This window comes from Paramormyrops kingsleyae, chromosome 4 (genome assembly GCF_048594095.1).
Source record: "Paramormyrops kingsleyae isolate MSU_618 chromosome 4, PKINGS_0.4, whole genome shotgun sequence".
NCBI lineage: Eukaryota > Metazoa > Chordata > Actinopteri > Osteoglossiformes > Mormyridae > Paramormyrops > Paramormyrops kingsleyae.
The window spans coordinates 23,787,417-23,930,767 of record NC_132800.1 but is presented as its reverse complement, the minus strand read 5'-3'; the positions used below and the strand labels follow the sequence as shown (position 1 = coordinate 23,930,767).

Sequence of the window (143,351 nt, the reverse complement as noted above, 5' to 3'; positions counted from 1 at the left end):
TATGCTTTAGTTCTGTCGTGGCTGATTCTGGAACTGCTTCTGAGTTTAACCAGTATATTCCATTCACACGTATCATTTTCAGATCAATAAATGAGAAGTAAACCTTTCAGCTACTGATTTAACAAAATACGGGAATGAGGACACATACCTCAGCTGCTTTGTTTTAATCAAATTGAATTAGTTGAGCGATAAATACTGGGAGACTTTTTTTTAAGACTAATTATATCTGTCAGTTTAGGATTTATATTTGCAGTTTCAAATGGTCTTTCAAACTCCATTATGACTCAAGAATTCAGCTGTATTCAGCATAAGTAGGTATTATTGGCTCTAAATGTGATAATTAGTTTAAGTATTTTATTAAGAATGTAGTGGTGGAAAAACTAGATTGACAAGTGAAAGCTTTTTCCGTTATTCTCTCTAAGTATTTTTTGGTCAGCACTGTGCGTGCATGCACGTGTTAGCTGGCTAACACACGCTTCCAGACGTGTTTCATTTTGCGAAGTCTGCGGACAACTTGCAATCTGGCTTGGCAGTGATCTTAATTGCTTACAGAGTTCAAACGGCCAATCTGTATAGCTGCATCTAAGATGCAAAATGCAATACTTAGATACCTCCAGACCTGCTTCCGGTGGTTGTTTCCACTTGGTTTGCCTTGGAATACCACTTATCAGAGGTAGCAATCCTCCTGCTTTGTAAAAGACTCCAATGAAAAGTCCACAGTGAACAAGTATTCAGAGGGTACACCTGATCCAGCCTCTCATGGTTTTGGGTTGTGGCACAAATCACCAACCAGATCATAGTACCTACAAAGATCTCTAAGATCTCTTTCTCAGTTTGTATTGCTCACATGTTGTTGCTATTGCTCGTCAAGGGTCAGGCCTAAACACAAAGGAGAGGAAACAATGTATGGCCTTACAATACAAGCTTTTGATGATACATCAATGGATTGTCGAGATGCGTGGTAAACCAGAGGTTACAGACAAGAATTTAACAAATACAGGTTACTAAAAAGATGGTATAATGGTTAATCACGTGGACTGATGTGTGTATGTGCAGACAGAAAAATTAAAACAAGGTACTTAGATTGTTGTTTTCTATACATTACTTTAAGGGCACTTTTCTACTGCACCAGTGACCATACTTTTGGTACTTCAAGAAAGTACCAAAAATACAGTACTTCAAGGTGTTGGTTTCCCACTGGTGTAAAAACTGGTACATTCGCTGCATGCATTCTCAGGGTCATCATTTTCATCCTTGCTGTTTAATTCACTACCTGACTGGATTATGAGAAATTTATGTTGTGCTCATTTTTTGCTTTATAAATACTGCTATTTTTATTACATCAACATTATACCATGCTGTCCTAGTGTATTGTACAAAATAATTGTCTTGTCATGCCATCCTGATCTTTTTGTATCTGTTCTTCCAACCAGATCACAATTTAAGCTTGGATCTTTCATTTTGTCCTTGCAGCCATTATTGTTATTCATAATTTATTTTTATTTTTTTGATTTGGCCTTGTGAACACAGAAAACATCTTATTTCAAGATGGCAGTTACATTGCGTTTCATAGGCAGGCTATTTGCATTATCAATTGGCAGAAAGAATTTCAAGTCCTACCCCAAAGTACCAAAGAAGTACTCCAATTGGTTTGACACTTTAAGTACTGGAATTTTTGGTGCTGGTCCTTGACCGGAAGTCAATGGAACCGAAAGTACGGTACTTGGTGCAGTGGAAAAGCGTCCTAACTCTGTTAATGAAAACCGGAAACGGACACTAGCAGCATTAATGAATGGAGCTCAGCTCTTGCTCATTTGTCACATCACCCTCTTAAAAAGACGACGTGAATGACGTGCATTTCCAAACACAAGATCATCAGCAACTGCACCAAGAATACTAACATCTGCACAAATGGTAGTTGAAGGTCGTAACGGTGTGAAAGCAGAACCTTAAAAAATGTCACAAGAAAGTTGTTGATAATTTGATTCTGCAGATATCAAATGCGCCACTGGATCATTTTGCTCTGAGTAAGCAAAGATCTTACTGTAGGTCTTGTGGTGGCTGCATTTAAACCTTCCGCTGTTGAAATAAAGTATATACTCATCTGACAAATAAACCTCGTAATTAGCAGAAAACCTTCTGCCTGGTATGGCTGCTTGTGACTACAATGACAGTTCCAAGCTAACTAGCTAATTTGAAGTACAGTAAGCAGTGTTTTTCCTGGTCTGGCGATAGACTAAGGCTTGACATGTCGTCCTGTTTTCTGGCTGCTTTTGAGTGTTCCTCATACAGGGGGGGTAAATAAAAGGAAAATGGCTAGCTGTTTGCCATCCTGGGAGACCTTTCAGCCCAGTATGTAGTATAGACTGTTGTTGACCATAGTATTCTGTTCAGCTGTTTCTTAATGCATAACTTGCATACCCTGTTAAACTCGGTGATCTGTTTGCAATTACTATGTCCCCAGCAGTGTGAGAGAACCACACTTGCCCTAATCTCTCACCCTTACCGAATACTTTACTACCTAATGTAGATCCCGCTTTATTTGAGAATTGTGATTATGATCTTTGCGTTCCAGGCTGTATTATTTGCATTATTAGCTTGGTTCAATGTGTGATCGTTTTAGAAAGTTGTTTGGTTTGTCTTGTGAAACGGTGGCTTGCGTGCCACGGTAAGGATTTGTTGGCTTCTAATTCTGCCCTTTGGTTAAGTTGCCCTAGTGCAACTATCTCACACTCTGGTGCTTTCCTCTGTCTTCTTGCCAAACTGAAATTTACTGTGAATTTTGTGACCTACGAAACACTTTGCTGTGGTCTTAAATAGGTGATACTGATGTTGCATTTTGTATTTGGTAGACCAGTTGGTAGAAGATACAATTACTTTAGAAGTAAATCTATGGAAAAAAAAGAATTGCAAATCCAAAATCATGTGTGTATATCTGTAACTTGACTAGTAGGCAAAGATTTCGCAAGTACACATCTGCTGTGACATTTCCAAAGAGATTCACACATTCAGTTCACACTCTACCTGTTGCACTCTAGGTTTACAGATTCTCATTTTACAAGAGTAGTTTAGACACTTTGTAGCCACTAACATGCTGTCGTTTCGTCGGCGTAGGTAGATAAATTTGCACCTCAAGTAATTGTACTTAAATGTCGCGACGATCTTGTATTTTTATGAAACACAGATCCATATTCAGGGTTGCAAAATGTGTACCTGTGCCCACCGCCTAAGTTTCATGAATACAATCCTCATTTTACAATTACGAATCTTTATGAGTTTACGATGTTCTGGCTGCGATAAGTCACTGTTTATGCATTTGCACCAGTACTTTGACAAATCACTAGTTATGTGGGGAAAGTTATGTTGCCAATGGGTTTTGACCAAAAAATATCACTGTGATTTCAGATCTACAATTCATTTTCTCCTTTAGATATAGATCTTCTTCCCCCTTCAGCCCAGCCCCCCCCCCCCACCCCCCAGTTTTCTGGAGCGCTCTATTTGGCTTATGCTCATCAGAAATTGATGACAGATTTTTCATTTTTTTTTTTGTCAAAACCCATTGGCCACTGGCAACATAACTTTCCCCACATAACTACTGATCCGTAGATGTAGCGCTGAAGGTGTATTTTTTTAATTATTTTGGCACAATTCCAGGGATTGGCTGCTTAACAATTTAAATGTTACCCAGTTAAACGTATTAATATTAGTGCGAGCATTCAGATTCTAACTTATTTTGACTTGCATGATCTTCTGTTAGTCGCTTTACTACCAACCAATAGCTTTATTTTAAATGACCAATGTCCTGCTTTCCAGAGAAGCCCTCAGTGTTGCTGTCACCTTAAAATCAATCCCTAGAAATATTTGGGGTGTAAAGTTCACTCATGCTTGTACTCTATGGAGGTTTTGCAGAGTGAAGTTTTTTAAAAAAAATTCTTTTACATGTCATTAGGGGCAATGCAGCCATCATCTGGGCATAAGATGAATGCATGTACTATGAGCGTATGTGTGCATCAAAACTTTTATTAGCTTCTCGGGAGACATGGGGCTTTCAGCAGGACACAACCCAGCACCAAGCAAATGCTTCTTTACAAGAAACACGCACAGACCCTCATATTTACTCACCCGTTCATCTGAACAGCTTGTCTTGAGGTTGTGGGCGGACCCTGAAGTGGCCGCGGGGAGGTCACACTGAAGGTACTCAAAGCTGTTTCTGGCTTACAGGTATGGGGCAACAGCAAGGCAGCGACATCCCCCCCCCCAATCCGCTTATCCACCAACAATTAACAATTATCTATCAATCAGCCACGGAGCCGCTTTCTGTTTATCGTGAAGGAGCTGTCCAGGGATTTAACCAGAAATGTGTCTCTGGGCCGATCCAGCAAGGCCACAGCGAAACAGCATGAGAATGTTGGTCTTGAAGCATTTACAGACAGATCATGGTGTCTGTGTGTGTGTCTGTGTGTGTGTCTGTGTGTGTGTCTGTGTGTGTGTGTGTGTGAGAGAGAGAGATCGAGGTCAGTCGGCTGGGATGTGTCTATGTACACGTACATAGCCGACTCAGCCAGGGCTTAAGTGTGGCTGGGATTGGGCTCCTGCTGACCTTTGCTCTGCTGTCAGAAATGAAGACAAATGGAGTGGGGGGTGTTTTAAGGTAATGGGCTGTGCTCTGCAGTCCATCGCTGATTCACTGCAGCGTTGTATCTGCTGTCTGAGGTGCATCAGGACCTGGCTAATCTCTTTGCAGTGAGTCAGTGCTTCATCTCCAGCAGTGGACTGACCAGCTCTTGTTGCTCACACTGGCATGGCTAAGGCGATGCGGGGAGACGGGGATGTTGTGCTCATTCGTCTGACTGACATTAGACCCCAACAATGTCGGACGCTGGATTCAGAAACAAAGTTGACACCCACAGATTTGTTTTGTGCGATGATTATAGGTCGCATGCATTTTGATGTTCTGCTTTTCTGTAAGTACAGTGCTAGTCTCGCTGCTTTCATTTTACTCCCAAAAGGTATAGTAAGCAAACAGTAATGTAACAGTGAAACAATAGCATCAACTCACTGAAGTGTTTCTGATAATAATGTCGTGTGGCTCAGTGCGTCAGGGCACTGGTTCAAATCCCCTGCCCATCACAGTAATGCCATTGTGGGGACCTTGAGAACAAGGGCCCTAATCCCCAGTTACTCTAGGGACTGTCTGACCCTGCTTTCTCAGTCGTACGTTTTTTTGGGTGTCTGTTAACGTTTTCTGCTAAAGAAATGTCCAGGTGAATTGCTTAGTGTATCCACTACCTGCTGAATTTCTCTTACCTCTGCTGTATTTTTTGACTGTATGTAGATGCATGTTATAAATGGCTGTTAAACTGCAAGCACTTTTCAAATTCTTAACATTTTTGGCCCACATTCAATGTGCCAAATAGGGTCTTTTTTTTTTCCCTCTTTTCTTTTCCACGGCCATCCTCCGAGTGACACTGGAACTTGCCGTTTTTGGCCCCAGTCCGCACCAGGATACCACAGCCAGTGCCTGCCTTCAAGGTCACGTCTCTGCACTATGGATACGAGTTGTCTGAAGGCGTGTTTTGCACAGTGGGTTTTAATTTCCTCGACTATAGTGGTTTTAGTTAATTTAACGGGAATACTAATTTGTCCTTGGTTCATCCTCCTTTGGCACAGTAGTGGGTACTGTTTATGCTTCCAGGAGAGATAATTGGAATTGTGTACTTATGTACTGCTTTGGCTTAAAGTACTCACCTGGAAAGCATTAAGTTTAAAATGAATGAATAGTACCCACCACTACCTTATAATGCACGGCAAAACCTGTAATGATCCAGTCGCCAAGTTCCCTGTCAGAACCGGGCCTCTGGTGTCCGTCTCCGCCGACTTGGATCTTGACAATACAGGTCAACGCACAACGTTCAGTTCCTTTCTGCACAATGTGCTGTTGGAGAGGTTACTTCCCAAAACAGCTCGGATCTGCTGCTCTTCAGCTCTCAGTTAAGATGAGGAGAAAGATTGTCTTCTATTTTTAAATCGAAGGGGATTTCCTGCCGATTGTCAGTCGTTTTCTTGCTATGTTGTCCTTCGCGACTCTGGCTGAAGCTTGTAAGATCCTTACCTTCAGTTTTATTTTGAGGAAAGGGACTGGACAAACCGAATGTATTAAATGGGAATACGCTTCTGACAACCAAAATGTAAAGGGTACCAGTGTTTACTGGAAAATCTGTATATTGTACCAACAGTGATGTCCGGTCTGCTGACTCAGTGGGTGACACTGTAACCTGGGGCTTCCAGGGCTGTGAATTTGCTTCCTGCCCCCTCTCTGCATGTATTCTTGTTTTCGCGTGTTTCACCTAGCCAGGTTTTTATTTTTATTTATTCATTTGAGAGCTTGGCATTTGAGAGCTTGGCATCCGAGTTCTCCGTGGTCTCCGTCTGTCTTTCTGTCTCTCTGACTCTATCTGTCTTCCTCCCTTCCTGAACTGGTGTCTTACCCACAGTGTCTCTTGATTCGTGCCCCTGTGCTTCTTGGGATAATCTCCAGGCTCCCCCCACAGCCTTGTACTGGGAACACTATTATTGATGGATGGATGCTCAGATGACAGTATTTTAAAAAATCGGTAGGGGGGGGGGATGCTTTGTCCAAACATGACGCACAATTATGAGCATGGCACTTTATGTTGTGGTTGCATTGTGTATTTGGCGGGCTGGCTGTAGAGCAGAGCAGGGTGAGTCTCGAGTGCAGTAAACAGGCGGGTGCTTCAGGGTGAGTCGCAAGTGCAGTAAACAGGTGCCTTGAAAGGAGCTGAAAAGCACTTAATGAAACAAAACACGGTCATATCTGTCTTTGCCAAGGCCCAGGGTAACCGTTAAAACAAACGTCGTCACCTTATAATACACATACTTGTAACATGGTAACGTCTGCCTCCTCCTCATGTCGGATCTCAATGACAGCTCCCCCCGCTGCCTCCAATGTTAATGTAGGGAGTTCTCTGTTCCCATAGGCATTTTAGGTATGCTGTGATTTGTAGCCCATTTCATTCTTGTGTGCATAACGTAACCCTGAAATCTGTGTCACATGGTGAACATAAGGGAGAGAATTTGCTTGTCTGAAACTCCATCAGTTAGGTGGAGTTTGCATCCAACTGATTATCCTGTTCAGGGCTGCGGTGGGGCTGCAGTCTCCCTGGACAACACAGGGTGCCATGCTGGATGGGGACACCAGTTCATCACAGGACACACACACACACACACACACACAGGTTTGTAATTATATCTTTGTGGGGAATCTCCATTCTTTTCTATGGGGAAAACTCTAATCCCGACATGACAACCTTAAGCCCTACCCAACCTTAACCATAACCATAAATAACCAAACCAAATACGAGACTTTAGGCATTTTTAAATTTTTTTGATTGCATTCACAGATCTTTGTGAATCTCCTTGGTCCCCACAATGTAATATAAACCTAATCCACAATGAAATATAAACCTAATCCACACACACACACACACACACACACACACACACACAGTGATAACATCCATCCATTTTCTTTACCCACATGTCCTATGCAGGGTCATGGCGGGGGGGGGGGGGTATTCTGGAAGCTATGGGTATAAGGCAGGAAACAACCCAGGATGGGGCTCCTGCCCATCACACAGTAATACGCTGTGGACAATTTAGAAACCCAGATGATACAAGGAGATGCCTGGAAACTCCCCACGTAGAAATTGGAGGAGGGATTCGAACCCCCAACCCTGGAGGTCTTCACACCCACTGAGCCACCATGCTGCCCTTTATGGCTGCATGACATAGTGTCACTGTCTTCCTTTCATCTCAGTTGTATTCATGTAAATAAAAAGCCTGAGAGACATGAAGCACCTTAATCCCTGTAATATCATATCGCAGCAGCAATATTCCTGCATCATTCCTGACGGTCGTGTCACAGCCTGCTGCCTCCGTGTTCCCATCCAGAATATATCGTCATTTTTTAAATCTTTGCCTTTCTCCAGTATGGCCCTTCCAATTAATGTACTGATTGATGCACATTTTAAACATATGCTGAGCCAGTATGACCTTTGTTAAAATACAGGCTTGGTAGATGGCTCTTCAAACGCTGTTCGGGACGATGCTTCAGAAGAATTCCTTTTTATTTGGTACAGTGGTTTAGTACAGTGGTTCTGCATTTCTAAAAGGGATACAGGGCAGTGCTGCTGAATAATTCATTCTCGGCCGTGTTGGATGGCCTTTGTGTAAATCCCCTTCCAGTGGGTAAATCCTGAGCGTAGTGCTGTGGAGTAATGTTTGGCTCCGCTGCTAAACCCTTTAATTAGTTCTTATAATGACTAAATGGTGCTTTCATGGGGGTTAGAAGGAGAAGGGGTATCTGACAAGGGAGTGGAGGAGCTCCAGCTTTGGGCTGACGGGTTACATGACCACTGCTTCCACATGCCATGTTGATCAGGCACCCAGGAGCAGAGTTCTGACCAGCAAGCCGTCGTCTTTGGGGAACGATGGCGTTTCCCACGGTGACAGCCGTTGATACTACATGTTTGCTCTCGTGCTTGAATGCATTCCAGCTCTTGCGACATTAGTAAGGTATTAGTAACGTAAGGTTATAATGTGTGGTTGAGCCTCCCAAGCCTGCTGCATCAGGGCCTCTAGCTGTTCAGTTTGCTGCACTTGGCTCTGAGGTAGCGGGTGCTGAGCCGTCATGCCATCCACTGGCATGTGGGGGCGGTTTGTTTACATGAGGTTTGATTACATGTCCTGGCAAAATCACTGCAAATCCATGCAGCAATCTTGTTTTTCACACTCCTTGTGGAGATGACTCTTATTGATTACTTTATTTATTCGACTTATTTTTAATATCGCTGTGTCCTCCGTACTGTCTGTGGGCAATTAATCGAATTTTAATTTCAGTATCGATTTTGGCTACCAACAATTATCAAAACAAAATAATAGAGAGAAAACTATTGTTGTGCTGCTTTTTGTTTCGCAGTGATGCTTCTGTTTGGTCTTGTGTTATAAGTCCAGTGCACCCCTTTCTAGCCCCTTTTATTTGTTTCTCTCCAAATATAATGGGGTTCGTGGAATTCCACTGTTAAAAGTCCACTGCTTTTTTAAAAAGTTCAGTAAATGCATATTTCCAAAGTCATTGACTTATCATGTCAAATAATCACAAAAATAATCGTGATTATGACTTTTTCCCTAATCAAGCAGCCCTACAACCTGTGTTAGAGTCACACTGCGGGTCAGAGCATGAAGGAGGTCTTCCCAGGTGCAGTGCCAGTTCAGCACAATGTAATCTAGGTCTCTGTCAATCCTGCATTTACCCTAAGCACTTATGAAGATGTGGACATGTTACCATTGAGTTCTCATTTCCATTTTGCATTTATGTTTTGCTAAGAGCTGAGCAGTCGGTCGGATGTTACTTTTCTGGTGAAACACATGGGAATGATGTGATCGGGTCAGTAAGGCTGCCTGAGGAACCAGCAGCTTTCCTTTGTCCTGCCTGTCGTTCTCCTTCCTGAAGCGCATTCCTACGTTTTCCCTGTCACTTGATCGGAAGACGATCACAGGCCTGGGGGGCGCACGTCTGCCATGCCGCTTGTTCTGGAGCATGCAGGATGCCACACAGTCTTTCAGTGTATCTGTTTATTGTCTCTGCTCATACTGGACTCTCTACTGATCATGGGCTGCTGTGGTGTGTTTGCTTGCAGCTGGGGGATGGCGGTCAATGTGTATTCTACCTCAATAACCCAGGAGACCATGAGCAGACATGACATCACTGCCTGGGTCAACGACATCCTCTGTTTAAACTACACAAAAGTGGAGCAGCTGTCCTCAGGTGAGCCGGGGCTACCGGTGTGTGTCTGTGTGTGTGTGGGTGTGTCTGTCTGCGACGGTGGTGGGGAAAACCAGCAGAACCACCACAGTGACTGAGATTTACCCAGGGCAGGGTCCTGGAGTGAAGCTCAAGTGACTGACACTGCATATCACCCAGCCAGGGAATCTCAGGGCATTATGGATTATAGCACATCATGGAGCTTGAGGACGTGAATCCCGATTTATGTATCAGCATGTATGTAGTGTACCGTGTCTGATGTGTTCTTTCATGGTAAAGGACTGTAGGTTTTGGGTGTGCAAAAGATTACAAATTTACATTGACCTTTTAAAATCTAGATTAATAAGAGTGAAAATAAGATGTTTTTTTTTTTCTGTTGTTCTACTATTTAGCCTACATGCTGCTACCCAAATGATAATTTGTCATGATGTTCATTGGATATGTACTCGGAATCGATTGGCTGCTTATTATGCCATGTCTGTTCTGATTGGTGTTTGAGGATTAGATGTGTTATTGTAAACGGTCCTGGTTTTGGTCGGATAAATCTAATCATGAAGAATTAGTCTTATGAGGAATTAGATTGTTGTCTACATAGCAAGCTTTTTTTAAAATATACGTTTATGGCAGAATTATTATTTTTTTTCTTCTGACAAATTGTCCAGATGAATTCTTTTGTGCAGACTTCACTAACCACCTTATTAAAAGTTTGCATTTGAAAACTTGAATAGCTTATTGAATGCAACATTTTGTGTCTACATATGGCCGAATATTTAGAGCACATTGAAAATGGAATGAAATCGGTATTGTGTTGGGGGACAAAAAAAAACGAAGGAAATCCACTTGGTTTATGAAAGATGTATTACTGTGCAAGCAGAGACTTTTTTTTTTTTAATTACAGTGGCGGTCAACAATAGACAAGAAATGTGGGATGTGTGTGGTTCTGTTAAGTGTGTTGAAGCCCCCTATGGTTTCCTGTGCTGATCCTGTCGTTCAGTTATACATGTATATTGCTGTGTTAGGGACCCCCGATCGGTGCCTGCAGAGCAGTGACTGAGCCCAGCTCCCCTGCAGGCACTGACTGCTCAGGGCCCCCTACTGCCAGTTCATGGATATACAGTTTCTCATTTAGTGAAGGCAGTGCGGGTGCTGTGTTAGGGACCCCCGATCGGTGCCTGCAGAGCAGTGACTGAGCCCAGCTCCCCCGCCCTTGTTCCTCAGGGGCGGCTTACTGCCAGTTCATGGATTTGCTGTTTCCTGGGTGCATCAGCCTGAAAAAGGTGAAGTTTCAGGCGAAGCTGGAGCATGAATACATCCACAATTTCAAACTGCTGCAGGCCTCCTTCAAAAGGATGAACGTGGACAAGGTGAGCGGGCTGGACAGCTTGACCACCTGGTGCTGGATCTTGCAGTGTTTCCATTTAGAGCAGTGATTCTCATCCCACTCCGCAAGGACCCCATACAGTTCACATTTTTGCTCCCGTCCAACACTGCTGGTTCTTGATCTGGTTTGCTCTTAATTGTTTGGTTCAAGTATGTTGGGAGGAAGCAATAATGTATACTGGATAGGGGTCCTTGAGGAGTGGGTTGAGAATCACTGCTCTAAATGGGAACATTCCCCTGACATTGATTTAGAGTAAAGATGTACAAACCAGTAATCTGGTGGAATGTGAGAGATGTTTTCATAGCAGACTTCATGGTCATTCCAGATTATTCCAGTGGAGAAATTGGTCAAAGGCCGGTTTCAGGACAACCTCGACTTTATCCAGTGGTTCAAGAAATTTTTCGATGCCAACTACGATGGCAAGGAGTACAACCCCGTGCAAGCCCGGCAGGGGCAGGACGCCATCCCTCCCCCAGACCCTGGAGAGCAGATCTTCAACCTGCCCAAGAAGTCGCACCACGCCGCCAGCTCGCCAACTGCAGGTGAGCTTCCTGCCGGTGCGCCGGGACCCGTATGCTGGCTGTATACTATCTCTCTGCATATCAGTTAATCGCTGACCTTTGTGCCTCTTATCTGTGGTGTCTAATGGGGTTCAGTGCCTCCAGAACCTTCAGGTATCTACTGCTTATATAAAGTAATGTGAAAAAGAAAGTACGCCCTCTTCTCAGTCCTAAGGTGTCATGTATCATCTGGACCTGGTGGCAATGTGTGGCTCAGTGGGCTAAGCCTGTGTGCCTGTAATCAGAAAACTGTCAGAAGACGGTGTGAGCAAGGCCCTTAACCCCCAGCTCCCTGGGCGCCCCAACAAGTGGCTGCCCTTCGCAGACAGCTTACTGTGCAAAGAGCAAGTTGATGGAGGCGTAAAGACAATTTCCCACGGGGATTGATAAAAGTATCTATTATTATTATTATTATTGTTGTTGTTGTTGTTATTATTATACCCTCTGGTGTAAAACACACAAGACATTCCACCGTGTTGTCATTTAGTTAACAAAAATTAAGCCAAAATGGAGAAGCTGTGTGTGGAAAAACGATGTACACCCCATGATTCAATAGACTGTAGACCCACCTTTAGCAACAATAACTTGAAGTATCATTAAGAGTCTCGCATGGTTGTGGTGTAATTCTGGCCCAGTCTCCTTTACAACATTGCTTCCGTTCATTGAGGTTTGTGGGCATTTCTTTATGCACAGTCCTCTTAAGGTCCCGCCACAGCATTTCAATCGGGCTGAGGCCCGGACTCACTGGGCCATTGCGACACCTTGATTCTTTTCTCTTTCAGCGGTTCTGTTGTAGAGTTGCTGGTGTGCTTGGGATCATTGTCTTGTTGCATGACCCAGTTTTGGCCAAGCTTTACCTGTCGGACAGATGGCCTCTACAGTACTTTGGTATACAGAGGAGTTCATGGCCGACTCATCGACTGCAAGGCGCCCAGGGCCCATAACTGTAAAACAAGCCCAAATCATCACCCCTCCACCACCATGCTTGACAGTCGGTATGAGGTGTTTGTGCTGATATGCTGTTTGGTTTTCGGCAAATATGGCACGATGTATTGTGGCCAAACATCTCCACTTTGGTCTCGTCTGTACAAAGGACATTGTTCCAAATGTCATGTGGTTTGTTCAGATGCAGCTTTGCAAACCCAAGCCGTGCTGCCATGTTCTTTTCAGAGAGAAGAGGTCTTCTCCTGGCAGCCCTTCCAAACAAGCCATACTTGTGCAGTCTTTTCCTAATTGTACTGTCATGAACTTTAACATTTAGCATGCTAACTGAAGCCTGTAGAGTCTGAGATGTAGCTCTTGCAGTTTCTCTGAGTATTGTATGGACCTTAGGGTGAATTTGCTGGAACGTCCACTCCTGGGGAAGATTGCAAACGGTCTTTAATGTCTTCCGCTTGTGGATAATCTTTCTCACTGTAGAATGATGGACATTGTTTGGAAATGGCCAGTCTGGTGTTTGCCAGACTGACGGGCAGCAACAATTGCTTCTCTAAGAAAATTGCTGATGTCTTTCCTCCTTGGTATTGTGGTAACACACACCTGACTGCTCCAGACCAGCAAACTGCCAAAACTTCTGCTTTTATAGAGATGGTCATACTTTCTGAGGAATCAATCAGTCAAAGGCATTTGATTTGCAGCTCCCGGCATTCCTATGGATGCAGAAGGGTGCACTTCACTTTTCACACACTGATTCTGCATTTTAGCTTAGCTTTGTTAAATAAATAATGACACGGTGTAATATGTCATGTGTTGTTCATCTGAAGTTGTTTACCTAATTGTAAGACCTGCTAAGGACCATATAATTTTGTATTATGTCCTGATACGTAAAACCTTAGAATTGACTGCAGACCTATAAAGCAAGGAAGAAGTCCTTCATTAATGAGAGACAGAGAAGAGCCAGGCTGCAGTCTGCAAAAAATGTATCATTTACACAGAAGCTTACCCATAAATCGAGAATCGAGTGAATTTAGACATTTTACTGTGGTTTTTTCTTACCAGAGCTGTATTTCAGAGTTCAAATCTTTTTGAAGTTCAAGAGATGCATATTTCCAAAGTCAATGAGTAATCATGTTAAATAATCGTAATCTCAATATCGACCAAACTAATTGTGCAGCCTTAGTATTGATGCGCTACACCTGTATCCCTTCTCTTTTGTCAAAGTACTGATGGAAGCAGATGGACGGCAGTGTTGTAGACTGCAGGCTCTGTTTTGTGGTCATTTACACTGCAATGCACGCGAATGATGAATGACCACTGCTTTTTCACGCTCACATACTAACCAAAGCAGTCCCCCGTATGATAACCCCAGGGGTTAGTGCAGCCTCAACACCGTAATGGGACAGACTGTCTAACAGGAACATGGAAGCTGACCTCCATACCTCTAGAAAAACCATTTTGGGTCATTGTGAAAGAGAAGAGAAGGATTTTGTTTAATTGTGTAATGTTCTTCTCAAGATGTTTTCCTGTAGTTTGTCAGGTTGATGTTAGTGCTGTTTTTTTTATAGTAATACTATGCTTTTGTGGCGACGGATTATCTTTGCGGTTATGTTTCGGGAATGAAGCCTGTTAGCTGCAGGTCTGAAAAGTGCTACAGAGTGTAGAGAACTGCTGGGAATGAGCCCAGATGCAGGGTTGGTAGTAGCTCTGCCACGACTCCCGTGGATGCCGCTTATGCCCCACCCCGCGTCTTCCAGGTGCCACGCGGGCAGCTGCAGCTCCGAAGCCCTCCACACCGACATCCCGACCGTCCTCCGCTAAGAAGATCCCGCCGCCGGCGGTAGCAGGGGCCATGGCGGCCCCGGCCAAGGGGGAGAAGGAGCTGGAGACTCAGGTGGTGCAGCTCAACGAGCAGGTGGGTGTTTGGTGAGGCTCAACGTAGAGCACAGTGAAGCGCAAAGATCGAAAGGGAGCCTTTCAGCCATAGATATTTCTGCCAGTACAATAACTGGAATAGCGTCCTGCCTGCAGTGTCGCTATCTTTCTGGTGTTTCCCAATGTGGCCCTCGGGGATGCACGGCCGGTCCATGTTTTCGCTCCCTCCAAGCTCCTGGCAGATAGTCCACATTTTTGCTCCCTCCCAGCTCCCAGCAGGGTACTAGCAAAAACGTGGACTGTCTGTGGGTCCCCAAGGACTGGATTGGTGAAATAGTGTGCTAAATGGAAGTAAATGAAGCTGAGGGAGGAGCCGTGTGTCTCGCCGCTGGTTGACGCCCGCGTCCCACTCCGCTCCTGGCAGGTCAACACGCTGAAGCACGCCCTGGAAGGCGTGGAGAAGGAGAGAGACTTTTACTTTGGCAAGCTGCGAGAGATCGAGCTGCTGTGCCAGGAGCAGGGCCAGGAAAGTGCTCAGTTTGTGGATCGGCTAATGGAGGTCCTCTACTCCACGGAAGAGCAGGTGAGCCCGCTGTGTGCTGTCCCACCCCTCGCTTCTCACGGGTTCAAAACGCTCGGTAACGCATATATAATGCATTATAGACAGCTTTGTAATGCATTATAATGCAGTCATAAAGTATAATAAACAGCTATAACTGTAACTTTTTTAGTGCACTTACAAATATGTTCATGATGCATTATAATGGCTTATACTGGCCTGTATAATGCATTATGACGATATCTATAGTGCATTATAGATGAGAGCTTCATAGAGCATTCATAATGCATAAACACGGCTGTAATGTGTTATGCCTCTTTATAAAGAGTTGTAGCCGTGTTCATTATACTTTATGAATGCATTATAATGCATTATGAAGGTATATATAATGCACTATGATGAGTGCTTTAAGTAAAGTGTTACCGAATGTTCTCTCTGTTGTTGTTTAAGGGTCTCTGTTGAGGACATTCGTAGTTGGCATCAGAGCAGGTGACCTGGGTTAAATACCTCTCCGCACTGCATTAGTAGGCTGTGCTCAGCAGGCCCCGAGAATGCAGAGTTGGCTGACGGAACCGCTGTTCACCTGTAGGGGGCTGCGTTCCTCTCTATCATAGCCGTGCAGCATCATCACTCAACTAGACGCCATCTCGGTTATGGATGCAGTCTATAGAATGGCGCCGCCCTGCAGGTCTCAGAGTGTAGATACCAGTCGCTGTGCTGTCAGCCAGTCTGGGTGTCGTGAATCGAGGGGGAGACACTTATGAGGGGCTGATTGGGTGGAAAGCAGGAGGAATGAGACTGACGTCTGCTGTCGTCTGTCTGTGCAGGAGGGAGCAGCAGATCCTGGGGAGGAAGCTGCCCACGCAGCTCAGGAGGAAGAGGAGCCCCAACAGGAGGAGTACTGACTCCCCCACACCCCCCTCCCCCACTGTCCTTTGTTTTTGTGAGGACTGTTTTAAGCTTTTATTTTACCACCCCACCCCCCCATGTTCCCTCCCCAGCCAGTTTCTTCCTCTGAGGATCGTACACATAGAGTGGCTTGTCACGTGTGACCCCCACCCCTAAGTGCAGCGTTTGTGTGCTTTTGTGCCTGTCGTTGGAGTACCCCCTGGCGTCCCCCTATCATTGGCCTCCAGGGGACAGAGGACAGCGTGGATGCGTTCTGACCTGCAGTGTGTCACTCCACCTGTGACCTGTAGGGTTCTCGCGTGTCACATAGACGTTCCCAGCTCATCCCCCTCCTCTCGTTTTCACGACATCTTGCATAACGGTTCTGTTCATCATGTATGAACGCAATAAGTGTGCCCCTCGAAGAACTCCTTCCCACCCCCCCCTCCCTCAGTGTCATCATGTCAATGTATCTTGTAGAACAATGAGAAATGAATGATTTGACTTTTTTACTTTCAGTATACTGAATGAGGAAGGCTGTGTGTACACTAGGCATGCTCATTTCCATGTAAATGGGGGATTATTTTGCAGCAGTTGAGGTAAACAATTCAACTTAGCTCGTAAGTTAGATTTCGTTTTATTTGTGACAGTTATTACGAATTCCAAGGAATTGAAGTATCAGTGAAGTCGATGTATAAGAGTTGCTTATTTAATTTTTAACAAGTCCATGGAACGCTCACTGGGTGCTGTAATATAAGTACAGTACAGCAGTATGATACTGTTCCTCCGTACATTTACTATAATTAAACTCCATTGCTCATGTACCGCTTTATTCATATATTACTTGTAAAATGGAAAGGAATGTAAACAAATGTACTGTTTATAGGTATAAATAGCAAAAGAAAAAAATATTGGGGATTTCCTTAGATGCAAAACATTTTCCTCGCAATGTGCCAGTCATTGCACCTTCCCCGCAATCTGCTGCATGTTAGTATTTTATTTTTTTGTCTTTGTGAATAACAACCGGCTTTTATCTTTTTACATATTTAATAAAAAAAACCCGTTAAGTGAATTGTGTTTTTGTACGTTTAACCTGCCATTTCAAAGCTAAGGAGATTTGGATGGATTTGCTACAATAAAAAGTACAACTTTGAATGAAAAAAAGCAGTGGATTCACATGCTGTACACACTGTCTGTCCGGTCCTGTCTGTCTCTGTCTCTCTTCACATGCTGTACACACTGTCTGTCCGGTCCTGTCTGTCTCTGTCTCTCTTCACATGCTGTACACACTGTCTGTCCGGTCCTGTCTGTCTCTGTCTCTCTTCACATGCTGTACACACTGTCTGTCTCTGTCTCTCTTCACATGCTGTACACACTGTCTGTCTCTGTCTCTCTTCACATGCTGTACACACTGTCTGTCTCTGTCTCTCTTCACATGCTGTACACACTGTCTGTCCGGTCCTGTCTCTCTCTTCACATGCTGTACACACTGTCTGTCCGGTCCTGTCTGTCTGTCTCTCTTCACATGCTGTACACACTGTCTGTCCGGTCCTGTCTGTCTGTCTCTCTTCACATGCTGTACACACTGTCTGTCCGGTCCTGTCTGTCTGTCTCTCTTCACATGCTGTACACACTGTCTGTCCGGTCCTGTCTGTCTGTCTCTCTTCACATGCTGTACACACTGTCTGTCCGGTCCTGTCTGTCTGTCTCTCTTCACATGCTGTACACACTGTCTGTCCGGTCCTGTCTGTCTGTCTCTCTTCACATGCTGTACACACTGTCTGTCCGGTCCTGTCTGTCTGTCTCTCTTCACATGCTGTACACACTGTCTGTCCGGTCCTGTCTGTCTGTCTCTCTTCACATGCTGTACACACTGTCTGTCCGGTCCTGTCTGTCTGTCTCTCTTCACATGCTGTACACACTGTCTGTCCGGTCCTGTCTGTCTGTCTCTCTTCACATGCTGTACACACTGTCTGTCCGGTCCTGTCTGTCTGTCTCTCTTCACATGCTGTACACACTGTCTGTCCGGTCCTGTCTGTCTGTCTCTCTTCACATGCTGTACACACTGTCTGTCCGGTCCTGTCTGTCTGTCTCTCTTCACATGCTGTACACACTGTCTGTCCGGTCCTGTCTGTCTGTCTCTCTTCACATGCTGTACACACTGTCTGTCCGGTCCTGTCTGTCTGTCTCTCTTCACATGCTGTACACACTGTCTGTCCGGTCCTGTCTGTCTGTCTCTCTTCACATGCTGTACACACTGTCTGTCCGGTCCTGTCTGTCTGTCTCTCTTCACATGCTGTACACACTGTCTGTCCGGTCCTGTCTGTCTGTCTCTCTTCACATGCTGTACACACTGTCTGTCCGGTCCTGTCTGTCTGTCTCTCTTCACATGCTGTACACACTGTCTGTCCGGTCCTGTCTGTCTGTCTCTCTTCACATGCTGTACACACTGTCTGTCCGGTCCTGTCTCTCTCTGTCTCTCTTCACATGCTGTACTTACGCTCTGCATGTCTGTCTCTCTCTCTCTCCACAATTTGTTTTATCAGCTCTTTTGTACTCTGTACCTTCTATGTAAATGACGCTTTCAGTTCTTGAAGTATTCCAGCATTGAGTATCTGCTTCATTTTTTATACAGATTACAATGGGGTTACGTTCCAATAAACCTTTTGTAAGGGGAAAATGCATTTTAATACAGTATAGCTAACCTTACAAGCATTATAGCCTAGCCTACCTTAAACATGCTTAGAACACTTACATTAGCCTACTGTTCTGTCATCATTAACACAAAATCTATTTTATAATAAAATGTTGAATATCTCATGTAATTTATTGAATAATGTACTGAAAGTCAAGAACAGTCACCCTTCAAAATATCGTAACACAGACCATTGTAACCCCGGGGAATGTCTGCATATATTCCCAGCTGTCTGGATACATGCACATAAATGCTGTCAGGTCTCCTCAAGAGTGAGTAGAAGCTCCCCAACAGGAACACCAACATGCAAATGTGAAAGCTAGGTTGGTGGACGGATGAATAGATAGGATCAATGGAAGGATGAATAGATAGGATAAACAAATACATAGGATTGATATATATAGGAAGCAACAGATGCATTTTCCAGCCCAAAATTTAGTTAGTTAAGGGAGAGTTAAGTGCTTCTGGCACCCGACTAATCTACCTGTCTGACTAATAAATGCAGACTAACTTTAACCTGAGGTGCATCGTAGAGGTAGAAGTTTTGCCGAGTTGAATTGTGTAGCTATCAAGATGGAAGACAGAGATGGCTACTTCGCCAAATCACTGCTGAGTGCTTTGAATTTAGCTATTAGTAATCCTGTCTACCGCTGATTGGATGGGCTGGGGCTCAGTCATTTCTCTGATGCAGCTTTTCAGGTCGATCCAAACTCTACGTTTGTCACGAAGTGGCCAGACAGGCAGCAAGCAAGAGGAAAAGCAGGAAACCACAATCTGTCAGCCTGTTTCGTGCTTTACTTCTCGTCTTGAGATGAAAAGAGGCGCATTCTTCCCAAGCGTATTGCGAGTTTATCGTCGCTTCTCAAACACTAGCCTGAAGGCATCTTAGCGCTGTGACTATAAAGCCAGATAATGTGATGTTTTGACAAATACAAGATGACATTGATACCAACCTAAATTCCTCTTCAGATAGAGCATACGGGTTAATGTCTACAGGTGCAAATGCCCTATAAATCACTAGACTTAAATAGTGTGAGCTAAATTAGCTTAGCTGCCCTAATAATTTCAATACTCAAACTGATGACCTACACATACTGTAGCATGCCAGGATACTTTTTCAAACCCATTTAAACCAGTATCAATTGTTTATCACTTTTACTGCTTTCTCAGGGAGCACAGCAACAAAGAAACCTCATTTGCAGTATTGTTACGTCACAGTATTATGCTTTATGTTAGGTGCTAAATGTTGCCTTTCCTATTTTCTTATTTTGCTCTTTTTTTTTCTGTATTCTGTTAATTATTTTGCTTTGAATTCATTTTACAATATGAAGTGTCTGTTTACACGAATGGTTTGTGTTCATTTCCTTTGAAATGTCATTTGGCTTTCTATTAATATGTTAGATGAGTAGTAACCAAGGTATCCTTTGTTATAGTCAACCTCAGCTAACGTAAGGGGATAAAGCTAGCCATTTTCTCATGGTAGTAAATTTAGGCCATATGCCAGAAATACGGGAAGGTTTAAAGTTAAAATTCCCATGCTGTCTTGAGTGAATTTAGGACATCTTAAATGTGTGCTTCTCTGAACTCCACCTTCTCTGAAATAACGCAGCATGTGGCTAATTAGCCCACCAGTGTCAGAAGGCATGAAGGCAGCGTTGAGTTTAAGGCAAATGAGAGAATCGCGCCGATTCAAAGTTCACAGGTAGAGGGAAAACGTTTGCAAGATGAGAAAATCACAAGCGCATTGCAACATACTGTAAAGGTAAATCTTGAAGTAAAAACTTCATTGTAACACCCGCCAACCATAAGTGCTGTTCTAGCACTTAGCATGGCGCTCAACTGGAGAAGCGCTCAACTGGAGAAGCGCTCAACGGTGATGCACAACATCTAAAATCTAACTTCTCATTTGTTTGATTTTAACATAAACAGGAGCTTCTCCATTTCACATTTCAGTGACCATTAAATGGTGGAATCACTTTAAATAATGGACAGAAAAGGGGAACATTATGGACAGGGTACCAGGCCTAAACCAGGTGTTAGTCACCTGACAGATGATCAGCCTGCACTGTAACTGGGGACCTGGGGCCCCTTCCATAACCCCCTTCAATTCACACTAAACTGAAACTGTCACATCCTTTTACTTAGAACAGTGTTTCCCAATCCGGTCCTCAGGATCCTACAGTCGGTCCATGTTTTCGCTCCCTCCCAGATCACTTCCTGGTACCCTGGGGGTCCCCGAGGGTTGGGAAACACTGGCGTAGACTAATATTCAACAGGCAAAGCTCAAAAAATGTCATACTGGCATACAGTGCCCACTGCATCAGTATGTTACACTGGAAACTTTGTTTATTCAATAAACAATTACAGGGGGATTAAGGCATGGACTTACAAATGCAACGTGTCCATTTTCTCATGCTGATTTTATAAGTTATTGGAATTATTAAAATGTTACAGAATCTAATCTTTAAGTATACAAGCCAAGCATCTGCTTTTCAAGTGTATCTTTCTATCTATCCAGACCAGTGTTTCTCAACCCGGGCCTCGCACACCCCCGGACAGTCTACATTTTTGCTACCGGGAACTGGATGGGAGCAAAAACATGGACTGTCTTGGGCTGGGGAACACTGATCTAGACTGTGAAGAAAAGCCAGACGAACACGAAGAGATCATGCAAACTCCACACTCAGACTGTGGGGCAGGAATCGACTCACAACGGAACTGTCCAAATAAGCAGTACAGTCACCAAACCTCAATTCTCATTAATTTATTGAGCTTCATTCTCCATTAACACAAATCTAAATTTTTATTTTGTATTCCGAGCAAAGAAACTTCTGTAATTAATTTAACATCTAAAGTCCAAACATGAAACGGCTTCCTGATGTCCAGCTCCTAGCAGGAACTGCAGTGATCATCTGCTGACCACAACCTGAAGTCTGAAGTTTTGCTCTTTTACACAGAGTTGTTTTTCCAGGAATAACCACATGCAGGGGAGTTGCACAAATCACCCTACAAATAAAATTTGACTCAAGAAAATGGCAACTCTTTAGAAATGCAATATTTATACAAATTTACCATTAGGTATTTATGGAACCAAAAAGTGAGACATACTAGGAACAAATAGTGCATACATTAAAACATGAGAAAGTTCATATGCATACTATATCCAAACTGGTCTAAAACAAAATCTAACAATAAATACTTTAATATGATTCATTTTTTAAGAACTAACATTATGCATCATTAAACCTTCGATACATTCAGAATCATTCAACATTTAGAACAATGTGCTTTGATTTATTCCATTCAGAGCATCTCATTCGTTAGTATATTATAAGAAACTGTCCCAGTTCACATCCAGTGCTTTGATGTCATCAACAGAATAAAGCAAGAATCACTGGCGATGCGATTCCAACATTTTCGAAAAGCTGGAAGCTTGCGAGCATCCAGTGTCCTTGTTCTCTGATCCAGAGGTATTAGTGTAGAGTAAAATGCACTGCATTTTGTTCCAGAGGGAGCAGTCTGCTATACTGATCTCCCTTTGGGTGTTTATGTATCATGGCACAGTGCCTCCCTAACCCCCTTAAAAAGGAAAAGTAGTACTTTTCTATCCATTTAAGAGACAAAGCTGCAAGAATCATTATATAAAAAACACAAGGATTCATCCTGACAAAGATTAAAAGCATCCGCAGTGAGGTCAGCACTGCGTTTCAGAGACGCTCAGTGACGCTGACATATTTACAGATTTTCATGAGATTAATGCCTAACAAAACAAGCTAAGAAGCATAGTCAGGTTCTGGGCTAAACCTGTAACTGCTGGGCCAGCCACAGACCTCTGGAAACCGTATGACGTGTAGAAATGCAGTGTAGAGTGTCCCTGTCAAAATGGTCCACCCTCCTGCGGGGGTCCCTGCTACCCCTTGTGTTCCGTGAGGCTGGAATACCAAGCTGCACTTGCATTTCTGCAAAGGGCAATAAACTGCACCAGGGTTGATGAAAACCCCTGTTCACTATTGTAGGTCATGTTTCCATACTTTATCCCTTCATTGCTAACAGTTTGCATTATTAAATTGTCAGTAATTTCTTCCTATGAGAAAATATGATACTGGAGAAAAACAAATCACTTCCAACGCCTATATGTTCTTATACCTTTTTTGTTTTGCAGAGTACATCTTAAAACTTCAAAGCTTGTCATATGAGAATGGAATACGTAAAAAAATCAAATTCAAGTTCAAATTCTCGTTAATATGACCCATTTTCATGTTGACTACAGGAGAATTTTGGGAAAACTGTATGCAAACACTGTCTGCTAGGATTAAATATGTTGTCTTTAAAGTAATACACCAATCTGCACAATTTCAGTCTACACTCAAACACATTCTATTACAGTCCAGTTCATACACAGCAAACAGTAGAAACCTTTAAACTATCATGATTCCACAGCATAGTATTGTGGTGAATTAAAATGAAGCAGTTTTTTTTCCCCCCACACCCTTAAAAGGAGACTTTTCTTGGAATTTCTTGGGTTGCTATGGTTGCGACCTTTGCTCCATGACCATGTGACCGTGTGCCATGGCCCTTAACCACAGGTCCACCTGTAATGCCAGATTTGCTGCCAGTATGATATTACATCACATAATTCCCAGAGGGCATTTCTGCAGCTATCCCTCCTCCTGATTGGTTACCTGAGAGGGGCTCTAATGCTTTTCTCGGGCAGTGCGTGTCTCTGCCTCTGATTGTCTCCTCTGATTGGCTCCTCGGCTGCACCGTTGGACAGGTCCAGTCTGGACAGTCAGCGGCACGGGGTCCTGCGCTACTGCTGGTGCTTCTTGTCCAGGGAGAATATGTAAATATTCAGATGGTCACTCAGCTGTTTTCCCTGGAGAAAAAAAAAACAGGGAAGAGAGAAGACAGATATGAATTTTTTTCAGAGCTTGGAACAGAAATGTTATGCGTAAAGATGCATCAGGCAGAAATTAATCCTGACATTCTATCATTCACTTCTGACTGTCAGGTCAGGCCTTGCATCATCCTCTGTCGTCACAGCCTCTGGAGCCAATCAGGTTCAAGCATGGATGCCTAGGCAACCGTTTCCTTAACGTATTCTTGGTACGAATGTGGCTGCGAAATAGAGCACATGGAAGCGGCCAGATTCAGATTGGGGAGGGGGCACAGACTGGGCTTAAGGAACACAGCCACAGGAAATGCTCAGGCAGTGCAGCCATCTGCTTCCTCCTGTCCCAAGGGCACATTAACCTGGTGAAGCATCACATCTTATGGTACAACAGAAGTTCCCCTGAAGAAATACAAGCACTGAGCCATGACACCTACTTCAAGCTACGTTAAGGAAAGGTTTTCAGATATATGATCTGAGACTTTATACCTCTGTAGGCCTCCAAATACCTGTCCTGAAAGACTTTACCATCGCTTGTCTGTTTCTGTATCACAAACGACACTATTCTATTCCCAACTCTCGTCTACATTCAGGCAGATCTGCCACGCCCACTTTTTTTATATTTTTTTTTTATTGAGCGTCAATACAATTTACAACGGAGGTACAAAAAGAGCCATGCCCATTTTTTTTTCATTATTGCCCCCTAATCCCACTCCCCCTTCCACGCCCACTTTTGACAGAAGAGGACACTCACCACACAGAGCGAGCACAAGAGGACACTCACCACACAGAGCGGGCACAAGAGGACACTCACCACACAGAGCGAGCACAAGAGGACACTCACCACACAGAGCGGGCACAAGAGGACACTCACCACACAGCGCGGGCACAAGAGGACACTCACCGCACAGAGCGGGCACAAGAGGACACTCACCACACAGAGCGGGCACAAGAGGACACTCACCGCACAGAGCGGGCACAAGAGGACACTCACCACACAGAGCGGGCACAAGAGGACACTCACCGCACAGAGCGGGCACAAGAGGACACTCACCGCACAGAGCGGGCACAAGAGGACACTCACCGCACAGAGCGGGCACAAGAGGACACTCACCGCACAGAGCGGGCACAAGAGGACACTCACCGCACAGAGCGGGCACAAGAGGACACTCACCGCACAGAGCGGGCACAAGAGGACACTCACCGCACAGAGCGGGCACAAGAGGACACTCATCATACAGCGCGGGCACAAGAGGACACTCACCGCACAGAGCGGGCACAAGAGGACACTCACCACACAGAGCGGGCACAAGAGGACACTCACCACACAGAGCGGGCACAAGAGGACACTCACCACACAGCGCGAGCACAAGAGGACACTCACCACACAGCACGAGCACAAGAGGACACTCACCACACAGCACGAGCACAAGAGGACACTCACCACACAGAGCGGGCACAAGAGGACACTCACCGCACAGAGCGGGCACAAGAGGACACTCACCGCACAGAGCGGGCACAAGAGGACACTCACCACACAGCGCGAGCACAAGAGGACACTCACCACACAGCGCGAGCACAAGAGGACACTCACCGCACAGAGCGGGCACAAGAGGACACTCACCACACAGAGCGGGCACAAGAGGACACTCACCACACAGAGCCCGTAGTGCAGGTGTGCCAGCGTCACCAGGGTGCTAAAGGCCAGGAGCCCCAGGAACTCGCCGTTGGCCAGGAGCCCGGAGAGGATGGCCCCCACCATGACAGCCAGAGGCAGGAGCAGCCAGTGCAGAGCTTCAGACCGGGTGTTAGTCATCTGGCAGATGATCAGCCTGCACTGTAACGGCAGGCAAGGCGTGGGGGGGGAGAGCAGAGAGCCTTCTGTAACCCCCATCAACTCACAATAAACTGAAACTGACTCACATCCTGTTATGTAGAGCGGTGTTTCCCAATCCAGTCCTCGGGGACCCACAGGCGGTCCACGTTTTTGCTCCCTCCCAGCTCCAAGAGCAATAACGTGGACTGTATGGTATGGAGCTGGGAGGGAGCAAAAACGTGGACCGGCTGTGGGTCCCCGAGGACCGGATTGGGAAACACTGACATAAGACTAATATTCAACAGGTAAAGGTAAAAAAAAATGTGCTACTGGCATACAGTGCCCACTGCATCAGTACCCTTACACTGGTAAGTGTTAGCGACACTGGTAAGTGTTAGCGACATAGAAACAGGCAGGAAAAAGGGAGAGGAAGAGCATCTTACAGACACGTTGGAAAAGGCCACGCCCGTCATCCACAGGAAGGTGCGGGGGTGCTGTGCCAGCACGTCACTGGGCGAGGAGAGGGCCCAGGTGGTGAGCAAGGCGAACAGGAGGCAGGGAGAGAGAAGCGGGAGGAGGCCTTCGTACAGGGAGCTCCTCTGCAGGGTGCCATCGCGGTGCCCCCTACAGGCAGAACAGGAACACTTCACAGGTAAAAACCCTCTAATGATTATTAAAGGCATAATGTGTCCAGGGGTCCATTTGTAAAACATTATATCATCATCCTGATTGTGACAGCCCCATGGTTACTGATTGGTTACCTGAGAGGGGCTCTAATGATCTTCTTAACTCTGATTGGATAAAAACATCTTTGAAGCATCTGGAGTGTGACTATGGCTTCTGACCGTCAGTGTGAGAGACGCCACTCACTTGTAAATGTTGTAGAGAGTCTGCGGCAGGGACAGGAAGGCAATGCACCCTGGAGAGAGAGACATCCTCTAAAAAAACACTCAGTGCTGATTCTGGGACCAAGCCGGCCCTTATCACAGCAAACACTGTTACACGATGACAATAAGACAATGTTACAGCCCACAATATCCCTCATTATAGTCCTGAAAGGTCGCATCTTCACTTCTTTGATAAATCACACAGTTGTCTTGTCTATCGGCACATCACCCGAAATCACACATGTATGCCTGCTCTGTTCACATGCATTATTCTTCCTTTTTAATATCTCTGCCAAAAGTTCTTCCTTTTCTCAACACTCTCTGTGATTGGATGCTGATGCTTAAGCTTCCTTTCATGTGACCATTAAAAGAAGCTGCCTTGCTTGGTTTCTGAGCCTCGCTTCCTGATTGTCCATGTGACTGCCTCCCTTCGTTCCTTTCCTGCCGTTTCCCCCCTCTCTCTCTCTCTCCCTCCCTCCCTCCTGCGCGGCTTATTTTCTATTCCATAAATCTGAATGAAAAAAAAAAAAACAGAAGTCATGCACACAAAGCAAACAGATCATTATTGCTGTACGCTTACTTCACTTTCCCTTTCTTTAATAATGAATGTTTATGTCTATGATTAATTCATATGTAGCACAAGTCTTCCTTTTCACAGAAACAGCACCTGAACCACAGTCTCTCTCAAACTAGGGGTGTCGGTGATTTTATAAATATGCACGCACGCACGGACGGACAGACCCATAACTCCCAATCATCCTCTCCAATCCCCACTGTCAGTGTTTATGCTCCTTCACACCTAATCATGTGAATTCCTTCTTCTAAAGAACACAATATACTCAACTCAAGTGACCAGTCTCAAATAAACCGGCACGACACACATCACTGCATACAGGCTCTTCCGGTAGGCTTGGGAGTGACCCTAAACGAAACCGTCGAGATGATCAGCACGAAGATCACTGCAAATAATGTAATGATGTGAAAGTGCACCATATAAAAATTAATTTGTTGTTTTCTTGAAAGGACATCAAGTGCCGTCAAGCAGCATCAGCCCATACAGACCAATGGGCAAAATCAATGTCATCATATTCCCACATAAAGAGATGGCTTGTGCAAGTCATTATGGGAGTGAAAGGTCTCCGTGAAATGATTATGAGCATTGACATGCAGGAGCTGAGATAGAAACCGTGAAGCAGAAAAACACTGGCTCATCATAAGACGTTTATGTCCTCATATATCAATCTTCAGCAGTGGGAAGGCCAGATGACGGTCCACAGAAATGCCCACATCAGCCGTATTCAGTTCTATTCTGTTGCCTAATAATTAATAATTTTATCATAAAAGCCAAACAATCAGGTATTATTCTGATAAAGAAAGCTGAAAATAAACGTGCCCTGTCATGTATTAACATTTAAATACCCATCAATCTGGGTAACTGGCTTACAGAGTCAGTGAGGTGTGTAGAGCTGACAGTTCAGGGAGGAAAATGCATATATTTATGCAGTATATATTAGAATGGAGTCAGGGACATAGCCTGGGTTTGGAAAAGAGTGAGGTCTAGGTCCGGGTCCGGGTCCAGGGCCGGGTGGGGTGGGGGGAACTCGTCAAACACATTTTTATTGGTGTTGACAATCTGAAGAATACTAATTCTGAAAAATACACCATACATCCTGCATGTGCCAAGAGTAAGAGTAGTTTTAAACATAAACAGTTTACCCTGGATGACCTTGCCAGAGCAAGAAGCAAAAATATACTCTACTAACCCTACAGTGTCCCTAGCTGATTGAATTTAGGTCTATGCCATAGACTAGTATCAATAACGCTTGATATTAACACACCATTACAAGCTAACATCAAATACACTTGTTTTCATATCCAAATTTGCCTTTGAAATGGTTCTACTGTCCCCTTCATAAGCTGTTTATTATTATTATTTATTAATGACGTTGTGTGGAATGTTAGTTAGCCTAATCTAGCCCATAGCGCGTAATGTGAAAGAAATCCAAGCTTTACCATGGCCAGAGTAGCCCAGCCTAAGCTTATATTTAACATGCTTCATATAATTATCTTTACTCCAAATGCCAGAGCGGGTTGCAGTTCTGGAACATTTTTTACACATAATGGCATCCTCTGTCATGCTGATACTGAATGCTAGCGCTCGCTCGCTCTCTCTCTCTATCTCTATCTCTCTCTCACACACACACACACACACATCAGACACTATTAATGACACATTCAAACTGAATTAATTCACTTGGCTCGCAGACATTTTCAACTGCTGATTCTTTCTATTCTGGTGAATACTTAGCTTGAAATTTTATTTTTAGCCCTTAAAAATATTAGCAAGGTCCAGGGCTCGGTGCCATCATAGCTGGTTATGGTCCTGCATTTATTTGATACGGGTCACCACACTATGCTTGTCAATGATCCATTTAGGATTTAAGGATTTTGAGGCCCTCGGCAAACCGCAAAGATGTTTATTCTCTACTGCAGTTTAAATCACACATGTGACTCAGCCATATGACACTCTGCCATCACACGCTGAAGCAGAAGAAAGGATTATTACTGCCATTACCAGCATGTATGTGGCCAACGAAACAAAAGGGTGCTTCAGGCCATTTCATGATTATTGATAAGTGGCGCCCTCTGGTGCCCATTAATGTAACTGACCTGGTCTTCGATTGTTTTCCGAATGGAATCCTGAGCTTTTTGATCTTGACAATGAAATGCAGTTTTCACTTGTCAGTTTACCTGGTCATCTTAGATCCATTGATTTAAAAATTACTTTAATTATGGTTGGAAATTTTTCCTGCCGAGATACTAATGACTATGACAAAATATGCCAGAGACGGGGGCAATAGGACCATGACACTCTGGTGCCCTATTCTCACAACACTATTTGTATAACCGAGGAATCCGTGATGAAAAAAACCATCGTGATTTAGCCCTATTAGTGGATGTTATCCGAAATATTAAAATATGGAGACTAACTAGCTGGCCATGATTATCTGAATTTAGGCACTGCATTTAGGTAAATTAAGTTTATCACAAAAAAGCAACTGATATAACAAGAGGGTTAAATAAAAAGCAGTAGTCTTCTTTACTTGTTTTACTAGCAGTGATAATTGCAGGGTTAGGACACCACTCCCAGGATCAGGTGCTCACTGGTTCAAATCCCATGCCTGACACAGTGATGTCGCCACTGCATCCCTTGAGGAAGCCCCTTAACCCCAACTGCTCCAGGGACTCTCTCATCCTCACTGCCTATTGCTTTGGGAAAAAGCGTCTGCTTAATAAATTTAAAAGTGTGGATAATGTATAACAATTTAACTTCAACCACTGGATTATCACTGACAGTCTTCGTAGCTAGCTAACTAAATCCCGACAAGCCTCAACCCGTCTAAAGCAGGTGGCTATAACAGAGCTTTTCTTTAACTGGCCGGTTTTCCTCTGTGCCTAGAGGAGACACATCCATGGAAACACAGGGTGTGGTCGAGCTAACACTTAGTCAGCACCAAAACAAAGCCATTCGTCAAGGCCTACTTTCACTCATCTCTACCCGTCGGTTCCCCGTTTTCCTTAGATGCTTGCATTTCCATCATTTTTTAATGTTTAAATGATGTCACAGTCATCCTTGCGGGAAATGGAGAGAGCAATGATGTTTAGAAGCAGGTCACAGGGAACAGTAGGGGCTAGACTAGTGGCAAAAGGGCAGCTTGACGTTAATTACTGTGACACAGCCACACGTGACCGATAAAATGAAGAGTACAAATATAACGGTACCTGATACCGTTATCTTTCAAAAACGTATCTGATACCACAAGACCGGGGACACCCAGGATGGGATGTCAGTCCAATGCATGGCATTGTGGACGATTCAAACATGACAGCTCAGCTAACTGCATGCCTTTGGACTGCAGGTCTCGAATGCCTAAAGGGGACCCATGCAGACTTGCAGGTCTCGAATGCCTAAAGGGGACCCATGCAGACTTGCAGGTCTCAAATGCCTAAAGGGGACCCATGCAGACTGCGCACACAGAAAGGGGCTACAATTTAACCCTGGGGGATGCAAAGCATCAGTGCTACCCAGTGAAGTGTGCCCCCTCCCCCCTCCAATAAGAGTGGTAAAACCACCATGTTGTTAAAATCCAGGTCACCTTTATGTCCCCTGCATCTGATACATATCGGAGATATCATCACCATTTTGCGTAACTTATTTTTAAATAATTGCTGGCATCACGGCTAGGTGTGTAGCATCTCCTTGCACTTCCAGGGTTGTGGGTTCGAATCCCACCTCTGCTCTGCCTGTGTGGATTTGCACGCTCTCCCCGTGTGCTGCTGCTATTGGAGTATGTGCACTACTATGTCGTCACCAATTATACGCAGTATGTTATATTAACCACACGTCAACCAACACCACTAACTCACTTTCATCCTGTACCTGTAACGCACCCTTACTGCAGTACTGCTGTCGATATCTTTTTGCAGCCCGGTGATTAGTTATATTTATATATCACCTGTAAATTGCATTTATTACTCAGAATTTGTACCTTTACAGTACAATTCTTTTATATTTTTACACCTTATTCTTTGTATTGTGTTTTAGATGTAAAGTACCATTTGAGGCTGACACAATTGCAATTTCGTTGTGCTTGCTAAGTGACGATAAAGTCCTTGAATCTTGAATGCTCCACGTTTTATCTGGGAACTCTGCTTACCATCCTCTGTCCTTTAGCATACATGAGCGTTCTGCAGTTCCGGTCTTGGAGGGCCAGACTGCAACACAGTGTGCAGATTTCTCTACTCAGACACACATACTAAGCCTGGTAATTAGCTGGTGAGCAGAGTAAGGTGTGTCTGAGCAGGCTGGCCCTCCAGGACCAGAACTGGGGAACCCTGACATACTGTTTCACTACTTGGTGCATCTGAATTACAAATGTGTGTATGTGCATCTTGTCCATGGTGAACCTCAGCCTTGTACCCTGTGCTGCCTGTGATAGACAGTCTCACATGTCCCAGTCGCACAAAAGCAGTTGGAAGATGAATGTCTGTAATAATTACATAAAAAACGAAAAGAATCCCAAATCACTGAGCATTCTGACACAGTGAATAAGCATATTAAGACATCATCACTTTAATGGCCAGTCAAGTATGAGGCTTACAAGATAAATGAGTGCTAATGACTCTATGCAAAGTAGTCAACCCTTTGTGATGTCACTGGAATGAACAGGACAAAAGGTTCCAGAACATGGAATTTCAATCATCTGTCATATTAGACCTTGCTAAGCATAAAAAATATATTACCAGCACCAAATCACTGGCTATTTGGTGTGGTAACCTTCAAGCGCAGCAAAAAAAAACTCCCTCATTATCTGGTTACACCTCATTAGCAGAGGCGTGACACACAATGTGGGGACATGTTTAAGCTTTAACCCTAGTGAAACATTAAGTGTACACCCCTGTCCCTAAATTAAGGTACATGAACTGGAGCAGAGGTGGAAAATTCACATCGAGAAAGTACAAATCTAGATCAAGGTTTTGTTTCAACCAATCAGTTGAGCATAAAGAGTCACAGTCACAGAGAACTCAACTGGTTGGTTGAAACAAAACCACGGTCTGGATTTGTTCTTTCTGGACCTGAACTTTCTACCTATGAACTGGAATACATCAAATCCCGCATCAGAGCCATAGTTCCCAAAAAAAACTGCATCCCACTGTACTAGCAGCTGCCAGTACAGTGTCCCAGCTAACAGGGAACGTTCCCAGAACTTTAGCTAATGGTATGTGAGGGTCTTCTCAAAGTTGGCAGAGAACGTTCTTACTGTAATGTTAATTTGCATGTTTTACATTTTAACAAAGGTTCTGTCGATGTCAGCACAATAACATTATTACCTGAATATCCTTTTAACGCGAATAATGTTGAAAAGCATTGTTTTATAATAACATATTATCCGGTAAAAGTGCGACATGCGTATACTGAACAGATGCCATCCAGCCTTGAATCCCTGACCTCCAAGGATTAAAGTGACAGTGTTACTCAATACTCTAGCATGCTTTCCGTTGTTTTTATATTATTAGTCTTAATTGCAGTAGTGGGCTAAACATCGGAAATACTGGACACCATGAACGTTTCCATACCTTATTCGTAACGTTCGGTAAACATTCCTAGAACAAATAATTGTTAGCGGGGGAATAGAGTAATTTGTGCTGCATCTAGTAAGTGCACAACAGCCTAACAAATCCTTTTAATTGTAGCACAATAATAAAGTGAGGCAGACAGAGGGGTGAGGTGGGGAGTGGGATGAGCAGGACAGCGCTTTGGGACAGACTCGTGATCCACGTGACACTTAGGCTTGGGACACTTACCGATCGCCACGGCGATTAGAATATCCGTAAAGAAATAACCGAAGGCCACGGGCTGATACCAGACTTCGACTCCCAATACTGCCGTCAGCAGATACACCGCTGTCATTGTCTACAGGAGGAGAAAACAGATTTCACAGAGCATCACATGCATCTTACCGGCGCATATTTTAGCATTTAAGGTCAGCTGGCAAGTATAGTATAAAGATCATTTATACTGCTAACAAAAAAAGGACTCAAAGCTGAAGGATTTTTAGCCAGGAAACGTTATTGAAATGGTATTCCTCTGCTATTGCAGTAAAGGGGTCGTGTGAGTGAGGCTTACTCGCAGCCAGCAGGTTTGGGTTCATAACGAACTGCGTAACTGCAAAAGGCTGCACACTTTCACTCTGATACTGCTGACGAGGAGGAAGAGGAAGGAGCCAAGCTATGCTGAGGCAATGAAAGGGAGCCGCCTAGGCTAGACCGTCCACCGTGCACTCGAGAAGACAGCTGACGTGCCACTTTTCCCCCTCTACGCCCCTGCCAAGTCGTACTCCGTATCACACGCAGACTTTGCGGGAGAAGGAGAGAATCACCCCCCAGTGCCAAGATCCAGCAACAGATCGGGACAGGCACGCTGAGATTCCCCAGCCAATAGAAAATTGCCTTCCTGTGGCAGCAATTTGTTCCACAAGAGATGACTCACGCTCTCTGCTTTCGAAATTCCATAAAACACGCCTGGGTACAAAGAGAGAAGCTTGGCTGCAGATTGAATTATACCCTGAAGGTGCCTAAGCAGGTGTAATATCACTAAGGACTTTTCTGTGAAATTGAACACAGAATAACACTACTACCATTGTATGTGTATTTTACAAAAGCGAGCTGGAAATTTAACTAAAGTCTCTTCTTTCTTTTGTACTATTCCATGAGTTTACCTCATAGAACAACGTACTTGTCAAGCACAGCGCTAAATATATAGTCTGCAATATATAGCAATCGTCATGCGCGTGAATTCCTGCACACCGATGTCTGATAGAACGCGGCGTCAGGATCACAAACACGGCTGAGGTCGGAGGAGGTCCGGCGCCACGCCTTATCTACCTTCCCTCCTTTTTCGAGACTGAAGCGAGATGACAAACCGCGCGAATTACCGGCGGCTGAGCCCCGCGTGCTTCTGTGTCCCCCGCTCCCAGAGGCGTGTTACAAGCCAAGAAGCTGTTTTTCCTGCATCGAGGGGGCCGAGATGGATGAAGAAACCCCCCCGCGGTGCGCCCATCTATTCCGACTGGAGAACTGCCCCCCTCCCCCATTTTGTCAACTAGGGCAACCTATACATGCTGTATATAAATAGCCTGCCTTGCAGAAAACTTCCCTAATTCCTGCCGCTGAATTTTAAAGTTGAAGATTTTTTACTTTTTGGCATACAAAACGATTTAAAAAAAATAATACGTCACTAGATCCCTACTCAGTTAGCAAACAGGATCCGTGGCTGTTCCCACTATAACGAACTGTAACGTTTGCTTGAAAAAGCATCTGTACCAGACCATAATATGTTGGTGGATCCATTACATCACTGCTGAACTGTGCCGTCATTTAGAGATTCAGACCGACACCACCGGCTGTTTTGCCGAGAGTCAATCTGCTGGGTGACACAGTGAACCGATTGGCGGGTAATATGTATAATCTCATAAATTTAACTCTAGACTGAGAAGGACTTGTTCAAACAAGCCAGGCACTGAAGTACCTGATTCCTCCAATCGCCGCAGTGACCGAACCGGTTCAGATGTGTCTGCTGAACTCTCCCAGCAATTCAGGTCTTTTACAGGACCAGCTCCACAGCATATACATATCATGAATATACAAAGACCAACTAAAGACTAAACCGGCTCCTCAATGCAGTATTCCGCTTGCATCATTTGATGTTTCACTCTGCTCCTTAAAGTTGTAAAAGGGACCAAATAAGCAGCGTTCAAACAAGACCCCTAGCAGGCATACAGTAGAAGCACTAAATGCCTTTAAGCTGAATTCTGTGACTATACAGAACACCATCCTGACATCCTGTTTACAGACTAGATACCGATGCTGTCCTGTGTACGTTGTAGGGCTCTCTTTGATTCTTCGTGAAAAAGATGAAGAAAGAAGACCTCCAAAATATACTGTCACTACACCAAGCCCCAAGAAACAGAACTTCACCAGTTTCTCCACCTTCATTTTATAAAAATCTGCCATTAGGACTTTACTGTCAAGGCTGCTCAATATTACGCAGCATCCAGCCAACTTAGGAAGCACTGTTGAGAAATACTGAAAGCTTATTGGAGGAGAAAAGACCAGCACACACTAGCTCCATTCAATATCCCCCGAGCGTCAGTGTTGATACTGTCACATAGCCCAGGCCCTGTCCGTTCAGCCAGACCCAGGATAGCGTGAGGAACACACTCAGATGTAGTGTATGAAAGAGTGAGCACTTCCAAAGAAAGCATATCTAATAAAATGCAGAATTACTGATCATTTTACACTAATAATTGCAAGGCATTATTCCATTTCGTCAGATTTTTTTTAAACAAAATGCATTTAGCGCAATGATTACCATGCTGTTCAGGTGAGGGATTTTAATGGCCTTTGTGATGAATCCTTGCCATGCTAGAAATTGTTCGTCGAAATTTTATATTGCACATTGTACAACATACTTTTCCAGTCTGAGGGCACTGCAAAGGTTTTGATAGCCTATGCTTGCTATTGAATCGTAAAGCCAATCGACCAGTGTTATTCCTCAGTACATTTTTTATCTCACCAGCGCAGTGACAGGATTCCAGTACTGACCACTTGACTGAAGTCATATCCCCAGGGCAGGAACAGGACTCCAGTGTTGTACTTCTCCCAGTGAGAGAGCACAAATGTGACCAGGACGATGCACAGGATGCAGTAGAGGGTGTAGGCTGAGACAGCCCTGGCCTTGCACAAGCCGAACACTGAGAAGAATGACAAGCTGAAAATGGAGGTGGCCCAGCTGTCCAGACCATGGTCAAAGAGCTCCCCTAGAGGGCTGGAGGACTGCGTGCGGCGAGCGTGCTTCCCGTCAATGGAGTCTGTGGGGCATCACAACGACAGTCCAAGTCAAGCCCATGTAGTATCTTTGCCATTATAAATAGACAGTTTCAACCTTCAAACAAGCTCAGGATAGATATACTTGCTGAAGGTTAGTCTATCAGTACATCTCACAGTATATGCAGATGGTATGAATAGCAGATGTAGCACAGCCTCTTAATGGTCAGCACATTATAATATTACATATAGAGAGGAGATAAAATAAAAGATACATTTTTTCATTAATCTCAAATTATGTCAAATAATTCCTCATGCCAAAGTACAGCCATGGAAAAAAATAAGAGACCACTCTATATTTGTAAACAAATCTGCATTTTTAAATCCTGGTTTAATCCTGGTCCTGCTAGCAGAAGGCTACCTTGAACAGCAGGCTGCTTCCAGGTTCAACATTTCTAAAACAGCAGTACACAAGAACAAGGTGAAGCAGGAGACACTGAGAACGACCAGAAAACAGTCAGGTAAAGGGCAGATGTGACATTCTAATGCCAGCGATGACTGTCAACTTATCAGTTCCTCATTAATAGAAGGATGACATCAAGTGAGCTTCAAAAGGAAGGGGAAACATTAAATGCAGGTGTGAAGTGCACTGCTAGGACAGTTTGTATCAGGCTCCTAGAAGCAGGACTGAGTTCCATGAAGCAAGGAAGAAGCCCTTCATTAATGAGAAACTGCATTAATGAGGCTGCATTTTGCAAAAAAATATATACTATTCACAGACACACAGCCATAAATTGAGAAATGAGTGAAACAAATATTGTGCTGTGGTCTCAATTTTTCCATGGCTGTTACTCTCCCCCTCACCTCTTTAAGGAGACCCAGCACTCATCCTGTTACTCCTCCCCTCACCTCTTTAAGGAGACCCAGCACTCATCCTGTTACTCTCCCCCTCACCTCTTTAAGGAGACCCAGCACTCATCCTGTTACTCTCCCCCTCACCTCTTTAAGGAGACCCAGCACTCATCCTGTTACTCCTCCCCTCACCTCTTTAAGGAGACCCAGCACTCATCCTGTTACTCTCCCCCTCACCTCTTTAAGGAGACCCAGCACTCATCCTGTTACTCCTCCCCTCACCTCTTTAAGGAGACCCAGCACTCATCCTGTTACTCTCCCCCTCACCTCTTTAAGGAGACTCACCACTCATCCTGTTACTCTCCCCCTCACCTCTTTAAGGAGACCCAGCACTCATCCTGTTACTCCTCCCCTCACCTCTTTAAGGAGACCCAGCACTCATCCTGTTACTCTCCCCCTCACCTCTTTAAGGAGACCCAGCACTCATCCTGTTACTCCCCCCTCACCTCTTTAAGGAGACCCAGCACTCATCCTGTTACTCTCCCCCTCACCTCTTTAAGGAGACCCAGCACTCATCCTGTTACTCTGCCCCTCACCTCTTTAAGGAGACCCAGCACTCATCCTGTTACTCTCCCCCTCACCTCTTTAAGGAGACCCACCACTCACCCTGTTACTCTCCCCCTCACCTCTTTAAGGAGACCCAGCACTCATCCTGTTACTCTCCCCTCACTTCTTTAAGGAGACCCAGCACTCATCCTGTTACTCCTCCCCTCACCTCTTTAAGGAGACCCAGCACTCATCCTGTTACTCCTCCCCTCACCTCTTTAAGGAGACCCACCACTCATCCTGTTACTCTCCCCCTCACCTCTTTAAGGAGACCCAGCATTCATCCTGTTACTCCTCCCCTCACCTCTTTAAGGAGACCCAGCACTCATCCTGTTACTCTGCCCCTCACCTCTTTAAGGAGACCCACCACTCATCCTGTTACTCCTCCCCTCACCTCTTTAAGGAGACCCAGCACTCATCCTGTTACTCCTCCCCTCACCTCTTTAAGGAGACCCACCACTCATCCTGTTACTCTCCCCCTCACCTCTTTAAGGAGACCCAGCACTCATCCTGTTACTCTCCCCCTCACCTCTTTAAGGAGACCCAGCACTCATCCTGTTACTCTCCCCCTCACCTCTTTAAGGAGACCCAGCACTCATCCTGTTACTCTCCCCCTCACCTCTTTAAGGAGACCCAGCACTCATCCTGTTACTCCTCCCCTCATCTCTTTAAGGAGACCCAGCACTCATCCTGTTACTCTCCCCCTCACCTCTTTAAGGAGACCCACCACTCATCCTGTTACTCTCCACCTCACCTCTTTAAGGAGACCCACCACTCATCCTGTTACTCCTCCCCTCACCTCTTTAAGGAGACCCAGCACTCATCCTGTTACTCCTCCCCTCACCTCTTTAAGGAGACCCAGCACTCATCCTGTTACTCCTCCCCTCACCTCTTTAAGGAGACCCAGCACTCATCCTGTTACTTCCCCCTCACCTCTTTAAGGAGACCCACCACTCATCCTGTTACTCTCCCCTCACCTCTTTAAGGAGACCCACCACTCATCCTGTTACTCTCCCCCTCTCACTTATAACCAGCCCCCCAAGACCTTTCTTCTTCCTAAATAAAAAAATGGCTGACATCCTGCCTCTTAACTAGCTGCATTCACCCACACTCGCCCCTCCCTCCCTCTTAAATAAAACCACACTCACCTCATGCCACACCCACACCCCTCTCACACTTTCCCCTCCCTCTTAACCAAAGCCACACCCACATAAACCACACCCCTCTCACACGTACCCCTCCCTCTTAACCAAAGCCACACCCACATAAACCACACCCCTCTCACACTTACCCCTCCCCCTTAACCAAAAGCCACACCTACCCAAGCCACACCCCTCACACTTACCCCTCCCTCTTAACTAAAACCACTCCCACCCAAGCCACACCCCTCATGCTTACCCCTCTCTCTTAACTAAAACCACGCCCACCCAAGCCACACCCCTCACACTTACCCCTCCCTCTTAACTAAAGCCACGCCCACCCAAGCCACACCCACAGCCCTCTCACACTTACCCAGGGCATATGCCGAGAACGTGGCCAGGCCGGACACAGTCCAAACCCAGTTTGGGACATGCTGGGAGCTGTTACCTGCACAGCGGCATTGAGAGCACACTCAATTACTTCTTTAAAAATATGTGCAGACATACCACTAAATGTTATAACATTTACAAGTTCATATATAAATATGCATCTATCCATTTTCGGACACAGTGGGCCTGGAGCCAATCCCAGGAAGCACCCAGAAAAAAACAGTCAGATAAAATGATCTTTTTTCCTCTCGTGTCTTTCTGGACAGAATGAATACTTGGTGCTTTATACACACAGTATACACACATATATAAATTCAGATAAACATGTCCGGGTGCTGGTGTGGATTATCAGACAGGTGATCTAGCCCATATAGCAGACGGCGGTGGGGGGGCTTGTGGACCCCTGTGGAGGTTACCTGAGGCCATGTAATCCCAGTCATAGAAGGACAACAGGAGGTAGTTCATTAAAATGAGCAGGAATCCGCTGAATGTTAATAGGTTGGGAGCGACCCACAGAGGCACTGCCTGCAAGACAAGGCACACGCAGTACGTCAGCGAAGCGTCGCGCCAGGGGTCCGGGGGCGGCTGGGGGCGGGAGGCGGGGTGGCGCTAACCCAGACCCTGCCACAAGCACCACACAACCTCTGTACGGCGCTGGAAATGAGGTTAGTTTAAGGTTACTGAGTGCACAAATAAGCTTATATGGACCTAAATTTAGTATTGTGGATTATGGCACAAATTTGGTCTGTAGTTTTAAAGCATCTACTCTTTATTTGACTTGAAAACACACGTGTGTCATGAGAAAATAATAATAAAAAAAAACGACTATAGAAAGCAGTATTATGCAAAGGTTCTGTTTTCTGTTTTTCTTCTGGTGCTGTTTTCTACACATATTACACACACTCGGGCAAGAAAAAAAATGACAAGTCCACTCTGGGGAGCAGCCGCAGAGACAAAGCCATTGTTTGCTGGGAGAGACAAAAAGAACATCACGTGTGGCCTAGCTATTTGACGGCATGCTGAAATTAGACCTATATCTATTCAGCAAAAAAGTGAAACTGGATCACAGACCTTGAAACGGCCATTTGTTTACAGGAAACATTCACCTGCGTTATCGTTTCGATTACTTACTATTCATATTGCAATTGTGCTTTACATAAGGCACCTTACAAGTCTTATGCTTTGGATACAGTCCCTTACAAGCCAAGATAAACAAGGGAAAGGCAGCCTAATGAAGCGTGCTGCCCTCTCCTCTGGCTTTATTATTAATAGAGCAGCTGAATAGCTTTACAGCTGCCTTTCTGACAGGTAACACTCCAAGGAGACTACAGCAAAGACTAGAGTGAAGTCCAGGGTGAACGAAAATCTGCCCTAAAGCCTGCAAATGTCCTCAAAAAAGCCAGTGTGTGATTGAAAATGTGCCCCTAAAGTGTCTCTCCCATGTGCAGTGCAGACGCTCCTCTACTTACGAATGAGATACGTTCTGAACGGCTGTTCGTAACTTGAAATGTTCGTAAGTCGTTATTCAACATCATTTTAAGGGTATACGCAACTACAAAGAACTAGGATGCTGGGAGTACGTTCACTACACTGCTGCGCAGCGGGAGTAGCGGACAGAGGTCGTACTAGGCGGAATTGGCGCGCAGAAAAAAAAAATTGATGTTGCGGACAGGAAACGGGAGCCCAAGGAACACAATTTGGCCTTACAGTCGTCTTCGTTCGTATGTCTGAAAGTTCGTAAGTTGAAAGTTCGTAAGTAGAGGAGCGTCTGTATTTGCTGAAACTCAAAATTGCACCGTTCAGTCGTTTCAGTGGGCTTCAACTGGACAAGAAGACAGTGTATCGCGGTGTGGAACACGGAGCCCTCTACAAGTGCCATACGTACGTGCCATGTGATGCACTAAGGAGATGAGCCTTTCCAAAAAGCTACGGCCAAGATGAAGATCTTTGCGAGTAAATGATGGCGAAATGATGGAGGTGCCGATCCTGAGATAATTAAGCAGTTAATATGCCGCCATTCTTAATATGCCATCATGCTTAATATCCCATCATGCACAGGGGTCGTATAAAATCTTCTGGGCAAGCACATTATCCCCATTATTTTGAGCACCATGACTTGAAGTGATCTCAAAGACTTCGAAGAGGGGTGATTCTTTAGCTATACGGCCGGACTAAAGTTGTCATTAAAAAAGGATAATTTGGCAAAAAAAGAATGTCAGGTGTCTGCTGATGTTCATGCATCAGTATGAGATACAAGACAAAACATAAGAGTGTCTCAGATTGACACGTGTACTCACTGAGACATGCGTTTCAGTCACGCGAGAATGTCACAAAGAGAGATACCACGATCTGGTTGCAGTGCGTAAACTCCTTATTGCACCTGAAAAAGCAACTGCAGCACGGAATGCAGGCAGTGTTCAGCAGAGCAGCGGAAAAACAAGTCATAGGGTCACACTGACTGCTCTTAAACATGTAGAGAATGTGCCAGGAGTTGCCTAAGTGAAGGTGTTCTTGCAGCTCCTTTACACTAAAGTGCTTTTCCCTGGCCTGCCTTTGGTCCACTTAACGCTCGGAGAGCGATGCGAATGTCAATAAGTGCAAAGCCGTCCTGAGCGACATGTTATTCATATCTATTCTGATGGGAGTGGAACTTTCCAGAATGATTCTTCGGCTCCCATCCACCAGCATGGAAGGCCCCGAATGATACGACGGGGACCAAAGCCATACCGACCACATCCCTTCAACAGTCACAGATCAGGGTCACCCACTGACCTACAGGTTAGAAGGAGAACTCTTACTAAACTAAAAGCCAAAAAAAATGAAGTTTAAACAATAGAAAAAATTTAAAATGATGTTTAGGTGTGAATAAAACGAGCAGGACTGACTCTTTCAACACGTGTTTATTCTTATTAACAAGAATAAACAAATAGGTGATGTAATAAGAATGAACAAGTAACAACGACAATGTCACAATACAGACACACTGCACCAGGGAAATGAGATTTGCCTCCAAGAATTAAATGAAATACTGAAACAAGCGTGTTAAAGACAACTCAGGAAGAGACATACTTCAAAAATGATCAGGAACAGCAGGGATGAAGAAGAGAAAGATAGCATTTAGTGTAGAAAAATTACTCCACAGAAATCTATAATGAGGAATTAATATTTTGGCAAGTCTTTCAGATTTAAAGGTAGATAGTTTGTAATTACTACAAATGGAAAAAAAATGTCATGAAATGGATCTCAAGATATTAAAATTTGATTCACAGCGAAAATGAATATTCTCATCTTTTTCATATTTCTTATGAAAAACACAAGAGTGAACTTAATTCAGTTGAAATAGTGTTGTCATATAGCTTTTATTTTAGTTTTTTGGGCACTTTCTCAAACATTTCATTTATTTTCACGCAGCAGTTCTTCTACTGTTGGCAACTGGAACAGCCCAGTATCTCCCCGCGTTTACTCTGATAGCTCACTGCTGCAGTGCCATAAAACACTGGTAACACAATGCAGTGCCCTCTTTTTTTGGGAGGGGTCTCCCCAGGGGTGGCCAGACAGCTTCACACTTACCTGCGGCAGTAAACCTCTCGGCGTGTCATTATCTCAGCATTAACTGAGCGTGTTGAATTACAATCGCCAGTAATTATTAGCTGAAGGTGGACATGAAGACTCTGACTCACCCACCTTGACCAGCTTGTTCCACAGATGCTGCATGACATACACTGAAAGCGGGTTGGTGTCCACTGCACTGTACTGAAACAGAACCAGAAAACAAACGCTAGCTTTGGAGAACCTTCAGGAGGGAACAATTACACTGTACTGTACATTCTTTATGATAATTCACATTTAATGTAGTGCACTCAATTCTAATACAGGCAGGCCCGAGGTTACGGACGAGATCCGTTCCTAAGTCGAATTTGTAGATAAAGTTATGAATAGAAAAATAATAATACCGGAGATTATAAAAATAAATAATAACTATACAGTAATAGTAAAAATAATCACATAGGGTACTGCACTATACCTTGAGCCAACAAATTGTTGCAGCTGCCAAATGTTTTCACGAGCATCAAAAAGTAGTGCGTGCGTTCACTATGAACCATTGTGTTTAACCAAAATGTTTTATATAGTATTCTATATGGCAGTCTGCTTGTGAGTATGAGCTGCCCGTAAGTCAGACGTTCACGCTACTTTGCATTTTGTGCGACGCGAGTGTGGGAGATTAACTTATCTTGGGGCCCTAGGCTGACACGCTCAGGTGCTGCTCACGTAAGCAGCCGGTCAGTTGTCCCTCGGCTATAGCTTAGGACAGCCTATGAATAAAGATCCCAACCCCCCAGGGAGCGGTGACCAGCCCCTAACTCCTCACCACATCCGGCTGGCTTGATGTCTTCCTCGCAGACGGAAACAGACCGAACCCCAAACCCCGACACCTGACCCAGGCCCCAAGACCTGAGACCGGCTCTGTCTTCCTCCGCGTTCTCATCCTCTTTTCATTCCTTTCCTCAGCGCCGTTTGATTTACCCCGACTCCACTCCCTTAACCAAATAAAGCCCCCATACCAAACCCCCCCCCCCCAGCTCTGAACGCCCAGCCCGGTCCCTCAGCCTGTTTACCATTCAAACATGCCTGAACAGCATACATTCAAAGCAAACTGATGCTGCATCATTGTCCACGCTGAACAAACAGTGGACAGCACTGAATGTATGTCAGCGTTTATATGCCACGGGGTCAATGACAATTCCCTAAAAATGGGATGAAAGCTCTGATCTAAGTGAAAACCTTAAAAATTGTTGCCGGTTTAACGCTATTTAAACGACACGGAGCATATTAGTTTAATGTCAGGTGTACGGTTCAGCGCCAGCATTTGAGAGTGAGAGTGTACCGAACAGTCTGGTCATGAGGCAGCAATCGCTGCAGCCAGGTTATAAATTAAACCAGTGTCATCCACACTTATAGTAGGGTTCCGACAATGGGAGACTTAAAATAGTGAAAGCAAGTGGAAAAATAAATGCTTTTCAAAAGGAATAGATGACCTGGGCCAAAGGTGGATCAGAAACGGGGCACCGTTCCCTTACAGTATACGGCGAAACAGTACGGAGCTCAATAGGAAGAAAAGGTATTTCTGGAGACATAAGCGTTGATTAATGGCATCAGCGGAGGAAATTAAGGAAGGTGACAGACAGCAGATCAAGAAAACAAAGAGTTATAAATACTCTGCTCTCATAAATAACGTCCATCAGATATTGTATCAATAAAATATCCAACCAATGGGAAAAATCGAAATTACAGTCCGGATCAGTAAAGGCTTTGAAATGCAAAGCGGGCTGCAGAGGATGACAAAGTATCCAAACGACTATAAAATCAGCAGCATTCCTCCAATTAAGATTTCATCATTTCAATGCTATTGCATTTTAAGTGGATAATATGAAATTTCCGATACAAGGCCAAAATAAATGTTTTTAAATGTTTAAAAACATCGGTATTGATCGTACGGGAAAATGAAGGAGTCTCCGGAGTATCAGAGGCGCTTCTGGTGGGGAGACGTCGCCTAACCGCCCGGAGCATTTTCATCAAGAAACCGCAACTTTGAAACGCAAAATCTGACATAAACCACCGTCATCAAGCTTGCATTTTTAAATATGATTTCATTTAAAAAAATTTGTCTACTTTATGAAGGCTTTCGTTCGTGGTTAACTAATGCCTTTAAGATAAACATATATTTCATTGTTCGTAAATCAGTTTACTACTGTTCAGAATAGACATGTATTTATAGTTCACCGTGAATCGTTATATCACAGCTAGGAAATTAATATATTAATAAAAAATATAAGAATAGAAAAAAATACCCCCGGAGTGCATTGTACGATCTGCTCGGACGCGGAGCACAAGCTACCTAAATGTACAAGCTTAATATCCATAAATGATAATAAACGTTAACAGGCGTTTGTTTCATATCTGTTCATATGTGCTCTGAATGTTAATTGCATAATCCGAAGCAATAGCTACAATTACACCATTCAGCAGTCTGAGCTGCGTGGTCCTTTCAGCACCCAGAAATAATTACTTACGGGGCAGAAATAATCTAACAAAAAAAATTACATATAATATTTCCGTTTTACCTTGTAATTGTCGAAGCCCGCAAGCTGCTGCTGCGTAACATAATGGTAGTGAAACATGTTGGATGTAAGATGTATGTATTTGTCCCCGGTGCTGGTGGGCTGTGCCACGGGCTGGTGTCAGGACCGCATCTGCCCCGCTCCTCCGCCGCGGCTCGCAGCCTGTGCTGCGGCTGCGTCACTTCCCGCCCGGCCGCGCTCATCCAGCCCCCGGCTTGTATTTTAGGATGAACTGAAAGGCGGCCGGATCCCTTAATCTGCTGGCTGCTGCTAGATATGCCTCTCAAATGAATAAACTGCTTGTCTCGGTTTTGACCTCAGCGCGATATTTGGTGTCTGTATGCATTTATGGCTTTAATCTGCATATTCTTTCTTATAATAGAAACATATATCGTATTTTGTAAAATCTTACATTCAGATTGGATTTAAAATCGGCAATGAGGACAACATGCGTGTTTTAAAATGATCAACTGTGTGTGTGTGTGTGTGTGTATATATATATATACATATATATAATTATTCATTTGGCACCAAATTCAGTGGTATTGCTACTACAATGAGCGCCTTGTGAAACGGCGCATTTTTTAAAATTTGCTGTTGACGCCTGCAAATGCTTTCAGCCTAGAGGGATTCAGTGCGCCAGTGTTCATCGCCGATGTACTCTTCGTCTTGTAATTCCAATAGCTTCCCTACCACACAACCTACAGTAGTAGGTATGCTTGCAATATATGCACGACAATTGGGAATCTTGTTTCTTTATCTTTATTTTTTTTAATCAATTTCTCAAACATTATTTTCATCTCATTCTGACTATATAACTATCCATCCAACCATCCATCCATTTTCTGAAACCGCTTGCCCTATTCAAGGTCGCTAATAACTTAATATACCAGCCTACATATAGCCTAGTACATGTTCTGGATGAGTGGTTTGATGGGATGTGGATGGATATATACGGTATTGGGCAATGTTTATTTTTTCAGCTTTACGCATTCTGGACCTGCATGGAGAAAATGAAATAAATACCACATGATAAAAGGACTAAGTCTGAAGTCGCTAAATCAGAATTACAAATGAAGCTACAAAGATTAAGTAATTTCAGGTTCAATGTTTGCTGTAAAAACTGTGTGACCCTCTGCAGGCTGATATGTGAATCTATAAATTAGCAAATACTTGGTGCTCAAATTGCATATATATATATATATATATATACATATATATACATATATATATACATACATATATATATATATCAATTAAATGTCTCATGGAGTGCAGTCTCAAAAAACATCCAACTTATTGCACTAGCAAAGAATAGTTGTTGCTCACCTACAGAGTAGACAGACACTTCAGTCTGCTGAAAGATTAATATGTGACAATGACCTAAAACTAGCCACTGCTGAATCGGTTTCATTTTGCTGGGCCAGTGTGCATTACCTGGTGCAAGGTCCTCTCAGGAAGATTAATAAAGTTTGAGTTCTCTCATTCTCCTGACTCTTCTCCTGGTGATGGTCTCGGTGGCAGAATACAAGACCAGACCTCCCTGTTCCATAGTCATTGTGAGGGATCGCTAGATGTTCCCAGGCCAGCTGGGAAACATAAAGCATCTCGCACATTCTGGGACTTCCCTAGGGCTTCTGCCTAGTGGGGCGTGCCAGGAACATCTCCCTTGGGCACCATCCAGGTGACGTCCTTATACGGTGTCCAGACCATCTTAGCTGGTTCTTCTTGGATCAGTGGAGCAGCAGTATTTCAAAGCTCCTTTTGGATCTCCGGACTCATCAGGAATCTCTCGTCTCACCATAAAGGAGAAATCCTTTCTTTTGTAAGAGGACGCCATGGAGGTGCTGATTCTCATCCTCTTTACACTCATGATGGATGAGGCCAAAAGCTCATCCTCTGCACATAGCAGGGAAGTCACTTCCAGCCCCCATACTGGACATTCTAGCAGTATGAACAGCTTCAGTTTTGTACCAAAGATGGAGATGCAACTTTTACTGCATTCATGCAAGGAACAAAACGTACTGTTCCTATAAACCATTCTACTGCAACATTTCCTATAGTTTGTGCCTGTGCATATGGTCACATGCCTTCTCCAACTCTTACACAGCCAGCCACAATCAACATTGTTGCTTCTGAAACCTAGATTTGACCATTTGGTTGTATCTCTAGTTCCCTGACATAGAGCTTGTCTATACCCTCTGGTATGTTCTTCTTAAGAATAGGGACCACCACTCTTCTTTTCAGTCCAGAGGTATTTTACCCACTTTCCAAGCAACACTGAAACGAAGACCCCCTTGCAAGTATTGCACCTAAGGTCTCCTTTTTCTTGACTTAATAGCTTCCCTACAGCTGTCCACTCTGGGGTCTTTGGGGTCCTGCCATAAATGATGCCGACTGTTTCCTGGCTGTAGCAAGGATCGAAACCCTGGCCATGATCCATTCATCCCCAGTTTCCCAGAACTCATTAGGTACATGTTTTTCTGGAAATACCAGTTTACCAGCTCTTCGCCGAGTGGTAATGATCAGTTCATAGCCCCCTGCTCCTTTGTGTTTGAATATAGTTTTCGCTTTGGACAATCTTTAGCTTGCATAGACGTATAATATCTATCCAGCACTTTGGCTTAGATCCAGGAAGCCATTCCTCCAATCATGCAATCGGTGTTCCTGATTGGCTGGGAGCTGGGAAGGAGCAAAAATGTGGACTGTCTGGGGTTCCCCCGAGGACTGGGTTGGGAAACGCTGCATTAAAGCAAACAAACCACGCCACCATGCTATGATCACAACTTTCTGTGGAACTGATGAGTCATCATTCACCATCAGCCAGATGGGTTTATATTTTGAGAAAGTGAATGGATGCCTTCAACCCGCAATGTCTATCAGAAAGGGCAACCATCTCATTAGGATCATTAGGTGCTAATTGCTTTACGTAGTTATGTGGCTGCTAAAGGATATTGAGCCATTGTAGAGTATCAGGTGCACCGTTTGGTGCAAACACTGTTCCCTCATGGTGTTCAGATATTTCAAAGTGATGGTGCCCCCCATACTCACTGCGACACAACTTCCAGATTGGCATCATAAACACCAGGATGGAGTGACATGTCTTCCCTGGCCTCCCCAGGCTGTAGAACTAAACATCCGTGAAACTTTGTGGCAACCTGGTTCTTGGGGACCCTCCCCCCCCCCCACACAATCCAAATTTTTGCTCCCCCCCCCCAGGTCCCGACCAGGTGCAGATCATTTATATATGATTTGTCTCTTCCGGGAGCTGGGATGGAGCTAAAACACACTGTCTGGTGGTCCTGAAGGCCCGGCTTGAGAGACACTGCTTTATGGGAACTTGTGGACTGCATATTGTGAGGCTGAAGGCCACCTCCTTTGTCCTTAAAGACTTGGAGTCTTTCCTCTTTTCCCCCAGCGTCTGTGCCAGCATTCCAAGAATGATTGAAGCTCTTCTGCATGCAAAGGCTGATCTTACCCCTACTAGATCCTTCATATATTAGGTTTTTCCATTATCCACAGTCTTCAAACCAACTGAATTTGGAGTTCCTCCATAATCACATCATATTTAGATGTACTGCTGCATGGACTTATAACATAAGAACCATCTCGCAACCGTCTTGGTGTTCACATCAGCGATGATTTTTTTCCTGGTTTCACAACACCACTCAGCTGGTGAAGAAGTCTCGACAGCATCTGAACTACCGGAAAAGGCTAAAGTTGTCTGGCGTGCCAGGCAGAATCCTCAGCAACTTCTGCAGGGGTATTATCAAGATCCATTTTACCAGTATCATCACGGTCTGGTCTGGAAACTGATCTTTACTATAGTGTGTAGTTAGAACTGCCCAAGGCATCTCAGGTGCAACTGTACCAGCTCTGGGGAACACTTAGTAGGAGTAGTAGTAGTAATAGTACTTTATTGATCCCGAAGGAAATTCCAAAAAAGCTACAGCAGCACACACAAGAGTGACTACAAACTGTACATATACAATAGAAAAAGACACAATACAATACAAAATATACAATGCAATACGAAATTGCAATGTGTAGTATGCAACATTCAAAAATGCAATGACAATCCAGAGGGCTGGTGACTGAGTGGGGGTAGGGGCGGGGGTACTTATTTTAGCATTTGATGACTGCTGGGAGAAAAGACCTCAGATAGCGCTCGCTGGTGCAGTGCCGCTGTGTCAGTCTGCTGCTGAATGTGCGTCTCTGTTTGACCGGGGTGTGACGTTGATGGTGTGAGGCATTGTCCAGTCTGGAGCAAATCTTCTTACTGGTTTCTCCTTTGGACAGCTGCTTCAAAGGAACCCACCCTTTTTAATGTGCTTATTGAGCCTGTTTGAGCCCCTTCCTGTAGCATTGTTGCCCCAACACACCACAGCAGAGAAAACTGGAATCTCACACTGATTTTATTTATCACTCAAATGTATCACTGCAGTGTCGTTAGGAGGGTCCACAGCATCATAAAGGACAGTACCCACCCCCAGTACAGCCTATGTACACTCCTACTATCAGGTAAGTACTACGAGGGTATGAAATCTTGTATTATTATTGTATGAAATATTGTATTATTGCATTATATATTGCACTGTATATTTTAGATTATATCTTGGTTCCATAGTATTTATATAATGTAATTTCTGTTTTTACTCATACTTTACTTCTTACCTTGTTTCTTTTTTTCTCTTCTATTTCTGTTTTTGCACGGCCAAATAAGGGCGACACAGAGATGCATCTCACTGCATGTTGTACTGTATGTGACTAATAAATCTCTTGAAATCTTGAAGGGACAATGGTGCACATGGACTTCTGTACACTGTGCACAGCAACCTGGTCACTTTCTCACACTTCTCTGTCTTTTGCACAACGACCTGGCAACACAGCACTGGCCAATTATCGAACCCTAACTCAGCCACTCCTTTGCAATGCAACTTTTGCACTATATTTACATTGCACTATGTGTTCACACTGCACCGCGTTCACATATTTGTTGCCATGATTGCACTCGCATTTATGTTCTTACCGTAAGAACCTTAATTTCTGTTTGTGTTTTTGCGCTTAATTTATTGTGTTTACCAGTAGCCAGAAGGGTAAGAGTAAGGTTTCCTTCACATAGTGTAACTGACCGTTTGCTGTTTATTCTTGAATCTTGAGCAAGTGTGGCCTTTTCCACTTAAACAGAGGGTAAGCCAGATGGAGGATGGATGGCTGTATGAGCATTAAGCCACTTTAGAGGCACATTTGATGTATAACTGTGAGAGCCCTGCCTTGGCCTGAGCTCACTAAGTCTCCAGGGTTCCACTGCAAGTCCCAACGCCACCTGCAAGCTTCCTGCACACATTGGTGATCTTTCTTTTGTTCCTAATGAAGCATCTTTCACCTGGGTCTACCCCCCCCCACCTCCTTCCAGTCTCTCATCCCACCACAATTACCTGTATATTAACAATTAACTCATAAGGACAAAATTCTCCAAAAGTCATTTTCTCTTAATTGCCTTTGTGAGACATCTGGTGCTACAGTATTTACTACAAGATAAGTGTGAGGTGAACTGTACTGTATGACATCATGCGATATGACCGAGGCAATGTGAGGATTAAGTAGCGAAAATGCAAGGTGAGGCGTGTTTAGCTGGGGTTCAGAATATTAGTTATGCTGCTCAGCCAGAAAGGGGAAATATCCACTGCATGGTGCAGAAAAGAAACAGGCAACAGCGCCCAGAGATTCATGTTAGATGAGCAGATGAACATTGACTCATCCACCCATCCATCCTGAGGCTGCAATCAAACTCATAATTCTCATAATGTGAAACAAGCAGAACATTTCAGGTCCCAATACTGCTAAGGTCAGGTAAAGCTTATTGTAAAAGTGTCAGTTTTCAAATTTGAATTGTGATTGTGATGAACATTTAAAGCATCATTTATAACGGGGCTACTGATAGTGGCTAAATAGACAATAACCATACTAAACTACCCCCAGTTTTTTGTTGTTTCTTTGTTTTTTTTTTTGTCAAAATTGTGAATTTGATAAAGCAAAATGTTCCACCTTTCAATAGAATAGAACTGAATCTCTATTGCCACAATAAATGCCAGTGGAAATTTAGTTCTGATGTGACAGCAACATGGAGGATACAAAGCGGATTCAGTTAGTACACATAACATATTATAAACAGGGATTGACATAACTGGTACGCAAGTTAACCTTTAACCATTAACCTTTAAAAGCGATACGTGCGACAATCGATTGTTGTAACAGCGTGAATGCGTACTTATTTTATGTGCATTTGCGCTGATATGACAAGAAATTATCGTGCATTTTATATGCTAATTCATAGTTATATGCCTTTATATGCTAATTCATACTTCATTTACGGTATTGAGGTTAAAAGTCACGGTAATTTCTTGTCATATCGGCGTAAATGCACATAAAATAGGTACAGATTCAACTATTACAAAAATCGATTGTCGTACGTATCGCTTTTAAAGAGTGAATGCGTACTTGCGTACCAGTTATGTCAATCCCTGATTACAAATACACCACTTAAAATATTCCACAGGCACGTGCAAAAATATGAGAATGACTAGATTTCTCACATCAAGTGCAGAATATACCTCAGATGTTCAGTAAGTCTGCCGTGGTTAAGGGCCCAAAGGAGATGTGGTTACTCTGTCAATCACAGGGCTCATGCTGGTGACCTTCTGATCACAGACCGTACTGAGCCACTTAACACTCTTACAGCTAAGGCCACCTTGAGATTTGAACTCATGGTTTATAAGGCCAGTGCTCTTATTCCTGACTCATGGAGCAAACGTAGTTGGAATCTAACACAGGGTTATGTTGCTTGACATTAGTAGTTGCTGTTTGCATCTAACTAATCTTTTGATGTCAGTATAAATAATATTTATTGTTACTGTACCCAGGACACGGCTTGTGAAGATGCGCAGCCACATTTCAAACCCCGTCACCCTCAGTACTGAAGCCCCACAAGGTTGTCCTCTCTCTCTCCTGGTGTGAACAAGGGGCATCACTTCACAAAGCGATTATGTACCAAGTTTGCAGACATCACCTTAATTAGATTCTTCAAAAATAAAAAAAACTACCATACGGAGAGGAAGCTGGCTGGTGTCATACTATCGTGTTAACAACTTGGAGCTGAACACACAAATAATTGTGCAAATGATCATCGACTTCTGGAAACTTAATCGCCGTCCCCGCCAATCATACACAACACTCTTCAGCAGAACTGAGACCTTTGACTTTCTAGGCACCATCGTTCAACGAAACCACAAGAGGGAGACAAACATCACCTATTTAAGTAACTGAAGCCCTGAGGAACAGGGCTAAGAGAATGATGTCTGACCCGTCTCACCCTGGTTTGCCCCTTGTCCGGCATCTCTCTTCTCAGTGAAAGCCATGAATGCAAGGACTTGCCATCTGAACAGCTTCTGCGCCCAGGCCATTTCCATCCTAACTGAGGTCCTATGAGAAGCATACTGCCCCCTATGGGACCTTTCTGCACAAAGTCACCCACTGTAATAACACTCGTATTGACACTAAGCTTATTTGCAATTGTCTGTACCCCACATTTCGCTGTCACGTTCTCATTTATATGTACATATGTTACTCATGTATTTATTAATAACACATTTTCTTATGTCTTTTTATGTAGTTTTGCCACCAAAACAAATTGAAGAGGTGTTGGAGTGGCCAGCAGGTTAGCACGTCCTGTGGGCTGTGGGGTCCCCAGTGCAGCAATGGAGATACGGTGCTGTAGAAATGGTGCCGTCCTTCAGATGAGACGTAAAACTCAGATCCTGACACTCAGAGGTCATAAAACAGAGTAGTTGTAGTACCTCGAAGTCGTGGCTAAAATTACCCACTGTGGCCGTATCAAATCATCCCCGATATCTAACTGGTGAATTCTCTCCTTCCCCTTCACTCCCTTCCCTTGTGAAAAAATAGTGTACTAACGTATTTACTTAAAAAATACACTTAGCACAAAAATATACTTTCAAAAATGTTCTGAAGTGTATTTGATCACAGACATACTTTTATTCAAGTGTGCTTCAGCGTACTTAATTATGTTTAAATGCAAAATATATTTTCTAAAGGTACACATAAGTATAATGTCAGTGTATTAAAAAAAGTATGTGTAAACAGAATGCATTTTTATTACACTTCTAGTGATCAAAGTACACTGTTAATACACTTAAGTACACATTTTATTCACAAAGGTTAGCTATCGTGTGGTGAGCATACAGGCGCAGAATGGCTGTCATCCAGATGGGTGCTACACAGTGGTTGTGGTTGAAGTGACTCCTCAAATTCTTTGTACTTTTTGTTCATGGCGAATAAAAGGACTCTGATTCCGATTCACACGATCAGTCGGTGAGTTCCGCCCCTTTACGCCTGGTGGCAGTAGTCAGTCAGTCACATAATGGATTAGCCGCAGAGGAAGCCGCTTCAGCCAATAGGAAAGCTGTCAGAAAGGCGCGCGGCTCGGCAAACTCAATATATACACAACGCTACCGAGTCCGCTAAGCTGTTCATAACTGCGCTTTTCGTCATGTCGTAATAATATTATTTAGTGGTTCACTGTCAACAAATTCACATTATTAATCGGCCTGCCGCAAGACTGACATGTCTCGGTTTAATAAGGTAAGAATGAAGATATAACGCCAAAAAGGGGGTGATTTATAGATGTTTATTTCGACCGTAATATGGGAAATAAGCCGTAGAGAAACTGACGCGTAACGTTGACATTAATGTCCTCAGCACACAGGAACAGGTACAACTTTAGTGTTGAACGAGCTGTTTAGCCGCAGTAATAGTAGCGTCAGTGGAGGGGAATTAATGTTGCCTGTCAGTAACATCGGTAGTGGAGTGAATGCCTCTGCTTGCTGTAGTAATGAGTAACGCCTGGCGCCTCATCCCGCAGGGAAAGCGGGGCTCCTTGGCCGTGAGGCGCCCCATCCTCCGCGACGAGGGCAGCAGGCGGATGGAGAACCGGGCCGAGTGTGTGCGCCGGGCGTGGGAGCGCTGCGGGGACGCCTTCGCCGATACGCCGGCGGTCAAGGTGCGGGGACGCCGCGTCCTGCTCTCCGGCCACTCAGGGAGTCGAGGCGATGCATGGCAGTCACTGGATTTCTGGAGGACATCGTTCGGCATGAGCTTCGTTTTAAGATAAAACATCAACAGAGCAAAATTTATACGCTGGTTAAACTGACGTAGTTACCATCAGGGCCGCCACTACAGATTTTGGGCCCCATGAAGTTAAATAATATTGGGCCCCTGGCCCGCACCAATCCAATTATGTTCCAATTTTTTTTGAGGCTCCTGTCACTCAGGGGCCCTTGAAATCATCCTGACTTTACCCATTTATGGTGCCCCTGGTCATTATCGATTATATTTAATTTTCCCTACTTTACTGTATTAATATATGAATGCTACATAAAAAAAGGAATATTCTGTTTTTAGAGGACTGGCCTCATGAATGCTTTTTGATGAAGCAGTGACAGATATGTGTACCTTTTTAAATTTAAATCCAAGCATTTTGCTAGGTTGAGAAGACCCAGAAATATCCCACAACGTTTTACCTACAGAGTAGAGAGAGAATACTTTATTAATGCCCTATGAGAATTTCCCTCTAAAGGATTAATGGAGTTCTCTCTCTAAAAGGTAGAGTTCTTCAGGTTGATTCAAACTTCACAACCTGTCATATCCAGTGACCTATTCAGTGCCAGAGGAAGGCCTGGGTGCTTAACTGTTTTAAATCTGCCAGAACAACTGTAAAAGAGAGCTTGTTTTTACTTACATTTTCACTGTTTGCATGAGTGATGATGGAATGTGTTAAAAGACTTTCAATTCTGACTAGGTGATGTTCCAAAAGAGTATTTTCCTGCGTGGTCCTTTTTCATTTTATTTATTCATTTCATTTTTCAGAATGATTTCTCTTCTCTGGAAAAGAAAAGTATAAGACAGGCAGTTCCTTATGTGTCAAGTGTTGGTGAGTAAAATTGTGTTTTTATATAGGAAAATACGGTTTAATTATATGCTTATTTCCCAGCCAAATGAGACATCACTCATTGCTGCGAAATAATAACTTAAAATATTAAAAGTAGCATTGAAACTGGAGTTGAACAACATTGGGAAAAAATCACAAACAAAAAGTAGAGACAAAGCAGCACCGTCATGTCATGCCTTTGCTCAGTGTTGCCTCTGTGGAATTGATGTTTCCATACACTGAAAGTCAAATGTCTGAGGGTCACTTCTTGTTTGCTTGTTCACCTCACTTATTTTTGTTAAATTTCTCAAAACGTGCCGCACTGAGTGAGCAAGAAGTAGAATGATTGTGATTGGCTCGGAGATTGCATGCAGAGTTCACGCGGAAGCACTGCAGCTAAACTTCAGAACGAATGAACCACAAACTTATTAAAGAATGGGCAAAGACGACTAATCGTACTGCTACTAAATCATTTTTAAAATGGCTTATTTGTTGTTCTGTTTCAAGATTTATTTTTAGATTTTATACACCTTCTCAGATATTCAAATGTTTGACAATGCTGACTCATTGCAACCAGGTTTCCACGTGTCGGTTATGGTGTAAACAAGAGATTGCATTGTTTTTGAAAATACTGTATACTGTGGTATGTTCGGATGATCTGAAAAGCTAGATATGCGGGTTCCTCCATGCCTACTCATAACTGCAACAATTCACTATTCCTTCTCTACTCCTCCTCCATTGACCTCTGCTTTGTGAAAGTCAGTGCTGCCACCTACTGGAAATACCTAGTAAATTTCCTTGCACATGTGCAGTTGACATGCATAATGCCCCCCCCCACCGCACATAAAAATCTGAGTTGCATGCACACAGTCTGGTGGACACCTCTAATGATGAAATTTACATCTGTGTGCAGACTTGCCAGACAAGCACATGCAAAAGGTTGAAGTATGAATTACTCTTAAGTTGAGTGTGAGCACTTTGAATGGTCTTGTGTTGGCATTTACCCCAACCCGTAACTCATAACCCTCTCTGGAATATGTTGCATATGAACGCGGATTGCTTCTTGAGATCCATATGAAGTTTTTCCATCAGTTTTCTAAATGCCTATTCTGGTCTAGTTGGCAAGCATATGAAGCCCTTACCACTGCAAATTAGATAACCATCTCTATTCTATGCGCCATTTTACCCACAAACTCACATTTTTAATTGTGAATAAAGGATGAGCTTAAAACATTACATAGTATCCTTGTTATAATAGCCTCTGCTCTTTCGGATAGCTTCCCATTAGATGTTGTGAGGTTTCTGGTGGGATTTGCCATTCATGTTGGATATTGATTAGGCATGCCATGCAGTGAACAGTTCAGTTTGATTCACAATATTGGCTTCATGATTTGGTTTTCCCACGATATTTAAAAAAAATGAATGAAATTTTATTACCAAAACCAATTTCTTTTTTTTTTTATCAACTCAAATATTCCTTAAAAAAAAATCAATTTCTTAACAACCTAAAATAATTTGTAGCATTTATAATGGTTGGAGTAAAATATAGTAGCTGATTAGTAAAAGAACTATTTTAGTTAAACATGAAAAGTTAGTAGGTTAGTAGGCTGTTTCTTAACTGCTTTGCCATTCTGTAGTGTTACCCCTAAGGGTTGCATTAATGCAGAGGTGGCCAATCTTATCCGCAAAGGGCCACTGCAGCTCCCTAATTAGATGACTAATTAGAGCACTGATTGGCTGAAGAGTCCTTACACCTGGATTTGAACAGCTGACCTACAAGTCATCCCAAAAACCTGCATACACACCGGCCCTTTGCAGATAAGATTGGCTACCCCTGCATTAGTAGGTTGCTGGTAGTGGGGCAGGCCAAGTTATTGTGCCTTCTACTGTCTAAGCAATGCAGTTACCACTAGGAGAAACAAAGATATCCTTCTATTTTTCTGTGACTGCTCATCCTGCTCAGTGTCACAGCGTCTGGGGCCTATAGCTGAAAGGCATGGAACAACCCCAGGATGGGCCACCAACCCCAGGATGGGCCACCAACCCATCGCAGGGCGTGTGTGCATGTGCACACAATTTGGTAACACCAGTTAACCTCAGCATGATTTTGGACTGTGGGTAAACCCCCATGATGACATGGGGCGAACTTCAAACACTCGGAACCCTGGCAGAGACTTGAACCCAGGTCCCAAGAGGTGTCAGGCGAGAGTATTAACCACTGCACCACCGTACCACGATTCGAATTGTCATAAAAGTTAACTATGACTTATAGTCACGCAGTGTGTCGTTTCATGCCTAGTATCAATGTTTGGTGATGAGGTCATCTTGTGTGTCCTTCCTCTTCATCTGAACTTGCTCCCAGATGTTTCCCCTTCAATTGCATTTGACCATGGCAGCTCTAGCATAGCAGAAATGTTACAAACTGACTTGTTGGGAAGTGTCCTGTGACGGTGGAATGTCACTAACCTCTTTTTATTGGCCATCCATTCTGCCGCTGAAGTTTTTGCAGGAGATCGTGTGACTGTGCTTACATATACACCTGCCACCAATAGATGTGGCTTAATGAGGCAGTTCCTCTAAATAATAGTGATGTCCACATAAATTTGTCCATATAATGTATATGGTGAACTGCCTGAATTGGTAAGGTATTTTTGTCCAGTTGTCTTTGAGGGAAAGACATCATTAGCTAGACTTTCATGCTCAATCCCTTTTCACTGGAGCTCTGCTTCTTTCGTAATCCTTATCAGCTGAGTTCCACCAGTCGGAGGGACAGGATGTGCACATCGCTTGGAGCTCCAGTGAGAGCGACGTGTCAGACAGTGAAGCCAAACGTCCTGCTGCCAGTGGAGCCCTGGCCAGGGGGGGTCCAGGCCTGCAGGCCGTGCGGGACTCCTACAACGCATATCTCCGCATGATCACCACCATCACCCAACCCCAGCAAGGTCTGAGCATGTTCCTCCCCTGAATTCTGTAGCTTCAGCTGACATCATGACTGCAGAATGATATATGCACAGATAGAGGAATTCTGGACTGTTGCGGAGGTCAAGCACCATTACATTTACTGCATTGTAGCATTCTGGGTGTTATGACTGTTCTGTGTAACTCACCTGTACATCTTATCAAGTCTGATGAAAGCTTGTGGATGTTTTAATAATGCTTGTCTGTGTTTGTTCCTTGTGTAGTGGCTAATTGTTCCTCTGGGATTGTGGGAGGGATTGTCATTCTTAAATTGCCCTTTGGCTGTATATGACACCCTCTCCAAGGTGTTCTCTGCCCTGAATGGATGAATTGAATGTATTGTGCATGGAGCTACCAAAGAGTGGCAGGCTACATTTTCTGGAAACTTTCCAGAAACTTTCCATTCCATGGGAAGTTAAGCTGGGGAATTTTAGAAATATTCCAAGTTGGAAACTATCCATGGGAATTAATGGAAAATTCTAGGAATTTTCCAACCTTAATTGTGTGTATATGCTTTTCTAGAAGAACAGCAGGAGATTGAGTGGGAGAGTGACTGTACAGATGAGAAGGGAGGCGATAGCGAGGTGGAAATCTCTGACTGTGAGTCTGTGTCACAGCATGGGGATGATTCTCCAAAAGGCTCTGTGGTAAGTGCGCAGCTTTCATCCTTCTAGCTAAAAGAGTTGCTGTTCTGCTCCTGAACACATTCGGTGCTGCCTGCATTTTGCATCAGTGGTTTATTACTGGTCTTTTCACTTGTTTTTTTGTTTTATTTACAATGACAGTTTTGTGTAATAAATTTTCAGATTGCACAAATTAACTTAGGGGCCTATTTTATGCATCTAATAAGACTAGTAATGGTGCCAACTATGGCGTTAATTTTATAATCATAAAACGTGTTATTTCTTTGATCATGCTGTATGGGAGAGTAGTATGAGCATAGATTTAATAGAGAGCTATATTATTTCTTCCTGGTTGTAAACTGTGAATGTTAGTTGTGACGGAATCTGAGAATTGGGAACTAAAGTAAAAACATTCAGTTGGCGTCTCTTGAGGAAGCTGATGTTACCTTGTTTGTTTTGTTTTAAAAGAAATACCAAACAGGACTGTGTGGGATTATATATCGCAATTTTTGCAATATGTTTTATTTTGGCTTGTACCTGCTTTTATCCGCTGATTATATGTACATGTGGTACACGCAATTAATGGCTAAGGTGTTTCATTAAACAAATAAATAAATCATCGCTTGTGATGCAGTGCCCCCCTTTTCGTATTGTTTGTTGTGATGCAGTGCCCCCCTTTTTGTATCGTTTGTTGTGATGCAGTGCCCCCCTTTTCGTATCGTTTGTTGTGATGCAGTACCCCCCTTTTCGTATCGTTTGTTGTGATGCAGTGCCCCCCTTTTCGTATCGTTTGTTGTGATGCAGTGCCCCCCTTTTCGTATCGTTTGTTGTGATGCAGTGCCCCCCTTTTCGTATCGTTTGTTGTGATGCAGTGCCCCCCTTTTCGTATCGTTTGTTGTGATGCAGTGCCCCCCTTTTCGTATCGTTTGTTGTGATGCAGTGCCCCCCTTTTCGTATCGTTTGTTGTGATGCAGTGCCCCCCTTTTCGTATCGTTTGTTGTGATGCAGTGCCCCCCTTTTCGTATGGTTTGTTGTGATGCAGTGCCCCCCTTTTCGTATCGTTTGTTGTGATGCAGTGCCCCCCTTTTCGTATCGTTTGTTGTGATGCAGTGCCCCCCTTTTCGTATCGTTTGTTGTGATGCAGTGCCCCCCTTTTCGTATCGTTTGTGCATTTTTGAAAGTATTGAAATTCAGCTTACAGTTGTTTTCAAACCTTTCAGTTTTTATTGCATGTATTCCACGATAAACTTTCAGTTTGTATGACCATGCATATTTTCGCTCATTATTTGTTTTGTTTTTGTATTTTTTTCTCCTTTTTTTTCTGATCTCAGTAATGCTTGCCCTTAATTTGAAGACATTTTTCTGTTTATTATGGAAATAAATTGTAACAAGACTGATTAACTACCCCAGAGGCAAAATCGACAGTTTAGATTAGGGGTGGCCAATCTTATCCGCAAAGGGCCGCTGTGTATGCGGGTTTTCGCTGCAACTCCCTAATTAGATTACTAATGAGAGGATTGATTGGCTGAAGAGTCCTCATACCTGGATTTGAACACTTATGGTAATAGGTTCAAGACAATGACCAATATACTCCCCTTTGTTGATTCTACATTAATTTCAAGATTAGATATTTATTGTCTTATGCATTAAGTACAGGATGGACTAAAATTCAGTGAAATTCTTAACGTGAATGTCTCCTCGTAGCCTGACCACTTGAACGATAATAAATGCGAATGAGAATTCAATGTATAAATATCTATGCTAATTATTTTAATATTAATGTGATACCACAGCCCTAGTGCCTACAAAAGAATTTGTAATGATGTGGGTTTCTGGTCATTGTTGATTTGCTTTCTGCTGTAAGACCAGTTTTTGCCAGTAGAGGGAGCCAGTGCCGTTTTGTCAAGGTGGGCCGTGATCCTCAAATAAGTTCTACTAAAAGAGAGATTGATGCTCTACTAGAGGTTTGATCTGGTTGAGTTATTGGACAGGGCAGCACTTGCTAGGAAACTCCGGCTGAAGAGCAGCGTTCGTAATAGACAGGCTGTTGTTGCTTTTTCTTTATTCTCAAATTTACACAACACACTTCAGGGTCTTGTCTGTGTTAAGAATCTTGTGTGCAGCGTTGCTGACCTGTTAATCCCGGTTGCTTCAGTAAATTGGCAGCCGTTTAACCTGTAAATGGTTGTTTACGGGTGGTTTTGGGTGGCGGTAACTGCGATGTCACTGTACCCTCCCGCCATTTCGAGTCGTAGCGACGGCGGAAAGAAGGCGAGCTGTGGGGCCAGGTGTGGGTGAGGTGCGTAGCAGGTATGCGCACGTGTGCAGAGCCTGGCCTGGCAGCCTCCACCCTCAACCCCTGTGTCATTCTGGGCCTGGGGGGGCCTGCTCTCCCACCCTGCCTTCTGGGGCTGATGGTGATCTTCCTGAAGGCTGCTTGACCCTGTGGTAGTAGTACTGGGGGCAAGACCTAAATAAGTCTCTAGAATCTCAGAAATCACACTTTGATTTCAAGGAATTAAACGGGCTCTTTAGGAAATTGAAAGAATAGCTGCCTTTAATGATGTTTTCTTATTTTCTGGGGTGCTCGATTAATGTCACAGAGAACAGAAACCCACCACGGTTCATATCCACAAAGTTTGAACCACTTGCTAAGAAAATTAGCTTTATGCTTTCGAGAATTGTTGCGACTCGTCAATGAGAAGCTGAGTGAAGTGCCATTAGCGGGTAATAGCATGATGTTGGCTTAATGAGCCTGTGGCTAATGATGGCGCTTTTAATTCTGCCATCATTACAGCCTCGCGCTGCGCCGTTTCCTGCGTCTGGCCTGAGTCACCCGCTTCCGGCAGCGCTGGGCCGCCCGTGCCGTGTCCACGAGCCGCACGGGAAGTTTGCTCTGACTTTGTGGTGTTTGAGCGGAGAAGGTGCGTCGCGTGACGTCACCACCGTGGAATGTTTGTAGAAGGTAGGGCAGGCCTTCTGGGAATGTACAGAGAGAGGGAACAAGTAGGTGGGAAGGAGGGAGGGAGGGAGGGAGGGACCTGGGACTAAGGGACAGAATATTCCATCAGGCTCCATGCTTCTCCCTTTATTTGCGTCACAGTTCATTCAAAATTTCATAGCTCGGTCTCGGAAGTCATTTTCCACAATAGATTAAAACACATTTTTTTAAATGAATAGTTAACAACTGGTTTCAGTGATTTTAAAAGCTCGCTGTTACTACTTGTACAGTTGGTTCCTTGCACAGTCGGTACATATTTTGACTAATGAGAAATGCTTTATGCAAGTAATTTGTCAGTACATGCGATTAATTGCTGTTGACTCGGAGAACAGCGCAAATACTTTAAAAGAATGGAAACACCACAAGTCCAAGTACTGAATCATCTGTTAGTGGTTTAATGTTGGTATTTATTATTTTAATTAGGGGATGTCTGCCACCAAGGTTCCTTAATCAGAGGTTCACTGCATTAAGTACTACTTGTATGCATATGTTTATTTTGTGGATGAGGTTGGGCATCTTCCACTGGTGATTGTTTGTCCCTCATGCTGATGGGAAGTGCACTGCTCTGTTGGCGTGAGCCTCTGCCAGCCTCCCACATGGTATGGCTCCCATCTGACCATTGGTCTGCTCGGGGGGAGCAGTTTGAGTGAATTTGCCCAACATACAAACAGAATGTGGAACCGTGTATAAATATTTAGCTGCAGATGAGGCCCTTCACAAGTTCTCCTGAGTGGTTGCATGGTAGATTGCAGCTTTGAGATCTCCAAAATGACGACTCCTGAGTGTTGTGCCAGGCCCATTGGGTGCTGGATTGCAGGAGAAGGTACAGTGAGGATGCCGTTCTTCAGTGGAGATTGTTAGTTTGATTGTAGAAGCTACTGTTCAGCTGCCATCAACATAGTACACACAATAGTCCAATATGGAAATTACTGTTGCATCGTTTCACTTCCATTTCATTAAAATCGTATTTCAGACCCAAACGCTTCATGCATTGGTTTATAAAACTGGTATAATCTGCGAGGTGGGCCTGTGCTGGACATGACGTTGGCTCCGCCAGTATGGAAGGTTCACGAAGGCTGCTATCTGAGTGACAGATCTTTGTGAAAGTGTTGCTTTGAGGGCCTGGACGTTTTGGGTTTCAGAACACTCTGCGGAGGAACAGCTATCGTACAGCTGAAAGCAAATATCCTGTTTGCATGACGGACGTCTGCACAGAAAGGTCACGGAGCCCCGCCCGCCCCCGCGCCACGGCTGTCGCCCGGCACGGTGAGACACGCCGCTCTCCTCTTGGCGGCGGGGCTCCGCGCACGCCCTCCAGCCCGTGGGAACCCGCCGACAGGCTCGGTCACGCTTCGGTGGGGGAGACGATGCCGATGCCCAGGCCCCACCCTTGGAGCAGGGAGGTGGAATGGTATTGGCTCCTGGTGCTCCCTGCCGCCTGGGGCCCCGCCTCCACCACCTCCTACCCCCAGCTGCGAGAACTCCCTGCCCCTTATGACTGGAAAACCTGCACCCAGTGAACTCTGAGTCAAAACGGCCTGTCTGTAAGCTGCAGTGTGGAGCTCGGTTTCCAGAATCATCTCGGGGTAAAAAGGGCCCTGTTTCAGTAGTCGGTCCTGTAGTTTTGTGCGTGGAGGTTTCGCCGTGGCCCTGTCCCCACACACACAGGGCTGAGTATTAGCTAATGATTGGCCGGGTTAAGGATTTACAGCCGACGGCTCGCTGTTTGTTTGAACCTTGGTGACCCGTTGTGTGACAGCTGGTCCAGGCTGTTGCTCTGGTTGTTCTTGTACATGGGGCGGAGCGACGTTTCTGGGTGAACCCACGTGAACCCACACGGGCTCCCCATCCCCCCTGCGCAGCGAATCTGCTTGCATTCGGAGGAATCGCAAAGTGCACGCTGACCCAGTGTAACTTCCCCGTACAAACCTCGAGGTTTAGCTCAAGCTTGTCTTCATTTCCTCCCCGTTAAACAGGCTGCATGTGGTTACTCTCCAGAACTGTAATCATATTCATTTCAACAGTAAATGTTTGACAGCTGCATCGAAATAATTCGTTATTAATACAAATTACTTATCAATATCTGTTAACCACACAGATCGTTTCCAGGCAAGCAAGCTTTCAGTATCTTGTGGGTAATCTTGTGAAGTTTGTCCAAAGCAGCCAGATGTTTTTATGATGTTTTTTGGACCATCCTACCAATCCTTCTAATGTTTAAAAAAAAAAAAAAAAAAAAAAAAAAAAGTTCCTTTTCAGTTCTTGGTTTCTTGCAGCCTGTAAATGTTCATAACATGGCTGTGTTTTATAGTTTGACGCAAGTCTTTCAGATGGGTCGGAACTGATAGGTATTAAGCATGTAACGATATACAGAAATCCCAGTTTGGTACGAACCTCAGTTTTGAAGTCACGGATCGATACCTTTTCGGTACAACTGAGGTAAAAGAAAGAAAACACAAATTGCTTCTTTTCTTTCTTTATAAAGCGGTAGTAGCTTAATGAATAAAGTACGACTGTCGTAAAGTCAATACTGCTGCAACCTACTAATAAAAAAGTAAAATTTACTTAAGTGCATCTGTTAAGGTGTTTAGAAAATTAATTGTACCTGATCTGTACTGTATTCACATTTCAGCTTCATATTGGACCTGTGCAACACAAATATTGTCTCAAAAAATACAAAGCATAAAATAAATATCCATTATGGTGCTGCATTTAAAAGAAAAACCTGTGCTGTACTTGTATTGACATCAACAACTTCCAGCTTCACGTTAGGACTTACACACGCATGTGTAGCAGCACGATTTCATCCGCCCCTTTCCGAATGTTGTTCAGGGGAAACGCACAAACACACAAAGGTTCCGCATTTGCTGCATTCGTTTGGTACGTATGTGTACCGAACCGAAAGACCCATACCGAAATTTTCGGTATGGATACTCATACTGTTACAATCCTAATACATATATACGTTGGTTAACAGCTTTTGGTCTCGAATGGTGAGTGACTTCTGCACTGCCATTCAGTCTGTTCTGGGGGTGCTGTACAGTTGTAGGACATTCCATGTGAAGGGCTAGGGGTCAGACTCCCTGAGTTTCTTTTCTGCGACCAATGGAGCTGGGTCTTGCATCTCCACGATTATGATGCCGCGACCAATGGAGCTGGGTCTTGCATCTCCACGGTTATGATGCCGCGACCAATGGAGCTGGGTCTTGCATCTCCACGGTTATGATGCCGCGACCAATGGAGCTGGGTCTTGCATCTCCACGGTTATGATGCCGCGACCAATGGAGCTGGGCCTTGCATCTCCACGGTTATGATGCCGCGACCAATGGAGCTGGGCCTTGCATCTCCACGGTTATGATGCCGCGACCAATAGAGCTGGGCCTTGCATCTCCACGGTTATGATGCCGTGACCAATGGAGCTGGGCCTTGCATCTCCACGGTTATGATGCCGCGACCAATGGAGCTGGGCCTTGCATCTCCACGGTTATGATGCCGCGACCAATGGAGCTGGGCCTTGCATCGCCACGGTTATGATGCCGCGACCAATGGAGCTGGGCCTTGCATCGCCACGGTTATGATGCAGCGACCAATGGAGCTGGGCCTTGCATCTCCACGGTTATGATGCCGCGACCAATGGAGCTGGGCCTTGCATCTCCACGGTTATGATGCCGCAACCAATGGAGCTGGGTCTTGCTTGCCCAGGGTAGGTTTTTGATGCAGTAGGGTTTTCTGAGCTCCTGGCCTGACCTGTTTGCAACCGCTGACGGGAGCTGCGACCACAGCAGTTTAAAGTACTTACTCGAATTCAGGAATCTTGATGATTCTGCGTGGTGCGCTTGGGAAATGCGAAAATGGTTTGTTTCTGAGTAAGATCGCTCCTAGCCCTCTCATTCCTGAGATAAAGTGGGGAAGGATGCATTCCATGAATGGGACTCACCCACGTAATCCGGCTGCATCCCTCGGCTGCTCGCCAGCTGCTTACTGGAAGAGCCAAATCCGACTGGCCTCTGAGCTCACTCGGAGTTCATCCCGCTCAAACCGCATCTTTGCATTTGCATTTATTTGGCAGCTGCTTTTCTCCAGAGTGACTAACGGGTCAGCACAAATACAGTGATGTTAAAGAAAATACAGCCTCATTCAATTCAATGTTTTGTTTTTCGTACATCAGGACATTAAAAAATCTGGTCTGTACTAGGTCCTAAAGAGAGGTGTTGAATAACGCATAAAATTCCACAATGTTATTCAACCAAAAATGTGCAAATATGCAGAACCAATGTGTGGAGGACAACTACAACCTGAATTCCTGGAGCTTGTAGAACCACAGTAATAATAAGCATTTTCTGTCTCTTAGGTCTTTTAGGAGGAATTCTTGCTTACTTTCTTATAACAATGATGTAGTTCAGGGTGCCCAACTCCAGTCCTGGGGGGCCAGAGCCCTGCACATTTTTGTGTTTCCCCTCCTTTAACACACCTGATTCAACTGCTTGTGCTAATTACCACACAGCTCCTGAGCTGAATCATTTATGGTGGAACAGGGGAAGATCTAAGCTACACTGGGCTCCGGGCCCCCAGGACTGGAGTTGGGCACCCCTGCTGTAGTTCATTTATGTTGTGACATCAGTTTATGCACATCAATTCTTAATGGTCTGAGATGTAAATATCAGCTTAGCCATTCTGAATCCTTGCTTTTTTGTCATTCCAGCCATTCACTTGTAGATTTGCTCGTGTGCTTAGGATTGTTGTCCTATGGAATGACCCAACTTTGCTAAACTATACCTAAATAGAGAATTCCACGGTAAACTTGATGACTTGAAGTTGCCCCTGTCCTTTGGCTGCAAACCAAGCCCCAGTCATCACCCCTCTACCGCCGTGCTTCATGGTCGGCATGAGGTGTTTGTGGTCATGCACTTTTGTCTTTGCCAAACGTTATGAATTATGACAAAACATCTTTTGTGTTGTTTTTCCAAAGGACATTGTTCTGGAAATCCCGTGGTTTATTCTGGCTAACCTTCCATGAAAGACCCTTCTCTCTGGTTTTTTTCCCCGAGTTAGCCAAAAGCCGTTTATCCCTAGATGTAAGTCTTGGGTCCTCAGAGATTTTTCTGAGTGTTGTACAGTCTGACCTTGGGGTGAATTTGCTGAGGCGCCCACTTCTGGAAATGGTCTAGGATATTCCCAATTCGTAAATAACATCCCTCGCTGTCGAATGATGAGTTTCAAATTGTTTAAAACGGCCTTGTAACCCTTCCAAGATTGCTGAGTGCCAACAAACCCTTCTCTGAGGTCATCGAAGTCTTTCTCCTTGGAATGGTGTTAACACATCCCCTAATGCCCCAGACTGCCAAATTGCCAATGATTCTGCTTTCATGGAGTTGGTCACATTTTATGATGACCGACTAATCAGGTACATTTGACTAGAAGCACCTGGCTGTAATTAACATTTTAATTCCTTTGGTAGTCGTTGGTGTACATACTTTTCTTCCCTCGTGGTGTCTGCCATTTGACTTGCTTTTTATTGAATGATGATCTCTTACGCTTAACTGTTATCTGAAGCTACGTGAAATTTAATTTCATGGAATTTCGGATGCAGGTAAGGACCAAAAGATTGTGTCCTGATATGTAAAACTATAACTGAAAGAGTGTTTACTTTTCAGATTGATATTGACTTGTTACTGCAATACAAAAAGGCCATGTTTAATTTAAATGAGTTGCCGTTAAAATGCCTATGTAGCTAAAGCTACAGAGCCTTTTAATGCGCAAGCTGTCAAAGCTGAAGACGTATCTCCATACCGGAAAACTGCCCCCTGAGTGTTGGTAGGTCTGGTCAGGCGTGCAGGTTGTGAGATGGGTATTTTTTGCCCATTCTTGAAGAGCAGAAGCAATTCCTAGATCTTGAAGCTCAGGAGAAACTTCTGCAGCCGCACGGAGAACGTTGAAGATGGCGGAGATTCTGACTTCAGGTCTGGAACTGCCAGATGGGTGTAGCTGGTGTGAGGTGTTTCTAGTTTTCCCTGAAGGATTTATTAGTAAGCTCAATTTTAATTTTATTTAGAATTGGCCTAGCCTTGGTCGAGAGAAACCTGACACTGCTTCAGGCCCAGCAGGTTGAACTTTGAGTAAATTTCGAATTTTACAAATACTCTCATAATTGGCAGCCTTCAAATTTTTGACGATTGATATAGACTGCTGTTACTCATCCAAAATGCATTTCCTCATTTTTATTTTGCCTAATTGCCTTTATTGCATAACATTGAGTAAGGAATCTGTCGAAAGGGACTGACTTCCGCAAACTTATTCAAGTAGCGGGATTGGCTGAAACTAGTGGAATAATATGTGAATTGCAAGAACAATGCAACAATATAGTTTTTACACACACGCATGCATGCACGCACGCACACACACACGCACGCACGCACACACACGATAGTTTGGATTTCACTGTATAAATGGACAGACTATGCGATGTTACAGCCTAGACCGAAGCCAGCATTTCACTGCAGGATGTTTAAGTTTTATGCCTTTAGCTGTGTTGTCGGTCACTTGATATATTTCCACGTCACAGTTTACACGGCTTATGATATTGCTGCCGTTTTGTCCGGCTTCTTTAAGATATGCTATAAAAGGCCGCTAATTTCTGCAGATTCGCATGAATCTTGGGATCATAAGCGATGAAATCAGAACAGGCTATCACCTATTGGCTGGCGTTTTTGTGCTGTGGGTGGCTTAAAAAAAAAAAAAAAAGCTTATTTAATTACGCTCTCCTTATTTTCCTCACTTAAGACTAATGTTATAGATTTCACCTCTGTCTGTTACACACGACATGCGTAGACTGCTGCTCCATGTTGGGCTAGGCTTGTAGTATAATTTTAGAATTAATATTCAAATGAGAAATCCATTATTTTATAAACATTCAAATGCCTTTTTAAAAGTAGATTCCCAGCCGACTGCTTAGAGAAATAACGCAGAGACTTGGGACACCAGCTTGCTCATTACCTGGTTATAATTAATATGTTGTTAAGGGCATTTAAGTACAAGATAGTTTGTTCGATTATATAATGAATAGGGACGGAAGGCAGTGTTTCCCGTGCGAAATGCATGGGTTTGTAGTTGGACCTGTGACATACCTGGAATGTCTCCATGTCAGTTACTCAGAATGCTGCTGTCCAGGCTGCTCCCAGGATTTGTAGGTGACTTTCAGTTTTAAACTAGTGTGTGCAACAGACAATGGCGCAAACAACCAGTGTGCATGATGATGATATCTGCTAAATCACTTGTTATAGTGCATAATAATACTAATAAATACAAATATATTAGTGTTAATTTATTCATATGGAGCATTTTTTTTTTGTAAGCCAGTAGTAGCTGTTTATATGGAGACCCTTCATTGCAATACTGATGTAATCTTTTTTCCAGTGGCTGCTCTTTATTAGAATCGCTTTGGTGTCTGGAGCATGTGTCTAAAGTAGTGCTGTTCTGATTTATGTAAGTGTGACCTTATATACGTTTCATGTGCGTTTTTGGAAAGTTTGTTTCAAAACGATGTCATCACAGTCGCAAAAGTCCCACGAATTAGTTTCTAAGGTCGCCTGTGTTGCGCAAGTGATTCCGGTTCAGCGTCGAGAGAGAGCCCAGCGTAAGCACACCTGAATGATCTCCTGGGTGAAATAAGTTCTGCATGTCTGGAGGGGTAAATACTCGGGGGAGCTCTGCTATGGTGGAACCAGGAGACCGTGGTCATGGACGGCATCCACTCTCTCTTTCAGCTGTTTGTCATCTGCTTGGTAAATTGTGCCAGATTCTGCCGAATCACGTTCCGGGACCATTTAAATTTTGCAGACCAATTTTCACACAATTTCTTGTGTTTATTGGTTTAGATTGATTCTTAAGAATACATAACGTTCCCAACACTGATTCGTACGCATTCCGGGACCAGCGGCAGCCTCATTACCCCAGTGCTCTCATGCCCTTCACGTTCCAGCACCTTCTGATTTTAGAAATGAAGCACTGCTTTTATCCAGTTAAACAACTGAGAAAGTAGGATCAGCCACTGCCTGGAGCGGCTGGGGGTTAAGGGTCTTGCTTGGCCTGGTTGTGACATCAATGTGCTGGTCGTGGGATCTGAACTGGCGGCCGGTGAGTTCCAACTCGTGGAACCACACATCCCAACTATTAACACATTTACAGTCTAAAGGCATATCCCCCTATGAGTTGGGACTGAACCCACACAGGCATGCGTGTCTCTTGCATTGTATGTCCCACGCCTTAATGACTTGCCCATCCCGGTACATGCACACCCGCTCCCTCAGTCACTCACTGTGTACACGTTACACCAGTGTTTCTCCACCCGGTCCACAGTTCTGCTCCTTCCCAGTTCCCTCCCAGAGAGTCCACATGCTTTACAGACGCCTGCTTACCACGTGGGGGATGTGGTGGGTTCCTAGCTTAGGAACCTGGCTTTGCGCTGCATGCAGTTTGCATGCTTTCCCCGTGTCGTTCCTTTTTTCTCCCGCAATCCACAGACATGCAGTTAGGCTAAGTGGCGCCTCTAAATTGCCCATATCGTGTGACCTTCTCCCCTATGATGCGCTGTCTCCCTGTCCAGGGTGTTTGTGCCTTAAGCCCCTCGCTTCCAGGCCTTTTGTCACCCCAGGGTAGGTGGTTTGGAGACGGATCCTTGGGACGGATCCTGGGAGAGCCGTGTACAGCGTGGGGAGACTCAGGGCATGAGCCACGCTCTGCGAATCCCAGCAGGCCGAGCGGCCTCACCTGCAGCACTGTGGGGAAACCGCAGGGGATCAGAGCTGCGCTGTGACCTGAAAGCGTCCGATTCCTGGGAAACCCCTCCCCTTCCTCCCGGCTCGGGGTGGGACGCGCTGCCTGTAAACAGCCCCCATGTCTGAATAGGGCGACCCGCTCGCAGGATCTGCGCGTCTGCGCTGCGTGGGAGAACGCCTCGGGGCGGGTGGGCAAGCTGAGGCCTGCATGTCGCCGGCCCTGTGCGGACGCCTGCGACAGCCTCGCCACTCAGGAATGCCGCTCCCCCCCTCTCTCATTTCTGCTGAACTGAAAGCACAGCCAGGGCCTTTCTTGTGTTCCCTCATCCCCCTGTCCATCACCACCCCTGTCACATGCACACATACGTCCACATAGGGAGCCTTGGTGAGAACCCACCTTGTGGGCAGGGCGGGGCCAACCCAACATGCTGAGGCCTGCATGTCGCCGGCCCTGTATGGACGCCTGCGACAGCCTCGCCACTCAGGAATGCCTCTCCCTCTCTCTCTCTCTCTCTCTCCCTCCCTCCATTTCCCGTTTCTGCTGAAATGAAAGCACAGCCTGGCCCTGGCCTGTAATCACTTACCCTACTGTCAGTCACCCCTGCCCCCCCCAGGCCCCCCCCCCCCCCCCCCCACACACACACACACACACACACACACACACACACACACACACACACACACACACACACACACACACACACACACACACACACACACACACGGGGAGCCTTGGTCAGTCCCAGGTGGGGACCAGCCTCACGGGCAGTACAGGGACAGCCCTACAGAGTGGGTCATCACGTCAGCGCGGGCCATGCTGTCTCCGTGGTGATGCTCGCGTCGTCTCCCGGGACGCCGTGTGAGTCACGGCTGTGATCGGGTCCGGCGTGACCGATAGCCGTTAGAACCGGTTATTTCCGCCACAGAGCGCTGATGTCTTACTCGCGTGCCTGGGACCGGACAGGAAGTGGCCTCTGAGAGCTCGAGAGGCCGGGTTGAAGTGCACCTGTAGATCACACACCCCCCCCCCCCCCCACCCCGCCCCTAGCTGGCACGGTGGCAGTATCACGCCCTCAGAACAGTCCATCAGATTTACTACTATTTGTTCAGCGCAACAGCTAATGAAGAGAGATCGCAGCCAATTGGTTTGGCATTTACAGCTCATCCACTGCAGGGCAAAAGCATTTTTGAGCTGAGGCCAGGAACATAGTGTTCTCTGTAGCTAGTTAGCATGTGACGTCTCCTGGCGCGCGGCCCAGAAGGGTCCAGTCCATTCACATGCGCGTGTGGAGTGCAGGCAGAGGAATGCTGATCCTGTCTCCACATGACGGGAAAGGCGGTGGCTGGGATTTTTCCACGGGAACAGCTTCCTGGTATCATCAGGTGCTCCATGTGCTATGATGCAGCATTTCTTCTTTGAATTCCCCCCTCAACCACTTCCCAAGGGGGGGGGGGCTCTTTTTACTTCTGTAATATTAAATTTGCTGTGTTACTTTGTTGCTTATATACCATATTTGTTTTTGCAAAGCACAGAGCAGTTTGGTCCAGGGTGTTTCTCTACTGCACTGGTGCAAAATAACACTCTAATGCATAAAATTTTGGTGTTTTCTCATGTTCTTCCCTTCAGAGATGTACATGAGTTGTGTGCCTTCCATTTAAACTGGATATTTTGCTGCAGGGTTAAGGTTAAGTACCTTTCGGGTGGTGGGGGGGGATGCAGCTGCTCCCCTTCGTGGTCTACAGGTCAGCGACGTCCACAGAAACTCGCACTGCTGCAGTCAAATTCCAGTGACAAACACTGATAAGCTGTTTCCCTGTAGGGGGCGGATGTGGATATCTCGGACTGCTCCTCTGGTCCCGGGAGTCCGACGGCCACGACCCAGGCTGGCGATTACCGGGGTCCGGCCCCCAGCGGAGGCGGTGATGGCGCGAGGTCCGCCAGTCACTGGGCCAGAAATCTGCAGGCACTCCTGAAGACGCCACAGAAGCAGGAAGATAGGTCGTTCAGGACCCCAGAGGACTCTGCGAAAAAGAAAAGGACTTTTCTCAGGTTTGGGTTGTTTAATGCTGTAAAACAATATAAGCACTGGAGCTGCATCTCTCGCTTGTACAGCCACCCTTTCTGGCCCTTTTGCAGCCTGGCTCACTGGCACTGCACATTCTCCACAAGTACAGTGAAACCATACTGGCAGCCAACCATTATACCCTGACCCTAAGCTGGTAAGCCAGTTTAGCCAGTAATGTTAAAGGAACAACCGGGAATATGCCTTTGGCTGCGTTGTGTCCCCGGTTGGCACTGCCAGTTCGGCCGGAGGGTGGCAGTGGTAGATGCAGTGCTGGTTTTTACAGAGGGACGAGGACGCCCTGTGGTAACTGGGAAGCAGGCACTGTGTTTCCGGGCTCTGGACAGTGAAAGCGCTGTGTGTTTTCATTTCTGTTTTCCGTATCAGTGCAGTATTGCTGGTGCTCTTGTTTGCAGAGTGTGGATAATCAGTTGGGCAGCTGCTCAATGAGACCCAGGTTTCCAAGCTGAGTTTTGAGTGACTGTGTATGGGGGGGGGGTATACAGGGCCAGGCCAGCTGATTCTTCTTCATTACATATTCTCCTGTGTCTCTCATGCTGATTCCAAAGCAGTCAACCCCTCCCTTAACAGTAATCCCTTTCCTGTCCCTCCCTCCCGTCCCCCTGTCACGTGGCACAGCCCGTCCCTGTCCTTCTCTCCCGTCCCCCTGTCACATGGCACAGCCCGTCCCTGTCCCTCCCTCCCGTCCCCCTGTCACATGGCACAGCCCGTCCCTGTCCTTCTCTCCCGTCCCCCTGTCACATGGCACAGCCCGTCCCTGTCCCTCCCTCCCTTCCCCCTGTCACGTGGCACAGCCCGTCCCTGTCCCTCCCTCCCTTCCCCCTGTCACGTGGCACAGCCCGTCCCTGTCCCTCCCTCCCGTCCCCCTGTCGCGTGGCACTGTCCGTCCCTGTCCCTCCCTCCCGTCCCCCTGTCGCGTGGCACTGTCCGTCCCTGTCCCTCCCTCCCGTCCCCCTGTCGCGTGGCACTGTCCGTCCCTGTCCCTCCCTCCCGTCCCCCTGTCGCGTGGCACTGTCCGTCCCTGTCCCTCCCTCCCGTCCCCCTGTCACGTGGCACAGCCCGTCCCTGTCCCTCCCTCCCGTCCCCCTGTCACGTGGCACAGCCCGTCCCTGTCCCTCCCTCCCGTCCCCCTGTCACGTGGCACAGCCCGTCCCTGTCCCTCCCTCCCGTCCCCCTGTCGCGTGGCACAGCCCGTCCCTGTCCTGTCCCTCCCTCCCGTCCCCCTGTCGCGTGGCACAGCCCGTCCCTGTCCCTCCCTCCCTTCCCCCTGTCACGTGGCACAGCCCGTCCCTTTCCTGTCCCTCCCTCCCGTCCCCCTGTCGCGTGGCACAGCCCGTCCCTGTCCTGTCCCTCCCTCCCGTCCCCCTGTCGCGTGGCACAGCCCGTCCCTGTCCCTCCCTCCCGTCCCCCTGTCGCGTGGCACAGCCCGTCCCTGTCCCTCCTTCCCGTCCCCCTGTCGCGTGGCACAGCCCGTCCCTGTCCCTCCTTCCCGTCCCCCTGTCGCGTGGCACAGCCCGTCCCTGTCCCTCCTTCCCGTCCCCCTGTCGCGTGGCACAGCCCGTCCCTGTCCCTCCTTCCCGTCCCCCTGTCGCGTGGCACAGCCCGTCCCTGTCCCTCCTTCCCGTCCCCCTGTCGCGTGGCACAGCCCGTCCCTGTCCCTCCCTCCCGTCCCCCTGTCGCGTGGCACAGCCCGTCCCTCTCCCTCCCTCCCGTCCCCCTGTCACGTGGCACAGCCCGTCCCTCTCCCTCCCTCCCGTCCCCCTGTCACGTGGCACAGCCCGTCCCTGTCCCTCCCTCCCGTCCCCCTGTCACGTGGCACAGCCCGTCCCTGTCCCTCCCTCCCGTCCCCCTGTCACGTGGCACAGCCCGTCCCTGTCCCTCCCTCCCGTCCCTGTATCATGCAGTTCTGCCAGTCGCGCAGTGATATTTCTTATTCAGACAGTGATATCTCTGTTCTAGGTCGCACACTGCATGTCTGGTGCATTTCTGCGCTTTGCCTGTCCACTGTGCCTGTCCACTGTGCCTGTCCACTGTGCCTGTCCACTGTGCCTGTCCACTGTGCCGCCTCTCCTCGCCTTGCTACCCCACGATGGGTGCTGTGTGGCTCAGCGGCTCAGAACCCTGTGACTGTGACCAGCAGGTCGCTGGTTCAGATCCCGTGACTGACAGTGTGCAGTCCGCACTGGGGGTCTGGCTGCTGTGCTGTTACCTCTATACATGTCTCTCATGCAGAGCATGATGGGATATGTGAAAGCTACCCAGTCTTCACACAAGGCTGTCTACCCTGTATCTATATATATTTTAATGCTTCTTGCCTGCTAATGTGTGGGAGAGCACATAGAAACACGTTTGAGGAGAGTAGAGGTGAAAGTTCAGTGTTTCTCTGTTTATCTTATCGTCTTTTTTTTTTATTTTTTATGAAGATCTTTGTGAGCCGCCTATCTGCCGTCAGACCAGCTTCCTCTGGAGCTCTGCGTTCCTGCAGTCCTACCTTGTGCTGTAGAGCTCTTTCTTAAAGCAGGCTTTACTACCACAAGGGAGTACATTTCCTATCTGGCGTACCTGATGTGCAAACATTTACTGCTGAGTGAGTCACTGCCACGCAGGCCTCCTGCGTCGCTCTCCCCCGGCACGTACGATGCCGTGTGCATTGTGCCATATGCCATGATCTGAATGCCGGTCATGTGGCTCACATTCACATTGCACTCTATCGACTTCGTTTGTATTATTGAAACGTGCGCCTGAATGGTGATGGAATGCGTTTGTGCCGTTGCCGGTCAGGTACAAAAGATCCAGATGTTACGTGGAACAAACTGCATACGAGCTCAGCAATTAACAGGCGGCATCTGTCATTCTGTCATCATTCAGAAGGACAACGGCGTCTCTGTTCTCCGAGGAGAAGGTGGCTTGCCGTACCTGACACTGACGCTCTCTAAGACTGGCTTTGCCTTCCAAGTAGATACTTGTAGGGTTAGTGTAGGACCTGAGTGTTGATGTCATGGCGGAGTCAGGCCAAGATCGGGCCCTCGTTTCCCGCATATGAGCAGTGATACCGTCCAGCTTGCGCTCAGCCTGACGTAATCCATGGTAAGGATACAGAGCTTGTCATAAAACACAGCTCCTCTTAGCTATGTGTGAGTGTTATGCTGTTGCTGGGGCGAGGTGTGGCTGTTCTGGCTGGCAGGTCGGGTGTCTGTGGCTGTTTGCGCTGATTTTTATCTACCAGTATCAGAATGAACACATAAATAGATGCTTTCTGTCAGGGCCAAGTACATTTACTTTATCAAGCTGACACTTTTGTCCAAAGCTACGGCAAATGGCACTTTACAAACACATGGCTGTCGGAGTCGAACCAGGAATAAGGAGAGCTATGCTGAAATTAGATTGGATGTCCAGATGCAAGTTGTAAAACCACCCAGGCTGCTGGTTGGATTAGTCTTAACTGATATTTTTTTTGCTTGCTGCACGCACGCGCGTGCGCACGCACGCACGCACACACTCGCACGTTTGTACTCGTGCACTATATGGACAGAAGTATTGTGATGCACCTCTGTCATTGAATTTAGGTGTTTCTCTCAGACTCTTTGCTCAGGTGTATAAAATCAAGCACCTGGCCATGCAGTCAGGTTTACAAGCATTTGTGAAGGAATGGGTCATTCTGAAGGGCTCAGGGAATTTATGCGTGGTACGGTCATAGGATACCAGCTTTACAATAAGTCAGTTTGTAAATTTTATTCCCTGCTGGATGTTTCATGGTGAACTGTAGGTTGGAATTATTGAAAAGTGGGAGCATTTAGGAACAACAGAAACTGAGCCACAAAGTGTCAGCCCACATACAGTAACAGAGCCGGTCACCGAGTGCTGAGCCACAAAGTGTGTAAAAGTCACCAGCAGTCTGACTCAATAACTGCAGAGTTACGAACTTCCTCTGACATTAACTCCAGTACAAAAACTGTGCACCAGTAACTTTATGGAATGGGCTTCCATGGCCGAGCAGCTGCATGCAAGCCTCACATCACCAAGTGCAATGCCAAGCGTCGGATGGAGTGGAGTAAAGCACACTGTCACTGCACTCTGGAGCAGCGGAAACGTGTTCTGTGGAGTGACAAATCACAGTACTCTATATGGCAGTATGATGGATGAGTCTGGGTTTGGCAGATGCCAGGAGAACGTTACCTACGTGGCTGTATTGTGCCAACTGTAACGTTTGGTGGAGGAGGAATAATGGTTTTGGGTAGTTTTTTGTGGGTTGGGGTAGCGCTTTTAGTTCCAGGGAAGGGAACTGTTAATGTTTCAGCATACCAAGCATGCCGTTTTGGACAATTCTATGCTTCCAACTTTTTGGGAACAGTTTAGGGAAGGCGGCCCTTTTCTGTTCCAGCATGACTGTGCCCCAGTGCGCAAAGCGAGGTCCATAAAGACATGGATGGATGTGTTTGGTGTGGAAGAACTTCACTGGCCCGCACAGAGCCGTTAGGCAGCCCTTTCGTTTGCGCTAATGTGCCATTAGCGTTAATAACAGCAGCAAATCTAATACCGTGAACAAAAAAGCCGTAATGTTCCTAATAGAGTGGCTGCTCTGTCCTGAAATCCTACAGCTGAAAAGTTTTCAGACACAGTACTTTATAAAATGCTGGATGAATAGACGTAGTTTATTGGTGACTGTTGTGCTCGTCAAAGCTGACATTACTTAACTGTATAATAAAGTGTAAAACGTGCATTTTCCGGGTTGCCATCTCACGCATCTGTCGAGACTCTTGCGCCATTATAAGCCTATAATTATTGGCATCGAAAACATTGGGGTAGATTGCAAACCCTACAGGCTATCGACAAGGTAAAAAACTGTATATGTAAATGCGTGTGCATGTGTGTGCAGACTTGTCTCGAATTGAGAACCTCACTCCAGCCAGCTGACCGAAGTTGGCAGCCCTGTGTTTTTATTTGAAATGACCTGCAACGTTCCCTGATTTTTGGCTGAAGCAGCTCGTTATTCTTTGTGTCGTTACTCCGACAATTAAATGAATATGAGAACATCACCTGTGTCACTTTTTATACCCAACTGTAATAGTGAGTAAAGTGCACTTAATACCGTGATCATTTTAGGTGACTCGGCTAAATCTTTTTTCATGTTCGCGCGCCGCCATTTTTACTTGCATATGTAGGTGAAATGGACTCACTGTAGAGCCCTGGTGAATGGGCAAAAAATCCCAGACACACTCTAAAATGTTGTGGAAAACCTTCCCAGAGGAGTGACTGCTGTTATATCTATACAGGGGAGACCGACTCCATATTGATGCCTATGGATTTCGAATGGGGTGTCATAGACGTTCCCGGAGGTGTAATGCCCAGGTGTCCCAATGCTTTGGTCTATGAAGTGGCCTGTGTTGTAAGGTGTAATAAGTGTCTGTAACGTGTGTCTGTGCATGAGGACTATTCACTCTGTTCATTTCTATGGGCATGACCCCAATCCCAGCTATGATGGCCTCTGACGAGGTTAGGGCCAGATCCACGCAAATGTGAAAGTTCAGGAATAATACTTGCCCCCCCTCCCCCCCAACCTTAACTCATCACACTCTGCTAGCCTGAACAATAACATTAAAAACTCTATTACCAGTTTCTAAACAAATAGTTCTGTACTGTACACTTTGCACGTCAAATTACTTTGTGATTTCCTATTTATGTAACATGCAAACCATCTAAATTATGCCCCTGCATGTACAAAATTACTGCAACTTTTAGTATGGATCTATTTGTAATGGGAAATCAAATGCCCCCCCCATCCAATCGTCTTGCTGGTTTCGCCTCGATAATAGTGGGAATCTCAAGTCCCAACGAAAGTAAAAGATGTCAGATTTTTATTAAATAGTGTAATGTATACAAAACCACACACGCACACAGTCTGACCCCCACACTAGGCCTGTGCCAGTCTCTTTGAAGTGGACTCTGTTTCCCCCCCGCCCCCCACCCCTGGGTCTCAGCCGGAGAGAAGTTCAGGGCCAACGACACTGAGAAACTTTAGGAGGATTTTCCAGCTGACAAAAATGTGGACCCGCTCTGGCAGCTCGAGTGCTTTTTAATTAGCACATTTTGAACAGAGAAGCCTCCCCCGTATGTTTGTTTGTCCTGGCCGGACATGGCGGGTTGTACTGGTGGGGGGAGGTTTGGAGTGATCGTGTGGGGTGGTCATGTGAGGTGGTCATGTGACTGACATCTTGCTGCCCACAGGGGCGGCCTGGCGGAGAGGCTGAGCAAGCTGCAGCGCAGGCAGAGGTCGGCCGTCAGCTTCTGGAGGCACCAGACCCTCACCGAGAGCGGCAGCCCCGCAGGTAAGGGCAGGGCGAGCGTGGACATGCGTGCTGCCCAGTGTGAACTCCGGCATTCCGGATCATTTACGGGTCTGGGAGATGCGCAACAGTGACAAGTCAGCTGGGGGAGAAAAAAACGTGACAAACATTTCCTATAATGAATTTTTAGTGTCAGGTGCTAAACTTTTAAATAACTTTTGTGAATGGATCGGCAAGCCCAGTGTAGCAGTCACTTATAAAAGGGGTTTCCCCCAGAAACGGCAGGGAGTCACCAGATGATGTCATTGTGTGGCTCCAGTCTGGAACAGAGCCGCTGTTGAGGAGTTTCCACCCTGCCCTTTGCTGTACGTGCTGTGCTGACCCTGCATGCATAGGATAATAGTCATGCTTCATTCGTCCTCCATGGGGAATTAGCTTTTGCATGCCCCCTCTTGCTCTCCATGAGGGAGATGTAAATACGGGTGTGAGGCAGTTTTTAATTCGCAGCATGGAGTCAGCCAGTGTCTTGCAGCCCTGGAGCAGCCGCAGTTAAGGCCTTTTCCCAGTAATGTTAAATGGGCTCTCTGCCAACCACAGGATTTGAATCCACAACCAGCTGGACTACGGCACATTTGCAGAACGGTGCCCCAGCATCCATGCCTGCCTTAACCCTACACGCTCAGCTTAGAGTAACTTCACTGCAGATTATCTGACATATACTTTAAGATACTCCAGTTCAGTGTAGTTCTACATACTGATTGCCAGCTTTCCAGAAGTAGTGGAAGCGTAAAGAACATTGTCTCCGGTGGCAGAATGGGCTGTACTGAACTCCTCTTCATCCCCAGATTCTTATCACTTTTGTAAACAAAATGTAAGAGCCTACAGGAGGAATAATGAGGTCTTTGCACCGAGATGATTCCCGAACATCGCTGTGCACGTTCCCGCCGCGTCTCTGGAAATGTGCTGGGACACGTTGATGTCTGTCCTGTGTACCCTGGCTTTAAGTACAGGTGTCGCTTTTGAGTGATGATAGCCCAGGCCTTTGTCCCTCCGTTAATCACAGCTTGTAGGGACAGGCTTGCTTGTTTACCTTAAGGATGTAAACAGTGAAAGGAGACGAGGATGCAGCAAGCCGTTGGGGGGTGGGTGGGGGGGGGGGGGGGTTGATTTCGGCCAATGGCATTGCATCGTACACACGCCCCCCCTGTCTTTCCAGTACTGTGTCCCATGACTCAGCAGCGTTGGCGTGCGGTCACTGCTTGGCGACTTCTATCAGTCAGCCTCCGATGAGGCTCCGGTCACAAGCACAGTTATGATAGCACCAGTTTGCTTTGGAGCTTCTCTCCCACACAGCCGGCCATCGAGGTTTCAGGTTCTGTTTCTTGCTGCGGTTCCGTTCCGAGGGATCCGGAGCGGTGTGGTTTGGGTGCAGGAGCTTATGTGGCTAACCCAGCCCAAGGTTCGGGTAGCAGGAGGATTAAAGGAGCATTCCCCTGAAATTAGCTCATCTCGCTGCGATGATCGTAGTAGGAATAATACTTCTCTTGCTTTCTTAGTAAATAAAACAAGCCTTTTCGCCGTGTTTGGTGAGGATAATTCAGAGAGTAGTCATGATATTGGAGATGTAACAGCAGACTTCAGGCATATTCTGTATGTAGCTGGTTTTGACACAGAGATCAGAGAAATGTTGGTGTTTTTGCCCCAGTCCCACTCCCTGTATCCGTCCTGCAAACACGGGAACAGTGATGCCTCTTTACCATGTCAGCGGGTGAACATGCCGTTTCCTGGAAAAATGGGGCCGTCATCATTTTCGAGGTACTCACTGTCCCCGGGACACGCGGGACGTGCCTGGCGATGAGCTCTGCGTTTTTCGATGGAATTCCCCCGCAGAGGATCGTAGGGGATCGGTGTGAGCAAGCTCGCGGCTCCCAGCTACACGGCCCCGCGGCCCCGCGTTGAGCTTGCACACGCCCTCATGTGATTTATCACGCCGCTGTCAATGTGTTGCACCCCCCGTCTGGATTTGGGCACGCTCCTGCGCCCCGATTTCTCAGAAGCTGGGTATACTCTGAGCTGGCCAGGGCACGGGGTAGAGCGTGGCGTCCGTTTTCATCTGTCCTCTTCGGAAATGGCAGTAATGTGTGAGTGTCTGTGTGGTGGGAAGTCAAGGCAATTGTGCTTCATTAGGCAGCAGGGAGACGGTCTGCATTACGTAAGACTCTTGGCAGCGCACCCTGTGTGCTGATTGGTTTTTGGCAGTACAGTCCCTATGTTTATTGTTTCGTATCTTCAGCTTTTGAGGTGCCCGTGCAAGGCGCCTAGCCTTCATCAAGGGAGGCTTTCGGTAGTGAGTGTGGGGTCGCAGATTTCACTGTGGTACTGCTCCTAAGTCTATTTGTGTGTAAGGAGCAGCCATGCAAGCTTCCGTCTTTGCTGGGGAGGTGTGTGTGTGTGTGTGTGTGTGTGTGTGTGTGTGTGTGTGTGTGTGTGTGTGTGTGTGTGTGTGTGTGTGTGTGTGTGTGTGTGTGTGTGTGTGTGTGTGGTGGGGGGGGGGGTTGGAGGGAGTAGGGGAAGTTTGTGGGTGACTTGCAATTGATACACCATGTGACAGAGGCAGAATTACTCATTTGTAGTGAGGCTCTGCTGTTTGAATACTGTTGTGGAAAAACTGGCAGCATGTTCAGCAGTCAGCATCACTCCATCGTAACCCTGCTTACTGTCAGCCTCGAAGAGGGAGTTTAATCGATTTCTCGGGGATGTACGTCACATGGAAAGGGCTAGTCTGTCGCACATGACGAGAACACGTATATCAGCACGGCATCTTAATCTTACACTTTTATTTCAGCGTTTATCTGGTGGCCAAACAGCTCTCAGTCAGGAACATTATTAACTATTATGGACATTTTATTTACTTCACCTTGTCTCGATTCAGCCAAAGACATTTGAATCAAAGGTTTCCTGAAAATGAGAATGAGAAACACATTTCTGTGTCCCAGAAACAGATGGCGTGAGCGCTGTTTACAGGAAGCTATAAATAAGGACTTTTTCCTTTGAAAAGGAAGCAGTGCCACAAAAACATGAAGTCGACGTGGGGCTGCGCGTAATCTGCTCTGTCATACTTACCCAGAAACCCCCACGGTCGTGCCTAGAGGCGACATTGGGAAGCCGTGTCAGTCCAGGGCCCCCTGCCTACCCCATACTCCCTGTTAGCCGCTGCTAAATGAGAGGTCGTGGAAAAATGCACTGATGATTTTCGCTTGTGTCTCTGTTTCGGTGATGATATTAAGTCATAAATAAACCCAGAGATTTTATAATTGAATGACTGTTACTTTTATATAGTGGTCTTCAAGACATCCAATGTGCTTTACAGAACCAAAGGGGAGTCACTTCAACAAAGGCGGACATTTCAGGTCCAGAAAGTAAAAATCCAAACCGGGGTTTTGTTTCAACTAACCAGTTGAGCATAAAGAATCACTGTCAGAGTACTCAGCTGGTTGGTTGAAACAGAATCCCGGTTTGGATTTTTACTTTTTGGACCTGTAATGTCCACATCTGCAAGTGCAGTGTAGCACCCACCTGGATGATTCTGTGCCAGTATGCTCACCATTTGTGACCCACTCAGGCTCAAGTGACAAATTTGTGACTCTGCAAAACTGATGGAAAGACTTGGACTTGACTTGGACTTGAGACATGAAGCTGACTTGGACCCTATGACTCAAATTTGAGGCTCAAGTCCCCCCTTATTTTATAATTCTCTGCTGTCTGCATGTTCAGTTGGCTGAGATGCATCACTCTGCAAATTCATGAATGTGGAAAAACTGTTATAAACAATTATAACTGAAGAGTCTCTTCAATCTACCTCTAAAGATTGTGTCCTACAACATACTGTGGTGGGGTTTCGCTGCAGCGAGTTTGAATCACTAAGAGTCAGGACCGCGGTTTTACGCTGCGTCCAGTAGACGTGCCGCACTGGGGGCTCCACAAACCATAGCATGGGCATAACCTGCTGGTTACACCAACACCAACTTTCCTCACTGGTCTGCCATCCAAGTACTGGCCAGGCCCAGACCTGCTTAGCTTCAATGAATCCCTTTTGCAGTTGCCATGGTTACCGACAGCTTCCACGATGGGCTGGGGGACCACAGCAGGTGTAAGGTGAGGGCACGGAGTTTCTGGGGGGGGGGGCAGAGTCCTAGAGCGCCGCCCTAGCTGTCAGGCAGGTATGTGTTTGGCGCCGTCTGTGCGTGACGTGCGTCATCCTGTCACCCCGGAGCTGACCTGTAACCAGCAAGATTCTGGTCCCTTCCGTCACACGTGGGGAAACTGTGACCTGATTATGCCTGATAAGTGTGAGTGATGCTGCCAGCAAAGGAACGTCCCACTGTTACGCATAACTGTGTTAATTACACTTGTGTGGATGCCCGCCCCTACCGGGTACCCTGTGCTCATCCCAGTGTGCGCGTTGGCTGGGTAGGTGGGCGTGCCCAGCCGCATGGGTTGTGCCAGCCTGTCCCGGAGCTCCTCGGGCAAAGCCAGCTATAAAAGGAGCTGTAAATCGTGGCAGGGTGATTTATAACTTCGCCGATACGATCTCCGTTGCTGTCGGCGCTCCCAGTGGTCCCGTCTTGCCGGGGCCCCATTGTGCGATCCTGGCTGTGGTGCAGGCATTGTTTAACTATAAATTGTCTTTATTAGTGCTGTCAGGGGTCCAGGACGCTCGTGTCCAGACGCATGTTTGACTCGCATGAAGGAGCTTTGGAACAAACGCACTGAAACGGTCCAGAAGGATCTCTGAAGTTTTGCATACACGGCCTTCATGGAGGAAGATACAGATGTTAATGAAAGGCATTTGGTGTCTAGGGGTAAAGTGATATATTATCAGAAAATTAATTAGAAAAGGAAAATGTTTGTGTGTTTATTGTGCAATGCGTTTCTGCGTGTCTGATGTAGCTGCCCCTGTCACTGTGCTAGTGACTGTCTGCATAAAGGCATCTCTTTGTCTTCACATTGTTTCCCCCGTTTGTTACAGCTCAGCTCTATGCACTGACAGTTTCCTCCTCCAGCAGAGCACGCCCCCCCACCCCCCTTGCCCCCCGCAAACTTTCCTCCTGCGAGCCTGTTGAAAGTCTCTCCCTCCTTGGGGCCTCTTCCTGCACTCGAACACAGCTGATACTCATTAGCTGGGAGCTCATTCTTGCCCCCCATGGAGAAAACACTGCTCCTCTGTGAGTCCCCCCCCCCCCCCCCCCCCTTCAGAAAAAGAATGCACCATGGACAGGACCTGCCATTTGTTTCTGGCATCAGCTAATGTGCATGGGCTGCTTTTACTGAGCTGCCTTCTTGCATGCTGCTATCTGATGTGTGAGATCTTGCTTCACACTGGTGTAGTAAGGAGCTGTGCTGCAGGCCAACGCTGACTGCCTGACTGTTGCGCAGGCTGTGCTGAAGCAGTAAGGAGCTGTGCTGCAGGCCAACGCTGACTGCCTGACTGCCACGCAGGCTGTGCTGAAGCAGTAAGGAGCTGTGCTGCAGGCCAACGCTGACTGCCTGATTGCCACGCAGGCTGTGCTGAAGCAGTAAGGAGCTGTGCTGCAGGCCAACGCTGACTGCCTGACTGCCACGCAGGCTGTGCTTAAGCAGTAAGGAGCTGTGCTGCAGGCCAACGCTGACTGCCTGACTGCCACGCAGGCTGTGCTGAAGCAGTAAGGAGCTGTGCTGCAGGCCAACGCTGACTGCCTGACTGTTGCGCAGGCTGTGCTGAAGCAGTAAGGAGCTGTGCTGCAGACCAACGCTGACTGCCACGCAGGCTGTGCTGAAGCAGTAAGGAGCTGTGCTGCAGGCCAACGCTGACTGCCTGACTGTTGCGCAGGCTGTGCTGAAGCAGTAAGGAGCTGTGCTGCAGGCCAACGCTGACTGCCTGACTGTTGCGCAGGCTGTGCTGAAGCAGTAAGGAGCTGTGCTGCAGGCCAACGCTGACTGCCTGACTGTTGCGCAGGCTGTGCTGAAGCAGTAAGGAGCTGTGCTGCAGGCCAACGCTGGCTGCCTGACTGCCACGCAGGCTGTGCTTAAGCAGTAAGGAGCTGTGCTGCAGGCCAACGCTGACTGCCTGACTGTTGCGCAGGCTGTGCTGAAGCAGTAAGGAGCTGTGCTGCAGGCCAACGCTGACTGCCTGATTGCCACGCAGGCTGTGCTGAAGCAGTAAGGAGCTGTGCTGCAGGCCAACGCTGACTGCCTGACTGCCACGCAGGCTGTGCTTAAGCAGTAAGGAGCTGTGCTGCAGGCCAACGCTGACTGCCTGACTGCCACGCAGGCTGTGCTGAAGCAGTAAGGAGCTGTGCTGCAGGCCAACGCTGACTGCCTGACTGTTGCGCAGGCTGTGCTGAAGCAGTAAGGAGCTGTGCTGCAGACCAACGCTGACTGCCACGCAGGCTGTGCTGAAGCAGTAAGGAGCTGTGCTGCAGGCCAACGCTGACTGCCTGACTGTTGCGCAGGCTGTGCTGAAGCAGTAAGGAGCTGTGCTGCAGGCCAACGCTGACTGCCTGATTGCCACGCAGGCTGTGCTGAAGCAGTAAGGAGCTGTGCTGCAGGCCAACGCTGACTGCCTGACTGCCACGCAGGCTGTGCTTAAGCAGTAAGGAGCTGTGCTGCAGGCCAACGCTGACTGCCTGACTGTTGCGCAGGCTGTGCTGAAGCAGTAAGGAGCTGTGCTGCAGGCCAACGCTGACTGCCTGACTGCCACGCAGGCTGTGCTGAAGCAGTAAGGAGCTGTGCTGCAGGCCAACGCTGACTGCCTGACTGTTGCGCAGGCTGTGCTGAAGCAGTAAGGAGCTGTGCTGCAGGCCAACGCTGACTGCCTGATTGCCACGCAGGCTGTGCTGAAGCAGTAAGGAGCTGTGCTGCAGGCCAACGCTGACTGCCTGACTGCCACGCAGGCTGTGCTTAAGCAGTAAGGAGCTGTGCTGCAGGCCAACGCTGACTGCCTGACTGCCACGCAGGCTGTGCTGAAGCAGTAAGGAGCTGTGCTGCAGGCCAACGCTGACTGCCTGACTGTTGCGCAGGCTGTGCTGAAGCAGTAAGGAGCTGTGCTGCAGACCAACGCTGACTGCCACGCAGGCTGTGCTGAAGCAGTAAGGAGCTGTGCTGCAGGCCAACGCTGACTGCCTGACTGTTGCGCAGGCTGTGCTGAAGCAGTAAGGAGCTGTGCTGCAGGCCAACGCTGACTGCCTGACTGTTGCGCAGGCTGTGCTGAAGCAGTAAGGAGCTGTGCTGCAGGCCAACGCTGACTGCCTGACTGTTGCGCAGGCTGTGCTGAAGCAGTAAGGAGCTGTGCTGCAGGCCAATGCTGACTGCCTGACTGCCACACAGGCTGTGCTGATCAGTAAGGAGCTGTGCTGCAGACCAACGCTGACTGCCACGCAGGCTGTGCTGAAGCAGTAAGGAGCTGTGCTGCAGACCAACGCTGACTGCCACGCAGGCTGTGCTGAAGCAGTAAGGAGCTGTGCTGCAGGCCAACGCTGACTGCCTGACTGCCACACAGGCTGTGCTGAAGCAGTAAGGAGCTGTGCTGCAGACCAACGCTGACTGCCTGACTGCCACGCAGGCTGTGCTGAAGCAGTAAGGAGCTGTGCTGCAGACCAACGCTGACTGCCACGCAGGCTGCAGGAGTACTGGCTCAGCAGTCGCTCAGAAGTTTATAAATGAGACATTAAAGTTTCAGCTTTAAGATTAAAGGGTCCCTTCAGCGTGTATCACGTCTGTCGCTGCATGCCCTGCCGGCCCGCTTGTTTCCGTAGTGATGCGTGGGGGGAGCCGTGCCCAGCTCCGATCGCTCGCGTAGGTAACAGGAAGCGCCCCCCCCCTCCCCCATGTCTTTCACCCCCCGTCTTTCACCCGAGCAGCTTGCAGTTCGCTGCTCCCCATACGCAGGTCGTGCTCTGGTCCGGGCCCCTCGTCGCGCTTAGTGGAAAGCGGCCCCCTGCCCTATTTCTAGCTTCCTCCTCTGGCCCGCTGAGGTCACTCCCCATAATCTGTAACCTTCATTTTCGTCACTTCTGAGGCGGGTGACATCATCACATACGAGTGGTAACATGTGTCGCCACCTGAGCAAGTGCCCTGGTGTTTATTCCTGTTACTGGTTTGGTTCTTTGGTATCTGGTTCATGGTCTGTGTGGCAGTCTGTGAGCGGATCAGACCCAGCTTCTCTGCACATTGTGTCCTGTGGTCTTTAACAAGTTCCTACTCCCCATCCGGCCACTCATTCCCTGCTGCTCTCTGTTTATAAAGCAGAATGAGAAGACAATCTGTGAAAGTGGCTTCCCCCCCCCCCCTTTTCGGTATGGAAAAACTGTTGTTCTTTTTTGAGATTTGTGAAGGATATGCACTTAAAATAACGAGGCTGACTCGGAGATCATCATCGTGCAAAGAGAGATCGTTTATTTTTCACACATGTGGGAAATATGAATAATGCAGTTGGTGCTCACCCATTATAGGCCGTCGGGCAGGTTGATGTTTGGGTAACCGGCCGTGGGAAAGGCGTCGATATTATAGTCAGCTGTAGTTGTCACAATGATGCAGGAGCCTAGCAGACAGCCTGGCCGTCATCCATTAATTTAGGTCTCTGAACCGTCTCTCCCTCCATACCACAGAGATGGGGGAGTCACTCACGCACTCCAGGTTACCTGCCTGTGTGCCAGTTCCACCTGTATGCTAGCTGACCTGAAAAATGGCCGACCCTGCTTGAGCGAGGACCCCGTTGTTCTGGCACTTCAGACAGAACAGTGTGATCTGTGCTCCGCTTGCGGGTGTAGCAGGCTGGCAGTGGCTGGGCGAGGTATCAGCCGGCGCCAAGGCAGCCCGGGCGAATCGCTGCGACCCCTCCCTTTGCCCTGGCCTTGGGGGGGTCGGCCTGTTCTTTCTGCACTGTTAAATCGTCACTTTATTAGCTCCCCTCGTGCTGGAGAGATTCCCTTTGAATTAAGGCTTGTTGATTTAATCAGGAGAACATTCTGTTACTGGCTACTCCGACTCTGCTGTCTTTTAATGATTTTTACAGACCGTAGGCGCTTGTGCCCCATTGTGCTAGGCTGTCCTGGCCGGAGGATGGTGGGGCGCTCTCATGGTGTTACGCAGGACACACTAACAGATATATTTGTGTGGTTTTGCATATACTACATTGTGGGGACCCAGTGTTCCCATTATGTAATAAACACCTGATTCTTTTTACCTTGTGGGGACATTCTTCCAGTCCTCACAAGGATAACCTCATTTTTATAAAGAATCTGTGAATGAAATAAAAAAAAAAAAAAAAAAACACTAAAACAGCCAGAAGCAGAAGTCTTTTATTTTGTTGGGTTATTTAAGGTTCAGGTTAGAGCTGGGTAGGGGTTAAGGTTCTCATTGTTGGGATTAGGATTATGCCCATTGAATGGAGTGTCCCCACAAAGATATATACAGGGGTTGGTCATTGAAACTGAAACACCTGGTTTTAGACCACAGTAATTTATTAGTGTGTTGTGGAGCCTCCTTTTGCAGCCAATACAGTATCAGTTTGTCTTGCGAATGAAATACACAAGTCCTGCCCAGTGGCCAGAGAGATTCGGAGCCATTCCTCTTGCAGAACAGTGGCCAGGTCACTGTGATGCTGGTGGAGGAAAATGTTTCTTGCTCTTTCTCCTCCAAAACACCCCAAAGTGGCTGAATAATGTTCAGATCTGGTGACTGTGTAGGCCATGGGAGATGTTCAGCTTCATGCTCATCAAACCACACGGTTACCAGTCTTGCTGTGTGTATTGATGCAGTATCATCCTGATACACGGCACCACCTTCAGGGTATAATTTTGAACCATTGGGTGAACGTGATCCTCCAGAATGGTTCAGTAGTCCTTGCCTATGTAGAACAAGTAGTGGGCCTAGGTGATGTCATGATATCGCAGCTGAAACTATCATTGATTCACTCCTGTGTTGCACTCTGGGTATGCAGCAGTCCAGGTGAAAGCCTCTTTGGGGTATCTCCACGCCGGAACTCTTCTGGATGTGGGAAAAACAGTGAAAGTGGACTGATCAAACAGTACATGGTCCACAGCCCAAGATTTACGCTGCTGGCCCCACGGAAACCGATGTTTGGCTTTGGCATGAGAGACCAAAGGTTTGATTATAGAAACTCAACCATGAATGTTGACCCTGTGGATCTGCCAATGACCCGTTTTGGTGGAAACGGTAGAGTCAAAGTGTATATTTAATTCTGCATGGAGTTGGGCAGCTGTGCTTTTGTGTTTTTTGGATACAATCCTTTCAGACAGCTACCTCTTGCAGCTACAGTTACTCCTGTTGGACATGACCCGTCCTTCTTGACAGTATGCCGACGTTCCCCGAGACACCGTGGCTCTCGATACACCACAAAGACTTGCTGTCCTGGTCACAGATGCACCAGCGTGATGTGCACCAACAATCTGTCCTATTGAACTCCAATACGTCTCCCATTATGTTGTATGGATAGCAGTATTTTTTATGTACAGCTGTGCTGTTACTCTGCTGATTCAACCTTCACACTCTGCTCTTACTGATGGAATGTGCGATCAGTGAAGATTGGCCATCAGACCCTGCACATATAGGTGTGAAACCTCAAACGCTATTGACCCAGTAGCTTTGTGTTGCTGTTAGATTTAGAAGGACTGCTTTTGTAAATGGTAGCCAGGTCTGTCCCACATTTAAAGCATTTAAATGAGCTTGGTCCACAGGAACCAGACAAAGTTCGGCTCAAAAGACCCCATATGATGAAAAAGATTTTGGAAACATGTTTTCCCTTGCCCGGACGCGGGTCACCGGGGCCCCCCCCTGGAGCCAGGCCTGGGGGTGGGGCTCGATGGCGAGCGCCTGGTGGCCAGGCCTATACCCATGGGGCCTGGTCGGGCACAGCCCGAACAAGGCACGTGGGTCCCCCTTCCAATGGGCTCACCACCCGTAGGAGGGGCCATAGGGGTCGGGTGCATTGTGAGCTGGGCAGTGGCCAAAGGCGGGGACCTTGGCGGTCCGATCCTCGGCTGCAGAAGCTAGCTCTTGGGACATGGAATGTCACCTCTCTGATGGGGAAGGAGCCTGAGCTGGTGCGCGAGGTTGTGAAATTCCGTGGCAATGTGGAAGCAGAGTATGGGGACTTGGGTGTGGACTCCCCTATCTCGGGGGCGGAGGTCACTGAGATGGTTAAAAAGCTCCTCGGTGGCCGAGCCCTGGGGGTGGATGAGATCCGCCCAGAGTTCCTGAAGGCTCTGGATGCTGTAGGGCAGTCTTGGTTGACACGCATCTGTAGCATCGCGTGGACATCGGGGGCAGTGCCTCTGGACTGGCAGACCGGGGTGGTGGTCCCCCTCTTCAAGAAAGGGGACCAGAGGGTGTGCTCCAACTATAGGGGGATCACACTCCTCAGCCTCCCTGGTAAGGTCTATTCGGGGGTTCTGGAGAGGAGGGTCCGCCGGATTGTCGAACCTCGGATTCAGGAGGAGCAGTGTGGTTTTCGCCCCGGCCGTGGAACAGTGGACCAGCTCTATACTCTCCGCAGGATTCTGGAGGGTTCATGGGAGTTTGCCCAACCAGTCTACATGTGTTTTGTGGACTTGGAGAAGGCATTCGACCGTGTCCCTCGGGCAGTCCTGTGGGGGGTGCTCCGGGAGTATGGGGTGCCGGGCTTCCTTTTAAGGGCTGTTCGGTCCCTGTATGACCGGTGCCAGAGTCTGGTCCGCATGAGCGGCAATAAGTCGGACTTGTTTCCGGTGAGGGTTGGACTCCGTCAGGGCTGTCCTTTGTCACCGATTCTGTTCATAACTTTTATGGACAGAATTTCTAGGCGCAGCCAGGGCGTTGAGGGTGTCCGGTTTGGTGACCTCAGGATTAGGTCTCTGCTTTTTGCAGATGGTGTGGTCCTGTTGGCCTCATCAGACCGTGACCTTCGGCTCTCGCTGGGACAGTTCGCAGCCGAGTGTGAAGCGGCTGGGATGAGAATCAGCACCTCCAAATCCAAGACCATGGTCCTCAGCCGGAAAAGGGTAGAATGCTCTCTCCGGGTCGGGGATGGGATCCTTCCCCAAGTGGAGGAGTTTAAGTATCTCGGGGTCTTGTTCACGAGTGGGGGGACGATGGAGCGGGAGGTGGACAGGCGGATCGGTGCGGCGTCCGCAGTGATGCGGGCGCTGCATCGGTCTGTCATGGTGAAGAAGGAGCTGAGCCAAAAGGCGAAGCTCTCGATTTACCAGTCGATCTACGTTCCTACCCTCACCTATGGTCACGAGCTGTGGGTAGTGACCGAAAGAACGAGATCGCGAGTGCAAGCGGCCGAAATGAGTTTCCTCCGCAGGGTGGCTGGGCTCTCCCTTAGAGATAGGGTGAGGAGCTTGGTCATTCGGGAGGGACTCAGAGTAGAGCCGCTGCTCCTCCGCATTGAGAGGAGTCAGATGAGGTGGCTCGGGCATCTGATTAGGATGCCTCCTGGGCGCCTCCCTGGTGAGGTGTTCCGGGCATGTCCCACTGGGAGGAGGCCCCGGGGAAGACCCAGGACACGCTGGAGGGACTATGTCTCTCGGCTGGCCTGGGAACGCCTCGGGATTCCCCCAGAGGAGCTGGAGGAAGTGGCCGGGGAGAGGGAAGTCTGGGTTTCCCTGCTGAGACTGCTGCCCCCGCGACCCGACCTCGGATAAGCGGGAGAAAATGGATGGATGGATGGATAAATGAGCTTGGATGACTTCAGGTTTCTTCAAAAGCAGAGGTAGTGGGTTTTAATGCCTGGGATTCGTGGCACCCCACTGCAGAGTGCAAAAATAAAAGCTCAGTAGAGCAGCGCTGTGCAGAATACATTAACTAGACCTGAAGTTCACTAATGAACTTTGCTAATGGATATGTGGCTAGCTGCTTTGTGCATTTCGCTGCGCTAACGCTAATGGATATGTGGCTAGCTGCTTTGTGCATTTCGCTGTGCTAACGCTAATGGATATATGGCTAGCTGCTTTGTGCATTTCGCTGTGCTAACGCTAATGGATATATGGCTAGCTGCTTTGTGCATTTCGCTGTGCTAACGCTAATGGATATATGGCTAGCTGCTTTGTGCATTTCGCTGTGCTAACGCTAATGGATATGTGGGTAGCTGCTTTGTGCATTTAGCTGTGCTAGCGCTAATGGATATGTGGCTAGCTGCTTTGTGCATTTCGCTGTGCTAATGCTAATGGATATGTGGCTAGCTGCTTTGTGCATTTTGCTGTGCTAACGCTAATGGATATGTGGCTAGCTGCTTTGTGCATTTCGCTGTGCTAACGCTAATGGATATGTGGCTAGCTGCTCAGAGGTTAGGCCTCTGTGTGTGATATGATTTTGCCTGTTACAATCCCATGACTGGCAGAGTGATTTCACCGTTGGGCCCTTGAGCAAGGCCCTTAACCCCAACTGTTCCAGGGACTGGCTGAACCTGCTCTCTGATCCTCATTCATGTCACTTGTGAGAGAAACGTTTGAGTGAATGTCATGCACTTCAACATGCTAACGCTAATGGGTATGTTACCAGCCGCTTCCATAGGAACATCTACATCCAACCTACAGCTCGTCATCGAGCCAAACAGCCCTCCGGATGTCTGCAGTCAGCCTCTTCAGGCTCTGGAATCAGTTGCTTCTTTTCTTATGCCTGGCCCTTCATAGTGGAACATTTTCGCCCCCTCACAAAAATAAAAAAAATAAAAAACTTGAATGAATTCCTTCCACTCTTCAAGAAAAACACACAACCCACCTCTTCAGGCAACATTTCACCCATGATTTACTGAGGCCGTGACCAACTGATTAACCTGGCCTGCCAATGACATGTATTGCTATATCCGCAGAGCATATCTGTGTACTCGATGACTGTCTTTACATTGTTGTGATGCTATAATACACAACACTGAATACACAAGCTGTTAACATACTACATACAGTTCCTGTATATCTGTGCTCCCCCAGGCTAACAGCGTCTATCCCCTAGATGCCAAAGCTGGTGGCCTGGTCCTGGAGCTCCAGGCCGTGTGGGAGGAGTGTGGCCTGCAGCTGGCCCTGTGCCAGCCCCTGCAGCCCCAGCCCCCGCAGGAAGAGGGGCCTCGGGACCAGCTGCTGGTCCTGTTTGACAGGGACACGGCCGCCCACCTCCTGGCAGGCCCTGGGGACAGGGTCCACGTGCACGCCCCATGGTAAGCTCAGGCACAGCCCGACACGAGCAGAGCGCTTCAGTGAGGGGTGTCGCCTTCAGCATTCCCTGTTCAGCTGCCTGAATTAACATTTATAAATCTGACATTTGTTATCATGGAATAAATCTCTGGCGAGTTCCGCTCCCACCGCGTGAACCGATGCCTCTCAGAAAATCTTCATTAACTGTAGTTTAGACAGATTTGTGTCGGACGGAAAATGTCGCCCTGTTTCCGTTCCGCAGCACACACCTCCGCGTCATCGCTGTGACGTGAGCTGACACGCCACTAGTGAGTAGTGAGCCTCCGTGCGAGGCTGGCCAGTGCCTCCCGTGTTTCACCGGCCACCGTAATCCCAAGCTGCCTCCGATTCGAGAGAAACTGGGCATGCTGGTGCGATGAACGCACCTTTTCCTTGTCATGCCGTTTTCCTGAATTAAAAACATACATTTTGTGATTTTCTGCAGTGCCTTTGAATATTTGATTAAAGAAACAAGACAATTGACTTAATATTTACCCAAGAGTTTAATAACATTTTTTTTCTCTGCTGCATCACTAGCTAGCTAGTCATGGGAAATGCTTAGGACAATTCCTTAATTTCATTAAAGTGTTAAAAAGGCACAGTGGTTTGTTGGATATTTTGTTCACATTCTTGTTTATTACTTCAAGAAGTGTATAAAATGTGAGTTTTTAGGTGTTGTGTGAAAGGGTTTAGTAGGGATGTGTAATTGTTCCTAGGAATAATGACCCTGTTGAGCAGTCTTCTTTGTAATATGTGGTATCTTGAGGCAATAAATTATTCAGTTATTCCTTTGAGTTATTTTGATTTGATTTATGGAGCATATGAAATAATCGTTAGATATTTAATTTGATGTGTTCTCTCTAGGTAAATGGATTGGCTGGTATGTGTCTGCATGTAATCAGATGCATAGGAGGCCATGTTTTCACTGTCGGATTTAGACTTTGTTGTGTTTGCACAAATGCAGAATACCGCAGAAAGCCATAAAAACAATATGATTTAAGTTTAGTAAGTAAGTGCTACGCTGCAGGTCGACGGCAGCGAAATGTGTCCTTTGCAGGGCAGATTGTCTGGATTTGATTTTTGAGAATCTGTAGTGTTCTCCTCGCAGGAATAGTGGGCCGGCTTTGTCAGCTGCCGTTTGTCTGTGCAAATCGGATCTTTTGGCATGATATCTTTCTACTACAAAGGCAAAATGGTTACATGCAAATGAGAAGCGGTGATGAATTGGCAATTAAAAGCTACTAAATGACTAACACCTGAGTCAGGGCAGAGAGACTGGGCCAAAGGTTGGCGAGTGCACAGATAAGGGCATGAAGTTTAAACTGAGCCCCAACACCGAGGTAATCATTTAGGTAAATAGGCCTCTTGATGCTGGTTATAAGGTCCGAGCTGCTCTGTGCTGGCTGCTTTGTTTACGATTGCATTTCCCTGTGATTGAGGCCTGGTTTGTGCACTCAGTATGTACTCCGTATGTATGGTGATTTTTATCTCTGAAAAGATGAGTCACAGTTAATGGGAGGAAAGGTTTTTCAGTTCAGGGCCCAGGTTAATAGACCCATTTGCATCCCCTAAACAGAACTTTGGCTCCTCTGGCTGTTCCGGCCGTACTGCTCCGTCAACAAAGGGTAGCGGTAGCTGTTATTGTGATGATTCATTGTAGCTGGGCTGAAAGGACAGAGAGTCTGTGGTTCAGTCCCTTTAGTGACTTTGCCTTGTTCCTTAAGGACAAACCCTTCCAGGCCGTGATGCCGACTTGCCCAGTCCTACTCACCAGCCAAAGATATGTAGTCAACATCATTATTAGTAGTAACAAATTAGACATAGGCTGTTCAGCTCATCTCGCATAGCAAATGCGCTAAGTGGCACTGCTCGGGATTAAGCTCGAGGTCCAGCGAGCGCCTTAACGAGCACCCAGCGCACTCACTCCGCCGGCTCCGTGCTGAGCCTCCCCGGGCACGGTGACTCCAGTGCTTTCGCTGTGCTGAGATGTTGGAAAGGCACGCCAATAGATAATCCACCGTAGAATTACAGCAAGCGTGTCTGGACTCGAACGGAGCCGCAGCGTATCAGCTCTGCTCAGGGACTGTGTCACGTATAGCGTTATCTGTGTATGCTGAAACTGACTGATGCGTAAATCCGGTGTATCTGCACTTCCCTGTGCTGTGTCGTCATGTTCCTGTGTTGCCTTCACTCTGACTGTGCTATGTAGTAGGATCCTCTTGTTTCTGGGTAGCTCTGCGCTTTTGCTCTGTAACTGTGCTGTGGAATCATGTTTTCTTTTTCCCATGTAGCTCTCTGCTCTGGCATTGACTGTGCTGTGGAATCATGTGCTCTTGTTCCTGTGTAGCTCTTTAACTGTGCTGTGTGATAATGCTGTGTCACTCCTTGTGGCTGTATAGTTTATGCTGTGTGATTTTCTTTGCATATTTTATTTGGGTAAATCACTGTGCTACGACTGTGTGATTCCTTTGTGGCTGCCTAAATCCTTTGTTTTTCCTTTATAACTGAATAACTGTGCTCTGGCTGTGTAGTTCCTGTGCTCTGGCTGTGTAGTTCCTGTGTATCTGGCTGTGTAGTTCCTGTGTATTTTGTGTACTGACTCTCGCTCCAGAGAGATCCTGCTCCAGATGGGCCGTATGTCCGGCCTTCGCTGGAATTTCCAGGCTGGGGCGGTGGGGGGGGGCTGCTGTGTGTGTGCAGAGCGATGTGGAGCTCTGACGTCAGCCTCCACTCCTGGGAATGGCTTGCATTCCTCTTCCTGGCAGTGGTCAGGTGGCTTCCAGCAAGAGGGGGGGGAAACACATTGGGATTATTTTCAGCGGCAATAAGGAACAATTCGTAATCGCTGTGGGGACTCGCCGGACGACGCCAGGAGACTCAATTGAAAACACATTCGGCACAGTACATTACTGGCATGTCATTTGGATTCCCGTGTTTGTTTCCTTTTTGTTTTTTTTTCCCTTTCTGTTTATGAAGAGCTGTGGTGTCCAGTCGTTCTGAGCACAGGACTGCATTGGTCCTGAAGGCACACGTGGCTGCACCGCCATAAACGAGCAGCATGCGTGTCGCGATCTGCTGCACACCTCTGCATCACTGTCAGAGGTCAGAGGTCAAGCAGCCGCTAACGTGCCCCGCTCTGCTTGTGACCTGGAGCCCTCTGCCTTCATAGCCCCCTAGCCCCAGGGCCACCCTGCGTCCTGGCCCAGACCGTGTGAAGGTGCGTCAGAGGTGGCCCCTTATGGTCTCCTTCCAACAGCACAGGCATTCCTGGAATTCCAGTCATCTGCGCGTCACCCCTGTAATTCAGTTACGGTGGGCAGCCAGCGCCACTAACGTGACGTTTATTTCAGTCACACCAATTACTCAGTCGCTGCAGATCTGATCAATTTTAGGTTGGCGGTTTGATTTGAATAATTAAAGAGTTTTATATTTCACATTCAATATATATGTGTTACACAGACTCTGCAGAGGGGTGATGGAGTTTTTCTGTCCCGTCAGCTGAGTGGTGCAATGCATTCCTTCGCCTCGTATCTGAGAGGGGCGCCAGTCCCACCCACGTGCTCCTCCTCGGAGCGGCCATGCGAAGGAGTAGCAGGAAATTCCAGGTTGCCTCTGCCATATTTGGGCACGGATCAGCCTCACCTTTGGGTGCATCTTTCTGACGTTGCCACAACCGACAGCCCACTTGTTTACGTCAAGTTTCCCGTAAATTAAAAAAAACAACCAAACCCTTTTGAAACTCTTTAATGGTATTCCCTCTCATTCTACCGGATAACATCCAGATGAAATGGCAGTATGGAATCCCTGCTCTCCCTTCCTCTGGTTGTTTACATGTGAGGTGAACTTTGTTCACTTTTGTCAGAACCGTCAGGGTGTGCGGTTTGGACTGGATGGGAACGTAGGTGTGTTGGGCTGGATAAGCAGACGCCTGTGAAGGGCTGGGGTGAGAATGTCTGTTGAGGATCAAATGGCTGCGCTGCTCTGGGCTCCAGATGGAACGCAAAATTATGTAACCTTTTTGTTTGTCGAGCAGCAAGGATGGTAGTAATTTTTCTCCCCTTAAGGAACATGTTTTAGGTCACTATAGTTTGAGACTTTATTTAAATGCATTAAAAAAAACATATTTCAAATTTTGATTCATTAGTCCTTAAGACAATTTCACTCTCATTAATAGAGAAATATATACAGTTTATAACACACAATTATGGTGTCATGCTGGTTTTATTAAAAACTTTTGACTACTGCAGAGCTTTTGGCTGAATTTTTAAAGAAGGGTTCAATTAACCCATTCTGCTAGCTTGGTATATGCATGTAAACAAAATGCCACAAGGAAAATAGTGATGGCTGAACATTAGAATTAAGATGAAATAAGCCTAACAGAAATATAATAGGTGTTTCTGCTTCCCCCTTGGTGTGCTGTATGAGTTTGTGAGAGTTGGCTGACTGTGATTTGCCCTCAGTGAGAGGCTGAGGCAGCACTCAGGTCATATTCTGCTTTTCTGGACGGGCTTTTCTGATATTAATAGATTGTATGCATGATACTTCCTAAAGGCTGTGGTTACAACCGTGATTGCCTTAATTACCAAAATTTAGTTTTTGATTTTTAGCAGGATGTTAGTCTCATGTAAATCCCATGTGTTCCTTCAGAAACGTCAGTGTGGGTTCATCGGCCTCTCATTAACCGCTCCTGACTTGCATTTCTGTAAAAACAAAATGAACTTCTGAGGTTAAGTTGTGATTGTATTTATGCTCAAACTCTAGCAGAAGTGAGAGCACAAATCGTACCAGTTTGTACTCGATCCCAGTGGCATGAATCCAGCCAGATCCCACTGATATCCAACCCGGGTGGAACAAACACAACCAGTATCCGAGCCTATACTTGTCCCCGGCGGCAGAGGTGGATATTTCAGGTCCAGAATTAAAAAAAAATCCAGGCCAGGATTTTGTTTCAACCAACCAGCTGAGCACAAGGAGTCAGTCGTATAGTACACAAGTGGTTGGTTGAAACAAAATCTCAGTCTGGATTTTTACTTTCTAGACCTGAAATGTCCACTTCTGCCCAGCGGAACAAATATAGCTGGTATCCAACCCTGGCAAAACAAATACGTTCAGTACCTGACCCCAGTGGAACAAATGCATCTGGAACCTGACCCCGGTGGTGAGATTACAGATGGTACCTGATCCTGGCAGAACAAATACATCCAGTACTCATCTCTGGTGGAACAAAAACATCTGGAATGTGACCCCAGCTGCAAAATTACAGATGGTACCCGACCCCAACGTAACTAATACAGTCAGTACCCGACACCAGCGGCGAGATTACAGATGGTGCCCGACCCCAACGTAACTAATACAGTCAGTACCCGACACCAGCGGCGAGATTACAGATGGTGCCCGACCCCAACGTAACTAATACAGTCAGTACCCGACACCAGCGGCGAGATTACAGATGGTGCCCGACCCCAACGTAACTAATACAGTCAGTACCCGACACCAGCGGCGAGATTACAGATGGTGCCCGACCCCAACGTAACTAATACAGTCGGTACCCGACACCAGCGGCGAGATTACAGATGGTGCCCGACCCCAACGTAACTAATACAGTCGGTACCCGACACCAGCGGCGAGATTACAGATGGTGCCCGACCCCAACGTAACTAATACAGTCAGTACCCGACACCAGCGGCGAGATTACAGATGGTGCCCGACCCCAACGTAACTAATACAGTCCGTACCCGACACCAGCGGCGAGATTACAGATGGTGCCCGACCCCAACGTAACTAATACAGTCAGTACCCGACACCAGCGGCGAGATTACAGATGGTGCCCGACCCCAACGTAACTAATACAGTCAGTACCCGACACCAGCGGCGAGATTACAGATGGTGCCCGACCCCAACGTAACTAATACAGTCAGTACCCGACACCAGCGGCGAGATTACAGATGGTGCCCGACCCCAACGTAACTAATACAGTCAGTACCCGACACCAGCGGCGAGATTACAGATGGTGCCCGACCCCAACGGCGAGATTACAGATGGTGCCCGACCCCAACGTAACTAATACAGTCAGTACCCGACACCAGCGGCGAGATTACAGATGGTGCCCGACCCCAACGGCGAGATTACAGATGGTGCCCGACCCCAACGTAACTAATACAGTCAGTACCCGACACCAGCGGCGAGATTACAGATGGTGCCCGACCCCAACGTAACTAATACAGTCAGTACCCGACACCAGCGGCGAGATTACAGATGGTGCCCGACCCCAACGTAACTAATACAGTCAGTACCCGACACCAGCGGCGAGATTACAGATGGTGCCCGACCCCAACGTAACTAATACAGTCGGTACCCGACACCAGCGGCGAGATTACAGATGGTGCCCGACCCCAACGTAACTAATACAGTCGGTACCCGACACCAGCGGCGAGATTACAGATGGTGCCCGACCCCAACGTAACTAATACAGTCGGTACCCGACACCAGCGGCGAGATTACAGATGGTGCCCGACCCTGGTGCCATGAATACAGCTGGTACCCAACCTGGGCGGGGGGGATTACGGATGGTGCCCGACCTGGGCGGGGGGGATTACAGCTGGTGCCCAACCTGGGCGGGGGAGGGGATTACAGCTGGTGCCCAACCTGGGCGGGGGAGGGGATTACAGCTGGTACCCGACCTGGGCGGGGGAGGGGATTACAGCTGGTACCCGACCTGGGCGGGGGAGGGGATTACAGCTGGTACCCGACCTGGGCGGGGGAGGGGATTACGGATGGTGCCCAACCTGGGCGGGGGGGATTACAGATGGTGCCCAACCTGGGCGGGGGGGATTACAGATGGTGCCCCACCCCGGTACCTGCACCTGCACAGAAGGAGTTTAACACAACTAACATCAACATCAAACTTTAGAAAGGGTGATAAAAATGTCTCCTTCAATGATGAAGAGCAGAAACACTGTATGCTGACCTCCCTTGTCACTGGAAAATCTCCAACACCATCACGTAACTATAATAGTCATAGTGATTAAGTAGCTTATGCAGCCAGTCATAAAACTGAATATGCTTTTTGTTATCGTTTAACTCAAGCTGTGCTAATCCATTGTGGTTTTCTTTAAATTGTCTGTGCAATACTCTGTTTTCATGGATCTTACAATCCCAATTGTAAAACTAACAACATGCTGTTTTCACATTGAGCGGTGGCTGCAGGTTGGTCACTTTTGGCTCCTGCTGGACTTACAGTAAACGCATCTCTGCCCACGTCGTCCCTCTCAGTGACTCCAGCCTGGCACCATACATATGATCCCATGGCGTTTAAAAAGGGCCGTTTCCGTAACGTTCGTCTGCTGTAATGAGGTCATGCGAGTGCGATGTTTACTGTGCGGTCGGTCTTTGGGGCTGCCGATTGCCCCCCCCCCACTGTGGTGCAGTAGAGCGGGGGAGGTTATCTCTAAGATATCGGCCCTGTTTTCTTGTGTAGTCATCAAAGCCTGTAAATGGGCCCTCGCCTCTCGTTCGTGCTGCTGTAGTGAGATCACGCTGATGTTTCCACGTCGCTGCCGGAGGCCACGTGCTCCGGGGGCCCCAGAGCCGCCCGCTCTCTTTCCACGGGACCCTTCTGTACTTTGCACTCCACAGAGAAATCAGAAGAGTCGGCTGTCACGCTTCCTGTTATCTGGAGGCCGGCCTGCACGTCGGGTACACATTGGGGATGTGCGTGAACGGGGAGCAAATCAAAGGTCTCACCGAGATTATTATTAATTAGTTTTTTAATGGGGCGGTCAGCATCCGTCTGCAGCCTACAACTGCATGCTGGCCAGTGCCAGAACGTGGAAGGTCCAGTCCTGCCGCACGCTCATTTCCTTCCTCTCTCTGGGTCTTCTGTGAACGTGCAGCAGGACCCGAGAGCCGGTGACCGTGACGTCCCATTTTACAAGGCAGTTACACCCTGGCTTCTAATGACGACATGAAACTGATGATTGCATCATGAGTTTCACGGTTTCTTCTATTTCTTTTGGAGGGGGAGGGTGTAGCGAGCGCGGGGGTGTGGATGTGATGTTTCTGCTGATACCCTCTGACCACTGTGGCGTGGGGGTGTGAGGGGAGGTTCGTCAGGAGCTGGAGCGACGCTGCGCATGCCGAGGGCAGGGCTGTCGGCACCCGAAAACCGCACACCCTGCACGTTTATCTGACCTTTTCCGCCCCACTCAGAAATCTGCAGTTTTGAGAGAAGATGGGCCGTTGCGCGATTGGTGACTGGGGCACAGTCTACAGGTGATTTATATCTCTGCACAGGCAGAGAGAGATGCACAAATGGGTGTCTTTTCAGGGTTCTGTTCTACGTCGGCCTTTTTACTATTGAAATGTGTTTTTCCACATTAAAGCATCACACGTGTGCTGGTAGCGTTCATCATGGCCCCCGTCCCGGAAGTGTGCACCCGTGGGAGTCACTGTAGTTCCCCCGCCTCACACAGCTTCCTTCCTCTCCCACTCCAGGCAGAAGCTGACCATTGAGGGCCAGAGCACCGCCGTCATCCTTAACACGCACTTCAGCCTGAAGGCGCCGCGTGGGGGCGAGGTGGGCACGGTGGGCACGGTGGGCACAGCCCGCGCCTGGCCCGCCGTGGCCGCCCGCTTCCCCTGCCCTCTGGCTCGCGCGTTCAGCCTGGCCCACGGGAGCCGGCTCCTCCGCTGCGAGGAGGTGAGTGACCATGGGATGGTCTGAGCGTTGAAGCTGCACGCCACTCACAGATCAAACACCATCGCGTGACCTGCTTGTCTTACAGGCCGCCGGCTCGTCCTGCCGGCCCCCTGCACGGGACCCAGAGACCTGCGACTCCCTCCTGGACCTGATGGAGGTTTGCGGCCGGGCCGGTCGCTTGGACCGCCAGGTGGAAGTTGTGGTGCAGAGGGTGTACTGCCTGCCTCTCCCCGAGCCCCGCCTCCGAGCATCGCTTCCATGCCTGGGCTCTGAGGCCGTGCCATCTGCCCCCACCCTCAGCAGGTACCGCCCACCATCACACCAGGCTGCAGCCGTGGCCAAAAGTTTTGAGAATGACACATGTATTGGTTTTCACAACGTTTTCTGCTTCAGTGTTTGTGGATCTTTCTGTCGGATGTCTCTATGGTATACTGGTATACTGGTATACATGGTATACATAAGCGATGGTATACATAAGCGTCAAAGGTAGGGATGCTCATTTCGATTAATTTTCCCAACCGACAACCGCCGTTCGTTAACCGAACATTAACCGTTAACTGATTAGATTAGAATATTAAATTCCTCTGGGGTCGGCGGTCCCGCCGGCGGGATCTGACAGAAATTTCGCCAAACCATTTAAATAACTCTGCGAGGTTTTATCATATACACATTTAAAAAACACCCTCAGAAACCTTGGACGGTCTACTTTTCAAATATATATATAGGTAGAAGCTAAATATATTTTTATAGCTTCGTGATACGAATAGAAAGAACAAGAGTGACTGACTTAAGCGTCTGCGTCTCGAAGCAGCTCTGATCGCCTTCCCACTTGCAAATTGCGCTATTCGCATGATAACAACATGATAATCCGACAGTTAGTATTGGATAAAGAAATATGTGAATACGCCCATTGTAACCGAAATAAAACAAGAGCACATGTCTGGGTAGTGTTTACACCGATCGGCTACAATATAGCACACGGATACGTCTCTGCCGCTGAAGCTTTGCGCCAATGTTTCCATTTTCAGCAGCAAAGCTCGTACCTGTGTTCATGGCTCAGTGGGCTAAGCCTGTGTGCCTGTAATCACAGTCGCCGATTCAAACCCTGTGTATTTAGAACGTGAAAAGCGATCTTCAGCTGAGATGCCACAAAACTTCATACTACTACTAATAATTAAAATATATATATAAAAACATTTTAAACCGTTTAACTGATAGTAATATTCGGTCAAAATTAATTATTTCGGTTAACGGTTAAACGGTCAAAAGGAGCATCCCTAGTCAAAGGCTTTTTATTGACAATTACATTAAGTTTAAGCAAAGAGTCAATATTTGCAGTGTTGTCCCTCCTTTTTAAAGACCTCTGCCATTCGCCCTGGCATGCTGTCAATCAACTTCTGGGCCAAATCCTGACTGATGGAAGCCCGTTCTTGCATAATCAATGTTTGGAGTCCATGACCAGGAAATGTCGATGTTTTGTTCCCCGAGCCACTTGATTATCACTGTTGCCTTATGGCACGGTGCTCCATCATGCTGGAAAAGGCATCGTTCGCCAGCAAACTGTTCATGGATGGTTAGGAGAAGTTGGTACCATTCTTTATTCATGGCTGTGTTCTTAGGCAAAATTGTGAGTGAGCCCACTGCCTTGGCTGAGAATCACCCCACACATGAATGGTCTCAGGATGCTTTACTGTAGGCATCACACAGGACTGATGGTAGCTCTCACCTTCTCTGTGGACAATCCTTTTTCTGGATGCCCCAAACAATCGGAAGGGGGATTCAACAGAGAAAGTGACTTTACCCCAGTCCTCAGCAGTCCAATCCCTGTACCTTTTGCAGAATATCAGTCTGTCCCTGATGTTTTTCTTGGAGAGAAGTGGCTTCTTTGCTGCCCTTCTCGACACCAGGCCATCCTCCAGAAGTCTTCGCCTCTCTGTGTGCAGACGCACTCACACCGGCCTGCTGCCATTCCTGAGCGAGCTCTGCACTGGTGGTGCCCCAATCCTGCAGCTGAATCAACTTTAGGAGACGGTCCTGGCGCTAGCTGGACTTTCTTGGGCACCCTGAAGCCTTATTTACAACAATTGAATCTCTCTCCTTGAAGCTCTTGATGATCTGATAAATGGTTGATTTAGGTGCAATCTTACTAGCAGCAATATCCTCACCTGTGAAGCCCTTTTTGTGCAAAGCAGTGATAACTGCATATGTTTCCTTGCAGGTAACCATGGTTATCAGGGGAAGAACAATGATTTCATGCACCACCCTCCTTTTAAAGCATCCAGTCTATTCTAACTCAATCAGCATGACCGTGTGATCTCCAGCCTTGACCTCGTCAACACTCTCACCTGTGTTAACGAGAGAATCACTGAAATGTCAGCAGGTCCTTCTGTGCCAGGGCTGAAATGCAGTGGAAATGGGTTTTTTGGGATTAAGGTCATTTTCATGTCTGATCATAACATTCTGGAGCATATGCAGATTGCCATCATAAAAACTGAGGCAGCAGACTTTGTGAACATTAATATTTGTGTGATTCTCAAAACCTTTGGCCACGGCTGTGAGCATGTGCCAGTGTGAGGTGACCACCAGGAGAACTGAGTCACTGCAGTGAGGCTTCTCCGGCCCTTTAAGGCACAAGGCGTCAGCATTGCGACCTGGAAAGAAATCACAGGCCACAACAGGGGCTGCGGAATGTGTGTGGTTATGTGAGAGAACTGATAACGAATTGCAGTGGAATGTTTTCTAGGGTATGGGGAAATCGTGTTCTGTTGCACACTGTAAATCCACAGTGATCGGCCTGCAGTGTACCATCAACTTGCACTGTAATTTTGCTGTGCTGTGTTGTCATTATGGACGAGCGATCTCCATAAGGGTGCCCCAAAGGGTCGGTGGGCTGATCAGGGACCCCACCCAGCCGCTCCTGCTCCTGCCCCCCCCCCCCCCCAGCAGCTCTTGCCCCCCCCAGCAGTGCCCGGTAATGTGAGTCACAAGCAGCCTGGCTGGGTTGTGCTGTGCTATCCTCGTCCTGTGCTCTAGACACGCTTTTTCATTATTTATATCCGTGCTGACCTTGGGCCTGTTCGCAGTTCTCCTGTTTCACTGGCAGTTCCAGCTGGTGCACCCTACTGACCTCACCTCCTCTCGCATGACATCACGCTCCCCCCCCGGCTATCCCCACGTGCCTCCCCCTGGCTGCCTCACAGAATCCCCGTGTGCCATCTATACATGCTTTCGGACACTGATATTTTAGATTTCCCCTGCGGTGGGTGGCAGGCAGACTGGAGGAGACTTCTGTGCTGGCCTGCCTGTTTATATCAGCATTCACGCGCTGCGTGTTCCGCCTGTGCTGTTTGTGTCGGCATTCACGCGCTGCATGTTCTGCCTGTGCTGTTTATATCAGCATTCACGCGCTGCGTGTTCCGCCTGTGCTGTTTGTCGCCATTAACGCTCTGCGTGTTCCGCCTGCGCTGTTTGTCGCCATTCACGCTCTGCGTGTTCCGCCTGCGCTGTTTGTCGCCATTCACGCTCTGCGTGTTCCGCCTGCGCTGTTTGTCGGCATTCACGCTCTGCGTGTTCCGCCTGTGCTGTTTGTCGCCATTCACGCTCTGCGTGTTCCGCCTGCGCTGTTTGTCGGCATTCACGCGCTGCGTGTTCTGCCTGTGCTGTTTGTCGCCATTCACGCTCTGCGTGTTCCGCCTGCGCTGTTTGTCGCCATTCACGCTCTGCGTGTTCCGCCTGCGCTGTTTGTCGGCATTCACGCTCTGCGTGTTCCGCCTGCGCTGTTTGTCGCCATTCACGCTCTGCGTGTTCCGCCTGCGCTGTTTGTCGGCATTCACGCGCTGCGTGTTCTGCCTGTGCTGTTTGTCGCCATTCACGCTCTGCGTGTTCCGCCTGCGCTGTTTGTCGCCATTCACGCTCTGCGTGTTCCGCCTGCGCTGTTTGTCGGCATTCACGCTCTGCGTGTTCCGCCTGCGCTGTTTGTCGCCATTCACGCTCTGCGTGTTCCGCCTGTGCTGTTTATATCGGCATTCACGCGCTGCGTGTTCCGCCTGTGCTGTTTATATCGGCATTCACGCGCTGCGTGTTCCGCCTGCGCTGTTTGTCGCCATTCACGCGCTGCGTGTTCCGCCTGTGCTGTTTATATCGGCATTCACGCGCTGCGTGTTCCGCCTGTGCTGTTTATATCGGCATTCACGCGCTGCGTGTTCTGCCTGTGCTGTTTGTCGCCATTCACGCTCTGCGTGTTCCGCCTGCGCTGTTTGTCGCCATTCACGCTCTGCGTGTTCCGCCTGCGCTGTTTGTCGGCATTCACGCGCTGCGTGTTCCGCCTGCGCTGTTTGTCGCCATTCACGCGCTGCGTGTTCCGCCTGTGCTGTTTATATCGGCATTCACGCGCTGCGTGTTCCGCCTGTGCTGTTTATATCGGCATTCACGCGCTGCGTGTTCCGCCTGTGCTGTTTATGTCTGCATTCACGCGCTGCGTGTTCCGCCTGTGCTGTTTGTCGGCATTCAGTTGCTGCATATTCTGACTAGTGAATGACATTGATTCTCATTACGATGGCACCTGTCAGGGGTACCATTATATATTAGGCAAGTGAACCTCCCATTCTTGAACAGGTAAAAGGCAGCAGGTAAAATGGGCAAGTGAAAAGATCTGAGCGACTTTGACAAGGGCCAAACTGTGGTGGCTAGATGACTGGGTTCAAGCATATATAAAATGGCAGGTCTTGTGGTGTGTTCCCTGTATGCAGTGGGCATTACTTACCAAAAGTGGTCCAAGGAAGGCTAACCAGTTAACCAGTGATGGGGTCATTGGCGCCCAAGGCTCATTGATGGGCTTGGGGGCAAAGGCTAGCCAGTCTGGTGTAATTCCACAGTTGAGGTGCTGTAGCAGAGATTGCTGAAAATCTTAATGCTGGCAATGACAGAAAGGTGTCAGGTTCCGCAGTGCGTCGCAGTGCGTCGCAGCTTGCTGCGTATGGGGCTCCCTAGTCGCAGACCAGTCAGAGTGCCTATGCTGAGCCCTGTCCGCCGTCAAAACCTCCTACGATCGGCATGTGAGCGTCAGAACTGGACTGTGGAGCAGTGGAAGGTGGCCTGGTCTGATGTGTCACGTTTTCTGTAGACGACTGGGCGCATTGTTTTCAAGGCTATGAAGAAGGTAAGCCGGCTGAGGTAGTGTGTTGTTTTTGGAAACCCTGGGTCCTGGCATTCATGTGGATGTTACTTTGACAAGTACTATCTACCTAAACATTCTTGCATACCAAGTTCACCCCTTCATGGCAATGGTATTCCCCAATGGCAGTGGCCACATTCAGCAGAATGATGTGCCCTGTCAAACTACGAAAAATTGTTCAGGAATGGTTTGAGAAACATGAAGAGTTCAAGGGAGTTGACTTAACCTCCAAATTCCCCACATACGAATCTGATCGAACATCTGTGGGATGTGCTGGACAAACGAGTCCCACCTCGATTTAAGAATCTCCTGCCAACGTCTTGGTGCCAGATACCACAGGACACCTTCAGAGGACTTCTGGAGTCCATGCCTCAACGGGTCAGAGCTGTTTTGGCGGCCCAAGGGGGACTTAGACAATATTAGGCACAATGTTGCACTATATTTTTATATATAATATATACCCACACACACACACACACACCTGTTACTTTGTGCCATGAGATAAACACCAGAGTGTGCAAGTTTTTGACATAAGTGGTATTTTCATTCCCAGAAAAGACATTTGGGGAGGGGTGACATTTCTTTCCTCAAATTGTGTTCAAAGAGGCGTAAGAGTTACAAGGGTTGGAACTTACAAAAAAAAATATCGGTGAAACTACTTTTTAATTTATCTATAATATAAATAAAGTAGCCTGAAGTGTGACTGCTGTCTGCCACTGACTGCAGCAGGTAAAGTTTAATTTCAAGGTACATCCTGGGGACCATTTCTGTGGTTGTCATCTTCAGATATTTTACAGACTTGGTCTGCTCTCTGCTAAGCAGATTATGGAGCCTTAATTTTCATTACTGTTAATATATTTCTAATGATATTACTTTTGTATTGTGGTAGGTTTTAATAACTCTCCGTCATGACACTAAAAATCGATGGCTTGTTTTGTCGAGGGTTTGGTTTTCTTGGGTTGTTGGATGGGGGCTTTTTTGGTAAATCGGCTTTGCAGAGGAGGGGTATTCCGAGCTGTGGTCGGGAGGGTCTGTCTCTGGTCACCTTGGTGGGGCTAAGTCCAGATAAATCAGGTGAGCTGGGCTTTACTCACACTGTCTGTATACAGTAAATGTATAATGGCATGGGAAAATATTTCCCCCCAGGACCACTGCGACATACGGACAGGGAGTTACAAAGGGAGGGATTCAGTATAATTTTTGGAAATTTAATCATAGTAAAAATATTGCGCACTCTGGAGGACTACCTATCGCTCCCAGTAGCCCTACATCCCACAAGGAGAAGGTGAAATGTCCACAAAAGACGGTGCTATAGTGTGCAGAGAAGCTGCAGTTGTAAAAACCATGGTGAAAAGTGTGTTTAAGGCCTCATTGGTGAAGCAGCCGGGGAGTCCTTGTTGAACAGCAGCTTCCTGTCGTGTGAAGCTGACTTTTGAGGGTGGATAAAGGGAGGACAAAGGGAATGTCATGGCCGCCGTCGGCTGAACATGGAAAGCAGGCTTGTTGATGAGCAGGAGGGTCTGCAGAGCCGCGGCACGTGTGAATCATACTTCCTGGGGAGAAAGGTCCCCTTTCAGCAGTAGCCTGAAAGGCCCAATTGAAGCAGCAAGAGTCAAATGTAGTGAGATCACTTATACGAGAAGTGAAGGGGTCCGTCCCCCCCCCCCCCCCACACTCCCGTTAATACTGGCTCGAGGAATCCTGTAATACTGGAAATGGAGCCAGTACCTGTTTCAAAGGAATCAACAAGCCAGTTTGGCTCTCCAGCGCTAAATGCAAATATCTGTCATCTGGTTATTCAGTGATTGTCTTCCGTAACGGCACACCTGGTCTCTTGCTGTTTGTCTGTCATATGGGACAGCAGGTTTCTGTTGTGAAGTGTCCAGGATGACATCGTAACTTGTTTCCTACACTTGAATGTGGAGTGACAACAGCATGTATTCCTGGGCTGCGGCATTTGAAGGGTTAATGTCAGAGTGGGCAGCAGCATCAGGACGGCCGACTGTGCCGTGAGGGGTAACGTCGGGACGGCCGACTGTGCCGTGAGCGGTAACGTCGGGACGGCCGACTGTGCCGTGAGGGGTAACGTCGGGACGGCCGACTGTGCCGTGAGGGGTAACGTCGGGACGGCCGACTGTGCCGTGAGGGGTAACGTCGGGACGGCCGACTGTGCCGTGAGGGGTAACGTCGGGACGGCCGACTGTGCCGTGAGGGGTAACTTCGGGAAGGCCGACTGTGCCCTGAGGGGTAACTTCGGGATGGCCGACTGTGCCCTGAGGGGTAACTTCGGGAAGGCCGACTGTGCCGTGAGGGGTAACATTGGTGTGAGCGTCTGTGCCATTAGGCTTAAAGTCGGGATGTGTAACTGCTGTGAGAGGTAGGCCTGACGTGCATAGGCGACTGCCATGAAGGTTGGCTTTAGGACAGGCCACTGTGCTGTGAGGGGTACTGTTGAGGGGAGTGACTGTGCCACCATTACCTCATTTCCACCAACACGGAGCCGGCACTGCTGTGGGTATTCCACCTACAATATCTTTATAATTTATTATTAAATCTCCACAGCAGATTGACATTTTGTTTTCCACAGTAAAAAAAAAAAGAAAAAAAAAACGATGTAATGTTGTTCTGCTATTAAGCTAGCAAGTTATTTCACTGCTGGCACTGGTGATAATCGACAAAACTGTCACAGTTATGAATTGATTTTTCTGGCTATGGTGAAGGTTTGGACACAATAGCCCGGCCCAATTTCGCTGTCATGGATTCAGATTCTGAGACCAGCTTGTCCGTGGTGCCTTGCTGGTGCTTTTTTTTTTTTTTTTACTGGCCCAGGTTTTTTTGTGATGGAAATGCAGGGAACCAGTTCCAGATTGGGGGGGAGGGGAAAAGCCCGGCACTGGCTCTGGCTCTGAGTTGATGGAAACGAGGCATGTGATGGTTAATATCAGGTTGACGATTGTGCCGTGAGAGTTAATATCGGGATAGACGACTTCTGTGAAGGAGGACTGGCAACTGTAGTGTAAGGGGTGACGTATGGAGGGGCGATTTGTGCTACCTTGAGGGTTAATGTCGGGGTGGCCAACTGTCCCGTGGGAGTTAATGTTATGATAAGGGGGGTCAGGCAACTCTGCTGTGCTGAGTACTGTCAGGATGGGCGTGCAGGTGACAGAGTTAAACAGGGTAAATCTATTCTGTTTGTCCCCATTGGCCAGTCTGTTTGATGTTTCTTCTCAGCACTGTAAAGTTCTCCAGACCCTGTTGGCTGTGGCTGTGTACTTAAACACAGCATCATCCTGGCCTGGTGCGAGGGGAGGGGAGTACGAGCAGGGGTGTTTGTTCTGTGAGTAATAACAGTGTGGAGATGGCCCTTAGAGGCGCCAAGCTTCTACTTCAACAGTTTACTAGAAAAGCTCTTGCCTGAAGTGATAGATGATACGTGTTTGTTACTTTTAATGAAAAAGTACATCGTAAACGGTCTTTGTTAGGAGCAGAGTGTGGGCTTTGTAGGGGAATCAAAGCGGAGCAGACGCACACGACCTTTATCACCGCCGTGCTGCACAGCGCGCTACTTCACATCTGTTTTGACAGCGCTGAGGCGGCCCGGTCAGGTGACTGGTATCGCGTGACGGCCTGCCCCGGCAGAGCCGCTGACGTCAGGCCCGCGTCGCGGCTGCGCGTGACATCGACGTGGGATCGGCCCCGGCGAGTCGCGGCCTGCCTGCCTGCCTGCCAGCGGTGAGCTCAGAATGGGCTTCCTCTCCCCTTCGCCCCCCAAGAAAAAGGAAAGAAAAAGGAAAAAAGAGAGAGAGGTCCAGCTGCAGCTGGTTAGGGGACAGCTCTGGCTCCAGCCAGATCTGACACGGGACGGGGTCTGCGGATGGGAAATCAGGAGCAGTGTTGGGGGGGGTGGGGACGCTGCTTGTGTCATCAGCGTTAACGTCAAGCTCCGGCCGCCTGCCCGACTTTCCCAGGAACTCACCGGCTGACAGGCAGCCCTGTCACCTGGGTACGGCCTGCAGTCAAACACGTCTGCGGCCGCTGTCGTCGCTGACACACGCTGACACAGGCTCGGGCAGAGAAAAGCTCCGCGAGCGCTGCGGCTCGACCGCGATACTGCACACGTCAGGTAAACACGCGTGAATAGAGGGCCTGGCCGCCGCCTGAATGCAGTGGGCGTGGCCGCTGCCTGAATGCAGTGGGCGTGGCCTCGCCGGGCGCCGCCACTTCCTGTCAGTTGTATTTTCCTCCGCCAGCTGGTTCGTTCCAGAGTGCGGTTTCCCTGCGGTTTGTGACAGCCCTGAGTGGTCGGCGGGCTGTCGGTTGGGCGGGAGACGAGCCAGGGGGGGGGGGGGCGGTGTAGCGGGAGGAGTGACCTGCACCTGTTAGTGACGATTCCTCAGATGCCCAGGTCCGCCATGGCTTTCTCAGTAATCCCATGCGGAGGTGCCACTGCCGGTCAGGTTACGGGGAAATGCCGGTTTATAGCAAACGAGACTTTCGGGGAGGGGGTCTGTACGAGTTTTATTTTTTTTATTTGATCTTTTTTGACCACCCGTTACCCCCCCCCAGCCAGGCCTGTTCCTCTTCCTTAGGATCACCAGTTCCAGGATGAAGGCACAAATCTCTGTTTCTGCCGGGACTGTCAGACTGAAGCCAGAGACCAGAGGATCCTTCCCCCCCCCCCCCCCCCCCCACAGGGCAACATGGAGCCTCAGCCCCCCCACACTGATTTTTGGTTTTAGTCATGGTGACTTAGCAGTTCTGCTGATGGCGGTGGGTGCCTCAGGGCACAGACCCCTCTCTCGCCCCCCCCTTCCAGCCGGACCTGTATCCCCTGCCGCGTCTCGCCCAGGTACAAGTGGCCTGGCGGGGGGGGGGGGGGGGGGGATGGAGGCTGGGCTGCAGGGTCTGAGGTCTGAGTGAGGCCCGGATTGGATAAACAGCAGGATTAAGTGTTTACTCAGAGCAGAACGGGGCTGCTTGTTTTTATGTGGGAGAGGGAACACAATGTGCCGGGGATCTGGTTTCAGCACCATGTTTATCGGCTGCCCCGCTCGAGACTGCATCCCGCCCACGGCGCAGCGAGTGTGAGTGTGTGTGTCAGAGTCGGGGGGGGGGGGGGATGGGGGCGGTCCTCCGGCTGCACTGCCCACAGTTCCTGGAAGTGGCGTGAAGCCGCTGCAGATTCCTACGATTACTCACAATAACAAACTCCCAGAGTGTCCTGCCGTCCAAGCGGAGCGACGCGGGAGAGAGAGAGAGAGAGAGAGAGAGAGAGAGAGTGTGAGCCAGCGCTCCACTGGGGGGTTTGTGAGTAGAGCTGCTCTCTTCCATGAAAGTCTGCTGTTTCTTTGCTGAAGCACCTTACTCGATAGCAGCCTGCATGTAACCCCTCATATCCGCTTTCATTAAGGCTCCCAAACAAACACAGCCGCTCTGAGTGTTTGTTTACAATCTCACCGCAGACGCCGACGATGATCGCTCGGCTCGCGCACCTCCCGGCATTTTCGTAGAATGCCCACCCCTGCCCCCCAACCCCGAGCTGCTTCCCAGACTCCCAGGAAACGGCAGTTTTTTCCCCACTGACCATTAGGGCTTCATGAATAGAGTTACTCAGGCGTATTCTAATCCTGCCTGCCTGTAAGGGGAACCATATGTTTACAGCCCTATATTTAGGCTTAGTGTAAACAATTTAATTTTAGAAAACTTCTCTTGGTCACTCAGGGTTTCAGCTTCATTTACAAACAACTAAGCGAAATGTCAATTGTGTAGGAAAGTGAACAGGCTTGGAAGACCCAGGTCTGAGCCTGAGCCTGAGCCTGGACCCAAACTTGGATCTGGGCCTGAGCCTGGGCCCTGCTCTGTCTGTCAATACATGGATCCCCACCTCGAGGTGAAGGCCTGGCCTGTGCTTGCGAGGACCTGGAAGGTGCCTCCTGTTTCAGGGTGTGTGCATCAGCTAGGCTCCTTGCTCTCGTGGCCCTGCCTCTTCCTCATCCCCACACAGTTGCTTCTGCCTCGTCATGCCCTGTCACACTTGTGTCACGCACACACATACTCTCAATATAGCTGTGCTTCCACCCCATCACGCCCCACACATCCCGTGTCTCTCACGCACACGCAGGCCAGGGCGGGTATGGTGTATTCCTATGTGATTGTCCCATTGTGAGTGTCCTTTTGTGATTGTCCTGTGTGAGAACCCCTGCACCCATATGAGCCTGTGATCCCCTGTGTGATTATCCCTATATGATTGCCCTCTGTGAGAACACCCTGTCTCCGTGTGAGTGTCCCTATCCCCTGGTGATTGTCCCCTGTGCGAGAGTCCCTGTGTGATTGTTCCCCGTGTGAGTGTCCTCTGTTCGAGCGTCCCCGTGTGAGTGTCCCCTGTTCGAGCGTCCCCGTGTGAGTGTCCTCTGTTCGAGCGTCCCCGTGTGAGTGTCCTCTGTTCGAGCGTCCCCGTGTGAGTGTCCTCTGTTCGAGCGTCCCCGTGTGAGTGTCCTCTGTTCGAGCGTCCCCGTGTGATTGTCCTCTGTTCGAGCGTCCCCGTGTGATTGTCCTCTGTTCGAGCGTCCCCGTGTGATTGTCCCTGTTGCGAGCGTCCCCGTGTGAGTATCCCTGTCCCCATATGATGGTCCTCCGTGCGAGCGTCCCCGTGTGAGTATCCTTGTCCCCGTGTGATCGTCCTCTGTTCCAGCGTCCCCGTGTGAGTATCCCTGTGCGAGAGTCCCTGTGTGATTGTCCCTGTTGCGAGCGTTCCCATTTGATTGTCCTCTGTGTGAGCGTCCCCGTGTGAGTATCCCTGTCCCCATGTGATGGTCCTCTGTGCGAGCGTCCCCGTGTGAGTATCCCTGTCCCCATGTGATGGTCCTCTGTGCGAGCGTCCCCGTGTGAGTATCCCTGTCCCCATGTGATGGTCCTCTGTGCAAGCGTCCCCGTGTGATAGTCCCTGTTGCGAGCGTTCCCATGAGATTATTTTTCGAGAGTGTCCCCGTCCCCCTGTCAGCGTCCCCGCCACTGTGCAAGCGTCCTTGTGTGAACACTGTTAGACTTAACTTTTAGTTTGCAGTGTCTCTGCATAGCCTACCATCGGTCAGCCAATCAAAAGGCCCCACACTCATCTGCATTCAGTGGTAAAATCCATTATTCTCTAGCTTGTGGGGACATTATTCAGGTCCCCAGAATATAAACCTCAATTTAAAAATCTGTGAATGTAATCAAAAAACTAAAAAATGATTAAGGTTGTCATTGTTGGGATTAGGGTTTTTCCCATGGAAATGAATGGAGAGTCCCCACAAAGATACACTATATTGCCAAAAGTATTGGGACACCTGCCTTTACACACACATGAACTTTAATGACATCCCATTCTTAATACATAGGCTTTTATATGGAGTCGGCCCACCCTTTGCAGCTATAACAGCTTCAACTCTTCTGGGAAGGATGTCCACGAGGTTTAGGAGTGTGTTTATGGGAATTTTTGACCATTTGTCCAGGAGAGCATTTGTGAGGTCAGGCACCGATGTTTGACGAGAAGGCCTGGCTCGCAGTCTCTGCTCTAATTCATCCCAAAGGTGTCCTATCAGGTTGAAGTCAGGGCTCTGTGCAGGCCAGTCAAGTTCCTCCACACCAGACTTGCTCATCCATGTCCTTATGGACTGGTGCATGGTCATGTTGGAACAGGAACAAACCCTGAAAAACAACCCCACACCATAATCCCCCCTCCACCAAACTTTGCCAGACAGAGAAGCGTGATTCGTCACTCCAGAGAACACGTCTCCACTGCTCTTGAGTCTGGGGCTGGCGTGCTTTACACCACTGAATCCGACGCTTTGCTTTGCACTTGGTGACGTAAGGCTTGGATGGAGCTGTTTGGCCATGGAATCCCAATCCATGAAGTTCTCTCTCTGTTCACTGTTCAGCTAATCTGAAGGCCATACAGAGTTTGGAGGTCTGTAGCTATTGACTGTGCAGACAGTTGGCGACTTCTGCACACTGTGAGCCTCAGCATGCGTTGTCCCCGCTCTGTGATTTTACGTGACCTACCACTTCGTGGCTGAGTTGCTGTTGTTCCCAATTGCTTCCACTTTGTTATAATACCACTAACAGTTGACCGTGGAATATTTAGCAGCAAGGAAATGTCATGAAGGGCCTTATTGCACAGATGGCATCCTATCACAGTACCATGCTTGAATTGACTGAGCTCCTGATCGTGATCCAGTCTTTCGCAAATGTCTGTAGAAGCAGTCTGCATGGCTAGGTGCCTGATTTTATACACCTGTGGCTATGGAAGTCATTGGAACACCTGAATTCAATGATTTGGAGGGGTGTCCCAATACTTTTGGCAATATAGTGTATAATTAGAAACCTGTGTGCGTGGCTATGGGTTTGTCTCTGTCCATATGTTAGCTTGTGTATTTGTGTGTGGAGTCCTCGATTTTGGCTCTGTGTGCCCAAAGGTGTGTGTGTGTGTGTGTGTGTGTGTGTGTGTGTGTGTGTGTGTGTGTGTGTGTGTGTTGTTTTTAGAACAACCTCAAAAACACTTTAGGATCTGTCCCTGCAAGACACTCCTTTTTTTATAGCTTAAAAATAAAACTTGAAAGACATTATCTGCTTAGTTTTTATCTGCTTGAGTATTTGTGGTTTAGGGTTGGGAATTAATTTAATTAAAATTGGAGGGAAATCCCCGCGTGTGTATAGCTATGCATAGCCTATGGCTTAGGTTTAGGGTTAGGCTTAGGGTTAGGGTTAGGCTTAGGGTTAGGGTTAGCTCTACGTTTATATCCCGTGGGCACGTCTTTCAGGACATCGCTGGCCTCAAACGTGGGTGTCTTAATTATTGCCATTTCCTCCAGCTCCCACCATAATGAGCGGTTTGCTCCTCTGCTCTTCAGTGTCCAGAAGCTACATTTGCATAATATGCTTCAACTGATTAGATTAAATTGTAATAACATCAAGGATGCTGACAGCTAAATGGTCTGTTTTCTGATTAACTAAATGAACTAACCTAATCAGTGGTGATAGTGCCATCTTGACAAAGAGCTGCCCGATTGCATTTGCAAACAGTTGTGTTCTCTGTTTGTATCACAGGGTAGCTCTTCTCTCACGCTTGTTTGCACAAACCCACTGCCAGATCTCCTGTTTCTGCCTCGTACTCAGTTTAAGCCTCCAGGACTTGTGTGTACATCTTCCCAGCGCTGGGCTCCAGCTTTGGTCGGCAGGGCTGGGAGATGTGATGGCTCAAGCGGGAAGTGGGCTTCCCCGTCCTGGCAAGGGAAGTAACACTTATGGACCCAAGTTAGGCTGCTGCGTCTGCGATTGGAAGCCGGCCAGTTCGAATCGCAGGCTCTCGGAATGATGTCACCGTTGAGCCCTTGAGTAAGATCCTCAATCCCAGTTGTTCTATGCACTGGCTGAACCTGCTCTCTGAAAAATGTCCATCACTTTGGATGAAAGCATCTGTTAAATAAATAAAATGTAAATTTGACTACAGAGGGATGTATTTTCTCCCAAGGGCATGACTCACCACACTGAACCTTTTGCTAAAGGCGCTTTTGCCAGGAAATTCAGATGTCTCTCTGAGGTGCGCAATCTCTTGTGTCCTCCTACACTTCTGCTGTCTCTATAGGGATTAATGGTGGCCCCGGTATAAGGATAAGCAGCTTCAGACACAGTCTATTGTGTGCTCTCTGTTCCCAGACTGTGTCTCATAGTCTGAAGTTTGGTCTGTGTCTGTGCTCTCTGCTCCCAGACTGTGTCTCCTGGTCTGAGGTTTGGTCTGTGTCTGTGTCTGTGCTCTCTGCTCCCAGACTGTGTCTCCTGGTCTGAGGTTTGGTCTGTGTCTGTGTCTGTGCTCTCTGCTCCCAGACTGTGTCTCCTGGTCTGAAGTTTGGTCTGTGTCTGTGTCTGTGCTCTCTGCTCCCAGACTGTGTCTCCTGGTCTGAGGTTTGGTCTGTGTCTGTGTCTGTGCTCTCTGCTCCCAGACTGTGTCTCCTGGTCTGAGGTTTGGTCTGTGTCTGTGTCTGTGCTCTCTGCTCCCAGACTGTGTCTCCTGGTCTGAGGTTTGGTCTGTGCCTGTGCTCTCTGCTCCCAGACTGTGTCTCCTGGTCTGAGGTTTGGTCTGTGTCTGTGCTCTCTGCTCCCAGACTGTGTCTGCTGGTCTGAAGGTCGGTCTCTGTGTCTGTGCTCCCTGGCCTCAGGTTGTGCCTCCTGGTGCAGGACGTTCACGGTGTTTTCTGTGAAGTCCAGCTGCACGCCGTGTCCCCGGAGGCGGACGACCTGCCACGCTGCACCCGGGAGTGGGAGGGCCAGCTGTGCATGCTGAGAGGCGTGAAGACTGCACAGAGACTGACACGGGCAAGGTGAGAGAGAGCCTGCAGGGAGGAGCACAGCATGCTGCAGGGAGGAGCACAGCATGCTGCAGGGAGGAGCACAGCATGCTGCAGGGAGGAGCACAGCATGCTGCAGGGAGGAGCACAGCATGCTGCAGGGAGCCCCTCGCCTCGCACAGGCCCCAAAGAATGTCAGTCGGGCCAATCAGAAATTCCGGAGGACCGGTCTGTCCAATAGGCTTCCTCAGATCACCTTCGTGTGTCTCTGTGCTCATTTGTCCCTGAAATAGACGGCGCCCGTTGCCAAAGCAGTCTTCTCGGTTTAGCAGCAAAAGAATAGACACAGGCCCAGAGTCAAACCCAGTCAACACAGCCATGTGACCACAGTCATGTCATGCCTGGTAACATGAACTGCCTCTTCCATGTCCTTTTATAAATAGTCAGTGCTTTGCAGCCCGCATGAGTCCCGGTCAGCTCTGTTTTGGGTGTCCCCTGCCCGTCTATTGACCGACACGTGTTCTCAAGCCGCCTCACCACACTGGTTGATCCACATCAGCTTTGCGTTAGCTGAGTGTTGCACTTTTTGGACTTTATTTCAGCTGCATTCTGCTGAATCACTTGCATGCTTCCTTTCCAGTGTGATCTATAGTCCTCTGCACTGTGCAGTGTCTTACGCCACTGTCTGCAGTCTCCAGTGCATCTGCACTGTCTTTACTTCACTGTCTACTGTCTAATGGGCCCCTAATGCTTTTTGATTGGGCATACTGTTGACCCTCCACCACTTGATTCTCTCTGGTTGTTTTGTGTGCAGCCTTCACACCCCCTACCCTCTGGGTACTGTGACAGCTCTGCTCCCCCCCTCTCCTGTGGCCCCCCCTGCTACTTTCACTGAACACTTGGCTTGGCTATCAGCTTCGCAATCTGGCTCCTGGCCACAGCTCTTCCTGTTCCACCTACTCAATCAAGGCACCCCCCCCCCCATCCCCCCGGACACGCGCGAGGCAACCGCCCCCCGCCTGCTGGTCAGGCTGCAGCCTCTCTTGCATTTTCTGCCACTGCAGGTCTGTCTCCAGTGGCATTTAACACACTTTTACCAGGATGTTCTGACCGTTACGGCTATAGGGGTGATTATCACTACAGATATGCAACTATGCTCAATAGTTGAGAACATGATATTTAATTCATTGTGATTGTTATGATGTCATATTATTTAATTAGCATTTATTATTGGAATAACAAAACGTAAGAGACACTTATTTGCAGATTCTGACACATTGACAGACACAGTCTTCGGTTTCCAACCTTCCTAACTGTGCTCGTGATTGCAGTTTTAATAATATGAATGATTTCAAGCCAAATCGTTTTCCCTGCTGAACTGTGAACCCACAAGCGAGGTTTGTACCGAGCCGTGTTCTTTGTGTATCGTTACGCCCTTATTCCGGTGTATCACTAGGCTCAAGGTTCAGGTGTAACGCTGTCTCCCCTGTGCCCCCTCGTCACGGCCGCCTGTGCTGTCTCCCCTGTGCCCCCACGTCACGGCCGCCTGTGCTGTCTCCCCTGTGCCCCCTCGTCACGCCCTCCTGTGCTGTCTCCCCTGTGCCCCCTCGTCACGGCCGCCTGTGCTGTCTCCCCTGTGCCCCCTCGTCACGGCCGCCTGTGCTGTCTCCCCTGTGCCCCCTCGTCACGGCCGCCTGTGCTGTCTCCCCTGTGCCCCCTCGTCACGGCCGCCTGTGCTGTCTCCCCTGTGCCCCCTCGTCACGGCCGCCTGTGCTGTCTCCCCTGTGCCCCCTCGTCACGGCCGCCTGTGCTGTCTCCCCTGTGCCCCCTCGTCACAGCCGCCTGTGCTGTCTCCCCTGTGCCCCCTCGTCACGGCCGCCTGTGCTGTCTCCCCTGTGCCCCCTCGTCACGGCCGCCTGTGCTGTCTCCCCTGTGCCCCCTCGTCACGGCCGCCTGTGCTGTCTCCCCTGTGCCCCCTCGTCATGCCTGTGCTGTCTCCCCTGTGCCCCCTCGTCACTGCCGCCTGTGCTATCTCTCCTGTGCCCCCTCGTCACGGCCGCCTGTGCGTGTGAACAGGGCAGGCCCCAGCTTGCTGGCTGTGCATCTCCTGGTCTCAGCACGCCTGCTGTCTGTGTCCCCGCCCCAGGTCCGCCTGGCTGTTCAGCTTGATCGACAGCCTGTGGCCCCCGGCCGTAGCCCCCCGAGGGCCCGGAGCCAGCCAAGCCTGCTTGCAGGTGGGTGTCTCCTTCATTGATCTTGCTCTGAATGGGAATCGATCTAGTTTACAAGGGCATTTCTCAGGCACCTGCTCACAGGTAGCCATATTATTGTCGACAGCCAGTGAGCTACGTGCTGATCCGAGCGTACAGTCCAGTCCCAGTCAGGCGCACACTTAACAGTGAAGGAAGCTGCTGTAGCGACTATATCGCACTTCCTGTCTCTCTATCAGTAGGTGAAATAGTCAATGGCTTTTCGCGAGTTTCAGAGTGATCAAAAAAGGGGAAATATGGCGGATCGGAGAACATACCCTGCGGATTTGGTGGGTTCTGCTTGGTGTGGGACTCCTCTCCCTGAAAGCTGCACTGAGCTGTCTGTTGGTACAGTTCTGTTGGTGTCTGCGTTGCAGGAACCGGCCAGGCTGCAGCCCCCCAACTTCTGCTGCCTGCTAAAAGGCGGCTGTGGCCAGGGGACCGTGCAGGTACTGCGGGGGGGGGCCAGCGTTCAGCTGTACTTGCCAGCCGTGCCACGCAGCCTGAGCACCGTCCTGCAGGTGATGCACACACGCACACACGCACACGCACGCACGCACGCACGCACGCACGCACACACACGCACACACACACACACACACACACACGCACCCCTGTCCCCTCAGTCACAGTGTCTTACAGCCCTGTAATCTGCTCACTTTATGGTACTGGCCTGGGGGCCAAATCCTCATGAATCTCTCATTTCAGGGTGTTTCAGGCCAGCGCTGCACCTTCACTGCCACCGTAGTATATCATAGGCAGAAGGTGAGTTTGCTGTGTGTGTGTGTGTGTGTGTGTGTGTGTGTGTCTTATCAGTGGAGCTGGGTGTGTCCCTCCTCTCACCCCACCCAGACCATATCAAACCGCAGGTCACAAACTTTGCTAAGCAGTAAAACTAACTTGCTTTTTTATGTTCTGGGTTATTTTCAAAAGGGAGATGCATGCAAAACAACATTGGGTTCACACATGAGCCAAGCCTCTGAGGCTGGCACCTGAACATCACTGAAATGATTGTGAACAGCTTGCAGACACTAATCTTCAAGTGCGCCACACAAACAACAGATACCACTGCGTGGAAATTGCTATCGTAGTAGCTAACAGCTGATGCGTTCACTACTAAGGCCCAGCATGAAAAGTCACACGAAATTCGCAGCAAGTCCCTACTCAATTTTGTAAAGTGTACTTTTCTTGTCCTCTCACAGATTCTCCAGTTCTGTAGTTCATGCTGTTTGAATTCAGCTGGGCTGACTGGACTGTTGGTTGGACAGACTGAGGGTCACTTTTGTCCCCTTTTGGCCTGACTCTTTGTCCATTTAGGGTCAGTGATTTGGGACCAGTGCCAAAAGTATCGAGAGCACAGGAGGGTGCATTCTGTCCCGGCACACACGCACACTTTTCACTCATGGTCTAATGCAGGGGTGTCAAACTCCAGTCCTGGGGGGCCGGAGCCCTGTGTACCTTAGTTCTTTCCCTGTTCCACCACAAGTGATTCAGCTCATGAGCTGTGTGGTAATTAGCACAAGTAGGTGCAAGGAGTTGAATCAGGTGTGTTAAATGAGGGGAGACCCAAAAATGTGCAGGGCTCCGACCCTCCAGGACCGGAGTTTGACATGCCTGGTCTAATGGCACCTTAGGGTCACTCAGGGTCATTGGATATGACCTGGAGTAGGCCCACGGACCAGGCCCCTACTGTAAGCTCTGCACACAGGGCTGGGCTGCAAATCAGAGCCATGACCTCTAAGATATAAGGGGGAGGGTTTTTATCACCAGACTTGTATGTTTGCAATGGAATCTGCATTTCAGCTGAATTTCCTGAAAGTCAGAAGTTAATCAAGGCCTAAGGTCAGTCTTGGAGGGGAGGGAGGGGCTTGGTGCCAGGGGGAGGACCTCCAGGCCCCCTGCCCCCCCCCCTCCGCCAAGGAGACAGACATTGATCGGCCTGACCTTTGCCTTCTCTGACGACGACGGACAGTGCTGCATGGCATATATCCATACTTAGCACACTGTACCATTCATTCCTGCATTATTGCTCATGGATGAATACACAATACATAGAAAAAAGTAATAAACGGATCAGTGTCTGGAAATCCTGGTTGTGCGCCAAATTCTTATTGGACGTCTCTGAACCATGGGAAAATAAGCTGGATTTTTTTAACACGCAGATGTCAGTTGTCCGTTGTATATGTGCGACATGACTCGATCTTATCATGATGTTGTTTATCATGGTATGATAATTGCTTTTAGAGGAGCAGATAGTGTTCACTGTAGGACCCGCCTACTGCTGGTGTAATAGATGACTTAGTAGAGTGGATGGATGATGTCCAAGCTAAAGTGCAGATGTGAATCCTGCAGGGTCTTTGCTCTGTATGAGCGACTGACCTGGAATGGATGGGTGTCTCACACTGACTGCAGTGCATTGTGGGATTTTTCAGAGTGCTGCTGAGGGCCCCTGCGAGTTCTGGCTTTTTGTCACAGACTCCAGCCTGCAAGACGGTGAGCTACAGAGAACCGTACCTGTGTACATCAGCGGCTCCTGTTCACTTCTGCCAGATGCGGCCCGAGCTCTGCAGACCCCATCACCTGCCGCCTGCTGCCTGACCTTCAGGGATGCCATTAGGGAGCATGGTAACCCAATGGTACTCCGCCGTTAGGGAGCGCGGTAGCCCAGCTGCACTCCACCTTTAGGGAGCGTGATAGCTCAGCTGCACTCCACCTTTAGGGAGCGTGATAGCTCAGCTGCACTCCACCTTTAGGGAGCGTGATAGCCCAGCCGCACTCCACTTATAGGGAGCGTGATAGCTCAGCCGCACTCCACCTATAGGGAGCGTGGTAGCTCAGCCGCACTCCACCTATAGGGAGCGTGATAGCTCAGCCGCACTCCACCTATAGGGAGCGTGGTAGGCCAGCCGCACTCCACCTATAGGGAGCGTGATAGCCCAGCCGCACTCCACCTATAGGGAGCGTGATAGCCCAGCCGCACTCCACCTATAGGGAGCGTGATAGCCCAGCCGCACTCCACCTATAGGGAGCGTGATAGCCCAGCCGCACTCCACCTATAGGGAGCGTGATAGCCCAGCCGCACTCCACCTATAGGGAGCGTGATAGCCCAGCCGCACTCCACCTATAGGGAGCGTGATAGCCCAGCCGCACTCCACCTATAGGGAGCGTGATAGCCCAGCCGCACTCCACTGTTAGGGTCTGCCATTACTGCACATTTTCCTAGGTCTTAGCTTTTTTTGATCATAGTTTCTGTGCATTTCATTTAAAGTGGAATTAAGAAATTAATGGTGGAATGCTACAGGTGGTCTTTGCAGATGTTTTCATCTGTATTGCGAAATGTTCATTCGCATCAGGGGCATCGTCACAGTGCTTCCTCTGTGTGAGCCTTTACTGCCAATCTGTGATTCTGCACCATTGCAAATGACCTGCCTTTACAACTGTGAATTTGGTAAGGAAATGGGAAGAGACAATCACATATGTAACTCAAACTAATGTAAGATATACCGCTTTCAAGTATTAGCGATATGCAGTTTTATAGACTGGATTTCAAGCTTTGTAGCCTGTAGTTATACAAAATGACATGGAGCTTGTTCCACATGCCACGTGCCCAAAAATGTATGTTTTTGCACATACAGAGAAATATGTTTTGGCACTTGAGTGGGGCCGCTTGGGGCAGCTTGTTTGTACATAGTTTGCTTGCAGATGGGTGTTTATTATTGTCTCGGTGGGGACAGATTTCGAGGATGTGAGTGTATGACTGCACAGATTGTGGTTTTGGGTGTTTCAGTGTTTGTGCCTGTGTGTGTGTGTGTGTGTCTCTGTGTATGTCATTGCGTGTATTTATGTCTGTGTGTGTGTGCGCACACGCAGGTGCAGTGCTGTGTGCTGAGCGATCCTCGGTCCAGCTGCATGCTCTGCAGGATTCAGCCCCTGTCCTGGCCTGGCTTGACCCCCTGGGGCCCGACGTGGCTGTGAACACGCTGTGCTCTGTGCGAGGTGCGTTCCAGTGCCATCAATCTCTCTCTTTCAGGCTGGGGGAGTGTCTGTTTTTCTGTGAATCCCCCCCCCCCCCTCTGAGGTTGGCCCGCCCTGTTGCTGCGTGAGCAGCCTGACTGTGGTCGCTGGAGACAAAGCTATTGTCTTTCTGAAAGGCACAACGTTCCAGAGTTCATAGGCCTCCTTGGGGTTTTAAGGCACGATGGTCCCTGCTTAGGTTGTCATTCAGCCCCCCAGCACCTCCAGAGAAGCAGCAGCAGTGCAGCTTATCTTGTAACTTATTTATGCAGCAGTGCTGCTGTCTCTCGGATCCCATCGCACATCCCATCGCACATCCCGTACAGTCTATGTGCATCTCTTGCACCCTGTGCTACCTGGAATAATGTCTAACCAGGATATGGTGTCTGTATTTGCAGGTGTCATTGTTGGTGTGGATGAGAATACGGCCTATTCCTGGCCTACCTGTAACCTGTGTGGCAGTGAGCAGTTGGAGGCAGATCCTGCTGGACAGTAAGTTTTGATGGAGCAGCCCAGGAAAGAGCTGAATATATCAGTCTGCTTGTGTAGAACAGCGTATAATACTACAGTATACAGTTAAAAATTACTTCATGCATTGTGTTGTAGCTGTGCTATACCATTAAATGTTAACGTTTTAATTAGCCACATTATGATGAGCATTAATGAAGCATTAATGAAATCTGTAATAAATAAAATGTGGCTGACACACTGGCTCAGATTCCACCCCCACTCCGGGTGTGTGTAGAGTTAGCATGTCCTCCCTTTGCGGGTTTTCTCTCGCAGTCTAAAGTCATGCCCTGAGGTGATTTGGCATCTCTAAGCTGCCTGCAGTGTGTGTTTGTGTGTGAGCCCTTTGATGGACTGGCATCCTGTCAGGATCTGTGGTGGCCTGCTTTCATATTTTGCCTGTGATGGGTTCCAGGGCCCCTATGACCCTGTACTGGAAGACGGATGGATAAAACGTTCCTGAGAGACGACACATTAAGTTCTAAACTGCTTTTTTTGCCCCCAGCAGCTCCGGGTTACTCTGCCGTCTCTGTGACGTGCTGGTGAAGGAGCCCGTGCTGAAGATGCAGCTGGAGGTCTTCCTGAGCTGCCCATCGCTGAGCCAGTGCACAGTAAAGATGAAGGTGCTGTGACTTTGGCGTGGATTAGCATGTGAAGAAGGAAAAAAAAAAAAAAAGCAGAGATGCCTATCGGCTTTCAGGATGTGAGGCCGAGGGCCAATCGAGAGAGAGAGAGAGAGAGAGAGAGAGAGAGAGTGCTATGGCTGAAGTTCTTTGCCAGCCCTCAAGAGATGATGGGAGATCTCTCACTGCTGGGGGGGATCATGCAGCACGGAAACACTGCCAGGATTTAACTGTGTTTTAGCATGAATAACCATAACAGCCTGCAAAAGAATTGTGTAGCAAGGGATGGGAATAGGCTGTAGTATGGATAACCATAACAGCCTGCAGGGGATGGTAATGGAATGTAGTATGGATAACCATAACAGCCTGCATGGGAGCTGCACAGCAGGGTATGGGAATACACTGTAGTATGGATAACCATAACAGCCTGCATGGGAGCTGCACAGCAGGGGATGGGAATACACTGTAGTATGGATAACCATAACAGCCTGCATGGGAGCTGCACAGCAGGGGATGGGAATACACTGTAGTATGGATAACCATAACAGCCTGCATGAGAGCTGCACAGCAGGGGATGGGAATACACTGTAGTATGGATAACCATAACAGCCTGCATGGGAGCTGAATAGCAGGGCATGGGAATACACTGTAGTATGGATAACCATAACAGCCTGCATGGGAGCTGCATAGCAGGGGATATGAATACACGGTAGTATGGATAACCATAACAGCCTGCATGGGAGCTGCATAGCAGGGGATGGTAATGGACTGTAGTATGGATAACCATAACAGCCTGCATGGGAGCTGAATAGCGGTGGATGCTAATACACTGTAGTATGGATAACCATAACAGCCTACATAGGAGCTAAATAGCGGTGGATGCTAATACACTGTAGTATGGATAACCATAACAGCCTGCATGGGAGCTGCATAGCAGGTCATGGGAATGGACTACAGTATGGATAACCATAACAGCCTGCATGGGATGGGAATGACTGTAGTATGGATAACCATAACAGCCTGCATGGGATGGGAATGACTGTAGTATGGATAACCATAACAGCCTGCATGGGATGGGAATGACTGTAGTATGGATAACCATAACAGCCTGCATGGGATGGGAATGACTGTAGTATGGATAACGATAACAGCCTGCATGGGATGGGAATGACTGTAGTATGGATAACCATAACAGCCTGCATGGGATGGGAATGACTGTAGTATGGATAACCATAACAGCCTGCATGGGATGGGAATGACTGTAGTATGGATAACCATAACAGCCTGCATGGGATGGGAATGACTGTAGTATGGATAACCATAACAGCCTGCATGGGATGGGAATGACTGTAGTATGGATAACCATAACAGCCTGCATGGGATGGGAATGACTGTAGTATGGATAACCATAACAGCCTACATGGGATGGGAATGACTGTAGTATGGATAACCATAACAGCCTGCATGGGATGGGAATGACTGTAGTATGGATAGCCATAACAGCCTGCATGGGCACTGCATAGCAACTGGAACCAGGTCATCTGAGCATGTGTGATTTGGAGAGCAGGACATGATCATTTTCAATTACTGAATTCACAAAATAGTGACCCCCATCTGTTAATTTTCAAGTATGGAATATGAAATAACATCTAGAGTATTACATTTCTTTTATTATAGCTGCTAAACCAAAAACATCGTATTACTCATGCATGGGTGCCTACTCTCTTATCTAGCAGAAATAATTCTACTACAGACAGAAATGCTTAGATTACAAGACTCATATGTTTTGGAAAACCGGCTGACAAAATAAGTGACCCCAGCTGGTTGTTTTAATAACTAGTTATATGCTATCTGTATTGAGAAAGATGATGAGAATCTAAGAGAAATGACATTGGGTTTCAGACTAGCTGCATTAAGACATTTAATATTTACTAAACTGATTCTTCTTGCAGAAGTTTAGAATAACAGTAATGACTGCATAGCAACTGGGCCAGAGGTTAAAGTCTGAATGGGAATAGATCTAGAGATTACTGATGATAAAGTTGCTCTTATCCTCTTATCCTCTTTGAGTAAATTTGGTGGCACACTGTCAGCTAATGTCAAGGAACGGCAATGCAGGTCAGTTGCATCATCAAGGGTTTCTGGGATCTGATTGGATCACAGCAGTTGTAGTGGTATTTACATAAAATAGGAAAACGTTATGGGCTTTAAATTGGCATTTGTGTATCCAGTATATTGAGCTTCAGTTAAATGCTAATTTCCAGTAAGCAAATATTGTATTGTCTCTACGAACAGTTGATACAAGAAACCATCCAGGCCATCCTGAGCTGGGCGGATTGCGGACACGAGGTGGGTGACGGGGCGGGGTCCTTGTGCGACGGCACGTTTATGGGCGCAGATGTCGCACGTGGGGAATGAGCGCTGTGTGGGAGGGATCTTTACTGTCAATCAGAAGCATGAGGGTTCCTCATAGGCTGGGCGTGCGAAAGGGAGGGGCCCTCAGCCATAGTGGGAAAAGGCTTGTTTACCTTCTTGGTAGAACCTGTTGGACTGGCCTTTTTAATCCAGGGAGAAAGGTATTGTTTGTGGTTGCTAAATATGTGACTGTCATCTTTCAATCTCTTATCTCTGGTTGGCAATCGCAACAGCCATCTCTAAACATGGTGAAAGCTATATGGTGAGGAGCCAGGCTGGGGTGGGGGGGCTCCCCGTGGGCATGTCCGTCCGGATAGTTCCTCCTCATCAGTCAGACGGGAGCGACGGGTTCAGCTAAGCTAATCGCCGTCACTGTTTAACCGGCGCCGCCTGCGTTTGTATCCTCTTCCAGGGCTACCAGGTGGAGGGTGTTCTTGGGGCGGAGGTGGGCCCCCTCTCCGCCTACGTCCGGGTGGTGATGGGGCGCCCGGCAACCTGGATTGGCCTGGAAGAAATCAGCATATGCAGCGGAGTCTCACACGAGGGGGGGGCGCGGGGGGGCCCTGCCTGAGCTCGGTCACCTGCGATAGAGAGGGGGAAAGACACGTGGCTTGCGGCCAGCCCCCCCCCCCCCCCAGCCTGCTGTACCCTGCCGACACTGGGACCTTTGACCCACACTCCTGTCTCCCGTAATAGATGGCTTCACTTTTCTGCCTTTGGCTGTTTTGCGGGGGCCCTGCACATAGCGTTCATTGCAGTAGAGTTTATTTCAGCAAGAGACATGGCTTTCAAACAGGCCTGCATCAATACACACTTTTTTTCCCCCGAGTAATCTCACCAGTGGCTGTGAATCTGACAAATGTCAACATGTTGCTGTGCTAAAAAAAAAAAACTCTTTTACATGCCCTCTATACCATTTCTGTACCCTGTGTTAATGTTGCAGGATTACATTGTAAAAACATGAAAGTATGACCCACACAAGCATATCTGATACAGATTACTGGGGTCCTGCACCCTACCCTTTTCTCTGAGGGTAGCAGGACATACTCCTGCCACTGGTCACCCAAAGCTCTGGTGACCTTTGATCGCACTGTTTTCACACCTTGCCGTGGTCTGCATTTATTGCAACTTTTCCCTCAGCCACCCAATCACCACCCCATGTACAGATGACATTAAAGCAGTTTTATTTAGATTTTACTTACAAAAAGTCAAAATTATGTACAAACAATAAAAAAAACCAAACATGCTCTCTCTCGTTCCTTGCAAACATACAAAGGTTTTTTGGAATTGTAAAAGGCGTACCATAGCTAATATGACTACAAATTTAAGTCGTAAAATAATTTAAAATAGAAAATATCTGCCTGAAAAAAGTGATTATGACAGCTATATCACAGGCATCAGCTGATATAGAAAAATACTCGGTACTCGTATCAGTGCTATACTGTCTCGAGTAACTTTACAGTACATCTGCTACAGATGGTTTATTGGTAGTCGGCTTGAGGTATCGTTGTGGGGGTAGGGGGCGGCTTTGCTAAGTGTCACCGAATATCCGCGGCTGCAGAGTCCGGGAAGGTGGAGCCGGGGACCTGTTTGAAGAAGTTCCTCAGGCTGCTGAGCTCTCGGCTCAGCTGCTCGATGGTCTTGTGCAGCCGCTCGTTCTCGGTGCTCAGCTCCACCATCTTCTGCTGCATCTCCAGGTTGCGCTGTTTCGCCTTGTCCCTGCTTTTCCGCACGGCGATGTTATTCCTCTCTCGCCTCTGCCGGTACTCCAGGCTGTAGCGGTCCACCGACTTCTTGCCCTTCTCCTTGGCGACCTTGCGGGGCGACGGCTGGGCGGCGCCGGGCTCCGGGGTGGCCGGCGGCGTGGGCTGCCCGGTCTGCAGGGTCACCGTGGTCTGCGCGCACGTTTCGATCTGTGACGGCAGCGAGGCGGGCGTGTCGCTGTCACTCCAGTCGGACTCCTGCTTCACGGGAGCGTTGAAGGACCCCCTCACGAAGCTGTCATCGCCGTTCCGGAGCGGCTCCTTCAGGACGGCCGGATGCTGCGCCACGCCAGTCAGGTGGCTGAACTCGCTCTTCTCCTGCTTCACGGTGCTGAACAGGTCGGCGAAAAACTCGTCGTTGCACAGCTCCAGGTTTGGCACCGAGGACATGGAGTCGATGTAGGAAGTGAAGTCGATGGCGCTCTCGTCGTCGTACATGGCCGGAGCGGTGCTGAGCTCGGTCAGGCTGCTGTCCTCCGGCGCGGCGGCGCCCCGGCCCGGCTTGTAGACGCCCTGCAGCGCGCTCGGTCTGCTCTCGTAGAAGTTGGCAGGTTCATTCCCCCAGCCGATGCTGCACGGTGGCGAGACGCACTCCGACTCCAGCATGGACACACTCATGAATGGAGATGACAATTCCACGATGCGCGGCGAATAAACCTCGTGTCTGCAACAGGTATAAAACTGCTTAAAAAGTCCTTAAGCGGTGACCATGAGGTTCTGCGGAGGCTGATCGCGAAACACCTGCACCAGTACAAAAAAAAAAAAACACACACGAATGCTCACTTTTTTAATTCCCACTTTGATCAACCGCTTGTTGATCAGCTGCTATTCACGGCTCGATTAATTAATGTGTATCCCCCGATCACAGGCTGTGTATGCAGAAAAGCTTCATATGACTTATACATTTGCCCTAACTTCTCAAGTCTCTGAAGGTTTTGGAGTGCGTGGAGTATTTATGCGCGTCTTGTGCTGACGTCAGAGGTTCACCTCCCCTTCTACGAAGCCAGTAACGTCCAGCTCCAGCCTGACTCCCTCTGCCGGCTCCTATTTGAGGAGGGGAGGGTGGGCTCCCTCCTCCCCGCCCACCACAGGGCTGAAACACGCCGCCTGCCAAACTGACGCCAAGTTAAACCTCAACTTTTTCTCCAAGTTGTTGGAGTCGATCTCCCGGTGCCCCCCTCCCTCTACCACCACCTCCTTCCAAGGAGAATCAGTCCCTGTTTTGAATTTCACTGGTTTGTATGACAGCTCGTGTAAACAGTCAGACTGCAAAAACATGTTACTAACTATAGGAAAGTGACATGTTAAGGTGGGTGCCATCAGATTGTTTTTCTTCTCCCTTCTTCCCCTGAACAATATGAAAATATGCTGCACCGACAAGGTGTGCTTTTCCAATTTTATTTTATAGTCAATATTCATAGCTACATACTCAAAACTACTGTCAGTTATTACACTGTGCTAACGCCATTTAACGTGCGCCACTAATAATGTAGTTTGTTTACCTCCAGAATTCGTTGTGGCTAAAATAATATGACATGTAGAGCAAACTAAATATTATTCAAAGCTGCACCCCAGGAGCGTAATGTGTGAAGTATTTGTATGTATATTATTGTCGGCGCACTATGTCCAGTCACGTTTTGCCTCTGCGAGGAATGCAGCTCGTACTTTTCCAGGCGGAAAAAGTTAAAGGATTAAACTACGTTTCCGATTTTACCTTCGCCCTCTTGTGGTTGTTCGAGATGAGGCGCCTAGCGAGCATCCCGCGTCTGGACATAAAACCGCAGTAGCCTATGAGTATTAAATTACAATGTTTATCACCGTTGCAATGTAAATACATCAAAAGATGTAGTCAGAACTGGCGATGGAATTGCTGGACTTATTCCTGCTTGGTAAGTCGGTGATACGAGGCTGTGGCACGTTCGGACAATGTCACAATGTTTTGTTGATACGTCGGTGGCTTATTCCGAGTATCCGGCGCAGGGCAGTCGGATCACATTACAGCCACCACATTCGGTCATCTTCAGAATAATGTGTGCTCTCCTTTGCTAAGAGGAGCACACTTTCACCTCCTCGAGAGTGCAGGGCTTTAGGTGTGGCCCTTGGGTGTTCCCGGGCTAATGAATGTGCCCACTTAGATTCTATCAGTACTCTGAGGCTCTAAACTCTCCTTCAAGGGGTGTGATCACCAGCAGAACCCCCACACCCCTCCCACCAGAGAATTTCCCCTAGGGGTTTCCAACTGGATCAGGCATTGTCCAAAATGTCACAGACTGGTCAAACTTGCTGAGGGGGGTGGGTGGGGTGAGAGTGGGGTGCTGATGGTGAAACTTGTCTACCTGGGGGGGTTGATAGGTTTTTTTCTGGGTGTGATTGGAAGGCATGTATGCCTGGGGTCAGAAAAAAAGGCGTGGCTTGAAAATATATACCTTTTTTTTAATTTTTTTTTTTAAATGACCAACCCCTCCCCCAAAGCACCAGCATCAGCCATAACATTAAAACCACTTGCCTGGTGCTGTGTAGCAACAGCAGAGCCAGAAATCATAGCATGTGTGAGCCAGTCCTGTAATAATTCACTTGGCAACAAAATCACAGTACAGACTCGACTGCATATATTTTTTTTTCAAATCAGTTTTTAAATGACCCGTGGTATTACTATGACCAAAGAAACAAAGTGAAAGAAAAATCTATTTGCCTCTAAACAGCCCTTTCCCTCTGATTGCTCTAATCATGCACACACATACCTGTCAGACACAATCGCTTTATCGTGTTGTATCGCTCATTGTGAAGGCTTTGTGGGTGGGCTGAGGACCACCTGGGCCCACCTTCGCCACCACGATAGTTGTGCAGGTCCACCTCTTGCTACAAAACATCTCTTACCCGGGGAGTCATGGACTCCACAAGACCTCTGAAGGTGTCCTGTGGTATCTGGACTCCACAAGACCTCTGAAGGTGTCCTGTGGTATCTGGACTCTACAACACCTCTGAAGGTCTCCTGTGGTATCTGGACTCTACAAGACCTCTGAAGGTCTCCTGTGGTATCTGGACTCTACAAGACCTCTGAAGGTCTCCTGTGGTATCTGGGCTCTACAAGACCTCTGAAGGTCTCCTGTGGTATCTGGACTCTACAAGACCTCTGAAGGTGTCCTGTGGTATCTGGACTCTACAAGACCTCTGAAGGTGTCCTGTGGTATCTGGACTCTACAAGACCTCTGAAGGTCTCCTGTGGTATCTGGACTCTACAAGACCTCTGAAGGTCTCCTGTGGTATCTGACGTTAGCAGCAGATCCTTTGCCTCCTGTAAGCTGCCAGGTGGAACCTCCTCGGATTGGGTTTGTTTGTCCAGCACATCCCACAGATGCTCGATTGGGTTGAGACCTGGGGAATTTGGAGGCCAAGTCAACACCTTCAACTCTTTGTCATGTTCCTCAAACCGTTCCTGAACAATCTACAATGTGGCAGGGTGCATTATCCTGATGAAAGAAGCAACTATCATCGGGGAAGGAATGTGCTCAGTCTGCAGCAGTGTTTAGGTAGGTGGTATATGTCAAAATAAGATCTACATGAATGCCAGGACCCAAGGTTTCCCATACTGCCTCCGCCGGCTTGCCTTCTTCCCAAAGTGCATCCTGGCTCCATCCCCAGGTAAACAAGTGAGGTCAGCAAGGTCAGACCTGGGCCGCAGTCTGCTGTATTTACTGGCCCAACCGATTAGTAAAATATAATTAAAGCTGTTCAATTCCAAGATAACTAATCGATTTTCTCACAAATCTTTTTGTGAATTTACAATAAATGCATAGTAAAATCTAACAAGTCTATTTCTGTACCATCTCATGGGACGAGAAAATAATCATTAAAGATTTGCCCAGGCCTGGTCAATATCCCTGATATCTAAACCAGTGTCCTGTCATGTAGGACAGCAAGGCAAGAGAATCTGACAAGATGGCACTTCAGATGGAATTGTAGGATTTCTATGTGTCTGTTTTCTATGTATGACTGTTCATGGAAGTAAGATATACCAATGTGTGTTTCTGAATAAGGCAAAGGTAGTGGGAGGTGCTTATGAACGTATCCACAAAGATAATAATGTACCAGTAAGCTGTATATCTTTATGTTTGTAGCAGTTAGTGTGATTTCTGTGTCTGTACACACAACGTAATTGTGTGCGTGTGTGGGGATCAAATGTCCCCCACAATGTAATAAAAACCTGTTATTTTGATGTTGTGGGGACCATTTTTCAGGTCCCCTCAAAAATCTGTGATTGCAGTCGAAAAACTAAAAATTGGGATAACCTCAATTTTATAAAAAAAAATCTGTGAATGCAATCAAAAAAGTAAAAATGACAAAACGCTTTTATTTTGATTGGCTACTTATGGTTAAGGTTAGGGCTGGATAGGGGTTAAGGCTGTCATGATTTGGATTAGGGTTTTTCTCATATAAATGAATGGATGGTCCCAATTTAGATAGGCATACCAACACGTATGTGTGTGTGAGAGAGAGAGTCTGTAGTAGAGCTGAAAGGGCAGCAGCCACTTACAGCTTTGCAGGCCTTTAAAAACATCAACAAGCTGATATTTAATAGAGCCTCTGGGGCATTTTCTGTGAAAGGATGACCAATCGCTGCAGAGAATGCAGCTTTGGGGGAGGTAACTGCTTGGAATGCTCCTGGGTCTCTTTGCAGTGTGGGAGGGATCCGCTGAGGGGGGCTGTGTTATGTAACAGCCAATCCAGACGGCAGGTCTAGTGGATTCCTTTGGGTCAAAGAGAGGTGGGCGCTGAGGCTCTCACCAATAGAGCGGAGAGGTGTGGTGTTCAACATAAACGCATGACAACTTGGTCAGAATATTCTGGAATCTTCCCAAGCAAGTAAACAGAAAATTCTACACAACAGTAGTTTTGCTGAGTAATCTTAAAGAGTCTATACCTATATTTACCCAGGCAAATCACAGACCTCAATGGTCTTAATTTGGTCTTTTATCCACAAAGTGAAAGCAGGCGGGTGATAATTGTACATTTATGACTTCATTTTTGGTGTAAATGGTGTTAAAGTTGCAATAATGTGATGACGACATGATACAAAATTTCAGTAGTTGGCCAGCAACCTGAATTTAGCAAGACTTGCAGCAGAACTAATAAAATAATTCAGCCAAGTAACAAAATGTCTTGGCACGTGAAATCTGGTGCAAGAGGTAAGGTTGTTTTTACATTTACTATTTAAAAAAAATGCAAGTGTTTTAAATATGCAGTAGGTTTAAATATAAATATGTCATGTATGTACAAATGACAAACACAGTAAATCTGCTTGTTGAATGCAGTTTCACACCCCATAACCTTCAGCGGTCTGAGAAAAAGCCTTGAGGTCTGACAGCACAGAACTTCACCTTCACCTCAGTCTGCCTGCTTCAGGTTCTGACACGCGGTCAGCTTCACTGACCCTTATAAGCTTAATTATTATGCAGTCACTGGCCGCGTACCAGAAAAATTCACAGGAAATGTGACCATATTCATAAAGCCTCTTAGAGCAGGAAATAGCGAAGCGCCTGGAAATTCCATTCCAGAGTTATCAATGTGGGCGCTATTTTTAAACCCGAGAGTGATTGCAAACTGTCCATAATGTGCTTCAAGCATGGTTTACATTTAGAACCCTTTTTCTCTACCTGTCAAAGAGTATGTTCCAACAGAAATCATCATCAGTCTTAGGAGTGATGCTTATGAATACCGGCTCATCCGTGAATGTGCATATGTATCTAACAAAAAATGCACTTCGTTGCACGTATGAGCCAAACAGCAAACACAGCTGCATGCAGATCTATTATGCCTATCAAACAGATCATGGCGATTCCTTTCATATCACACACCACTATGGTAGCTAAAATCACTATGACACATTTTAATGCAATATGGAATATAGAATCTAGGCATTCTTTAAAACTTTGCTGTGCTCCACAAACACTCAGGACTCATGCACGTCTCTATAACAGCAATAATGGAATCACCTACAGCCTTCCGAGCGCAGGCTGTTCACTTGCTTTCAAACGAGCAAACAGTGACATCTGCAGGAGTGAAGACGTAGTGCAGTGACGTCCTCAAAATTGAAATCACCCGGTTGTATATGAAAAGTAACATCACCCATAACTTTATTCAGTCAGCTGAATCTGAAAAACGATATATCTGACCAATTATGCCCAAGCAACTAACAATCATTTACCAGCATTTTCAATTTCTCCCCATATCAAGCTGCTTTCACCACCTGTCTGTAATCTACCACCATTGTTCATGTGCCCAAAAAGTGCTTTGAGAGACTCATACATTAAGACCGTCATCCCGATCAGTCTGGATAGTTTGCTTACGGAGCAAACAGCCCAAAGCTCACTGATGCACATGGGGAGTGAAGACCAGCCAGTCTGGTTCAGTCCCACAAGAGAGCTACTGTAGTACAGATTGCTGAAAAAGTTACTGCTGGCTGTGATTGAAAGGAGTCAGGACATACAGTGCATAGCAACTTGCTGCAGATTGGGCTGTGCTGCTGCAGATTAGTCAGCCATGCTGACCCCTGTCTATTGCCAAAAGCGGCTACAATGGGCACATGAGTGTCCATCAGGGACCATGGAACAATGAAAGGTGGCCTAGCCTGATGGGTCATGTTTTCTGATACATCATGTGGACGTGTGTGTGTGTGTGTGTGTTGTTTACCTGGGGAAGCGATGGCACCAGGATGCATTATGGGAAGAAGGCCAGCCTGCGGAGGCAGTGTGATGCTCTGGGTATAATTCTGCTGGGAAACCTTGGGTCCTGGCATTCATGTGGATGTTACTTTGACACGTACCACCTCCCTAAACGTTGCTGCAGACCAAGTTCACCCCTTCATGGCAATGGTATTCCGCAGTGGCAGTGACCAATTTCATCAGGTTAATGCGCCCCTGCCACACTGCAGAGATTGTTCAGGAACGGTTTGAGGAACATGACAAAGAGTTCAAGGTGTTGATTTGGCCCCCAAATTCCTTAGATCTCCATCTGATCAAGCATCTGTGGCATGTGCTGGACAAACACATCCAATCCAAGGCGACCCCATCTCACAACTTACAGGACTTAAAAGGAGTATTATGCCTTTTTATAAATAATTATAGGCATGTTTATAATATTTTATGAATGCAGTTTAATGCATTATGATGACTACTTTAAAGCACCATCAGAGAATGAAGTTTCATTCCATCAGTGTGCAACTCACCTATAACGTCAACCTGGTTTTGGCAAATGTTGTTGCACGTTGGCCTGGATTCATGCATGATGCTTCTACTTTATGAAATGGCAGGGTAGGACATAACCTTGAGGTTGGGGCCCTTTGGGGTGGATGGCAGATTGGTATGTTGAATATACACATATTTTTAGTACTTTGAGATGTATGTCAGATGTTCGGCTGGTATGTCCCAGTGGCGCTCAAAGGAGACGGAAGCACTGGCTGTTAACCTCATAGCACCTCCCACGCAGTGAAGAGGAACACTGGTTCAGTGGGGAGCACGGAGCAGCGCATTCAGTGGTACAGCGCCAGGTGGCTGTGTTTGGACATGTCGCGTGGCATTCTGTTATACCACCAGGCAAAGGTGTGCAGATCATACTAGCATGCTGTGTCCTGCGCGACATAGCCTAACGACACAAGCCCCCCCCCCGAACCGCCATTGGAGGGAGAATGTGTGCAGATCAATGTAAGACAGACACAGGCTCTTTGACTGATTCTTTTAACAAAGAGCACATTTCGTCCAAAGTCCCTCTGATTCCCCCCAAGCGTACATTCATGGTCCTGAGCTCATCGACAGACTGAATCTGTAGGTCCATTACGGTTTCTGTGAGGATATGCACCCCCTAGTGGTAATTAATGTGCTTCGTATGACGGGAGCCGCAGGGGCGGATGGTGTCCTGATGGTCCGACGTCACCCTCCCGCATCTCGGTTACTGCATATACCCGCCTCCGCTGTGTCTGTGTCCCATGTCCCATCCGTGTCTCTCTCCAATTACTGCACCCGACCTGACGGCCAAATCAGAGTGTCCCTGTCAGGGGTCCACCACTAATATAATTTTTTCGCCTCCGATTTTATTATTATTATTTTTATTTCTGTCATTGTCCGGCTTGTCAGAGGCAGCCACACACCGCCATTCTAAATTTTTTGTCGCACCGACAGATCAAAGTACTACAACATAGTATCTTTTGGTGATCCTCTACCTCGGACAGTAAAGTTCGGACAGTTACTCTGTGGAACCCATTCTACATCCATTTGCAAAAATAATGTGCCTGGATATATTTTATATGTGATACAGCTATATAGTGTACCCTAATGATACCCTGTTCTTATCTTTTACACAGGCAAATTCTAATTCTAGAATGAATCTGTGTTAAATTATAAACTATTTTTTACATTCAGACCATCATTATGCATTTAACTTTTTGATGAGTTTCTCTTTTAAAAGTGATGGCAGGCATTCTGCCAAGACTTATAAGCCAATTATAGGAGAAATCGGGGATCAATCGATGAATAAACTGCATGTGACGCAAAGGAATAGGGACGCAAGAACACTGGATCAATGTGTTTAATATTAATATATTTATCTCTTTGCTTTGTTTTCGCAAGACAGTCTCTGTTGTGTAATGAAGAACTAACAGCCAAACTTTAAAGAACAGGACTTCTCGTGCATTACCTCGGTGATTATCTGTGTCATCTTTATTGCTAAAAATAAATCACAAACCACAAAATAGTACATAAAATATAACGAATGAAAAACAGTCGAATCTCAGAAAGCCCCGACCAATATAAAAGACAATACATTCATATTACGGCAACCAGGTAATCCATGTCAGTGAGGACACTTCCAGCTACTTCTGGTTTTTCGAACTACTAAAAACTGCTTGGCTCATTATACCGGGCTTCCGGTTTTTGCCGCGAACTTTTGGAATAAACCAACAGCATATAGGGGTTATTTAAGTAAACGTATCAATAAACACACTCATAACAAAACGTGGCATGATTTTGAAACAAAAATACAAAATAATACCTAAATATGTTTACTGTTATATTATCTCATGTTGAAGTACTTTAGTCTTTTCTAAAAGATACAATTCTTATTTTTCGGGAATCACCCTGTTGGACGCATAACAAAACAGTATCGTCTATTGTCGAAACCCCGCGAAATCTACGTCACGGACACATTTCGCGCGCTTATTTAGTAGCTTCTGCATAGACTTGTGGATAGGAAGGTACGGATTGCGTTTTGTTTTTCCTTCACTAATATAAGTGTATGTTAGTTTTTTTTTTATATATATATACGGCCGCGGTACGATTTAGAAGTGGTCGCTGAAAGTTTAATCTATGCGTTCAATTTGGTAGCCTAATGTTAATACAATATATTAATATAAGTTCACTTACGGTACTGTGCTTAAATTTCATTGTGTAATTGTTTAGTTTTAGATCGTGTCATGGTTTTTTTTTACTTGTAAGTTTTCAGTACGGATGCGCCTGATAAGCTGTTATTTGGAGTGTTGTTCATTACAGGATGTATAGCGCGATGCACTAATACTTTGTCTCGGGCGCGCTGATGTGAAAGTACATATTTGTTGTATGCTTCCTTTTATTGTGTACTTGACCGTTATGTAGCACGATTTATGATTTTTGGATTTTATTTTGGCAGCGATCATGTCTTCACCTTCTTCGACGCCGAGTAAGGGCAAACGCGGGAGACGCAGCAACCCGCAGACCCGTAAGTGGCGGTGTTTCTGTTTTTAGAAACTCAGTTTCGATCTGTGGACATGTGGGATGGATGGTGTGGTGAGCCAGACCACTAAGCCCCCTTTTGCATATGCAGCCAGGAGCGACGATGTCAGGTCTCCCCCGTCCCAGCGCCGCCGGACCGATGACACCTCCACGGGCGACCTGCAGCCCATGCCGACCTCCCCGGCCACGGACATGCGCAGTCCCGCACGCCACGACACCTCGCTGTTCTCCAGCCCGGTCCGCTCTCGGCGCTCAGGTGCTGCTTAATGTGCAGTTAATGTGCAGAAATTTAACAGCGTTTGCTGCCTGCTGGTATTGGAAACAGACGAGTGGATTACAATAATATTGAGGACAATGAATGTTATGTGAGTTCTGTGTTTCCTTAGAACAGCATCGATGGCTCTTTTACATGCTAAACTTTGACACATAACGGTATAAACCGTGCGGATTGAATAATTCAGAATTTCTCAGTAAAAGTTGAACTGGGGGTGGCCAGATAATCTGTTGGGGTGGGCACTGTCCACTTGTCAGGCCGCCGATTAGCATAGTAAATATTTTTAGCTGTATGGTTCATCACTGTCTTTGTCTGTAGTTTTCTTGCCCGGTTGTGAGTCTGTCAGTGACCTTGGCTCCCTGTGTGTTTACAGCCCCCCCCAGTGAGATTGACGTCAGCTCCCCCCTCACGTACGGCACCCCTAGCTCCAGGGTCGAGGGAACCCCCCGCAGTGGCATCCGCGGTACTCAGGCCCGGCAGCGACCCGATCTGGGCTCCGTCCGCAAGGCCCGGCAGGTCGACCTGCACTCAGACCGGGTGGGTGGATGCGCCGTTTCGGGGGAGGAGGGGGGGGGCAGGGACACTGTGAACACTGCTGCAGTGAGACGGGCTCCTGCTGGGGTGCGAGCACTGACGACAGAGCTGTTAACGTCTCGTCCTTCAGGCTGCTGGAGAGGAGGCCCACGCCAGTGAGCAGTCTGTGGGCCAGAAGCTGGTCATCTGGGGCACAGACGTCAACGTGGGGACCTGCAAGGAGAAGTTCCAGGTAATTCATCAAGCTTGATGTCTGCCAGAGGGAAAAAGCTTGTGTCTTAAGTGGCCAGTAAAACCATTGCAGCCGTATCCGGAGAATGTTATCAAGTTATGAGATCGTATTACCAGATTAGGTGTATCACTTGCGAAGCCGGACTGGTACTTATCTCCTGTGGTGATAATCTGCTTGTTGGCCTGCAGCGGTTCCTCCAGCGGTTCATCGACCCCACCTCCACCGAGGACGAGAATGCCGGCTTGGACCTCAACGAGCCCCTGTACATGCAGAAGCTGGAGGAGGTGGGGCCCCCGTTTGGCCCCGACTGTAGCCGCCGCCCGACCACGTATCCGTAAGCGTGACCCTTTCGTCTCCCGTGATCCCTCACAGATCAACGTGGTCGGGGAGCCCGTGCTGAACGTCAACTGCGGCCACCTGCAGGCTTTCGACGCTGATCTCTACAGGCAGCTCATCAGCTACCCCCAGGTACACTGGCGTCGCCTCGTCTGCCGTGTCGCGGGGACATGGGATGGCAGTCCAGCAGGGTTATTTGGTGGGGGGGTCAGTTAATGCCAACGGTCTGTTGGACTTTCACTGCTACCGCTGAACTGCTGTGAATTACCGCAGCATAAAGACTGACGTTTTTAAGCCAAAAATATTTACATTCCAAGAAAAATAGAGGTGTTTTAGATCACCTTAATTATGGCTTGACGTAATGCAAAACAACCTGAACTGGTAGGATTGTAAATCACTTCTAGATGGTTCTATTGGGCAAGTATATATTGGGGCTGGAATGAAATTTTAGTTGACGATAAATTGTCATACAAATAAAGACAATTTAATTGAAATTCTGTCAGTTTTATAGCACATCATAGTCTTGGCCTGACCATAGATTAATACACATACACCTCATGAAGAAGATAAGCTATTAGCATGGAATATTGAAACACACATGAATAAAATTTTTGTTTGCTTTTAAGCTTTGTAAATAACACTGGTACAGAGCAGATATGATAAATTAAAGTTAAATACCTTGTGAAAAAAGTGTTGTCGCTACTCGCACTGTACCACCTACCCAATTTTACATCGCACGTCTGCACTGCCAGATCTGTTCATCCTACAGCAAACTATATTGTCTACATTTACAGCACACTAAGCCAGATAACTTTTTGGAATTAAGGTAGTCCTGGCTTATATATAAATGAATGAAGAAAGTCGATTTAAGCTGGGGTACCTTAAATCCGACAAGTTATCTGGCTAAGTAAGAGATCCTGCTTCGTGAATCTTGACCATACTTCCTGTAACTTTTTGTGGGGTTTGTTGCGTCACAGGAAGTCATCCCGACCTTCGACATGGCCGTGAACGAGCTCTTCTTTGAGCGATTCCCCGACTCCATCTTGGAGCATCAGATCCAGGTGCGGCCCTACAGCGCCGTCAAGACGAGGAACATGAGGAACCTCAACCCTGAAGGCGAGTGCTGACCATGGTGTCACATGGTATCGTGATGAAAGCTTGGATCAAGGTGGCTTTTGACCTTATGGAGTGGGGTTCCTCGGGGGGCTGGTGATGGCGGGCGTTAGACGCAGGTTCATGCTGAAGATGGTGACGTGGGTTCGAGCCCGTGCCTTGACCTGGCTCGCCGCCCGCTTCCTCAGATATCGACCAGCTGATCACCATCAGCGGCATGGTCATCCGCACCTCGCAGCTCATCCCCGAGATGCAGGAGGCCTTCTTCCGCTGCCAGGTGTGTGCCTTCTCAACGCGCGTGGAGGTCGACCGCGGGCGCATCGCCGAGCCCGCCGTCTGCCGCAGCTGCAACACCACCCACAGCATGGCGCTCATCCACAACCGCTCGGCCTTCTCTGACAAGCAGATGGTGAGATGGGGGGCGAGGCGAGCGAGTAGGGGCTGGGCACCTGTGGTCAAAGGTCTGGCTTTACTGCAGGGATTGATCTAAAGAAAACCAGGGGTCTCCAACTCCGGTCCTGGAGAGCTGCCATCCGGTAGGTTTTCTATCCTACCCGGCTTCTGATGAGCCACACCTGTTCTCAGGTAAATACCAGGAGCAGGTGTGACTCATCAGAAGCCAAGTAGGATAGAAAACCTACTGGATGGTAGCTCTCCAGGACCGGAGTTGGAGACTCCTGGTTTTAACTTGATTAGAAAGCAGCTGTAACCCTGAGAAGTGCTGCTTGTAGTACGTGTCACTTTTTCCGTCGTGTGGCCTAAAGCAGATATTCCTGAGAAAAATGTGGAATTAAAGCTCCTTCGTGGATTTGTGGAGCCTCCTGTGCTCCGGTGACGTCCAGGCCGTCTTCGTCCCCAGATCAAGCTGCAGGAGTCCCCCGAGGACATGCCGGCCGGACAGACGCCCCACACCACCGTGGTGTACGCCCACAATGACCTGGTGGACAAGGTTCAGCCTGGGGACAGAGTGAACATCACAGGTGAGACCTTCCCTCTGGGGTTGGAGGGATCCGTTGATCAGCTCTGAAGATGGTCGTGTTTGAATGAAGACTGCCAGTTTGTACTCCATCAGGTGATAGATTTAATATAATGCAATGGATTAAGGTTTTATGTCCATATCTTATACGTTGTTGGTTCAAATCCCTTGGGTGCCTCTATAGATATAGATATAGATATATAGATATAGAGATATAGATACATTGCCCCCTATTTTCTAGGTATCTACAGGGCAATGCCCACGAGGCTGAACCCTCGGCAAAGCAACGTGAAGTCCGTCTACAGGACCCACATAGACGCCATCCACTTCCGCAAGACGGATGAGAAGAGGCTGCACGACCTGGATGAGCAGGCCGAGGAGAAGCTCTTCACCGAGGAGCGGGTGCGAATCCTGCGGGAGCTGGCGGCCAAGCCCGACGTCTACGAGCGCCTGTCCTCCGCGCTCGCTCCCAGCATCTACGAGCACGAGGACATCAAGAAGGTGACCCTCCCTCGCTCGCTCATATTCAGGAAGGAATATTCCACAGTTAATCATTCCGTGCTGAAAATCTGAGAGTTTGGCAGGTGGTTTTGGATACGCTGAGTGCTCATAACGGCTAAAAATTCAGCCTGAATTCAGAAATTCATTTCTGACTCATCTGCTTGTCATGTTAATAAGGCAGAGGGGTATTGGGCAATCTCGCTGAAGAGGAAGAATAAATTATAAACTCCTTATAGCGGTTTTCTATTTTTTTTCTCCTCTATCTATGGCGTGTTTGTTTTGAATCAGATCAAACGGTAAAACAGCCCTCAAGCGTTACAGCGTTGGGTCTGCTCCAGGCTAATGTGTAGCATTTGTATGATCTTGTTTGTACATGGAGAGGTCTGTACTTCTATACAAGGACCTCTGTTTCCAGTCTCCATTATTTACACATGTTGGGAGTAATGTTCCGTGTTTTTTTTTTTGGGTGGCTTGTACAGTTCCTGTTTGTGTTATTGGAATTAATATGTTCTGTTTAAGCCAAACAGGACTTGTATTTATATGGACATGTCTGTGACGTCTTTGACTATAGTTTCCGCTCTACTTCGAAGTACCTTTAGTTAATACTCCCACATACTGCATTTCCCTTTATCTTCTCTATCTGCCCACGCTTCTCTCCTCTTTCGTACTCTGCTGTGCCACCTAATTTTGTCACCCAATAGTTTAATCTCTTCTCTGCAGTAGTTGGTAAAATATGTGTTAGCCAGACGTACACTGTTGGGTTCTTGGTCTGTCAGTTTAATAAGCAGGCTGGGTATTGAGTGCATGTTGACTCTTGCTGTTGCTGGCAAGTGTACAACCGGGGATTCCAGATGTTAGAAGCTAGGCAGGATCTGCCTTCAAATTAATCTATTTGTTGAAGAGGTTCAATAAATTAGTGTTCTGTATCAGGAAAAAGTACGGTAATGTGTGAATTTAACGATATTGAGCACATGATTCCAGAGTTTCTTCCTGAACTTGGCTTATCTCCAAATATTGAAACTTGTTCCTTTCTGCTGAATTGGATATTTGAAGTGGTTGGGGTGAAACGGGGGGGACAAAAGTATTCATTGTAGCAGTGAG

The 143,351-nt window shown here is 47.5% G+C and overlaps 5 protein-coding genes across 10 annotated transcripts in view; 3 read left to right on the top strand and 2 right to left on the bottom strand.

Annotated features, from left to right (window-relative positions):
• mapre2 (microtubule-associated protein, RP/EB family, member 2) overlaps positions 1-17,115 on the top strand; it is a 32,707-nt gene extending 15,592 nt beyond the window's left edge. For both annotated transcript variants that reach the window (XM_023843390.2, XM_023843389.2), the window contains 6 exons: positions 9,720-9,847; positions 11,063-11,208; positions 11,551-11,767; positions 14,479-14,636; positions 15,021-15,179; positions 15,983-17,115. In XM_023843390.2, the coding sequence (XP_023699158.1) occupies positions 9,727-9,847; positions 11,063-11,208; positions 11,551-11,767; positions 14,479-14,636; positions 15,021-15,179; positions 15,983-16,060 (879 nt within the window). In that variant the 5' untranslated portion in view covers positions 9,720-9,726 and the 3' untranslated portion in view covers positions 16,061-17,115. The remainder of the gene's footprint in view (positions 1-9,719; positions 9,848-11,062; positions 11,209-11,550; positions 11,768-14,478; positions 14,637-15,020; positions 15,180-15,982) is intronic.
• Positions 17,116-21,066: 3,951 nt separating this feature from the next.
• On the bottom strand, positions 21,067-45,037 carry LOC111860060 (ethanolaminephosphotransferase 1-like). The gene is made up of 10 exons (XM_023843388.2): positions 44,829-45,037; positions 42,391-42,459; positions 39,123-39,231; positions 38,690-38,764; positions 35,498-35,763; positions 32,699-32,807; positions 26,316-26,364; positions 25,889-26,069; positions 25,284-25,466; positions 21,067-23,614 (listed from the first exon to the last, which is right to left on the bottom strand). The coding sequence occupies exons 1-10, from the start codon at positions 44,883-44,885 to the stop codon at positions 23,549-23,551; spliced, it is 1,164 nt and encodes a 387-aa protein (XP_023699156.1). The 5' UTR covers positions 44,886-45,037; the 3' UTR covers positions 21,067-23,548.
• An 8,295-nt stretch (positions 45,038-53,332) lies between these two features.
• On the top strand, positions 53,333-128,009 carry spidr (scaffold protein involved in DNA repair). Of its 3 annotated transcripts, none has more exons than XM_072710897.1 (20): positions 53,333-53,486; positions 53,767-53,904; positions 54,771-54,834; positions 57,579-57,773; positions 58,312-58,436; positions 72,005-72,234; positions 78,494-78,594; positions 92,545-92,746; positions 101,256-101,460; positions 101,546-101,763; positions 116,827-116,988; positions 119,102-119,189; positions 119,582-119,725; positions 119,913-119,969; positions 121,637-121,829; positions 123,075-123,200; positions 123,617-123,710; positions 124,234-124,348; positions 126,644-126,697; positions 127,176-128,009. In XM_072710897.1, exons 1-20 carry the CDS (start codon positions 53,469-53,471, stop codon positions 127,332-127,334), a joined length of 2,688 nt encoding a protein of 895 aa, XP_072566998.1. In that variant the 5' UTR covers positions 53,333-53,468; the 3' UTR covers positions 127,335-128,009. The 3 variants fall into 3 exon arrangements, with proteins under 3 accessions (XP_072566998.1, XP_072566997.1, XP_072566999.1); XM_072710896.1 differs by having other exon boundaries at positions 124,231-124,348; XM_072710898.1 differs by lacking the exons at positions 53,333-53,486; positions 53,767-53,904; positions 54,771-54,834; positions 57,579-57,773; positions 58,312-58,436 and adding an exon at positions 71,405-71,567 and having other exon boundaries at positions 124,231-124,348.
• cebpd (CCAAT enhancer binding protein delta) lies at positions 127,931-129,539 on the bottom strand. The gene has a single exon (XM_023843352.2). The coding sequence runs from the start codon at positions 129,142-129,144 to the stop codon at positions 128,302-128,304; it is 843 nt and encodes a 280-aa protein (XP_023699120.1). The 5' UTR covers positions 129,145-129,539; the 3' UTR covers positions 127,931-128,301.
• Positions 129,540-137,694: 8,155 nt separating this feature from the next.
• Positions 137,695-143,351, top strand: part of mcm4 (minichromosome maintenance complex component 4) — a 9,830-nt gene continuing 4,173 nt past the window's right edge. The window contains exons 1-11 of one of the 3 annotated variants that reach the window (XM_023843380.2): positions 137,695-137,770; positions 138,202-138,270; positions 138,376-138,540; positions 138,932-139,095; positions 139,223-139,324; positions 139,513-139,608; positions 139,697-139,792; positions 140,638-140,776; positions 140,962-141,182; positions 141,633-141,753; positions 141,991-142,250. In XM_023843380.2, coding sequence (XP_023699148.1) covers positions 138,207-138,270; positions 138,376-138,540; positions 138,932-139,095; positions 139,223-139,324; positions 139,513-139,608; positions 139,697-139,792; positions 140,638-140,776; positions 140,962-141,182; positions 141,633-141,753; positions 141,991-142,250 — 1,428 coding nt within the window. In that variant the 5' untranslated portion in view covers positions 137,695-137,770; positions 138,202-138,206. Of the gene's footprint in view, positions 137,810-137,860; positions 137,941-138,201; positions 138,271-138,375; positions 138,541-138,931; positions 139,096-139,222; positions 139,325-139,512; positions 139,609-139,696; positions 139,793-140,637; positions 140,777-140,961; positions 141,183-141,632; positions 141,754-141,990; positions 142,251-143,351 lie in introns of those variants that run through there. The other 2 variants (XM_023843381.2, XM_023843382.2) reach the window with 2 other exon arrangements.

What these genes read in the sequence shown, in the direction of transcription:
- LOC111860060 (XM_023843388.2), bottom strand. Translation starts at nt 44,885, where the DNA reads ATGTTTCACTACCATTATGTTACGCAGCAGCAGCTTGCGGGCTTCGAC. An exon ending in CTGGGATTACATGGCCTCAG is followed by an intron (nt 38,765 to 39,122) that starts GTAACCTCCACA and finishes GCCGCTGTGCAG; the next exon opens with GTAACAGCTCCCAGCATGTC. An exon ending in TGGCCTTTTCCAACGTGTCT is followed by an intron (nt 25,467 to 25,888) that starts GTAAGATGCTCT and finishes CTGCCGTTACAG; the next exon opens with TGCAGGCTGATCATCTGCCA.
- spidr (XM_072710896.1), top strand. An exon ending in ATTCTCCAAAAGGCTCTGTG is followed by an intron (nt 58,437 to 72,004) that starts GTAAGTGCGCAG and finishes GTTTCCCTGTAG; the next exon opens with GGGGCGGATGTGGATATCTC. An exon ending in GGATGCCATTAGGGAGCATG is followed by an intron (nt 121,830 to 123,074) that starts GTAACCCAATGG and finishes GCGCACACGCAG; the next exon opens with GTGCAGTGCTGTGTGCTGAG.
- cebpd (XM_023843352.2), bottom strand. Translation starts at nt 129,144, where the DNA reads ATGAGTGTGTCCATGCTGGAGTCGGAGTGCGTCTCGCCACCGTGCAGC.